The sequence below is a fragment of the Cyphomyrmex costatus genome, unplaced genomic scaffold (assembly GCF_001594065.2).
Source record: "Cyphomyrmex costatus isolate MS0001 unplaced genomic scaffold, Ccosl1.0 scaffold10, whole genome shotgun sequence".
In the NCBI taxonomy this organism is placed as follows: Eukaryota; Metazoa; Arthropoda; class Insecta; order Hymenoptera; family Formicidae; genus Cyphomyrmex; species Cyphomyrmex costatus.
Genome location: NW_017274954.1, coordinates 282,129 through 419,095, shown reverse-complemented (window position 1 = coordinate 419,095; position 136,967 = coordinate 282,129). Strand labels below are relative to the sequence as shown.

At 36.7% G+C, this 136,967-nt stretch overlaps 3 protein-coding genes across 5 annotated transcripts; 1 reads left to right on the top strand and 2 right to left on the bottom strand.

Moving 5' to 3' along the window:
• Positions 1 to 17,100: 17,100 nt before the first annotated feature.
• On the bottom strand, positions 17,101 to 84,412 carry LOC108783219 (WD repeat-containing protein 47). Of its 3 annotated transcripts, none has more exons than XM_018551744.1 (11): positions 84,347 to 84,412; positions 62,670 to 63,369; positions 61,192 to 61,789; positions 60,559 to 60,898; positions 53,411 to 53,521; positions 53,009 to 53,084; positions 24,058 to 24,257; positions 18,943 to 19,112; positions 17,958 to 18,265; positions 17,416 to 17,656; positions 17,101 to 17,293 (listed from the first exon to the last, which is right to left on the bottom strand). In XM_018551744.1, exons 2-11 carry the CDS (start codon positions 63,348 to 63,350, stop codon positions 17,148 to 17,150), a joined length of 2,871 nt encoding a protein of 956 aa, XP_018407246.1. In that variant the 5' UTR covers positions 63,351 to 63,369; positions 84,347 to 84,412; the 3' UTR covers positions 17,101 to 17,147. The 3 variants fall into 3 exon arrangements, with proteins under 3 accessions (XP_018407246.1, XP_018407238.1, XP_018407254.1); XM_018551736.1 differs by lacking the exon at positions 84,347 to 84,412 and adding an exon at positions 72,900 to 72,937 and having other exon boundaries at positions 17,416 to 17,638; XM_018551752.1 differs by lacking the exons at positions 53,009 to 53,084; positions 53,411 to 53,521; positions 60,559 to 60,898; ... (1 more) ...; positions 62,670 to 63,369; positions 84,347 to 84,412 and adding an exon at positions 31,397 to 32,091 and having other exon boundaries at positions 17,416 to 17,638.
• Positions 84,413 to 85,946: 1,534 nt separating this feature from the next.
• Positions 85,947 to 103,991, bottom strand: LOC108783114 (E3 ubiquitin-protein ligase highwire). Its single transcript, XM_018551605.1, has 25 exons — positions 103,921 to 103,991; positions 96,688 to 96,910; positions 96,243 to 96,605; positions 95,880 to 96,086; positions 95,410 to 95,615; positions 95,195 to 95,345; positions 94,767 to 95,121; positions 94,500 to 94,690; positions 94,012 to 94,225; positions 93,562 to 93,627; positions 93,097 to 93,186; positions 92,489 to 92,727; positions 90,825 to 92,369; positions 90,580 to 90,751; positions 90,106 to 90,491; positions 89,892 to 90,021; positions 89,421 to 89,827; positions 89,235 to 89,349; positions 88,897 to 89,087; positions 88,408 to 88,833; positions 87,959 to 88,330; positions 87,674 to 87,898; positions 86,833 to 87,605; positions 86,389 to 86,756; positions 85,947 to 86,308 (listed from the first exon to the last, which is right to left on the bottom strand). Exons 1-25 carry the CDS (start codon positions 103,989 to 103,991, stop codon positions 86,193 to 86,195), a joined length of 7,602 nt encoding a protein of 2,533 aa, XP_018407107.1. The 3' UTR covers positions 85,947 to 86,192.
• Positions 103,992 to 115,255: 11,264 nt separating this feature from the next.
• LOC108783109 (uncharacterized) lies at positions 115,256 to 120,037 on the top strand. Its single transcript, XM_018551594.1, has 4 exons — positions 115,256 to 115,303; positions 116,387 to 116,806; positions 117,177 to 117,469; positions 117,716 to 120,037. Exons 1-4 carry the CDS (start codon positions 115,256 to 115,258, stop codon positions 119,487 to 119,489), a joined length of 2,535 nt encoding a protein of 844 aa, XP_018407096.1. The 3' UTR covers positions 119,490 to 120,037.
• Positions 120,038 to 136,967: the final 16,930 nt, after the last annotated feature.

Sequence of the window (136,967 nt, the reverse complement as noted above, 5' to 3'; positions counted from 1 at the left end):
AGAGAGAGAGAGAGAGAGAGAGAGAGAGAGAGAGAGAGAGAGAGAGAGAGAGACCATCGCACATAAAATAATGAAACGCCATTAGTTCGCGGGAGAGTCACGATGATTTACGCTAAGCTTCTTGTCATTTCGATGCCGCACGCCGCGGGATTATAAATTCCACGCGCCGCTAGAAAGTCTTAAATCCGGCGTCGGTAAAAGTGATGAATAAAATGATCCCTCGCGAAGTATCATAAATAAATCGTCGACGACGTCATGGGGACCTCATTGTACCCGAGCGACCACTTCGCCGCGCGTTGACCACTTGGCAGTTTAGCACGTTTAGAACCGGCGGTTTAAAAGAATTTTTCTCTGGTCGATCCATACGCACATCAGCTCGCACATTCCGCCGCTTGAAAATAGACGTGTACAATCCATCAGACTGCAGATCGTTTCGCGGCACGCTGTAACGCGTCATGCTTAGTCGCGGATTGGAAAAAGTACCTCAATGCAACTGGTTATTACATAGACGAGCAACGCAATCCTCTATAATATCTGAATTCACACGTATCGAGAAAGCTGCGACTATTACGCGGCATAAATAAATGTAAATATACGTGAACGCATGTTCATCTTTATCTATACATTCGATTATAATCTACCTTGTATAAACGCATGACGCAAATCCAATGATGCAACAAAATGCGCACATAATTCATCGGGTTGCCTGCAGGAGGGATAAAAATTTCAATTAAAAAGGCACCGTACGGTGTGAATTATGCGATGGATTTGATATTAATATTGATAAACAAACTAAAAACACTCTACACATTTCATTAAAATATCAGTGATTTCCGAGATCGAAGTATCGGGTTGTATCAGATTTATGAACGTGACAACTTAATCGACTTGAAATAACCGGCATGATACACCTAGGAGAAAACAGCGTAGAAAATTGAGTCATTGAATTGTGGCATTATATAATAAGAGACCAGCGTGTGTAAAGGTGTTTAAATGAATATGGAAGTAGGATGAAAGGGAGAGTATACGAGAGTGAGAGAAATATATTCTTTAACTCAGAAATATAGTCACCTGTTTTGAAATTTTACCAATGAAAAAATTTTGTAAAAATTGTTGTAAAAGTAATGTTGTTTTATGTGACATTGTTTTTAATATGTATATATTTTTTTTAAATAATTATTCTTTACAAACTTTAAAATATGGAATCGAAAACCTGCAATTAATTAAAATTTCTACTTTTTTTTAGAAATAACATAATAAGCTATTTAATATGCATATATAATATATGTGTGTATACATATATTCTATTTAATATTTATTTCATTTTTCTGCTTTTTTTCGAAAGCTGTAATGGAATCCATAATATTCCCAAATATCATACTAAAAATCGATAAATAGCCAATAATATCTACGCAATATGTTATTAAAAATATAGTGATTTTAATTAGGATTTGAAAATACTCCAAGTAATCGTTTCCGTAAAAAAAAAATGGGTGACTACTTCCGGGTTACGAAAATATTCAAGATAAAAAGACTCGCATGTTGAAAATGGAATCTAATGTACTCTCATGGTACTCTGAAGAACATTTAGTAACTAATAGTTGTGCCATACAGACAAGCACAAAGCAGTCATGAAGCAAATATTTCCGCTATAGCCTTTCTTCTTTCTCTTTTTTCCGTTATGTCCGTGATGCTCTGTGCGAGGGCACCGCCTAGACATTAAGTGCATTCAAAGCATTCCTTAATGTTTCACGGCGGAATTTATAACATATTTAGTGACCGGGCGCGATACAACAGTGAGATAACGTCGCGCGGTTCGCGGTTCGCGTCACATATGTACAAACGTATGCACATGCAGACCCCACGAGCAACCCTCGTCGGAGATTTATGTACGGCGCATGGAACGCGTCGTTGTCGCCATTGTGTGAGCATTAGGTAACTCGGTTGGTGCTTCATCATCGCCGATATAAAGGGAATAAAAAGAGACGATCGACTGGACGCAACCGGCCGACTCGCGGTTTTGCTGTAACAAAAATAGGCGCACGTTCACGAGCAGGGTGAAACATACAGTTTAAAAAGTTTGAACCGGAGTGTAGCGCGATTGCATAAAATAGGAGTCGTTACACGGGAAACTTTCCTATTATACTGGCTACCCTTATATGTTAATGCAAGTGTTAGAACCTATCATTAGAATAAAATCGTTTCCCTTGTCAAGCTCCGTAACTTCTATATATTTAATAAAATCTCATCTCCACTTCCTTCGATTCTTCGATTTATACGATGCCATAAAACTCCATAATCCACAAATTATTTTATGATAAAATTACATTAAATTTTACTTCAGTCTTGATCAAGCTTTATCCAAGTACCGCAATGATTCTTTAAAACCGTTATATGGTCATTCTTTGGAACGACCAGAAATGATCGCGCTCAGTGCACGCTGTTGATCACGCAATCAATGATGAATTATTAGTGTATGTGAATGGTAATTTTTTTTTTACACTGAATAATCACGCGGGTCATTTTACGGTTCAATTACCTACCTTTAATATAGAAATCACCTTTAAGAGACGCGCTACGACCGATCATAACCAATCAGGATGTCCGTCAACGGAGCCGTGAAGTAATCACGTAAGTGATGATCTCGTTGTCGATAAACGAGGTTACTTCCGATAATTCTAGATCTGTTCGATCTAGGCTGCCTTCGGTCACTTACGAGAATGCGGCCGACATCTAAATAAGACACAATCGTACCGAACAATCGCATACCACCGCTGCTGCGTACGACTTTCTAGCCTGGCGCGTCGTCGTCTCGACCGGCCTTGCTAGGACTCTACCGCAGTCGAATCGACCAGCCAGCCAGCCAGCCGGACAGTCTCTCTACTTCGTTCAACAACCTGTTGCTTTCCGGCGCCGCCGCGCGTTCGCCTGCGTTCGCTGTGCGATAAATCGCGTCACTGGAATGCCAGCCTCGAGCCAGCCGTTGCCAGAAGGGGTAGATTTCTCTGCAATGTAGAAATATTTTATACTTGCAACCCTAAGAAAAATGAGAAGATCCTTAACTCCCAAAAATGTATGATTATCACACAAATCTTCGTGTTTGTGAGAGAACGAGGGTTTTAAAAATCAACGTAATTATTGTAAAGAAAAATTACCATTGCGTTTAATACGTTATTCGTTCTCTTTTGTCATGTAGTTTTTAGTAATATTAACAGTAATAACTTTATTAAATGCATGAACAATTTAGAACAAAGATGAAAAAATTTAAACGCATTGCAAATGGTGAAGCGTCAACAATACAGCCATATCACAAGAAAAGTTTCCAACCAAAAAATGAAAAGTAAATAAGAAGATATAACAAAAGAGCACTAAAGTCTGAGAATTATGAATGGTGAGATAAAATATATAGATAAAGTATCAGAAGAAAAGAAGAGAGTAAATAAAAAGCAGTTGATGGAAAGTAGCGTATTATATGTACCATGTTTTTGTGTGCGAAAGAACGATTTAAGGTTATGGTGTTAAGTGTGAAAAATTCGTAATAATGTTTGGAAGAAATTTCATTAAATTCTTACAATGTGGCGCGTAAGCGGAGCGAAGAACGAGAAGAAGACCCGTTTGGAGAGATGACTTAGTGATCGAGACTGGTGCTCGACTTGCTTTCGACGGCGGCGGTTAATTAACATTAAGCGGGTGTCTTTTACGGGCTGTTTTCGCTTACTCTCCCTTTTCTTTTTTTTCCCCAAGCGACCACGCAACTATGTGCGTATGTAAATACGGCAGCTCTCTCTTTCTCTCGTTTCTCTTTCTCTGTCCTTTTGCGGCTCGTGTCTCGTACCACCACAAGATTCTCGAGATATCCGATATGCTTCGACATATATATTTGGCCGATAATTAAAATTAATATAAAGATTAAGAATATTTACGACGCGCAGTACCGCTTGCAGATTCCAAGCGACGTGCTCTCCCGGATCCTCGCAATTGCGTTATCGCAGGTTGATACCAAGGCTTTCCTCTCAGGACGAAATTAACGACATCGACAAATGTTCGTTCATACGGAAGCCCGCACAGAACGTGTCCTATCTATTTTAAAGCAGTTTATATCTTGTGGTGTCATTTGCCTAAGTCTGCGTCGCTCTCGTTCATGATACATACGCTAATTTCCGTTATCATGAATCTATCTTATTTCACACAACCTGCACAACTACTTATAATAATAAATAGAACGAATAGAACTGAAGGATTTGACCTATTAAAATTGATACTGCTGTCTTTTTGCACAAATGCAAACAGCTGCGGAATATTTCGTGCGTAAAGTTTGTAAATTTTCTAATAAATTTAAAATCATCGCACTTGTAAATCAAAGTATAATTATTTGATAAACTTATCTCTAGGCCTAACAAAATATTATTTTCAAGTTTATTAGAGGTCTTTATTAAGGCGATAAGATCCTAGTTTGAGATTTAACTTTGATCATTCAAAGATTGCAAAGAATGTTACTAATTAATACAATTTTATCAAAGTTCTCCTTTTGCCAGAGTCACCGGATGCTCCTAAGGCGGCTAAACAAGTCAATTTGTCGCATTATCTACTTCTTGCGTTCACTCCTTGTTTATTGCGATTGCAGTTCGCGTGAGCACGAACCTACAATTTTGCATTCGCTTCTATAGCACTAGCAGATAATTCTATTCCATCGGCGTGGTTTCCGGTCGCTCTCGTGGGATGACGATGACATACGATCATTCCACATCGCAGTCGAGCAGACACCTCGTCATCGTCGTTGAGCTGGTCGCCCGAATGAAACTGCCGCCTTCTTGTCGCAGACACCTCGTATCGAGCACCTGACATGAGTCTATAAATATGCGGGCAATTCGCGTAACAATTGTGATTACGGTTCGAAAAAATCTAGACCGGCCATAATGATCGGGTTTCGTTCCTTTTGTTCGCTGCTCTCTATATTCAAATGCTGTAATTTTTATCACTTTGGAAACTTATACGTTTACATGAATAAGAAATTATAATATAGGATCTGTTTTTTACAATTTTTAAAAAATTATTAAAACTATACATTATTCAGTATAATCGTTATCTGAAAGTTTAATATATCATTTCTTTTGTCTCAATTTAATTTTTTAAACACACAGCAAACATGGCAAGTTTTTTCAAATCCAAAGTAATACTTTTATTTTTTTTTTTAAGTCTTTAGATTTCTTTTCGCATAATCTCCTTCAATTAAAAAAATTGAATTAAATTATTTGTGCAATTTTAATTCTGTCTATGTTCAATATTTATCATTATTGGTAGCAAGTCTGATATAAACAAGTGTCCAATTTCTTTAGATCCTAGCGACTCTATATGTATACCTACTCTGATCACGCAACTCATTGATAGAGTCTAGTCTTGGAAATGCAAATGCGGCACCGGCGAGATATTTACAATAATATACAGTATAACACAGGAAGCTTCGTGCGCCCGTAAGCCGCGTTTTGCTTTTTTCTCTCGCGCGTGCGAACCATCGTCTCCTCCTACGTGATAGCTTCGGCGGGTCCTTAGTTGCCAAGTTTATGCGACGGGTACGGGATGCGTGGCGGATCTGTCGACAGGCTCGTTCGCGAATTGCAGGCGACAATAATGCTTCTAGTAAATAAATAGCTTTACGTGATCTTCGGCCGTTACGGGGGATCACGTCCTCTTTCGCTTTTTTTTCGCGGGATTCCTTTTCTCCATTCCTCCTTGAATCTTCCTTTCATTCCTCGTTATCGAACACAACTCGGTCTGATGCTAACTGCATCTCGTCGGAAATTTAAGGACGATTTACGATACGCGCGAGCGTCGTACGCCTTGTCGACTTCTCGCTGCGAAACATTAAGCATAGTACAATGTGATGTAATAAGTAGGACTGTTTTATGCTACAGAAAATATACTAGTACTTGTTTGTAGTCTCTGGAACTTCTATGTTTCGCAATTAGAGTAGCTTGGCGAGAATGCGCAAAAATTTGCGTATGGCTATTGAGTCAGCGTCAAGATAATAGCCAAGCGAGTGGAATAGCAGGAATGTATAACGACGATAAGTCTCAGTTTTTATTAATAGCATTTAAATTTCTCTAGATTCGCGAAGGCACGTGTTTCTGCTCTTACGAAGGATACTTTTTGCTCTGGTATGGTAATGCACACATAAATTTCTGATGACTGTTTCAGGTAGGAAAAGCACCGAGCGGACAAACGTTAGCAGCGTGTTAGAAATTTGGCAGCAGATTTTATCGATACACTTGCAGTGGATTGCATTAATCAGGTCGAAGATTTGTTTGATTTCTGTCTGATATTTCCATCGTTAAACTTCATTAGCGGATCTCGTTAGATGTATGTTAAAAGTTCTTGCGAGCGAACAGCAGCAGGCACTTTACAAAATCCTCTTTCGACGAACGTGGCGTCCCGGGGCAAATTCTCATAAATGATGAAGAGAGGGATGCTTTTTGTATCGCTACGTCGTACGCGCACGTTCTATTGATTGCTCTTCGATGACCGTACAGTATATAACGTCTGAAAAAAAGCGCAATTACGCGAAAGCGTGCATAGTAGCCCGTATCTCGACGCTTACTTCGGAACGAAGCAGGTGCCTCCCGTACGTCTCCTTCGTGTTTTATTTGCTGAATCTCGCATGTCATGCGGCTTAAATGATATTTTTATTCTTCGACAAGAAAAAAAGACATGTACCTCCAATACTCGGTGCAAAAAAAAAAAAAATAAATGAGTCACTTGCGCGCGAAACGTAAACCCTGTGTTCACGAGATCTATTAGAAACGCAAAACCGCTCGCGTATCTAGGGATGCATTCAATAAAACACTATTAATCTATTTGTGTCATTTTATCTTTATTTTTCATCTAGTGAACGGCAAAGATAGAATGACACAAGTAGTATTAATAATCTTCTCGAACGCACTCTAGGACGGTATTCATAGTTCGTTCTTATTTTAAAACTGTCTTAAGTAATGTCTTAAAATGATAATACGGTTCTCTGATTGGTTCGTGACATCTTACGATCGTACGAGACAATCTGAAATACAAGATACGACTATAAATACCGGCCTAGATCTAAATGAAATACCTGAACGAAGTATCCAAAATCTGAGCGACATACAGAAGGAGCGGCTCCGAAATAAAAAGAACGGGAAGATGGGAGGGGACAGACGAGAGTAATCGTCCATTCACTCTTGAAGTACCACTCGTCCTCCCGCTTTAACCGTCGGCCTCTTTCGACCAAATCCTCCGTCCTCGTCTGGCACGAAGGCACCTGTTGTGCCGAGACTCGAGTCACTGCCGCTGTGTGGCGGCTGTGATCAGTGCTGGGTTCTGACGATATTCGATGATTTTTCTTGCGTATTGTTCCAATAAAAAAGTGAATAAATATATTATTGAGTGATTAAATATAATTGTAGCGTATAATTATATTCGAGCTCTGCTAATACCGGTTTCATTATTCAATCAATGGATGATTCTCTCGACGACAAAAATAATTATCGACATGTAACAATCTTCTAAAATTTGCTGTATCATTCTAGTTATTTATCGAACAGTCGTAAAACGCAATTTTTACAATGAATTCATGAATTTGCATGATTTACACAAGAACACAATAAATGTCACGAAGCGATATATATCTATTAGATTTGAAAGCAATTTTACATTTTAAAATATCTGTACATGCGGATATGTAGTTTTGCTGAAATATCTAAAAATTTAGTTAGGTGCAGATCTGAAAATTTGTTCAACTATTAAAATAATTATGTAGAACGCTTAAATATCGATGAAAATGCTACAAAAAGTTTGCATTTTGACAAACAGTTTTAAGCATCTTTATTTCGATGATTTAAACAATTATATTTTCAGATTTCTAATTTGTTTATCTAGCTAAAATTTTTTAGATATTTCAGCAAAACCGTTCTATAAATAGTGAATCGTAAAAACTCGAATCGAAAATGTGTCGACGCTATTGAACGTTCGCTACGTCCGTGAACTTTCTCGCGTCATATGCCAGGTTCTGAAAATTATTCGCGATGTCGAAATCGTTGTTGTCGATCTTCAGACAAATCATCTCACTCAAGTTATCCTACGGTTGTCCTCTCGCCGCTTAATTGACAGTAGCGCGTTCACGACAGGGTTAAACGAAGTCGCGCATTACCGGAGCGCGTTCTTATTATCGTTAATTTTAATTAAGCGTTACCGCGGGTGTCCACGGTCCCCTACACTAAAGTCCCACGGGGACGCGAGCGTTTGCGGAAGCAGCGGGACGCCCGATCGCCGGAAAGAAGACCGCTTCTATACCGTGGAAGGTGGATGTGAAGGGACCGGGGAACAAGATCCTGATCCTGGTTATAAACGACCGCACGCTGCTCGCCGCGAATAGGGAGTCCCGCCGCGAGATGCGCGTCGTGGGACCACGTTCTCCAGGAGGGACCGGATCCCGTGAAACGTTCCGACTCGGGACCACTTCCCCCCTCCCCCCCCCTCTCTCTCTCATCCCCGAGTGAATCTTCGACTCGACGACGATATCTGATCCCGCCGGCAGCGACTCTCGACAGCTCCCGGATTCCGGTGTCGCGGAGTGTCCCACTTAAAGGGAGAGCGTCCCGCGGCGGTCTCTAATTCCTCTAATTTGGCTGGAGACGATAAAGCGTACGTGCGTGCGTATATGTTTATGCGTGTGCGCGACCGCCTTCTGAGGGAGTTAAGTCGATGAAATTATTGGCGCTGTTAAAATCCTGATTTTCGGCTGATCACGATAGGCTCATAGAAAGTGGCGAATGAGATAAAGGGATATCGGTCTTTCGATCAGAGGGGATATCCGATTTCTCAGTGTTGAGAAATATTTCTCCGCTGAAGTTGGAGAGGAGCTATGACGATCTTTACTTGTGTGTAACACTGCAGTTATTGTTGAGCGCCGTGGTCGTTATTGGACATGCTTGTTTACGATTGATAGATAAGCAATTATAAAGAAAACATCATATGTCGTTTCTGCAATTAATTATACTTTTGTACTTTATGTCGTGAATAATTGCCTGAAGTTTCTTAAGAAGAATTTCTTGTTCTGCAAGTACTTCTTCATAAATTCTCTAGATACTACTCGTCGTTAAGCGAGTTATCATCATCAGTTATCGTCGTTAGGCGTGATTTCTTGGAGAACTGCTGCTTAAATTTCTTTATTGTACGAAATAATTGCTTTCGTGGAAATGATTCCTTGGTTTGTAAGTACTATTTTGCATATCCTTTAACTATCCTTCATTGCTAATTATTCACTGTCACAAGTTATCATTATCAATCCTTTTTACTTTTTTCCGTAAAATTATCGCGAGTCTTCACCAGATCTGGAACAGAGAGAGAAAGAGAGCGTAAACTTTTTACTCTTCTCCAGTTTTTGCGTCATTTCCATCGTATTTTGTCCAGTCATAATGACAGTGAAAAATCTCAGGGTGTTCTGTCTCTGTTTTACGAACAGTACTTTCCTCACAAGCGAAGACACGTTCCACCTAGAGCGAGGTTCGGCGCGTCGGACAATTAAATCTTTTTAATCGCTCGACGTAATTGGCGCGGATTAGAGATGCCGTCCATCCACCGACGGACCGCGGTCGTTGATTATCGCTGATCGTCAGGGCAAATAACAGTGAGATAAAGAGCGACCGAGACGGGCAAATATAGTGGGAAAAGAGGGGGAGGGGAGCGAGCATCGGCTGGACCAGCCTTCTCGCTCGTCGGGAGAGCGCCAGTGGTGGCATTCGGGGTCCGGAGTCCGGGGGCCCGAAGTGCGTTTCAACGGAGGGGAACACTTAACGGAATACGTCCCAGTGATTATTGGCCGTGATAATGATCGAGTCGCTGCGAGTTGTCTATGGCGTGATTGCAGGTCGCGCCGTTGATCCTTAGGCCATGTGGTGCGAGGGTGGTTATTAAGAACGACCGGTTCCATCTTGAACAGCGCACGGGGACCGGGTTTAGAAGGGCACAAAACCCTTCGGCTTTTCAAAAGAGATCGCTGCATCGCTGATGGCAACACAGCGTGTTTTCGATACTGTACGAAGAACAGATCGAGAAAAAATCGAGAGCTCGTTGACTATATCCGAAATCGTATCACGTTTGAACAAAACGCGAAATACGAAATATTACAGATACATATTTTTTACATTTTACATTAACATTCAAAGTATCGAGTCGGTCATTATTAATCGTTTTTATTTTTTAAATATTATTTCGTCGTGTAAAAAATAGAATTATGAATTTTTTTTATTTTTTAAAATTATGTCGTATATCGATGAAATATTTGGTTTTTCATCACGTCATTATTTTTATAGTCATTTTTTTCGCTTGATTCCTTTTAGTGAGGAAAAAAACTTGTAGTTTTAAATGTTATTTTTATTATATAAAATTTTTATTTTATACTCTATTTATTTAACTAATATATAAAATTTGAAAATGTTTTACACATTAAACTTTATATATCAATTTAAATTATATATCGTAATTTTTGCATTATCGAAAAAAAATTATATATCCCACTTATTTCTATATCTTCAAGTTTTCTTCTATTTTGAAGATATATTTTGCACTCTTCATCAATGATTTTCGGGACTCTACGTATTCTTTATTTTGACATGAGTATTTAGCTCGACGTATTTACCCTCGAGAGACAAAGTGATGGGTCTGCAATTAGGCGCGAACGATTAAAACGGGGCCTTAATTGGCCGTAGTGAAGGCTCCTAAGAGAGATTTGCACTCTTCATCCCTCTTCGCACGTCCGTCTCTTCTACTCCTCTCATCGTCTCTTTCTCTTCATATCTACCCTTCTCGTTTCGTCCTTACCAGTCTTGTATGCGGTTAATGCTAGGCGATAAATCATGTTAACTCACGTAAGTAGTAACTAGTAACCGATTCACGTTTGTATGACTCTCGTGAGATATTGGCTATTACGTGAAGTTATGGCGAAGATGCGCGACTGATCTCCACCCGCTAACTACGAGGCTGCAAACGATCCTAGATTACCAAGTTTACAGATCCTGAAACATACATCGGATAAAAAAATTGATATACGATTCAACGATATTGACGACAAAAAACATGCTAACATAATAATAGAATATAAAGATTGATTTTGTCGCTTATGAAAACGAAAGAGTTCAACAACTTGAACGCAAGAAGTTTAAATCAGTTTTTATTTTAAACTGTAACATCACAAAGTAGTAAATTGGTAAATTTACCAATTTACTAATTTACGAAAATCTAGTCTTTCTACTCTTTTTTTCATGAATCTACCTGACGGCTAGACATGCCATCTAGATTGATGCAAATATTTTCGAATAAATATCTATAATGATCTTCAGATTGCCGATTAATGATTTTTTTCAATCTGTTTTTAGTAGCGATTTTTTCCTACGTAACATTGTAGTATGCTCAACATTTTCTGTCACGCGAAGTTATATAATTGCTAAAATTGGTAAATTGGTCTTTCGTCGTCTAGTTTTGCAATCTTTCACCCTTTTTTATGAATTCACCTAACAGCTATACATGCTATCCGAATTAATGTAAATATGATAGTTTCGATCAAATACATATAATGATCTTCAAATTGCCAATTAAATAAATTTTTTCTTTATGTTTATTAACGACTTTTTCCTACGCAACATTGTATTGTGATCGACATTTTCTCTCACGCGATGTTATACGTAATTAATAAATTGATAAATTGATCTTTTGTTGTTTAGTCTTCCAATTTTACGCCTTTTCTTATGAATCTATCTAACGGCTAGACATGCTATCCAAATTCATGCAAATATTTTCGAGCAAATACCTATAATGATCTTCAACTTGCCAATTAAACCAATTTTTTTACTCTGTATTTATTAGCAATTTTTTCTTGCGTAAAATTATATCGTGTTCGACGTTTTCTGTCACGCGAAGTAACATTCGCGCTATGGATGCTTGAAAACCATATTTAGAAGGAAATATATTAGCATTTTTTTCTAAAAAATACTGATACACACACATTTCACCTAGTATATAACAAATAATAAAAGTCATGCTTAATTAAAACTTTAATTTTTTCTTCACTAATTCTACTATTTTGGTATTTCATTCGCTCTTATATATACTTAACAGTATAGTGCGTGGGTGTCTACCATCGTCCACCTACCACAAAATGTATCCTTAAATAGCCACAGGAATAACAACGTCGTCTAACGCAATAATTTACGACGAACTAAAGTACCGCGAAGACGCTTTTATGCGAAGCGGGAAAGAGCGCCGGCTGATTCTCCTGAAAGGTGGAATGCCTGGACGAAAGGGTCCCACAAATTACACGCGTTTCGTCGCATTTTATTCGGGTCGTGTCTTTGGGCAGGCCCCCGGGTTCAATCCTGGGTCGGTGATTACGAATTTCTGAGTTCGAATGGCCAAGCGACTAGGAATCGACTCTCTCTGTGTATGCCATCCTTCGGCGTCTTCTGTCAGGACGACGACGATGACGACGACAACTGCGAGTCACAGCGAGGGTGAGGAAGACGGGATTGTCTTAAGCGCCAAATTGCACGTATGCTAAGTGGCCGCGATTCAAATTATTATCATCTTCTAGCCACGGGAATTGCCCTTCCGAGAATGATTACACAGGGACGCGTCGCGTTTATACGGTTTCGCTTTTGGGGGCCTCACAACTTGGGCAGCTTCTCCTCTCCTCATTTGAATGCGATTTGAAGACTGCCAGCGATGCGCAGTCCTTTGTAATTCGATATCTCATCTTAGATGTAGTTTTCCAAAAACGAAATCTTGCACAGATCGTTGATAGGATAAGACAATAAGAAAGAATATTTTAGATTATAACTCATAATACAAAAATTTTTTGGTAATCAATATCTATTTTAAATTAATTAAAAAAATGTGCGTTAAAATATATAAATATCTCGTACATATTTTACTTTATCATGCTTTCCGTATTTTTTGTTATTTAATTTTTTCAAAATTTAATTTTACGTTTAAGGAAAAAATATAGCAAAATATATAGAAACATATATATATGGTATTAAAAAAAATCTGTTACGGTGAAATAAAGAATGAGTGCATGAGAACCTCTGTGGAAATGATAGAGTATACAAAGCAATTCGTGCGCTCGATTAGAGATGATTCTTGTAATATATTATTAATTTGAATACCTCGCGCGTGATGAATTATTTAACGGCGCGATTACCCTAATGCATCATCGCACATCCTTTCTTTCTAAGTTCCTCGTTTCTTGTTCATAAGTGCGAAATTACTTATTCGTGATCACAGACACTAACATTTTTGACCATCTCTGACTAAAAGCCCATATTGATAATCGCCGTTTCTGTCGAAGAACTCAACTAGTTCTAAGACGGTTAAACAGATGAATTTTCAGTCAGTTCATGTTTGCAATAAAAAATTTACAACATATTTGTCATACTTCTAATTCGGACGAGGAACTTGGATGATATCCATCCTTAGGCATACTGAAGTTCGTTTACTTTCCAGTTAGAAAGCATTATCGAATGATTATCTGAAATCCTAAAAATCGAATTACAGCCCGTAGCCAAATATCACCGAACAAACCGCAATAGGAACGTAAAATTAGCGAGGAAGCGTCGCACCTCGGGGGGCATTCCTGAAGACTACGCGAAGCACACGGTACCTCGATTTTGTAGGTGGGTCCAATAGAACACAGAAACTACATTTATCCTCGAGGACCCGGGTAACGTGCTCATCCCGAGACTGAACATCGCGCACCAACAATAATTAGGGCTCGTAATATGGCCCGCGGTGAGGATTTCGAAAAATTCCGAAGCGCCAAATCAACCGGATTCGTCGAATCGACAGATGGCCCCGACAGACGCACAGGAATTCCGTGGGTGGATCCTCGCCGCGGGGACGCTTCCCGGGGCACAGGATTAGGTCCAGAGATCACGGAATTGGTCGTCACGACGGTTGGCCTCTTTCGCCTTTCTTTTCTTCACTTCGACTTCGATGAAGTTAGAAAAATTCACTCCAAAAAAGATACGTATAATATAAAATATATTTTTTTTTCCCACAATTTTCAGTTATTTCTTATCATATATTATCTATCCAACTTTATCTTATAATAATAAAATCTATGTTTTTCAAATTGTATCTATATATATTATTATGTATATATCTTCAAAAATGATTTTTAGAATAGATTCTTTAAATTTGTATATAATCTCTTTCTTATGATACGACTATGATTTAATACTTTTTTTTAGGGCAAACAAAGTTATTTCAATTCTACGAAAATCATGCGAACAAATTTTTTACCTGTTCGGTGTAGTCAGCAGATTTGATATATTACAGCGGCAGTTTTTCCATAATCAACAAAAATAAGCTCTATCTAAGCGTCGAAATTGCCGGTCCTCCATTAAATGATTCTCATTAAAATTTTCGAGACTAGAACGGTTTACATTCGCGTATCTTTACTTCACAGAATCGGACCTATAGAGCGCCAAATTCGGCGCCACAGGTAATACATGCGGGTGGAAGATTGCATGATTACAGTCATTATGGGAAATTTATAAAAAGTCGATTGAGCTTTCATAGTGCGTATATACACCACGGTACGGATCCACACGCTGGAGTAATTTCTCTCTTACGGCGGTCTCTAATCGGCCCGATTACCCGAATTTCTGAAAAACTGGCTCGAATGAGATCAACGGTGGGTCTTCTAATAAAACTTTGGGTTCTTTGGGTATGATTTCGTTATTATCAATACGATCATTTTAATAACATAAATTTTATTGTTTAAATTAGACGTGACATATTATATCGTATCTACAAGAAAAGTACAAAGTTATAAGTTATGCCATATGTATATATAGTACGTTATGCAGTAATACTCGAGTATGAGATAATGAGAGACTTTTATTTTAAAACGTTTACGAACTCGTGTTTGGATATATTGTGAGACAAGGGAGGGAAAATTGTTATGTGGGATAAGGAATATGAGGAGGCGGAGGGGGAGGGAGAGCTCACAAAAAATACAAAAATAAATATAAATCGCCGAAAGCAGTCACGACAGAAGGCACGATAAATTGCTACATGGAAGCAGATGCTTGTATTGAGTCGCTATTAACAAATAATCGCTTCCGTCCCATTCCGTTTGCTCGCCATTGTCATTCTGATCTTTTTGTCAATCATTACAAAACACGTGAAGAAAAAATTTAACGTTTAACAAAGTTCTTGGGTAATAAGATATGAAAGAGTCGTCAAAAATGTGTTTTCATGAATGCAAAAACATTTCGCAACTCGATTATTTTTACAAAACTTTTAATTTCTGCCATTTTAAAAAATCGTAACTGAACGACATTTAAATCAAGAAATGATTTGAACACATTCGTAACAATTTATTTTATCAAAAAGTTTTTTTTCTAAGGAAAAGAAAACAATTAATTTTAAATATTACTTCATGCGCGATCTTGCGAATGATTGAATGCTAAAGATCACAAATATTTTTTTAGCAAGCGGTTAACTTTAATCTCCTATTATTCACCCGTATTCCCTTTATCCTGCTTTCATTATCTCTTATATTTCTTTACTATCTCTTTCCTTATCTCCTTGAATACATTCGCGATCTTAGAATGTGATTTGTCCATACGCCGAAAAGATATGCTAATAGGACAAAGTAAATCTCACTTTTAACAACGTTGATGTCGAAGTAGGGATAAAACAAATAATGATATGGTTGCATCGTCACTCGGCAGATTAATGATTACATCAAAGAATTGCCGAGTTCAGTTGCTGATGAACGTGTATTTACAAAATCTTCGTCCCATGTTCAACCATCGAATCACTACATCAATGAGAAAATTGCTTTCGACAACGCAAAGTGACGCGCATTTTTCTCTTTCTGTTTCGCTGCTACTGCGAGCTTTGGCGATTGCGACAAGCAACTTAAGTCTAATTGTTAGTCCTTACGACTTTATATTACTAAAGAATACTATCTTCTTTGCGCGAATCGCGTAAACTTAGTCACATGTCGCGATGAGTAATTGCTTGACGCTCGGATAAATTCTCTTGATTTATATTATTTTAGTCCGTAAAAAATAGCGATTAATATGAGCGTACGTATATAATTTCTTTCGCAAATACAGATATATATATATATATATATATACTATGTACTAGAACGCGTGTGTATATTTGGCTTGTGAATTGATAACATGTAGATGGAAGTATGAGCATCTATGTAAATTAAACGCACGCGCAACAATTGTGGCAACAAGTATTGCAACAAATCAAGAATAAAATCAGTAGACACAAATATTTCTATTTAGACGTTGTGAAACGATGCAATGACGCAATAATAACAGCGAAAGTAAGAGAGCGTCTAAAAACTAAAATTAAAACGTCCTTTTACAGGAACGTGAGTATTCCTAAAGTTTTCTTAACTTAGCCCAATGTATCTACAATACAGGCATCTCTGATTATAACAAAATCATAATATATTAAAACAGACCGGGAAAAGGGATATATCGCATCGTGGTTCTATTAAGTATGTGTGCATTGTTCCTGAAAAAAGAACATTCTTCGAAATCTGTAAACTTATCCTCTTGCAAAAAAACAAATATTTAAAACTGACGATGTAAACGATCTCACTTCGCATTGCTGTGAAACAGTATTGAAGCGAGGGATTATTCATCCGCAGTCTTGTGACTCCCGATTAAATTCATAGCTAAATACAATCTTACCGATGCTCGTCCCATATCGTGTGATTACACGTTCTTTATTCCCTAACCCAAGTCTTCAAAGCGTGTTGCGTTTTAATCATTTAAATGCTTTACTTTCGCATCAATGTATTACGCTGTGAGTTAATGACACAGTCATATAAATCAAAGTTTTAATTGGTCATTTAATGAATAATTAAACTGTGCAAATATGTTAGAATATCGTTTAAAATTCCTCTTTTTGTGATTATAATCTCTATAGGATTACTTAAGAGTCGAAATTAAAATCTGAACCTTTGTGGGATCAATTCAATGTAAAAAAAAGAGACAAATCTAGACAATATTGTCAAATATGAATTATTATGTTAAAATATTCTTGAAAGAATAGATAAATAAATAATGGTGCATTATCATGTCAAGCCTTTAAACAGGCGGTAAGGCCCACAACGTTGCAGTTTTGTCAGCGGAAGTACTGAGAAACGAGAATTCCGTAGGATGCCAACGTCCGGAGATGACTTTGTCCTGATGTTGAGCGACTACGACGCTAGGCAGAGGCATTGTAAGATCGCCTGCAATATATCATGTTGAAATTACTCGATTGTTACAATACTTGTATTATAAATAAATTAATTGTTTAAATACTCTGTCAATAATATTTCTAAGAGATTAAAATCAATCAAGAGAAACTCACCTTGCAAATCTGTGAGTACCAATTTGTTGTCATATCCAGCCGTCAATAAATAATACGCCGACGGTGAGAATCGTATGCTCCTGATATCTGCCGCGTGAGGTTTGAAGCACTGTACCGTTCTACCACCGCGAATGTCGAAAAGAACACAGCTACTGTCTTCGTGACCGGACACCAACAGTCGGCCAGACGGATCTACGCACAGTGCAGCTACGGGACTACCGACCTGTAATGGAATCAGATGCTGATCAGACAAACAATACTGCTTCTATTCTTGATAATCAGAAGTAACGTCCGATAAAAATCCGATTTAGATAGGAGAAAGTAATTAATGCTGTGCGATTGGAAAAGATGATAGTGTAATCTAATAATGTAAATCGAATATTTATCGGACGTAGAATTTAATATGATGTCAGAACAAAACAGAAAAATGTTGATGATGCAAGGATTCTAAACAATAATAGAATTTTTAAAAAAATTTATCCATTTCTCAATCTTCACTTTAGATGATCACTACAAACGTATCGACAGAGAACCTGACTCACCCGGCTGCCAGGTACCGTCGCAGGTGTAACCATATTGACACAGCTCCTCGTCCTCAGATCCCAGAATCTGACTGTTTTATCCTGCGATCCGCTGACGAACATCGCTCCGCCCCAGTTGTAAAGCGTCAGCACGTGGCCGCTATGACCACTCAAGGCTTGGAAAGGTGTACCGGTCGTGCAATCGGTAACATAAATCTTGCAGTCGCCAGCACCACCGCTGATCAAAAGGCTCGATTTATTTGATGTGTCCTCGAGGAAGCACAGGTCGCGCACTGTACCATCGTGCATCGTCAATTCGACCTCTTGCCCTGAAAATTAAATGCAAAAAATACAGAATCTTGTAACAATAGTAAGAAAGATAATCAGATAAATATAATAGATCTGATTAACAATTATAAATTAGTTACGTATCCCGCTAAAGGACTAATGAATTGGATCCTAGTGAAATGATTTGTACATAACGTAGCTTATCGTGTAATAAATGAAAATATTATAAATAATACAAGGTTAAATAATCGCTAGATTTTTAGCTATGATGTATTAAAAATGTAAAACTTGTGCTCACAGAGTATATTTGATGTACCATAGCTTAAAAGTTAACTCATTTCACTAGGATCTAATTTTTATATAATTAATGCGAGGTCCTTTCTAAATTATGAATTACTTTTCAATATTTAAGCTACAAACTGCGAGTATTGTAGCTTGAACCGCTTTCAAAAATGCAAATAAAGAAATTTAATAATTTATGTATTCGATAAAAAATTCAGAATAGAAATGAACTGGATTTATAATTCGAGACTTGCTTTTCTTTTCTTAATACAATTCGATTTTTTATAATAATCAAAATTATATCTACAATACATCCAGAAAAGGGTTTCTTCAATTTAAAGAAATGTTTTTTGCTATATATATGATTAAAGAAAACATCTCTTTTAATTTCGAATGAACCTTTCTTTGGGTGTATCTTCGATTAGCAATAGAGTACCTTCAAGATTCGACGTATCGGCGTTAAAGCGCATTAATTTCACAGTTTTGTCATTGCTTCCGGTCGCGATCAGCCGACCATCCGGTGTCCACGCGAGACAGTATATAGAGCCTTTGTGATGCTTCGTTCTCTTGAAGAGAACGGTAGGTTGATACGTTTGATGATCCTCCCTGAAAGAGAAACACACAATTCTATTACACCGGTATTAAGTACGTGATGAAATGCAACATTTTGACAATTCGCAACGGCATTATAAATCATCCATCTGAAAGAGGAGATTCCATTTCGCTCTATTCCACGAGCCATTAATCTACCTCAAGAAGGAAGAATGCTCAGGTTCTCGCGAACGTCACTTTCATCGAGCTATTTTTCTTCCTCGTTTCCAGCCTTCATTAACCGCGTCTCTAATTGAAGTCGATATTGTGTACACCGACTACGGGATTCCACCGTGGAAATGAAAAAGAGGCTTTGGTGGTCTCAAAGAGACGACGCACCGCCGCGCCGCGCTGCGCCGCTTTCACGGCGCCAGTTCTTATGCAGATTTTAATTAAGCACTGCTCTTTTCCCACCACACGCAGCCAACGCGTGTGAAATCGCGATCACTTACTCCTCTCCCCCCACATTTACTGATCAAGATATTCATCCATAAAATCTTCCCCGATATTAATTATTATTCCCCTTGAATCTATTCGACTTAAGCATGACGCGCGAAATTAACGTCACTTCTGCTGCAATTTCCAGCGAGCGTCGAAGAGGAACGACTTTCGAAAGTGACGATACGATTATTCGCAGAGGCGGTTTCTCCGGATAATAACAACATAATTGGAGAAATATTCAGTGATAAAAATTATAGCACAAATAAATTACTGCGTACAGTTATTTTACAAAAATTAACAGATATAGTGACGTTGAAATATTCTCTTGAAATATGTGATGAGAAATTTTACAAAACATGTTCTTATATTAAAGTTAAAATAAAAAATTTTTTAAACTCTAAATTTAATTTTTCTAATTGATCAAAATTCAAGTCGTAATAATTATAAGTATAAAACAACTGCAAAATTAAGTCTTGTTGTAAATTTTAAACTTGATGAATAACTCCTGTAGCTTTACTTATGTATGCATTCTGCATGATAAAATATCAGGAAACAATTGTTAAAATTGAAATAGTAAATTAAAAATGTCGGCAGGAAAGAAATTTATACTTGTATCTCAATTTGCTGGAGCAACTGTCTATAATAAACTAAAAAAACACTAATTTTTTTATATTTTGAAAGTTGATACAGGAATTGTGTGAAAAAAGAAAAGTACAATAAAAAATAGAAATTTATGACATATGTAAAAATATACTTTCACTTATCAATCTGGTGTATGTGTGTCCATCGTGTTTGTATGTGTTTATTAGTTTATGTTAACTACAATTACTATTATTAGTTTTCACATCTTATTCTTTAGCATTTTTTTCACTTCGTATATAAATTAAAATTATACAAATTCTCACGAGCTAGAATATTTAACGCGTAATTTATGTGTATCCACTCTATTTTATTCTTAAGCAAATATCTTTTTTACAATCTTGATAGTAGCACTCGCCGACAACGTTACTTTAATTAGAAGCCCAAGTAATGAAACTGCAGACTTACTGTCTGCAATACAATGACATAAATGTCAACGGCGTGAAGCGATATCACAATTTCAAGTCGAGCAATGGGATACAGATGGACATCGTACTACTCGTATAATTGCACAATACGGAGTCCCTCAATAATCATATTTTCAACAAACTTTGCTCACATCACATTGATTTTTGCTTCTATCGCAACACCGAGTGTCACGAAGAACAATCTCTTGGCGCTTCGTAATTTTACGCAGGAAACGCGTGCGTATCATTAACGTCTAATTGTAGCAGCGTCTCAGATAGAATAGTCGCGTTCTTTGGGATCATTAAGCGAATTTTACGAGCCGTTTATTCGCACGTCTTACTGTAACCGTCATAGGATATACTTATAAGGCGGTGCTTGAGAAACACTTCGTATTCGATGGCGCTGTCCAAGTAGTAATTTCGAAAGTTACGCAAGATACACGCGTATGTCGCACACTTTACGTTTTAAGTAATACGGATAGGTATGAATTTTCTACGGTGCAACGGTAATTTATCTCGCGTGCGCAAACTTTCTCGACGCCGACGAGAATTGTTCCGCGCGCGAAACAACAGCACGAACGGAGTACGAGGCTGCTCGCAAACGGACAAATGGAAATTGTTGCGCGTTATTGACTTTGGACACAAATTACAGCTCGTTGAACTTACCGGAACATCGTAATACAGCGTTAAATGAGCACTGCCGTGAATTGCCGTACACGGAATATTCTGCGAGTGAAAGGGGACCGTTGTCTACCTTGTTTGTTGTCTACCTTGTAATGCAAAACAGATTGTCTTGAGGTATAACGTTATAACGTAATGCTACCTCAAAAAACGAAACTACAATTTCATTCCAAGCAATTTCTACACGTCGTGTAGGAATTATTTTTGCCTTTTTATTATTCTTAATTATAACTTCGTTATTTATTCATCCGCAACTACTTTACGTTCTCCGGTTTTTTAAATCGCAAACTGACATTATTTTCTGTAATCCATTTCCATGTTTTTTTTTTCGTTCATTGAAACTTATAACTAATTTGAATTTGTGCGAAAATTCTCGAATTTTTCGATTTTTAACGCGTTTATAGTTAAAAGGCAATTATATTCAAGATATCGATCCATTAAAATTATACGGAATTGTTCAGAATTATATAATTGTACAAATATGATGACAGGAAAGATAAAATATTGCGAATCGCGCATTCAAGACGATGTAAACGGAAACAATGTGTTACAGCATGGTGGTAACCGGTAATGGAAAAAACTGTACCGACAATCCACATTCGCTGAACACGCTGGAATGCTCCGTTTGGCATGAAGGCCTCTGCCGCTCGTTAGGCTAGCACACCGCGTAAAATTAGTTTAGCAGACGCGAATTTATACTTGACCAGCCTCAAATTTACATACGATGAAGCTCTTTTGTTACGAATGAGTGACAACAAAGACTTGTCGATTATAATCAAACCAGCTTATATATAAGATTATTCTTGACTTTCTATAAAGTTAATTTAATATGTACCTTTTTCTTAACTATATATATATATATATATATATATATATATATATATATATATATATATATATATATATATACATATATGTACATAAACCAGATATTTTTAATGCAAACCAACAATTATCAAGAATCTTGTTTCTCGTTGATCATTGATTCTTAAAACGCCAGAGATTAATTATATCCTTGGAAGTTGATTGAAGAACGTTATCACTTGGTAAAATATTCATTACCAACCTGTTTTCTATTGATGCAAATTTAAGTCTGAAAGGTTAGCATTTGTAACGAGAAACGGTACATATAACGATCCATGTTTTTGGTGCGTACATTATTGCATAAATAATATTACCTACATGTGTATTGCATATACATATATTACAAAGTGTAATATCTCGCCAAATTACAGTTTGTGATATTTGCGGTAATATCGAATTCCTTTTCCTGCGATAAAGAATATCTATTGCAACGTGGGAGAACGCATTTGATTAATCTCTGTTCTAATTATATCGCAGAGCAAAGTTGCGTTGATATTATCGCATCAAGATGATAGATAAGTCGGAGAGCTTATTGAATAGCGTGACGCGTTCCGCTGTAAGAGCCGTAATTTCTCTCGCGCTTCGCAGAGGCATTTTTCGTGGTGCGCTATCTCGGGATCCGAAACGTGTCCACCATAAGTAAAAACGACGCCAAGCTCGGTTGAACAGGATTTATCGTTGCAACGACAAGCGGCGAATTTCAGCTCGCGCTTATCGCAGATGTAAAGTTGTTTCGCCGTCGACGATTCTCCCCACGTATCCCAACGATCAGATCGGCTTTTAGTCGACTTGTAATTTACAGTTATTTTATGGCTGGACCCATTAAAGTACATTACAACTCTCTCTCTCTCTCTCTCTCTCTCTCTCTCTCTCTCTCTCCCTCTTCTTTTTTGTTTTTTTACTTTTTTTCTTTATGAATTATTTTTACACTCTGTATCATGGTTACTTTAATTTGTACGTTGAGCCGGTAGAACGGTATAATAAACGGTATGTTTTGTAAAATGGCTGTAGACTTTTTAGTTAATCAATAAATTACACTACTACTATACTAAACGATATAATAAAAACACACACACACACTCTCTCTCTCTCTCTCTCTCTCTCTCTCTCTCTCTCTCTTCGCAAAAGCATAAATATAAGTTCGTCCGATTTCTTCCGATTTGACAGAAATTATATATTCTCCGTTACTTAAGTTTTTTGATAATTGCATAATGTGAACCCATTATCTTTACGTAATCTTTACCCGTTATCTTTACGTAAGACGTAAAAATATAGTGATATTGTAATTCATCGAAGAATGCTTATTCGAGACTGTCATTATCCGTCGATATACTATCGCGAAATGTCTTATACGCGACAATCAAAACGTCTGTTGCAAGACACGAGACAGGCGGCAATGTTACGATCACATTATTTCCGCGCTTCGATTGAGTTGCAATTGCAATTTAACGATTTCTCGAGCGCCCAGTGCGAAACGGCTTCCGTTTCGCTATCATATAGGACTCCCGTCACTGATATGAAATGCATTTTGTAGAAAGTTCGTTTCACATTATATTATATTAGTAATTATATATATTTATACGTATATAAATAATAAACGTATAATAATTGTTTTATTTACAAAAGCATTTAATAAAAGAATGTTCATGAAAATATCAATTTTTTAATTATTATATTAATTTGTCTCGGAAAGTGATTAGAAAAATTATTAAAAATAACCAGAATTAGGTTATCAGAATATCATGAGATTATTTTGTAATGTATGTAAATTATATTTTATAATCCTAATTATATAGAATACAAAAGTGAAAATATCATAAACTTATCATAGAGAGAACCCCGAATGTAATATTTCTGAAAACTTTTGAACGCCGAGATAAATTCCCCGACGCTTAATGGATGCGATAATTAACGAACGTGATTCTTACCTGACATCGTGTAGTTTCGGATAAGCACATATTCGTAACGTCTTCGAGTTCGATCCCACAGCGTACAGCTTCCCATGGGGGTGAAATTCGGCGCAGCGTATCGCCTGCACGTCCTCCAGAGCGGTGACGGGAACGAAACGCGGTCTCCCGCCGCCGTTGCTGCTTCCATTACTAGTATCGAGTTCCGGTCTCGGTTCTTGCTGTAAAACGAGATGCACGATCGTTACTCAATTAGGTATTAATACGTAATTATCATCGTGCGAGCGAGCGAGCGCATGGAACTAATAATATATCCGTTGTAGCGCGGACGATTAGGAGCCACGCCGTTGCAGCTCTTGCAAAAGGAATGCAGGCGGAAAAGGTACAGCTATCGTGATACAACATATTGCTTTAACGAGATCTAATGAATGCCTGCCGGCGCAAAGCAACTGTTTCTATTCGTGGAAAGGACAAGTACCGCCGCTAGTTGCGGATGCACTTCTGCGTCCGGTGGCCACGATGAATATGGAAACGTTGCGGTGAGATGAACGTAATATCGGAACAATATCGTTATGCATTCGATATTTGCACATTCTCGATGCTTCCTATTCACTTACAAATTACATATGTTAAAATTACATAAAGTAGTTTACAATAGTGTGTAAATACATTTACACACATTTACATATATTATTATAATTACATATAGAAAACAGTTTTAAGATTGATAAAAAAATACTCAAATAAATAAATTTAAAAAATATTTAACAAAAAAAAACACTAATATGAGCTATAAGAACAAATAAAAGTAAACAATTAATGAAAAAATACAGGTGTACATATCAAAAATTAATATCACTCAGGTAATGATTGAATTACAAGGATGGTTTTAAATTTTTTTTGGGGAAAATTGTGTACGAGATGTTAATTACAATCTTGATAATTTTGTGGTAATTAGTACTTTCGTTTGATTTTTTCGCTACTATTAAATTTCTTTTTTCGGACCAATTAATATGCTCAACATGGAGGTATACATGTTTATGTATACATAAAGAAATTTCACTTTCTCGTTTCGCACAAGACGCAAATGATGCACACTTCTTGCGAGACAGTTATTGCTCCAAACTCGCTAAACCAGCTCGCGTATTGCAGACGGAGAGCCGGACGGAAGGCGAAAAATTCAGAAACGTTAGAAAGTTTAGACCCTGAATGAATTTCTACCTCACCGGTTCTGTATAAGCAGTTCATTTCAATATTTATGCAATAAGATAAACTGAAAAAGTCGTAGTTTTCTTCTTTCCGGCGTTATTAAATGAAATGCACGAGAGCTGAAGGTTTTCTATTTGAAAACAAGAAAAATAGCGAAATGTGTGCGGTGAAATTGATGCAGATCGATTTCACGTAGCCATTTTCCACATGTTATAATCATAATCCTATCTCTTCAACATCACAATTAAGCAACTGTTATGGAATTACTATTCGCAGAAAAAGCTCGCAATGTTTCTTGGCGCAAAGTACTTTTTTCTGACGCTACAGATCCGGAATTGTTTCGCGATTCGTGTTTGCGCAACGGTGCGCTTCGCCACGCTTTTACTTTCATGGTACGAGATTGGCTGCGACCGTTTATCTAGATGGATAAATTAGCAAAGCAAATGGATACTCTGCCTGCTGTTGTTCTCTTCTTGGCAAACCGTGCAGCACGAGCGGAATTATGAGTACTCGCGTGCGTTTTCACGTGGCGGTATATACAATTTAACGGCGCCGAAGCTGCTTCTTGCCAATTGAAATGACTTACACACGTGTAATTAGATCTCGAATGCGTGCGTGATAGGCGCAGATCTTCGCGAAGAGATGAAAGATATAAAGAAGCCGTAAAAACCGATATACATGTTTCCAAGTTTAATCATTATTAATTAAAAAAGAATTTTCTAGCTATCGCGTTCGATGTAAAGATAAATCACAAAAAATATTTACATCGTTATAAAAGTAACATAAAAGAACAATAAAAGAGAGATTGCATTAATAATGGTATTCAATATACCACTTGTTTCACAATTCTATTCTTATGTGAATAAATGTCACGAAATCCAAATCAATAACCATTGTATTCATTGGTTTCCTTCAATAAGAATTTTTTATCTAATTTCAATATGTCAGTCCGAACAATAAGTGAACGGAATTGAAGGGTGAATCAGATTAGATTTTTAATTGCAATCTTGCTTGCTAATCCATTACCTTTCACCTTCAGTTGTTCTAATTTGGTATGAAACGTTTTTTACGTCTAAACATTACATTTTACGTAAAAAATTTTAATTCTATTCACTTTTCAGTCGACCGTCATTATTACATCGTGAAAAAGAAAACGACAGTGCACCTCGATGACTCTTTTGCGAACAAACATCTCGCAATTTACGAGTGAGAACGGGGCCAAAGAAGAGGATCATCGATCGTAGATCTGAGAGAGATTCCCATTTCCGTGGAAATTCTGGCATTCTCCATGCGGCGATCTCCCGGGTGATTTAACGAACCGGAAACGTTTCTCGATCGTAATTCTGTCGGGAAAAGTAGATGAAACATCAGGGAAAGATATAATTGAGAAGCCTAGTTTTGCCGGTCGGTCAGTCAACTCGTCGGCCGTCGTTATAGACGTTTGGTCTTAACAGCTCTGTACAAGCGATACCTGCGAAAGCGTTTGCTACCGACGTTATAGACAGAAACTCTATAGCATATGGATGGATTACTTCGAGACGCCGAACGAAAGCGGGACGAAGATGACGCAAATGCATAGTTTCGAATACCGTACTGTTTCGCGTTCGATCTCTCAATACTGTCTGTATAGCAATAGAATCATCAATGAATGAAAGTCTTATCTAACAAAACGTTGTTCCTTAATAATAAGATTACAATATGAATGTTTGCTGTTAATATCTACACGGAAAGAATAGTTTTACTGAAGTATGTAAAAATTTTGCTAGATATAAATCTAAAAATAATTTTATTGAACTATCAAAATAATTATGATTGCTTTACAGCATTGCTTATTATATTTGAATTTCCTACGTAATTATTTTAATGGTCTAACAAAATTATTTTCGAATTTGTTACTTATAGCTAAATTTTTTTAGATACTTCAAGCAAAATGTCTGAATAAAGGTATACAAAGATATATAATTGTCTAAATAAACAATCTATTATATGTATAACGTTAATATCGATATACATCCGGATTTACAGATAATTAATAATAAATAATTGACATCCGCGACCTTAATGCTTCTATAAATGATCACCTCCTCCGTGCTCTTATAAGAAAGGAAAGATGGATCGCGGAGAATCCACCGGATGCCCTGAAGGCCTTCGGACACGCGTCTCCGATCGAAGATTGGAGGGACGGATCCAACGACGCGTGGCGCGATGAAAAACAACTAATAAAGGGGCCTTGACCTGATTCGTCGACTCCGGCTTTTTACTTTTCTCCATCTCATCATTAAAAAATGATGTGACGCGCGCGAGAACCTATACGTACATATGTCGTGCATATAAATATGCGAGGTATTAATGATAAATTTACTCGTTCTAGATACGACCTGTGAGAGACAAATCTCTGTCAACAGCTCGACGTTAACGATGTTAATTACAAATTGCGACGACGAATATGATCGAAATTTTCACTTTTCTCTGAAAAACCGGTTGAACCGGATCTATCCGTGATCGTTTTCGATCGTCTAAGTAGATATCCATAGAAAAAGAAACAAAATTTGATGATTAGTTTAATTGAACAGATACGAAGCATAAATCTAGGTACATATAAAGTACCTTCGATATATTTCGTACAACAAAAACTGGTGAAACCAATCGACTTCTGTATATCTGGGTTACGGCACACTTTTTCGTCGTTAATCGGTATATTCATACAGAAATCGAAGGTGCACATGCGTGTGCGAGCTTAAGGGCACTCGAAATTTCGACGCGCGAATTTCACCGTGTGTTTTAATACGAATTCTTTATGTGTAGTTACGAGTGCCCTGCAACCAGGAAGAGAACGCTCGTAGGAAGAGAACCATCGCGCATCATATTCTGTACTTTAAAAGCATATTACGTATAATTAATGTGTTCAACTCCCTATTTAGCGCGTTACATTCAATTAATATGATTAATTGTAGTTACACTCAGAGCCTTAACTTCAAATTCATTTTTATCAAGATACAAAATGCGAAACTATATTAAGAAATAATTTGTCTTATATTAATGAGAATAACAACCGAAAAATTTATTCACCTATGCTAAGCGAATGCGGAAGTGAATTAAGCATCACGAATACACAGTGTTAAACACACAATTCTTGGCAGTATTATCGAATAACGAAGACTTTTCAAGTGAAACGCATATATTCTTGAGAAATAGAAGCAGATTAATGCAAGAAGGTTGATAAATTTCGAGAGTAAAATGTAAAACGATTCCAGAATTATGGTGACATTTCATAAGAGGTCACTTGCAGCCAACAAGTTTTCGCACTTTTTTCATCTGCGAACGAGATATAATTGCATTCGGCCTCAAACGAGCCTAGTATACTATATACACAATATTTCTCAACTATAAGAGACATTTAAGTCGACTGGATGTAAACTGGTCACTTCTGGATGTAATAGCTCAAACGATGATATCGGATCGCCTAAGGAAACCAGGTGAAGCTATAATCTGCGTAAATCTTTAGATACTGCAAATCCTGATTATTGCAATAAATTGGTTATTAATTAATCCGTCTATTATTATTCAGCTACTATAAGAGCGTTCTTATTCTAGACTGTAGAGTATAATCTGTGAATGTATCGTCTTGAATTACGAGCATTAATTTTCTTACGTAGCGGTAATTTCGACTCTTGAGGAAGTCTCCGTAACTTTCTACCGTATGTACGAAACGCACGCGACGGAGATTATAATTAAATGGTCGATTACAACGTGGCGCAAAACGCTTTTAGTTAATAGTAGGCTCGCTCCCGAAGCGGGAGAGGAACTAGAAAATTATATCGTTGCTGCTTTCGACATACGTGCAGTTCGTGCCCATTCACTGAGAACAAAATCACTTTGCCAATACAGACAATTCCTTTTTTTAGTTGTCGCGAGCTGATGTGTCCTGTCACACCGATTAATTGCGTAATGCAGAGAATACCTCGCTTTCACTAAAGAAACAGTCTCGATTACCGTGCATCGATCATTTGCTGTAGTAATTCCAGTAATCATTCCAATTTCTCAAACGATTGTTTTTCGTAATGAAGTGTGCCCGCCGAAACGAGCAGGAAGTCGGGGCATGATGGAGTCTGAGGTGCAATAAAAAGTAATCGACATCACCGATCAAGCAGAACAATTTGTTTTTCCATGTCCGATCGTAATTAAGATTTATCGATAACGTCACAATAGGCAATTTGTACTGGACGCACATCTCGTGTTTGACCAATCTGCAAGCATATCGATTCGCTGATCTGCCGATCCGTCACAGCGTATCTAATTAGCGACGAAACTGACTAACAATGTAATGATTTAATGACCGGCAGCTGGTTAACGACACTTCGTAACTGCAAGCATGATGTACACTAGATTGCACTGGATCGCCGAGACGCAATCGGTCGTGAGAAATAATGGAATATAATCGCGATCGTCAGCGAGGATCTCTTCGTAACTTCGCGGAGCGTGGAATAAAAGATTGAGATTATTGGCGTTGATTGCCGATTATTTCAACGGAGCGAATTAACTTTCTTAATAATGAAGTAACGGTTGATTAACTTAGTACCTAAGGAACACTTTCTATCCCGGGTTAGTCGAAAATGCGGATCATTAAAGAGCTGTAATTTAGAAAAAGATACGGACCGGAACGTGTGCATTACCAATAAAACGAAAGAACAGGATACCAGTGCAACAGCTTTATTTTCGATATTTGCAAATATGAATATGAATCAAGTAACATTTAAAAATATAAAAAATATTTAATTACAGAAAAGAAGTGAAAGAAAATTAGAATTCAAATTAAACTATCTTAGAATTAAAAAATTGTTTATAAGTCTATAATTATCAATATTCTATCACTTTTTTTAATTCATTTCGTGCATATTCATATAGAAAATGCGATCGTTCTCAAAGCATTTTGTATAATAGATGTGTGACACAACATTCGATATTATATACTAGACTAAAAAGCGTGGACAAGTTAAAATTAATAAAATATCTCAATCAATAAAATGAATGGAAGCGTTTAATTAATCATTTGTAGAAGAAACTTAATGTAATTTTTAAAAATTAGATAATAAGTCTCTGTATGCGACTGTAATCACAAAAGCTCGAGACGATACTTTCTGAAACAATAAACGTGACTTATTTATTTCCGTTCTGTAAGCAAAGTTAAATTCCATGGAGTACTTTCTTCGACCGACATTCGTGAATCGCGACAGACGCGAGAAAAAGCGATTATCCCCACATTGAATCGAAACACCAAGTTCCGGAATTGTACAATTGCGAGTGCAGAATGAATGTCGCCAGGTGGTTTCCCTTGAAACGAGCATTTTGTAAGCTCACAGACAATTATAATCTTACCATTGCCGGATGATTTAGCTAATTCAGTTTAGAACACGATGCGAGAAGCGGCACGTTTCCGGAATTAAGAGATCGTAAGAGACGCGGATTGTGCAACTAGTCACTCGCCAGATTAGCAAACTCACTGATCTGTAAATCTCAGTCTGAAAGTCGTTCTGACGTGTTTGCGTGCGAAATTGTGCATTAGTCACGTAGTTAAATGCATTATATGGGGAGTCGAGACACGAGCACGATACTTTGCATGAAAAATCATATCGAGAATGAATGGCCAGTCACTCAGTGACTTAAGATATGACGCAAATAGAATCGCTAATTACTTCTAAAAACTTAAGTTAATATCATTATACATGATATTATCATTATACCTACATGTGTCATATATATATATATATATACATATAAATCATTATGTATATATATTAATTTTATACAAAAAATAGATGTAACGATATTACTGGAGATTAAAGCACAAACAAAATTAAGCAATAAAATTAATCATAATTATTTGTAGATAAATTTAACATCGTTTAAAAAGTTTTTGCAGTATAACAAAATGCTTTCAATTACATAAGAAAATACATGTATAATAAAAAAATGTATAATTAAATATTTATTATATGTGACTCGCGGTAAAATATGTATATAGTATAATAAGATTCTTTCGGTAATACAAATCAAATAGCAAAAAATTACATCTGATCGTAAAATAAATCTCTCATATTTCTTAAAAAAAAAAAAAGAAAAAAGAAGCTTGCTCATAAGGATTTGAACACACCATATAGCTACCGCGTCGTCTTCCCGCCTTGTCGCTCTTGTTCTCCTCGGACCTCTTACAGATTTTGCCGATTCTGTCAAACGTGTTCAACGCGCGTTCCTCTGTATCAACGTCCAGTAGATTCTCCATGGACCTGCGAATCTGTCGGCACACGTTCACGCCCTTAGGGCTGTTCCTCTGCAAGTGGTTGCCGTTCTCGTCGTGATAATCGTCCCATTCGCTCATTTCGCTTCTGACATCTTCTAGAGACCTGGTTCTACCGACAGCACATGTGCAAGGTGGCATGCTTCTGGTAAGGCCGCCCGAGCTCTTAGCTCGTCCTCTTGGCCGTTCCATCATCATCATGCCAGGTGGTGGCATCGCCACCGGCGACACTTGGAGTGGCGACATCGCTTGCGGTGGAGGCGGCATAGCGTTTCTATACAACGGAGCCAAGTAGTAGTAGTCCCGCGATTTGTTTGGATTAGCAGTAATTCTCGAGGCGGGCACGTAATTGTAATCGGGAACGTGTGGAGTTATCCATTGGGCCAAAGTGTCCAAGGGTACAGGTCGGTAACAATAAGATGGGGCTCGGTTGTTTCTGTACATCGGCGGCCAAGGTCGGTGCTTCAAGTCGAAACGAGGATCCATACGAGGATCCAACACCCTTATGTCGCCCATCGTAAATTGTGATTTTTGCTGCTCTTTGTATAAGATTCCGCAGCCAATTACTTAGGATCAATTGAGGTGTATTGTCATTTCTTCGACTGATCTTTTTAGTCAGAAAATATGTACGTGTTATTAAATATATTCTTTAATTATATCTTTATATATGTATTTTATATATCTGTATCTCTATTATAGATATGAATTGTTTTTGTAGAACGTGAAGATGTTTTTCTAATGATCCTTTCAGTCAAAATAATTTTATGATTTTCTTCTTAAGTTAAAGTAAAAATTCTTTTTAGAAACCAGAAGAGCTGAAGTAGTTCTTGCGAAATAAATAATAATTACATTTATTTAAAAATTATTGATTGTTAAAAATTTCGGGAAAATTGTTAATATACCAATGATAATAACGTCGTAAAAGATCAATGTCGACGAAAGTGGCGTTTGATCGCTCACTTAGAGAGTTTTGGCACGCTCGGACGAGTACTAGAGAGATTCTGAATTAGAAATGTTTCTCGTTGGAACGACAATAAAGCGAGAATCGCGAGAGAAAAGTTTGATCATGCGTGACGAGAAATTTTGGTTGATTTTCGCTATTTTTCGATGTCCTCCAGTAAATTCAAGAAATGCAACGAGAGTTTCAAGGAAAAAAAAAAGAAAAAATCACTGTCAAATTCGACACCTCACTTCACTTTTGGATTTATTAATCTTTAATTGTCACTGATATCGGAAGGTCCTGTCATTTTGGCTGGACATCGTAATTCTTTTCAATGGTCACTCTCAGATCTAAATTTCCTCTTTTTTTTCGAAGATTTATTGAGAAACACTATGATCTTCGTCGCACTCGAGAAACACTTGGGATGATCGAAAATGATCTCGCAGATCACGAGCTATCGCGGCCCGTGTTCAGCTGTGTACGACGAAGGAGTGCGTAGATTATGTTCTCGCCGAGCCACTATCCGTTGAGAAACGACCCACTTCTCCTCGTCCGAACGCGAAAGACTTCGTCTCCCCTACCATCGCGAAACTCATCCCCCTTTCTTTTGCGCACATCGTGCGAAGCGAGAGTAGTTTACGATTCTGTTGGGGAGAAGATTGCTCGGAACAGAAATAACTCGTTGTCAAATGATATTGATTTATGAATTTCGTCAACATTTGCTATCGTAGCGTGAAATATAGTACGTTTCCGACATAGATAGAAAGGTTGGGAAAGCAAATGAACTTCCAACATTTACAATAATACATTATTCTTATAAAAATATTAGAATAGTAATAAAAATTCTAATAAATCAAAAGAATTTTTTTAAATATATTAATTTATCTATTCTGAACATATTTTGATTTGTCCACTGCAATACTTTCTTTTTACAATTTAAAAATATTGTTAAAAAAATTAATGTTACAAAAAAGTAATGCATATGTATAATGGAAAATAATAGTTAATAAGAAAACAACTGTACCTGCTAATTAAAAATCCATGTAAGTGAAATTTAATTTAATTGTAAAATTGATATAATAAAGATATTAAACTAAAACAGAATAATTATTAAGATACTTATATTGTAAAGAACAAAGGAGATTGCATGATAGTCCTGTAATACGCGTGTGATCTCATTTAAAAGAACCAGCGAGGAATATCTTTATTATTAGAAATGTAGTGCGTAAAAATCGTGCAAAAGAAATGGAATTAGGAAAAGATTGTATAGAAGTAGAGTCGTTTATTGCAGAAATGTGAACATTGGCACTTATTGATGAAGAAAAATGAAGAATTTTCTTCAAAAATTTTTAAAATAAATGAAGAAATTTTCATGTGAAAATTTATAATCTTAATAATATTTTATCCAAATTTCGTAAACAGGATCCTTAAGATCCATCTTCGAGATCAGTGAATCGAGAAAACACATAATCATACCCATCAGGAGAGTTTGACGTTGTATCTGATGAATAGAAAAAAATAGAGGAGCAACTGCAACATTCGTTTTCTATCCTCTCTCGCTTTCACTGCAGATCATCTTTTTCAGCGACAACCACCAAGGCCCATCCGCTCGTATTAATCTTGTTTCGAGATAGAAATCGCGTCATTATTCGCAGGAAGTGAGAACGAAGGTGGGCGTCGAGAACTAACGTGTCGGCTCGATCATTTTCATAACGCAAAACGCGCTGCCTCCGCGAATTCAATCGCGAATTGTGTCGCAACAATTCTCAATGTGCGTCAAGACGGAATTGAAGGTTGTTGCAGAGCTGAGCCAAAGAAAAGAAAACATATGCATAACAGCGTCATAGTTTACCCTATTTCTCCACTTTATTCTGTCCTTCGTATTAAGGCGGCTGCAAAAATGGATACGTTTCAAGAATTTGTTTATACTCGTATTTACAATTCAATTATGCTTGAATTTTATTTTTAACATAGAAAGAAAAAACTTCGGGATACATTTTAAATTTTGTTTCAGAAAAACCACAGTTGTTTTATGTATAAAGAAATAAATATTAATATGTATATCATTTATATAGGCTATTTCTAAAACATAACTTAAGCATTTTTTATATTTAATTTTTATGAAGATTTTTCCACAAGAATAGATTTTCCATAATTTTTACCGTTTTATAGCTGTAAATACGAATAAAATAAACTTAAATATCACATTATTAATAGTACTATATATAGTTCGTATTTTGGATAACTTCATTTTAAATTCCAAAATTTTTTAATTATTCATACATAAATTTTGTTTACAAAAATATTATATTTTATAATTATTTTTTTTACAGAGAGTAATTATATTTATTTAATTATTACGTGCGTTTTGTACGTGAGATATTTTTCATTTCAAAGTTTTTTATTCATGTAAAAATACATATAAATAAATATATACAGCCAAAAGTATTTTTTAAAAAGGATAAAAAGAGAAATTGTATCTGTTTATTTATGAACAATAAGAGTGCAGATGTGCACTACTTATTTCTAAGACGTTGGGACGAATCACAACTAGTTTAGCCTTGCAACAGTATCATATATATGGCCCGTTGCACTTTCTTACATTGTGATAAATGCCGATAACAATCAGGAGTTATATCGATATTATCGCGCGTTTTACAAATTTTCTTGGTCGGTTGATTTTATGAGAGTTCTACGTGCAGCATCGCACGAATAGATTTATCCCAACGATCGATTCGGGCAATATGTATTATTTTACCACGGTATACAAATTACTAGATCTGGCATCTCGCGAGAGAAGTCTCGCAGATAAACGCAACTAAGAATTTATATGACGATTCATAGCGTGATTCTCGGATATGGATGATGATTTTACGGTTTAAAATTAATGTTATTTATACATACACATGTACTCGTATACCATTTCATTCGAACACTTTTCGTAATTTCATTTATATGATAGTAATTTTTATTTTTATTATATAGTACTCTAATTTGTTAGCATTAAATGGGGAGTGACGAAGAGAAATATATCCTGCAGATATATATTTATATAGTTAAAAATATTATCGAATACCTTTTCGATTGAAATTACAATGTACGAGATCCATTTGTCAATAGAGACTTAGTTTCATCGACATTTATAGACACACGTCTCTAACGCGGTCCTTGAAGAAAAAGAAGACGTGTATTTTTCTTTATCGCCGAGCGCTGTCGTGGCGTATGATCACGCCAGTTTGATTTTCCATCGCTGCTGCTTTCTCCGATACGCTCCGTTAATAATCCGCCGCGATATGTGGCAATCCTCTAGTATTTTTTTTCCGGCCTCTCTTCCTTTTTCGTACACGGTATCATTGGTCGCTTCGGCGCAAACATGCGAAATTTCCTTTCGCCACCGTGTAATTATGCATGCGTTCGTAAATCACCATTTGATTCTCAACCAATTATTATTAACACTATGTTTTGTGCGTCGCATCAATTTCACTACTTTGACTCGCATTCTCCCGGATAAGCATAAGTGGATAATACGTTGATTATATGTCGAGAATGAAAGTGACCCTTTCGCTGCGTTTAAAAGTCATTTGAACAAGATCAATTGCAATAGATTAAGTCAGGCCTACTTAATACGTATCATATATTTCGATTGATTAAATGGATAGGGTGATAATAAGTATCTATAGATGGATTAGGTGATAATAATCTAATTTCAATTGATAAATGATGGTGTGATTATACTTGATTCATTGTTAGGACTTTCTACAGTTATACATGTTAATTTGATATTAAACATTTCGACAATATGATGAATGTATTATACAATATATTGAGATATTTTCAACTTAAATACTTTAATCTCTGTTTAAACTCGATGTGAACGAAAATTGTAGTTTGGCGAACGGCGAGATATAAATGTTACAGATAAAAGCTGGATTTCTCCCAGTGGATACTCGAATCAATTGACACAAAAATCACGGAAAATAGACCGCGAAGCATATAATCGACACAGGAGACGTCGATGTTGCTGTCGATGCGTTACCTCCACAGGACATCTACGTTTTAGAGAAAGTATCGCGCGACACAAAAAGTAAATTGCCGTGATCCGGTGGCATGAGCACATGCGATTTATCTCAATGTGCGAAAAGAGGATGAAGCCTTTCGGATATCTTTTTGTCATTGCGTGGATCTTTAAGCAATTATCATGGTCGGCCGCCGTTAGAAACGCTCGTTTCAGTGACGTTGGGTCGCGTGGGAGAGTCAATGCATTATTATGCATCGCTATTAAAATACGATAGTTCTCTATGTAGATGTAGATCGCGAGAAAACGAAATCTGGAGCGGGCGTTTGTTCGGGAAACAGCGGCAGATTATCTCATGACGAAACCGAGGGTGATCTATACAAGCCGTAAAAGAGCCCATCTGATTAGGTGAGATTACCACCTTGGAAATTAGAACGTAATAGTGAAAGGAAGATGGTCTGGTTAAATGAAAATATCGCATTATTAAAAGCGTATTAGGTGATATTTCGTGATATTGGGACAGTTAATGTGTTATTAAAAGATACAGTATATTAACTGTTTAATGATATTTTTTAATGAATAAAGTACTTATGTATTAAATATCAATTAGAATTTAATTTTCTAATACAAATTAAAATCTGTAATTAAAAAAAACGGAAAAAGAAACGATTATTTTAGTGAACCCTTTTTCAAATGATCTTTTTTTATATGTTCTGTATGATAATCAAGCTATATAACTGTATAATAAACGGAAACTAGTAGTATCATCTTCATTTAGAATAAATATGATTTTATTCCTTCGTATGAATACTGTGCTAAGAGAAGTCATTGCTTAAATATTAATGCATCTCTACCTACATAATGATGCCTTCCGTGTCCAATACGATTTCTTCTTCCTCAAAAGGAAAATGTCATGACTTGCAAGTGCGCGTTGACAAGAAATGTTGTCGAGGTCAAAGTTATCGCAGAGACAGGCATACGTTGACCGAGTTTTCGGTACCGGAATTACCAGCTACCAAATTCCTACTTCAATTCGCACAATGATTCTGCATTACACAGTCATCAGACGTACGAGAAATACATTTCATTCTTTCTCACGGTCTACATTTCTTCCTCTTTTCCTTATCCATCAAACTTGATTCGCATTTTTATTATCATTGATCTTAGAAAGTTTGATATGAGATGTAAAGCTGCATGATTATATCGATGTACTATTCGGTAGCTATCGCAAGCGCGAATGAAAATTGTTTAATTTACGCGTGACAGAGCAATCGGGTTGACCTTTTCATTTTCAAAAGCTATCGATAGCTGACAGCTGCAGTTGAGAAACAACTTATTGGTTCTTAACTTATTACACTTTGCGTGTATAAGATTCGACGTGCTCGTACGCGCGCACCTTCTTATTTACTTAATCTGAGAAGTTACATATACCGTGAGAAAAAAAGAAACACAACCAGTTTTCTTGCGTAATACTTGTGTATGCGACCAACCAATCCTTTGTCGGGATTCAGAGCGGAGTTCGGAGCGGAAACGAAAAATGTAACGCCAAGTATGACTGGATTGCCGGCCGGCATCGTATACCGTTAAAAAAACTAATAACAGGTTGAGCAGTACCTGTCACGAAAACGGGCAATGCGATAACCGGCATAACGAAATGTAAGTAAACCGTACATTACCGAGTATACGTATACGCCATGTTGTAATTATCATACGTCCGGTCTTGATACATGGACCATGACTTAAGCTGCTGTTGACGGACCATGCCGAAAAAATTTTATCGAAAGTGATATCTCGACGTAGAAGGCGGAAGAATAAAGATTTCACACTATGGTGGTAGTTTAAAATTAAAATATCAGTAAAGATAAAGGTACGACGATAATGTTAATTATTATATATGTACGTATATACATATTTAAACATGGCCGGAGACACTACCGCGTCTCCTGATAATTATACAACGTTACATCGTTATATCAATCATTATACAATACTTACAAACAACTTTCCAAAATTAATTTTCAAAATTAATTTATATTGTATACTTATACAAAAAATACAGAGTTAATTCTAACTTACGTTAATAAAGGAGATAAATAATTTTTATGTTATTGGCTAAATTGATGTGTTTCTTTCTAACTAAATTAACGTTATTATTTTTTATCACGTAATAATGAATAAATTATTGACCAAAGATAAAATAAAATTGAAAATAACATCTGATGTAGAAGTACTAAGAGAGAGTCGTCAGGTACAAATGATAAATAGTACAGTTAATTTTTTAATCTTCTCTTACGTCATTTCAATTCAATAAAAAATTCAATTCAATTGCTGATCTCTTATCAGTGTTATATGAATTACCCTACGGTAACATTGCGGTATATCGTGTTTTCACAAGTTACAAGCATCACGATTGGGAGAAAAGATCGCGCCAGTTTGCAGCAATCACAAGAAATTTACAAGAAAGTGGATTACTATTAGATGCGCCTGGTCGAGCTTACATCCATCAGCATGAAGATCGCGACCCAGATTTTCTCGGCAATAAACTTAGCCATTCGGCTCTATTTTGAGTCGCTTTTTTAAATAAAAAATTACTTGCTTTTCTTCTCATAAATAGTAAGTAAAATTATTATCGCGCTTATTACAATATGTTTATTATCGTGAATTACAAGACTATTGTATACCGATAACGTAGAGATCCTCAGTATGATATTTAAAGAGAAGAGAGGATGACCAAGGATCGTCGAGGTAGAAACTGGTGAAACCGTTTACCATCACTGTACCTTCTGGTACATTCACTAAGCTAACGTAGATTTCTGTTTTATCCGCATCAAAGAGCAGTGCTTGTAAATTATCTACAATATAAGTGCATTTATAAATGTATTTTATTAGATACATATTTAAAAAACTGGAAATTAAAAAAGTTAAAAAATGGAGCTCGAAATTATTCCACGGATTACTTGAAAATATCTTTTAAAAAATACATAAACAAAAACAATCACAGATTTCAAAAAATAAAATTTTATTAATTTTTCATCTTAAAAACACGAATCTTATAGGATAGTTTACAATAATTAAACAAGTTCAGAATTATCGAAGATAACTTTAAGATAGAAAAGAAATATGAATATTCGATGAACAATAATTTAAGATATATGTACATATATTTTCCACAAGAAAGAGGATTTTATTATACTTATTTACATCCTGACATTGTACACGTATGTCAAGATGACATAAGTATGAACTTGACATTTTTGCAGACGCTCGCATTGTCATCGCTTTTTATTGTTCTTCGACATTAAAGTATAATTAGCGTCATCATCATTCAAATGATGATTACCGTTTTGCTGCCGCCCACAAACGGAGAAACAATAATCGTTTCGGCGGCAACAAGCGAATGATGGACTACGGACGTCATTAGCAATGTAAATCATCTCGTCTACCGCGCGTGATGTATTCCAAAGAGAAGCGATATTCAATTTACGATAAATAATGTAATTAAATACTATAGAATCCGCGCGTACCTATGTAAAAACTACACTGAATCTCGTAATTAGAGCTTTAATTAAAAAGATGTGATCGTACCATTACAATCTTTATCGTTATATATCTTTATTTCAAAATAAATTTAAGTAATTATTTATAATACACAGATCGTTTGTGTCTTCTAGAAAAATAATAAGAAAATCGTTCAAAGAGCAGAAATATAACGAAATACATTTGAGAAGGTAAAAAGAATCAGAGAAAAATGAATATTCATAGTCGTTGTCGAGCACGTTGGCGAGAAAAGGTGCAATGACGACCCACGCGGTTCATACCGTACATGGAAATCCGACTGACTGACAAGTTATTACTCATGATGAAAGAGGACAACCTGCGTTTAATCTTAGATTAAAGGAAAAATACCGATTATTGCAAAAACATGTTTGCTCTGGTAGACTCATATTAAGTGAATTACTATGTAATCGTTATTTCCATCTGTTTGACAACTAATCGTCATTCGATCATATAAATCCATTAGCGTAATCCGCAAAAAATTTGTTTAAACATTTTATTTAAAACATTTCATTCAGAGGAAAACCTAGTGTTCCAATAATATAATACATGAAAGAGAGATGCACTAAAAATTTGCTAAAAAGCTAAAAGAAAGATCAAATTACGTATCTCTCAGTATTTTACAAAGAAATGATAGATATGTTCGTTCCGAATGATCGAACGTCTTATTGTCGTTAAAGTCGATCATTTCACTGGTGAAGAAAATCTTTACCACGGATCATGGTCATAATAAAACGCAGTTTGCGGCACCGATAAAAAGGTCATGTACTACTAGGATGAAGACGAAGAAAAGCACGTTTGATTTCACTGAAATGCAGGATGAAAAGAAGGTCGTTACATAGAAGACTTTCACCAAATTAGCAAACATTTTGCGTCGTGCACGTCTCCCTACATAATGTTTCGAAAAGTTTCAGAAACTATACGTGACGCGAGTTCGAGAAAAAAAACTTACGCTTTCTCGAAACTATTTCGTGCGCATTATAAAGTTGTTCATCAGATTACAAATCGTTGAAACTACGTGTTCAAGATAAATTTATACATATTGATATAAATTACTAAGTATATACAATTTAGTTTTAATTATAACATTGGAGCACTAATTAATGATTACACATTAATATTAAAGAAACAAACTTAGAAATATTTGACGACAAAAATCAATTAAGGAAATTTTATCTAATAATAAATGAAGGATAATTTAATAAGCATAATTTACATAACAATAATATTGATAAAACGATGATAAAACCGCTCTTTTATTCATCGAAACCACAACAAACAGTATTCGCCAACTTGCAAAAATCTTTTTTATCGACTTGATTAATAGTGTTGAATTCTACATGAGTTTGAGTGAACTTAATAAATTCTTGACGTGTGATTTATTCAGACTTAATTATGTTATTACATTAACTATTAATAGTTAAAGCCAAGGAATATTATGACGAAAAGAAGTATGAAAAATTATTAGCCTTGAAAGAAATTGCAAGGCGAGTATGTAAAGAATTTGTAATGTTCTTTCACAAGCGTATCATGTGATCAAAAATAAATATATTATAATTTGTGCCTGAAAAGATATATATAGACAAAGATTTCAAAGTTTTCTCACCCGAAACTCCAAAGAATCCATCACACCATCCGAGAGAGATTCATAACCAATTCGACTCGTCCACACGAAATATGGAAATAACTTTTTCTCAAAACATGGTAGCCCTCGCATGACGATGGGGAACAAGTTTACTGTTCGAAATCGGGATCTTTGCAAGGTCACACACTCGGGATATTCGGAAATTAATATTCGCGGTAGACAGATACCGGCCTAGCTGAGTGTCTGGCTGACAATAGCAGAGTGAATGACCCTGCCTACTTGAATCGAACGTGAATGGAACGTGAGTGGATCCTAGTCTTCAGTCTTAAAGACCTGTGAGCGCAGGTCCCCCGAACATTTCGAGCGAATAGATCGAGAAAACAGCTTTCCATTTCTATAGATCCAATCAAATCACTTCGAAAATTTCCGTAAATCTACATCTTGATTAAATCAAGGACTATCGTAAACATTTGCATAAAAAGCATCAAGAATCGATTTCTATAAGAATAGACAAACTTAAATTAGTATAGTACTAATTTGTGAAAATTAGCATGTAACGATTTTTGTATGCATACATTTTTTTTATATTCTTTTATATCAAATATATTTATGACTTCAATAGTTTGGTGAATAAACTGTTTTAGATTGTTTAAATTATTATTAATTATTACTTTTATTTATTTTTACTAATTATATTGTTAGTATGTTCAATATTTTCAACTATAATTTTAAAATATAAAATTCTGTAGAAAATCTCTACAAGTTTTTTGTATAGATTAGATTTATATGTGCAATTCCTGTAGAGAGAAAATTCCAAGCTGTCTAATAAATAATTTCTATTTTATACGTCTTGGCCTATCCTACATCAATATACTTCTCCGCAGATAATTTAAAGTGCTCTTCCGTGTTTCTATTAGATAATTCGCTATCAGTACTGCACGATCCGTATCTGAGTCACCGAGGTTGAAAATTAAAATATGAAGAAGAGCTTAATTTTTACAACCAATTTGTTGCAAAATTATTTACGATTTACCTACATATTTACTCGCTTCCGGCTACTATCTATTTTTTATTATGCGAGAGAAAACTATTGCAATCCCGTGGACGTGCGTGACACACGAACGTCCTCCTGCGGGTCAATTTTGGTCAGTTTGTGTGCCAATAAGAGTCAATTTTTCATAACGGTATCAAAACGGCGATCAGTCAATCATCTTGGATGTCGTCGTACCGTGAGACGGAACGGTTCCAGAGCCGTGTGACACGCGGAAAATCGCACGTGCTCGCCAACCGTGAAGCTGCATGTATATAGGTAAAATGCATCGTGCACAAAGTGCACGTGTGGCGCAGACCGGATTGAGGAATTTCGGTGCCCTGCATAGAACAACTTCGCATCCTTTGATCAAAAGAGCGATAAAAATATGCTGCATTAAACGAACGAAATATTCAAACTTTTTCTCTTATATGAACTTAATATACGATCAATTTATTAGCATTTTATTAAAAAAAATATTAAAAAATTAATTTCACATCTACTTAAAAAAATAAAAATTGTTGATTCCAAATAAAGCAGTATAACGATAAATAAATCTATCTTCTACAATATTAAAAGAAAAATTAAAAAATAAACAAAGAATCTTTATCTGTAAAACCGAAAATGCAATTTAAGAATTTAATTTCCTGTACAAACGTTTACTTTATTACAAATTTTTTTTAGCGTTGTTATAATGGATAAATTTATGTATATGCGAAAAGCCAATTGCAGCGTCGCAGATGTATAAATTTATGATAAACTAATAGTGATGCAATAGGCTACTTTAAACTCTTGTGTTCGGAAGCCGACCATATCGAGCGCACCGACGCGCATGGATTGTGTGTATACACGCGTAATTCTCGGCGTTATATAGAAAAACCGAGTGACCACAGAGGAAGGAAACGGGAGAAGGGAATCAGGGGAACCTGTCCGCAAAAATGTGAATTATCGCAGGAGCGAGTGTGTAGGCTAACCGCTCAGGGCCGAACGCTGCGCGTAGGTTGTATCTGCAGGAAATTTGTTTCAGGAAATGCGCGGATTCATTACCTACAAGGCGAATAATTAGAGAATCTAATCACCGTAATAATGCAAAAGCCGACGTATTTACCAAAAAAGTGTTAAACTAGTTAACCTTTATTATTTTTTACCCGATATAGCAATTTGCCGAAGGCAAATATCGAAAATATCGTGTCAGAATTTTACAAAATTCTTAAATCCCTTGTTTTTGCGATACAGTATTAATATATGTATTTAGTTAAATAAAAAATAATCATAAAAATCAATCTTTTTTTATCGAAATAAAATCATCTGACAATGAGTTGAATTTTAATTCATCACATGTTAGTCTTTTCTATAATTACGTACATAATAAATTGTACAAAGCAGTAAATATTCATATGCATATGCTAATTTTAGGTTTATTTTCAAGAACAATTTCAGTGATTATTTTATATAATAATAAAAGCGATTCTTTCAAATGATAAGATAAAAGAAAGATGAAATAATTGATAGAATAATTTGAATCTAAATATATCGAAACTTAAATGGATGGCAACATTGACGTATTTACCCTATCTGTACTGAGATGCTATCGTAACGTTTCGATGACTAACACTATGTGACACTCTACCATGCAAGGCACGTCGGTGACGTAAGCACGTATCGGAAATGCTCATTCCCCTTCAGTGTTACGTGGAATCAATCAACTTACTGACTGAACTCGAAAACATTCAATATCGTGAAAAAATCAATCATAAAAAATACTTCAGTAGAGCTACTTAAAAAGTGCAATATAGTTAATTTAGTCGAGAAGGCAAGCGGGAATTAAAACCGATATAATTTTGATGAGTCTAATAGTTCAATACTACAAACACATAAAAATCATCTCACAAGACCTATTCATAGCAGCGCGTGAATAAGCATTCATTTTTCCATTCCATAGAAATGTCAATTGAAATTATTAATTAAATTTTATCGGTTTCGAATTTACGTCGTAAAATGCACGGATCCATGTTGTGTTATAAAATATCTGTAAATACGGGATCAATTTGCAAAATCCAGCAGATCCTCTAACATTTTTTCCACGAACTCCAGTGTCTCCAGTTGTCGAAAAGTGGGTCACACGGTGTAACTGTTTCGGTAGATACATTCCGCAACTTAATATTTAGCGTACGTATTAACGGATCTCGAGGGTTTCCCACGCGTCAGTGTGAATCATTCGTATATGTACACAGGATCGCCTAACAAGGACCGATACATTTTTACTCACCGTCGTGCAACGATTCAGCCAAGTAAGTATATCTCTGACTGACAAGCTAACTTTATTTTCTTATCGTGAGAACGGAAAATAACGCGAGACAATTCGCACAACGTTGAACGTTGTAAATATGATAGAAGTGTTTTTCATATATTCTACGGTCTTAGATAACAAATATTCTATCACAGGAATAACAGTCTACTTATGCGACAAATCCTTTTCACGTGAACGATATTTGTTGATCGACTTTCATAATCATATCTACTTAACAGTGCTATAAAAGCGTTATTACCGCACAGCTTACTCAGCTCTTCTACTTATCGATGGCATCATCAGCGGCCTTTCACATGATCTCTCTCTCTCTCTCTCTCTCTCTCTCTCTCTCTCTCTCTCTCTCTCTCTCTCTCTCTCTTTCTTTCTCTCGCAAGTAAACAGAACTTGTTATTACCTGGTCGATACCGAAGCTTCCTTCCTCCCAAATCGGATCATCCCATCCGCCCGAAGAGCCCGAGGAGCCTCTGCGACCTGGATCCCACGAGTTTCTCTTCAAGTTATCCAAAGAATCCGTGGAGAGTCTTCTCCGGTCGTACGAGCCTCGTCTGCCACTAGAAAGCGGCATCGCCGACTTGGTGTCAGGCCTTCTGAGGCTACCCGAGATTGAACTTATGGATGACGGATCGCCGCTCAAAGTCACGTTTAAGTGACTCCTCAGATTCCCGCTGGAACCGGCGAGGCAGCTCTTCAAATTCCCGTTGGAATAATCACGCGCCTTCAGATCTCCATTCGAGTTGAACCCGGTCCTTAGATTCGCGTGGGGAACCACGGAGGTCGCAAAGAGGCTGGCCAAATTCGGAGCAGCGTCGCGTCGCGTAGTCGTCGGTGGTCGCTGGAGATTCGTCATCGACTTCGCCACGTAATCTCGTCGCAATGGCGAGTTATAACTTGATATGGTATCCTTCCTGAGACAGCCCATGGAGCGACCTATAGGATCTTTTCGCAAAGGCGATCCACCGATGGTGTTTGAGAAAAGATCCTTTCTGTTGTTGATAGCACTCATAGACGAGCCCAAAGGGTTTTTCCTTAGAGTACTGGGAAAAGTCGAGGGATGCAGTTCCCTCTTAGGCGGCGACATTGGTATATTCAGCGAGCTTCTTCCGGTAGGAGACGTGGCAGTATAACTATAAGAATCATGACGTCCAAGAGAATCCTTCCTAGTCGCGTGATGCAGATTACCAAGAGATCCTCTACGGTTCCAACAGTTCTCTTTTGCGTGCTTACCGTGCACTTCACAGCATTTGTCGATTTTAATCTCCTGCTTGATTAATTCAGGATTATTCTGCAGTTGCTCCAGTTTGACGTCCCTGAAAAGCTCCTCGAGGCGACGTATAGCCGCTTGCTGTGCCGATGTTGACATTGTGAGATTGATGAGAAAATATTTTTTCAAATGTGAACTTAATTATAGATTACAGAATCCTTTCTCTTCTTGATCTAGTATTTGACCTTGTAGGTAAACAATTTCTGCGCTTCGCTTGTGCACCACATAATTGTGCAAGACACTTATATAGGAATTTGTCCGTTCGGACTGTCTCGCCTGGTGATTTTTACGGCTACCAGGATGTTAATTAGCTCACAAAAACACTTCTCGACCCCGATGTAAGTTAAGACGGGAGATATTTCGTCTCGTTCTTAATGTTCATCGACCATATATTCCGTCGTAATATGATAATGCTCCTGCATATATTATCATAACAGTAATAACCTCTTGAATGGTTTGGAACATTATTCGATAATAAGGAAAAATCGTCCACGCATTATTTCATTTCTCAAAATTTTTCCAACCACATTCTCTTGTTACGTTTCAGCAATTTCAACAGCTTGTACTACGTTTTTATAGCAACAAAAGTGTTGTATCTTATACAGAGAGAATTGCTAGCAATTCCGTAGTGTCACGATTTCATATAGATGAGGTCACGAGATAAATTTAATTTGCAGTATTAATGTCCGTTTGATACAGTTCTGTACTTACAGTTCGAGATCACGTGAAGGGATAGGCGATCTTCGATTCTACCTTCGCGACTTGTTAAGCAACCGGCGTGCACGGCAGCGTGGTGGGAGAGCGATTGTAACGATATGAAAACGCGTGTGCGACGTAACACACGTCTGATGAGGTACTGGAGTACCGCGTGAGAGACCCGGTGCCTCGAAGGAGCTCTCCGCCATGCGGAGATCCCCACCAAACCGGTGTACCATTCGTTCAAAAGCGAAGTATCCATATTAGGTCAAACCTTATGGGTTTGTCGCGCAAAATTGCGAGGGAACTGTCAATATGACCTTGACACGTTGCGGAATCAGGTCGCCAATGAAGGCATACTTCGTCACTAAAAGATCCAACTCGCCAAACGATGCTCGATAAACGTGCTTGTACATTATTAAACCCAACTGCGAATTATGCGTAATGAGATATCGCGATTTCCTTCTTCATGATCAGTAATAGATTAATAAAATCTTGACTACAATTGGTTAACTCAATCATGGGGGAACAAAAGAAGCTCGCAAAAGTAAGATTTTAAAAAGATCGCGTCAAATATAGCACAATAAATTTTATTACGGAAATATTTTTAGAATTGATTGTGTACAAAATATTGCGTATATTGCATGTAGATATATTCTTTATAATCCTCACAACTAGTTACGTCAATCCGTTCATCTATCAATCTATTAATTGGAGAATGGATAATTATATATAATAGAGCGATTATTTTTAAATGTTTAAATACATAAGCTTCAGAGCAAGGCCAAGTAAAAACTAAGATAAATGGAATCGAATAAAAAGATTTATATTTATACAAAATTATACTAAACGTGGTGCAATTATGTTAAGTGTCGGTATTTATCTTCCTTGTAATTAATCAAACGTTAAAGATAAATTTGCATTTATAGGAGATATGAAATGTATTATAGACGATAAAATAAAAAAACAAATTAATATTTTCAGAGATGAAACATTTAAACTGACTAAACGATACGCAAAGAAAAAACACTTGTGTCACAGGTTACTGCAAACTAGAATGCAAGTGACTCATCTTCAACCTGTGTAAACACTAATCCGCATCATGCTTTTAAGCAATAGCACTATCTTTTCATGTAAAATACGAAGAATTCCTGTTATAGGAATATAAATTGAAATTTATTAATATATATAAATTGAAATAAAAACCAACACAAATATGTTATAATCAAAATATAAAACATATAAGTTTGGCGAAAAAATGAAAGTATATGAAAATAAAATGGAAACTAAAAACAAAATGAAATTAATTTTTAAATAATATTAATTGAATATATAAAATTTCTTTTCACATTACTGCTAATTTCATTTAAATGATAATTATTTGCATTATTTCCTTTATATCACAGAATCTCGACAAGATATACATCTCAAAACATCCATAATAATATCATATTATACTTTTACTTTCAATAAAATTAGAATAAATAAATTCGTTCATATAAAATAAATCGTTAAATTAATTATCGTGATCATGATAACTAAAAAATTTATATATAATATATAAAATCTTTTTTTTATTTTGGTAACCATATAATTATAGTTAGCGCCATCTACTTCGGATTAATAGGAAGGTAAAAGAACGATTTGCGAGTATGGTATCTAGTGAACGGAAACGTTCTTTCATGTAGTAGCCAACGAGATGGAGCCGCAATTGTGTTACATTTCATAGAGAAATTCATAGAGAAACAAAACAGATTGCGAATGCATTTATATGCTAGACATATCGCAATCAAGCAAATATGATTTCTGTAGATAAAGATTACAATGCATCACAAACTATATTCGAACAATCTTCTAAGATCAAATTATGCCTTCTAAGGCATTATGTAAAAAAGAATTAGAACAAACTGTATTAATAACTATATAATTTTTATCTCAAGAAAGAAACGCTATTATATATATATGGTATAATGTATTAGATAATTAAATATACTATTTTACTAAAATTGTTACAAACGTATGTTATGATTGTATTAGTCATAATTAATGAATGGCTTTGTCACAATTTTAAGATATTAGAATACTAAAGGTGTTGTTTTGCTGTACTTGTTTCCTAATACTACATACATTTTCAAAAATTACAATCGAAAACTTATTATTATTTACACGAAAATTTATTCACATTTTAATTTTAAAAATGTAAATTTTAAATATAAAGAAAGTAAAGTTTAATTAAAAAAGTTTAATTAATAAAAACATTAATTCTTTATGCGCTTATTAATTTTGATGAATATATGTATTAGTAATGTATTTAATATATGAATAAAAATATATGATAACAGCTTATGGATATGAAGTAACGTATGTACAATATTAACTAAAATGAGCAATTAGTGTTACGGGAAAGAAAAGCAATTAGACAAGAGATTAAAACAAGTATTAACTTATAGTATTTTTCAGAGTGAAATTCGTATAAATATCTTATATTAACTAGATGAAATATATAATTTTATATTTAATATAATTGGTAATTAAAATATATAGGCATGTTTAACGCTGTAATTCAATATTCTCGGAACATGTTGCGTTCGATATCAAGCCGATATCTGATGCGGTGTTTATACTTTCGAGAGCAGAATCATCGCCAAGTAGCGCTACGATTATAAAATTTTATCGCGACTGTCGATCGGTTTACAAGTCACGTATTGTCAGCAGGAAATGTGTGTGCATGTATTCACAGGTTATCGAGTTACTCGGCTTCTCTTTGACACCTACACGAAGAAGCTTATTCCTGTTCACCTTGACGATCGAAGGTAAATAACGACTTTGCTTCGCGTATTGGAAAGGGTATATTCCCTCTTGAAAAAGTGACACGTTCGCAAATACTGGTGTCGCGTTGCACCGACAGTGAGATGACATTACCACAATTGTTATGTCTATTAGAGTGCTTCTCAAATCCGTTTCGAAGAAACTTCAAGCTTGATTAGGCTAATTCATCTAACTCGGCTCGATCTCCCTCCGTGCAAGTATAATCGATGACCATGAGGTAGCCTCTACGTAACTCTCGGATGACGATAGAACATAATGCGTCGAAAATCTCGGAAGGAGCACCCACGCGACAATACCGTTTCTGTCAATAACGCGATTCTTCCTCCAGTTGTGAACAACAGATGATAATATCGGCGCTCTTAGCATGCAATGTAATTTACATTCTGCAGCTGCGTCATAGCACAGTATAACATCGAACGAGAATGGACATTAGAATTTCGAATGTAGGTGTACGAAGATCTCATCGGATTTTTGCAATAACCGTTGCGATCTAGAAGATTAATCGTTTAGAAATTTATTTCCTAATATAATTAGCGTTTAAAATAAAAATATTATATTAATAATTATCGAATAATCTTAATAAACTTGATTAAAATAACACTATAGACATTTAGTAAATTACAAAGAGAATTATTGTCGAAATTGGACGCTAAATGTTTAATGATTAATAATAAGTAGAGATAATCTTGTTATTAAATTTTCACCAAGAGAAATTGCTCTCTCGCAGCTGTTGACTTTATTAATATATAAGAACCAAACCTACCGTTGTCATCGTATTTACGACGTAAAGGCCTTTGAGGTATACGGGGATCGCGAATGTAGAACGCGGATGGATATTCTCATAAAGCGAGGCATGTCAACATGAACTTTCATAGCCAATTCGCAATTCGCTAAATCGTACAAAGACAAACGGGTGAAACTAGGGAAGCCGGTAAGCTACAACGTCGCCGGCACACTTACGCAGAAGCGCAACATTTCAATCTTCGGTTACACTTGTCGTAGTTTCCGCACTGCTCTGACAGTTTGATATATCGCGCCGTTGTTGTCGACGATATATGGCGAATAAAGAAAAAAAAACGGTGTAAGAAACTTTACCAAGGTGTGCGCATAACTTGTTCTCTCGTAGAACAAATGACCAATAAACAACCCAAGAATTCGAAAATGATAAAAATCGATAAATACACATCAAATGCACGGAAATCGCACTTCGAAGTTTAGGAAGTCAGTAATCATATTGGGAATCTAAACGCGTCGTTTATTGCGATTACCCACACCTACCTGACGTCACGGCATTTCCGTGAAATTATTGCATTGCATAATGCAATCGCGTCAATAACGAGGCCACTGAATTCAGAGCAGCGATATTTTTTTGTACGAGAGTAAGCATTTCGATTCTTATCGTAACGTAAATTCATTGCAGCATCGCTTTTTCTGCGTCGATACAATTAGTAATAAAAATAAACTAATTTATTTCATATGTTCGAACTAATTTACAATGCGTTTTATGTTTTATTTTAGTTCGATTATTGGCAACAAATATTTTCTTGTTAGTTGAAATTGTTAAATATGAATAATTTCTAAACCAGCTCTCTATATGAATTCTCCAGAGTCATGCTCTGTATATTGGCGTTTTCAGGATTAAACCGACAGGTACAAAATGCGAAATGCAGCAGCAGAAACGGAACAAAGACAGAACATGATAAATGGAGAACGACTACTAAATCATGATTTTGTATTATTTCGTTCAAACAGCATATTCGCGTGAATGAGTAACCGAATGATAGCCGAATTTTGCGGACACGTTTGATATCACCTAATTATTTGCCACTTCTATTCATGGTAAACGAGCCGTTCTTCGATTCTTTGCTGTATCATTTCCGCCATCGGAGATAGAAAAAGCAATTGACATGCAAATTTTCGGTGAACTCCATGCCGACCGCTATTGTTGTTTTATCCGGCGCGGAAATACGTAATTTCGTATTTTACATTGTGAACATTGAACACGAATGTCATGCGTATCCAAATTTTATAAAAAAGAAATTTTACAATAAACAATATTAAGCACGAGAATTTCAGAAGCGATTTTATATTGATTTCCGATAAAATAAACAAAAATTAAATATTGCACAAATGTGCATGTAATAATTAATAATTAATTAAACTAACTGAAAAGAATTACGAATGTTTAATATAAATACGTTTAAAAAAAATGAGTTTATGAGCAAAGTAGAATGAAAGGTACGAGAAATAAGATCTATTGAGTCGAGCGAAAGGATATACAGAAGATTGTCCAATAGTTAATTGGCAATTGAGGCAATTACAGCTTTTAATTGACAATTTCTTAATAGCCAGAACTAATCAATAATAAAGAAAATTAAGCCAAAAAGATAGAGAGTCAACGAAGATGAAGAAGTTTATATAACAGAAATATCTGTATAAGTTGCGAAATAAATAATATATTAATAACAGTTATTTACGAAAAAATATAGTCTGTTAAAAAGAGATACTAGAACATCATACACTTAAATTTTTATCTCTGGTATATATAATACCTATGCTGGTATATAATTTTTCAGTTTAATGTACATTCAATAAAATTGATGAAGCGTGATGTATCTATTTTTAGTGATTCTAATATGTTGTTATACAAACTGGCCGGAGTTTCTACTTGCAGATTTAGTGTGAACATATCCCGTTGGCTTTTATCGGCACATTTGTCTTTTATATTGAACATTATATTCTTACTCAGCGTAAAAATAGCGAGACGACGATCTTAAAATCTTCTCTAAACTATACCGGAAGCGATGTAGAGAGATATAGATTTTATGTGCTTGCTATCTCGATCGATTCGTGGAAAATGTGGGAAGGCGGGTTTCTCTGGTGAATTACGGACGACACTATAAACGTATTACACAGCTTTTACGTCAAAGTCTGTAGAAAATACGGAAAGACGGATAGAAAGTACGTTGTATGTGCTATATTGCATAGTGCCAAGTCAACGTGCATTTCTTTGCAACGACGGGACAACTATAGATGTGGTAATAAAATGACCATATAACGCGAAGTAGTCGATATCTCATGATTTATGCTTATTATGTGATAACCGAGTGACATGCTATCGTATTAAATACCACTGTGCGCGAGTGCGCGTAAACGTACTATTACGGTCTCAGAAAAAGGAAAGTTATCGTGAATTCATAATAGACAGCGACACAAAAATGCAATGGTATTTAAAAATTGACTTACCTTCGGTTTGATGACATCGTAATGTCCTTCCGGCACTCTTGAATCATAAATACCGCTTGATACCGAGTTTTGCCTCCTGCAAACAATAAAATATTACTAACTTGAACATTGCACTACATATGTTTTGAAAATAAATAAGATCATGAACTTTGTGGAAAAGATAAAAATATACGCAAAAATAATTTAAAAAATATATAAATAATACATAATAATAAAAATCAATCGTAGAATATCTTTAGCAAAATAAGAGATTAGAGAAAATTTGTTTTAGAGAGCAGGAAAGAAAGTTATTTCGATGCTAAATGTACCGATATTAAATGACGTAATGCCTCTTAAAGAGCCATAAATTTTTGCGTATCTGTTGCAGCAGAGTTTTTTATACGATGCGTCTTGAAAACTTACGCGACTGGATCCGATCCATTGATCGTAGGCTTGGGTGACTGGATTCCAGATCGAACAGGTGCACTCGTGTGAACGGGCGAAGGTCCTTTACTTCCCAAAGGTTGCTTTATCCTACAAATGCCAGAACAAACACGAACGATAATTCTCGACGGTAATCAGGTTTCATCACACGCAACCATAAATTCTTTTAAGATACGAGGACTTTATGGTTGGAGATATTTATACGCGATCATCTATCATTTATTAATCTCTCGTTTCCGTTGATATGTTCCAGCGATCTCACTATTAAGTCGGCGTAAATCCAGCCATTTATTTACATGTAATAGCTACGTATAATAGTTATACGTAAAACACATCTGAATCTAAGAAGCACAAAATCTAAAATTAATTTTGTTTTTAAGCAGAAGAGATTAGAAAAAGTTTGATCATCATTTTCAAGATAAACTAAATAAGTGTGAATCCATGAAAATTTGAAAATAAAATAATCTAAAATATATATTTTTTAATAAAAATGTATATGTTATGGATAATTTATTTGTTTTTGTTTCTCAGGCGTAAAGAGTTTCTCTACCGAATCATTAGATCAAATAATTTATTATATCCTGTTTAACGTCTATTCTTTTTCTAAAGAATAGGCTTGGGAATTAGCCATGACCGCGATTTTCATACAGAAACAGAAATGAAGAAGTCTAAGAAGTCGCGAGACCTCTCCCAACCCGAGCTATTACTCAAGTGAGACGTGATTTATTGGGGATTCGTTGTCACCCTCCGAGTTTCTAACACGGAAAAACGAGACGTTGGTCTATGTTGACCTCTGTGAACTTGCCTGCCTTCCAGAGGCATGAACAGCGGATTAAGTATCATCTCAAGTATAATCTCAAATGATGCGACGTGCATGAACGACATGTAATAATTCATAAGTTGTATTATCTGCTGTGAGACTTAATGTATGTAAAATTTTTCTATTTTCGAAGTTTCTTGCACCTTTTATCAATCGCGAGAATCGACGTAATTGTTCACTTAAAGGTGAACCAATTTCATAATGGCGTCGTAAAGAAGCTGTCAGTTTTTTCAATGTAACGGTTTAATACATACAGATGATTTACAATCCGACATTCTCTAAATCACTGAAACAATCTCTTCAGTCGATCATCGCGCAATGGCTCAGTTTTCGTTACCGTTATACAAAATCGCGCTGCATCACGGCGCGTGCTGCGTTCTCAATCGAGGTAACGTTTTCCGATGCGACATGAGCTCCCGGCATAGCTTCACAAGCTCAGCAAGTTGCGTCTTTACTAAGAGCGTGGCTTATAAATTATACAATAGAACACAATAAATACGATTGACTCATATTCATGGAAATATCATATGGTAATCAATTAATATTTGGGAATATTGATCATTAATCGATAAATATGTGCATATTCTCTAAATTGATCTATGAAGTGGAATTTCACTCTGAGTCAATTTTGAAAAAAAGTGACTCAATTTTCATTCTTTAAAAGTGAGATTTTACTCTAAAAGTTTTAGAAATTAGAAAAATATATACGCGGATTATAATGTGACATTGTAGATAATATTTATCATATATCAATCGCAAAAAAGCGTTTTACACAATGTATCATTGTCAGTATATCATTATCAATTGATAATTTCAAATCTTTTTTAAAAACAGCAGCTGTAGATTTATTTGAAAATAGATGGCTCGTAAAATTGAACTAGATCAAGAACAATTTGGCTATTCTTAAAATAACTATTAAATATTTATTAAGTCTCTGTATCGTAAACATTATATGTTAAAATTTTTCAAAGAAAAAAATTAATATCTCAAGATTATTAAAAATTCAAATCGATTTGACATTTTGGATCGAGAATGTCAGTAGACTACGAGTATACGGTAAATGTCACCGAGCGACCGAACAAGTAATATTTACCGACTTATGCACGGCGGCGTGGAACTGACGCTCCGGAGACTGCACGTGCTGCTGTGACTGTTCTGTTTATTATAAGTCGGCCGATTGTTAGGAGGCTGCACGCAGATCCGTTCGGCGATGCGGAATCGCGGCGTCGTCGGTTTGTGATAAATCATGCTTCCTGCACGTTCTTCGCCGTCAAATCGTGATTCGTCTTCACGCCTTCATCACGCCACGTACAATTGAGTTGCCTTTGCGCGGATAATTTCGCACACGACAAAGGTTTTTCGACGAGCGAAACTCGAGGGTCGATGGTCCCTCGCGGTTGCAACGGAATGCACTTGACGATCGACACGGCTCCAAAACGCGAAAAAAGAGCGATAGTTGACCGCCCAGGAAGCCGCGGAATTTGTTTCGTTTTGCTGTTGAGACTGGCGTGCGAGAGCGGTCACGAACGACGAACGGTATGTCGTTTGCTGCTGCAGCTGCAGCTGCGGGCGGTACCGAACCGATACTGCCGGCCAGGAGGCCCAACGCGACGTGGAGTATCTCGAGGGAGCAAGAGCGGTGGTGGTGACTATGATTCGCCTGGCAGCGGCATTAGGCACGACTGAGCTCAGGCCTGTCGGAGCTCCGACTCCGCTCGTAATAACAAAGCGTATCGCGAACCTATCAGAGGCTGCTTTGATTCCCTCCGGTCGCCTGCATGTACGGCGCAACGCGGTGCATCCACGGCGATCAGCTGTCGCTGTGCGCGCAACCGCGATACTTCGCGAATACAATTCACATCGAGAGGTGTAGAAAGTTTTGCGAGCTCTTAGGGAGCTTAAATGTAAATGTAGAGATAAATGGGATATGGTGAGAAAAACACTGTTGCCTGCTCCTTTAACGGAGTAAATAGCGTGACGACATCTCGCTCTCTTTTATGCATTTTGATAAATAGAAAGTTTAAGAGGCGAACATCAAGAACGATTAGTCAAATAGAAAATGTACGAGGGGTATGTGCAGGAAGCGTTAGATAATAAAATTACGCGAGAAGTTTTTTGGTCTATATGTATCTTAATTGTTATTTGTTTTTCTTTGAACAATGTGAATCCTAATGTATGTGAAGATTCTTAATAAACTCTACCCATTTCTAATTCCTATCGATGTAATTTAATTTTAATCTCGCGCGATTTAAAACTTACTCTCCATCTTTTTCTGAAACAAGAATTAGAAAGAGATGAAGAATAAGTTGGCGGAAACGAACGTTAGTAAAATATTTAAAGTATCCACACAGATGGCTTTTTTTATTATGATATATTGTTTATCATAAATATAGAAAGGTATAAAATTAGAGCTGTGTTAAATATGAAAGAAAAGCATAAAATTAGAGTTAATAAATATAGAAGAGATGTAAAATTAGGACTAGTAAAATTTTTTTGATCGAGCTATTACTTTCAACTGGATATAAATTTTCGAACGAAAGAACATCAAGCGCGCGAACAATCGCTTTCGAAAGAATCGCGCGAAGAACATCTGGCAGATGTCCTGCTTCGAGAAACAGAAGATACAAGCGTCTCACAGTTATTTCTCGCAGTTAAAATGATATACTCAATTTCACAGCATATCGCCACACTTTCTGCCTTATACCAGCAACGAACATGAGTTCCTATGAATTTTTAAATGGCGTTCAGCCCGCTCGTCAGCAAAAGGAATTCTTCGTTCTGCTTTCTTAAATTATGCCCGCGCATTAGGCTTTACATTGCCGACACAAAATATTCCAAAGCAACATCGGTGCACTAAATTCCCGTTTTTTCGCGTTATTTCCTGCCTTACAATCCTACATTTGCCCGCGATCAACAAACTTTCATGACTCATTCCGTTTCAAAACGTGATACGCTTACGCGATATGAAATTCGTAGTAATCTTATTGCACTACTACGCGAATATATTTACAAATATCACGTATTGTTTATAAATTTGAAAAGAGGCTTGATAAATATATTGTAGATGTAGAACAGTTATGTTAAAATAAATTAATATAATCATTAATAACTTTTATATAATATATATAATCTCATCATCAAAAAAATAATTATTCTGTTTATTAAAACTTTACTTTCTTTCATCTTTGATTTTGTTTAATATATTTTTAATTAAAAGGATAATATATGTATTTGATAAAATATTTTACGTAAACTTATAATTAAAGCTTTTCTACGCTTCGATAAGTTTATATATTACATAAGTCGCAGGCAATTATAAAAGAAATTAATTAAATAATTTACATAATCGCGCTTGATAACTCAATTATGTAATTAATTGGTCCTTTGACCGCATGAAAATTTACACAACAAATAAACTCGTCGATGTAGAACGGTTATTGAAAGCGGATTTTGTTTTCTATTCATCTTTAACCACAACACCTGGAGTGTTCAATGCTAACGAGGCGCTTTTAATTCAAGCAAATGATAGAAAAAGAGAGACTGCCTCGCGATTACTTCGTATTCCGATGATGTTCCAACAAAGCCTCGTTTGTTACCAATGACGACCGCTCGCGCGTTCTAATTACGAGTTGCATCTTGCCGTATACGCACAAGTAGGTGGCTGCGTTACAACGGATGAACAGCGCCGCCATGTCGAGAGAATCTGAAGACTCATCTTTGACATCGGCAAGATGTACCATCAAGTCGAAACAATTTTTCGCCTAGTTAAGGAAATTTGATGCGTTACATTTACGTGAGCGTAATTTATGGTATATAAAAGCAGCGTATTTGTGTCGCACGACATTCTTAACAGTACGGTGTAAATAGATAGTGTAAATGAAATTATTAGAAAGACCGACAACAGCATCTTGTGTGACTCAATCTTATGTATAATTTTAAAAATTTCATGATATATTTCTGCGACTTTTTATATTCTATCGAAGATAAAATATTGCGTATTACATACTTTGTCCTCTATTCGAATATTTAAAAACTTCCTTTTTGTCACTTTAATTTGCTTTTAAAAACTCTATTTTTTGGACAATTACAAAAATTAAGTAAAAACATAAAGGCTATTAAGAGTCAACGCTGTTAGCAGTGCGCAAAATATATAATCTTAAAATCTAAAACATATTAGATATTATGTCGAACGTCTATTTTTTGGAATTTTATATTTTAAAATAATTTAACTTCAAATATTCATGTTAAAAATAATTTTATAAATTTTTAATTTTAATGACGAATTATACAAAAATATCTCTAGTTATCCACATTTTAAAAATCATAGAATATTTTCAAAAATATTAACATAAAAGTAAAAATTTCTTTCAAGCTATGTCATTGTTTTGAAAGATGACAGAATGCTTCAAAGGTAAAGTATTTCAAAAAGAGCTTTATAAGTCGTTAACAAAAACAGAACGCGCTGTCCGATAAATCTAGCGAATCATCAAGAATAACCACGTTTGTTGAACTCGTCAAAGGATCAAGGGCCCTCATTCGGCCTCCATCTCATCGACCGCGAAACAGCATCGTCTATATACGCCATATTTCGCCGTTAACGAACTGCCAGACACTCGAAACTCTCCTTTGGACTCCAAGTTAATTCCTCGATTCATTCCATGAAAATGTCAACATTGTTACTCTAGCTTCGTTAGTATGTTAGTGAAAACATAACTACGAATGAAAATACTATTAAACCGCATATACGACGAAGTAATTATTACTCAGAAAATATCCCGTAATATATTCATAGGTATATTTTAAGCTAGCTTCTCTAAGCTGACTCAGATTTCATAAATGAAAGATGAAACTATGTGACAATAATTTTATTATTATTACAAATTATAAACGTCACATCAATTTTGATCTCGATTATAAAAAATATTGATTAACTAATGCAATCATTAATATATAAATAAATAAAGAATTTAATTAATAATTTGAATTTCAATTCATGTTACTATTTTCTATTTTTAAACTTTAGCGACATCAATGATTTTAAATTACAAAAAATGCATAATAATTACTAAATATTAATTTTTATGCAAATAATGTAATACGTTTGTAAATTCGACACAAATGTACAAAGTTTATGTGTTGATACACACTTTCTAGGATGTAGTCACGTATATGAATGAAACAATGCTACCATAAATATAGAGGTATGTGAGTGAATCATCGATAGGGCAGGACCGAGACGACGGAATTGTACGGTCACCGTTTTGCTGTATACATGCATCCGGTATCCGGTTCGAGCACGATGTCAGCAGTCGATGCCAATGAACTGTGATCGAATTCCGATTTCGATTACCAGTGTCTGCAACGTTCGCTTTCTCGAAGGTTGTTTCAATCAGTTACGAAATGACATATGAACAGGTATTAAAATTATTTCCTGAGATCAAACTGGTATTAATTTAAAAATTTTATACAGGAAGTGTGGAATTTGAACAATTTATTTTTCAAGTCTTTTACTTGGAAAGAATTAAAAATAAAATTTTCGAAGAATATTCTTCAAATATTTTTCATGTAAGTTATTTTAATACCGTTTAAAAATTTGCACAGCAAATCCAATTATTAATATAACAACCAATAATCGAGCAATTATTGGATTTACAATAATACAATAGTTACTAAATTTAATAAGACATAAGTAGTACAAATAATACAAATACGTTTATTTTAAATATTTAATCAATTTGTAATTTGCCAACTTTATTTTAAAAGAACACGATTATTGAATTATTTAATAGATTTCTGAAACAATTGATTTTACGTTTTATTATCTTTTAAAAATGTCCCTACGACTTCTTTCAAGACGAAAAATTAGGTAGAGGCAATAGAAATAGTCAAAATAATAAGTTTTTTTTACCGATTCTCGCAAGAGGGTAACGGTCTATTTTAATCATCACTTCATTGGAGTCTAAATCTAAGCCGCTATTCTCAGCACGCGTTTTACCATAATAAACGCGACAAAGGCATTTCGCTATCGCCATCTGTTGGAGAATGCAACGAGCTCCAACTTTTCATTAGGTGCATTCGATGCAACAGGACTGATGTAGGCAATACTGACAGTACATATATTAAATATGCGGTAGTGCCATTTAAAAAATATTGCATGATATCTTAAACCGCGTGTTCTTATGTTTTATTATGCGAAAATATATTATCTGTCTAACAATTTAAAAATCATAATATATAACTATATGTCTTTATGATTCTTCGTTGGAATTATTTTTTAAATAAAATGTAACACTATAAAATCACTCACCCTTCTCCCTGAAGTCTATTATCCGCTACTTGCATAGGTAATGGTGCAGCTAACTGTCTGACTAATTCATCCCTTTGTTGGATAGTCTCCTGCAACCTTTGTTTCTGTTTCTGGTATTCTTTAAATAGGCCACCATTGTAATTTTGTTCGAGGTTGTCGCTAGGAGCCATCATTGCTCTAATCGGTACCACGGATGGGTCTGTAATTTTAGCTGCGACTCCCGTAGGCTTTTCCGCCAAGGAGTCCCTTCTGGAACTCCTAGCAGTCGAAGGCGCCGGTGATTCCCTTCCAGCTACTCTACGTTCCGGCGTGGATGTCGCTGAAGGATCCACTTCTACGCCTACATTACAAAAATTATAGATTTTCGAAATAATTTAGAAGTTTTTAATATAGAACTACATGTATATATAATACATTTAATAAATTCATCAATCGTGGAAATAAAATCAATCAAAATTAAATAAATTAATAATAATAATTAAACATATGTTATTAAACATGTATTACATAATTAGGATAAAAAAATTTATTACTTTTATTAAAAATCTTTTAAAAATACTTTTAATATTCTATTGTGCACAAAGCAAAATGACTTAAAAATTTATAAATATAAAATGTATTTTATAATCTTACCATCAGGGCTTTTGGAGTGTCCTCGAGTCCTTGGCGGAGCCTTAGGTTGAGCATTCATCGCAGTCTCTTGTATCGAGGGTAATTGTTGGAACTCGGCGTAATTCGAACTAAGGAAGACGTCACCCTCATTCTCGAAGAGCCTATCGACGCTAGTATTCATTAATTTGTTATTTTTAAATCCGGTTAAATGGAAGCTAGCGAACGACGACCTAGACATCGGGTTTACGTCGCCGACGGATAGCGCCATAAGCGCCGCTGATGGTATAGAAGTGTTCTTAGGACTTCTGGGTCCGAGACCAGCTTCCAAAGCCGGCACTAAACTACGAGACATCATATCTGCGGCAGATCTTGGCCTAGTAAATGGCATGGCGCTGTGCGGAAAAGTCTTCGGCTTGATCGGCGTTATTAACATATGCTCCGTCCACGAAGTCTCCAAGGAGGGCCTTTCCAAGCGTTCCACATCGACATTCAGGGTTCTTTGTGCAAAGGGTACGGCGAACGTCTCAGGAGGTATACTTTGAAGCCATGAAAGTAAACTTAAGTCCGAATCGCTAAAACCCACGGATCCATCCAGTAGCCTTGAAAAACTCATTTCTACCTATAATATAAAAATGTACGGAATAAAATATTTATAAACAAAATAAAACTAAATCATAAAATGCGTACTACATATCGTTTCTTACATCAAAAATAATATAAACTAAAAAAACATGATTTTCGAGTTATCATGAATGAGTCAGGTAAAGATTATTTTATCAACCATCAAAAGTAAACTAACTTAACTTCAATCTATCCGCCAAATAACACTTGTATCATTTTTAACATTTTCAAAGAGATAATATTTTCCACAAGTATGAGTTTTAGTACAAAGTACCATTTTGAATTTTTTGTAAATAAAAAGAAAAGTCTTCTACAGAGAACGTTTATAGAGTTAAGATAGTTTTGATTATCAAAGTTTAAAGAAAAAATTGTTTTATTTTAAATTTATAGATTATTTAAATCATTTTAGAAAATAAAGGTATAAATATAAACTGTTGGTGGTACTTAGAGTGATATTTGTCATTTTTGATAAATTATTTTAGATTTGTCATAATTTTATATAAAAATTTTCAAAAAGAGTGAATTTTTAATTTATAAAACACAATGACAAAATCGACATTTGATCATGTTTCTAAAAATAACTTTTTGTCGATATTATTTAATTAGTCAATAATTTTCTGTTAAGTTGAAAAATAGTTTTTCCCCTGTTCTCAAAAACTTAATTTTTTTAATTGCTTCACTTTTGAGATAAGGAAACAATATAAGAATAAGAATAAATGTGAATAACATGTACAAATAAATAAACTATCTAACATTTTATCAAGTAATTATCTAATCGTGTCTACATAAAAAGCAAAAATAATTTTATTTTAGTGTAATTGGACAAATTTTTAACATTCTATTAAAATAAAACAAAAAAGAAAAGATGAGAAAATTACCTGTTCGCTTTCTTTCGATCCAGTAGCTTTCGCTTGACAGTAATTTACGCAGGATTCGTATAAAATGCCCTTGATAATAAGCTGAATAAGCCGATCGTTTTTCGCCGAAGTAATCGGATATGCGGGGTCGGCGCTCTTCCTATCACCCGGTAGGAACTTCTCTACCAAAGGATGAACCTCGCGGAAACATTGTACTCTCGCATTACTGGGATTCCAATCTTTGTACTGCAGATGATCTGTTAGCCGCGGCAGAGTAAGCAACAGACACAGGCTGCTATACTCCTCCTTGGAAGGTGCGACCTTTTCGAGGTCGCTCAATACCTTGACGACTTCTTCTACGGCATTATCGACACTGCCGTTCGTCCCAGCGGCGATAACATTCGCTTCGGATTTGATGCACAATAGCTCGACATACTTATGGCGTAAGATCGAATACGTGAACTTTCTCATGTCGAAGTCCGACAGCGCTTCCAGCGGCTGGATAAACTCGAGCACGTCGTCCCATTGTCCGTCGAGGATCAGCTGGCGCAGGAAAAGCACATCGTCGCTGTACTGGCCGTTTATTACACCGGTCTCACGTTCGAGCGAGAGCTGCGAGATGTGAAGGTCGCGGCTATGGAGGAACTCCAAGGTCAGGCGCACCACATCCTCCTCGCGCAGCGTCAGATGCGCCGCCGGCATCACGTACCGAATACGCAACCTGGATCATTTCATTAAAACATCATGAAATGACATATCGTGCCTCATTCATATGTTATACGAAATCACTAAGGCCAACATATAATTTGTAAAAAAATGTTTATCTAGAGGTAAATCACTGGAAAACTTTTATGCTGCTGAATATTAAATTTTGTATATAGAACGCTCTTAAAATCATCTTTCGTTAATTGAATTATTTGGTAAAAATACGTTTCAGTTTCTGCGAAATATTTCCGATTTTTTGAGTTACAATAGCTTTGTGAAAATGTAAAGAAAATAGAAAAATTTGAAATTATATAATATTTACGAGTTTGAAAAGTTGAATGTATAGTATCGTAAAATAATTTTCACATTTAGAAAGCTTCATATTAATATGAAAAAATTGGAGACCAATATATGAAATTCAACTATGAATTATGAAAATAAAAATTTTTCTTTTTAACTTTAAAAAATCTTTAAAACCTACGCATATAAACGAATACGGTATTGTGAAAATAACTTCTCATTCTAAGAAATATTGAAATTACAGAGGAATTAGGAGTAATTTAACACGAGACATTACCATATATTGCTAGTGGGTATTACTATGTATATTTCAGATATTACTATGTAATATCTGAAAATTATGAAATCGCTTCAGGAATTTACCTCTTGATTTCAAGCTTTGCGTGCTATAACGCGAGATAACGATGAAACGCAGACGAAAGCTTGCTTAACGATATTTATATTCAGGGGGGCCTGCAGCGAGAGAGAAGTCTAGATCAACATCTCGGCATCCAGCCACCCACTTACGCAATAATCAGGGCACGTCTGCGGGTGCGCTGGCCTCGAAGTGCAACGAACTCTCGCGAGGAAATACTATTTCGTGCATTTCATACATGCATATCATTACTGGGTTTCGTAATCGTGAGTTTTACAATAAACGGAAGTCCGTGCGCGAGTCGAATAACGTCCGCACGAATCATGATAATCGTTATAGTTCTTTCGCAAGTTAGCTGTTAAGCAAACGCATGCCCTTTGCGATATAACGCGAGCACAGGATTTTTTTAGTCAATTCGCAAATGTAGCAATTTGCATTAACGATGTTTCCAGAATGCGTGTATGAGTAATGCTATAGTTTCTTTTTAAATATTTGACGACGTTCGTATTTTTGGCTCGAACGATTTTTCAGTAGCCACAATGTGCAAACTGCTCAAATTACGGAATATACGAAATTCATACATCAGCGATTCTGTGGGTATTTACACTTGGCGACAGACCGAGGATCGTGTCAGTCTCGGGCGAATAGCAAGAGCAACAAGAAATCACGATGTTTCCATATTGGGGATTAGTGAGTGAATTTTTCTGATATATATATATATTTTTTATATTTACATTTTTATAAGCCCTTCTGAAGACAGAACTTTTCAATAATTAAACTATACATATATCATCAGCATTAAGCAGAAATTTTGTAGAAATTAATACATAATGATTAATAAAACATTAATTTCTTTTTTTGTATTTTATTCCTCGTTTTTCATTCAATTTTTATATTCAAAAGAATAATAAAATGGTAAAATAATGCTCCATAGATATAATCTCACTCAATGATTTTAAACTATTTAATAAATATAAATACTTTAGGGAACAAATTTCGTATTGAATATCTATTCGCGAATAATCTATATGAAATTTCCTTGATCATTTCAGTTCTTAGTAGCGACAATTTCGTTAGCAAGTGTTGTACTTGCTGACGTCATCGTTCAACCCGGTTACGAACATTCCGGCAATAATCCATATCCGCATCAGATGAACACTCCTACTGAACAATATCACACGAAACAATTACCGAACCAACAATTGCGATATCTTCAGAGTACTCGAACGGTGTATCCCTATTACGAATCCAAAGATCATACCAATCTGTTAGGCTATCCATATCAACCGTATCATCATTCACCGTACGATCATTTTGCACCGAGGAATCATGAGCATTACCCAAGGATAGGAACCCATGAATATACGCATCCTTCGGCATTTGTCGGCTATCGACAACCTTATTCGGTAAGTGCTCATCACACTGCTAATATGACATTTGTTTCATTAATTTAACTTCGCAATATTTTGTTATCGTCTCATTGATATCGTAATTTTATTTAATTTGATATTTTAATGTAATATTTAATTTGAAGAGGTAAGTATGTGTGTGAAATATAAAACTTAACATTAATTTAACTTGTGCAATAAATATTAGCTTTTGTAATATAATTTAACGTCATTATATTACAAAAGCTTTTTTCTTTGAGTAAGTTATAATTAAATACTGATATTTATTGTGTACATGGAAATTGATCCAATAATCGATTTAAGATTTCTTAAAAACGACATTTCCTCAGACAGGACACTACCGCGGGAGGGGTGGTTCGCACAACTGGGGTGGTTCGCACCATTACCGATACAGAAGATCACTTGACTCCGATTCTACAAACACGGCATCTAGTGAATCTGCGATCGTTACACATGACAATGATGTGGCCTCGAAGTCGCCCTTAACCGATGACAAACATCCTAAAGCCACCGACTCGTTACTTCCAGAACATGAGCCTACTAATACTAATGGTAAATATCTTAAAGAACAAAAATAAAATTTGATATCTCCGTAGGATAATTTAATATGCTACAACTTATTTTTGCGAAAGTAGCGCAACTCTAATTTATATGCATATAAATTCCAATGAAACGTAAATTAATATTTCGATATTAATATGAATCGACTTTCAATACAAACTACTTAATTACAGATAAGCATGTGGAGAACCGTCAGACTAAAATTGACCATATAATGAGACCACGTTTATTCGGCATATATCCACAAAATATAATATCCTATCATCAATATCCAGATCCGAAAAACAAAATGCAAGATATTATTAAACTTTCTTCCTATCCTGGCATGTTAAGTTTAATTGAGGAATCTCAGAAAAATGAAGAAGCTTGTATAGATAAAGAAAATTCATATGTTCTTAACAATAAGCCCTCTACAAGACTCGAGGAAGTTTTGGAGGAAATAAATGACGGTAGTGAATACCGAGATGCATCCTCGACGGTTTCAGAAGATTTTAGTAACATCCTAGCAGAAAATATGAGACATCAGAGGGAAAGAGGTTACACATATTTGCCACGATTTATTTTACGTTTGGATGAAGCAGCGTTGGAGAAGTTGTACTATGAGGTCTTTCAAGAATATGTACAGGTAAAGATTTTAATATTAATATAATTTGTTCCATGTTATTAGCAATTATTTTTGTCCAATTTATAGAAATTTAATTAGTTATTACGACTGAAAGAATAGGATAAATTTTTACGTAAATATTTTCCAAATAGATTTCAATCTTCGTGATTAATTTGTGGTTAATAGAATTCATTACCTGTAACTTTAATATTAAAAAATACTCTTTTATGCGATGTCAAAAAAATGTCATATAAAATATTTTATATGACATTTTTAAACAGAGAAAAAAGTTTTTAAAAATAATTAATGAAATGCATTATATACATATAGCTGATACACTTACTCAATGTTATGGACCTCGACGTGTCTGGGATACAACTATATGACTTAGTCAGTCCTTATTATCCTGAGAGATTATCAAAACAACTACAGTACACTGCATACATTAAACTCGTACAGAATTATATCAAGGTAAAGATTTTAATATATTAATATAATTTGTTTGAAATCATTAGAAATTATTTTATCTGATTTATAGAAATTTCGTTATAGTTATTGTGTACAACTGAAATAATAGAGATCTTTTACGTAAAAATATTTTTCAATTATATCTCGATCTAAATTTGATTAATAGAATTCACTATCTGTAACTTTAATACAAAGTATCTTATATGATATTCTTAGAAAAAAGAGAAACATAATTTTTACAAATAATTAATAAAATGCATTATGTAGATATCACGGTTAATCGAAGATACGAACAAGATTAAGACAAGACAAGTCAACATGAAATCATACATTCCTTTTTATTCTCAAATGTTTCCGACAATTAATGTACCGATGAAAAATGAAATGGATTCACGGACACCCGACAACGCTGAAATAACACATAATCTCGAACAGGACCTACCTACATCATTTCTTTCATCAGTAAGTGATTCCAATGGAGGTAATTATCCGTACTATCGTTCAAAATGTCGTACGTCTTCTCCAAATCATTCTTTGGATGACTTTAAGAACAATTTAGAATTGCAAAAAAACTCCAATTCAGCTCATAATATCGAGCCTTCAATTTCGATCCCTAATTATAGCTATATCCCTAACTATATGTCTAATTATGATCCTAATTATACTCCTGACATCGATATCTCTGTTGTCCCTGACTATAAAGTTCACGAAGATTAGTGTTTGGAGCAATTTATATCGCAGACGCAGTCTTTAGACGCATACATTTATCCGTCATGAAAGAAAATACATGCTATTCTACTAGATTATAGATATTACAACAACTATCCAAGTGATACGCCACTTTATGACACGTTTTCGTCACCAGTTTATTATTAGTAAGGCGCTTCTATAGATATGACGTTGTTATCGATTTCTGTCACGTTACCTTGAAGTAACGAGTCGATTGACCGTAATGGTTTTCATGTTCTATTTATTATAATTATTCTCATGCACGCATAACTTTTTATAAGCGCACATCCTTCATCCTCCGTCCACTCGGTAGTTGAACTTTTATATACATTTTTTCCAAATAAGAAATAAAATGTTTTGTTTAATTTTTAAAAATCTATGTGTATGTACTGTGTATGTGTATGTAAATTCGTAAATAAATGTATTTTATGAGAATATTATATTTTTTTTGTTATTTTTAATGCATTGTAAATTTTATCATATTTTGTAAGATTCCTAATTACTATTTAAAATTATCCGAATTTGTACAATATTATATGCATAATAACTTTACTTTTCATTCTAATGTATTTAAAAAATGATTAAACTATACAGTTTAGTAGCACAACATAAAATCAATAATATTAACTGTAAGCGCAAATCTAAAACATCCTTTTGATAGATAAATTAATCAACGAGAATACAGTTTCATGATTAAGTAAAGACCGATAATATTCGAATTGCATTTTCAAAATCATATGAAGTTTTATCATGGAATAAATTGGGAACACTTTCGCTTATAATCTTAACCTTTGATTGTAGCTGTAAACATACACAGCGATGAAACGAAAATTCAATTTCGGACAATTTGCTAGGAGTTAATTGAACCGAACGCGGGGATCGTAGCGCCGTCTGTAAAATGTGCGAATGCCTACCGGAAAAGGAGGGCAAACACTGATCGAACAATTTCTGACTCGGCACCGGGGTGCATCTGATGGAAAGCAATTTCTTCAAGCCCATGAAAAGCTGTTCTCGATATACGAATATTTATCTTTCGTTATTTTTGTTAGTAAAACAAATATCACCAAGTTTGAAACGCGATAAAAATTGATAGAATTATATTTGTTTTATATTTGCACGAATAAAATTGAATAGAGCAAGTTACAGCAAACTTCAGAAGTAACACTGAATAAATATTAAATAATAATTTTCGACTAACGTTTTATGAAATTAATTGATATGATAATCGCGAGATACATTGATCGAGGTGCATCATTAATTTCTTTAAATGGATATGTAATGTATGGCGGACAGCTGCCGGTTGTAGCAGGTCGTAAACTTATCGTATTATGTATAACGCGTCGAGGTAACGGAGCACTGAGGCGTTTAAAGTGCGCTGAAAGTTATGAAACGAGACATAAAAAGCACGCACCGTGTTTACAGCGATGTAATCATCAGCACTGTTGCGCGAACATTATCGTGAAATAAATTCGGTCTTTTGTACGTTAATCCCAAGTTGAGTTTCGTTGCGTCTAAAGACCTTCCAATAAGAGTCTTAACTGAGAAAGTCACTTTTAATTGGTCCGCCAAGTTTTAACAATTGCTGAGAGAAAAAAAAGAGAGAGGAAATATATTGAAAAAAGATACAACAAAATAAGAAAGAGAAAGAAATAGTAAATGTATGTCCTTCTCTCTCTTGCGTGATTTTGTTAAAACTACTACCTTACGTACAAAACTACATGTTCGTATTCAGAGTATTAAAAGATTTTTAGCTGCGTCCTCTTTCAAGTTACTTTAAATTAATGATGCCGTAAAAATTTTAATCACAAATTTATAATGTAATACTGACAGTTTTTTTTGTATCATCTTACACAAAAGTCAGATATCGTCGTTACATACAATTAATTTGTTTAAATTTAAGAGGAAGTCAAACGGAAGTTACGAATTGTTGAGCAATCGTTCCACAACGTTTGGCATAATAACGACCAGAAGAATCGGCCGTTACACTAGTAACAGGTGAGTTAACTTTGTTACAATTAAGCGTTAATTAAGTCAACGAGGAATACTAATTGTTAGTCAAAATATGTATATACATAGCACATTATCACATTATTCTACCAATTAATATAAATACACATTTAGCAAATTATTTTTTAAGATTGGAAAACTTTTGAATTATAAACTATATGAAGTTTTAAAAAATTAGAAATATTCTATAATTCTACAAAACAGAGAATTATAAGGAATAGGTAAGATAAAAGCTCCTCGAAATAACGATATAAATATCCAGAATTGTAGATAGATTATAAATACTTAAAATTATTCGAATCTATTTCGCCCTATTTTTTTCATATACAATTTTTTAATTATATAAGAAATTTATTAAACATGTAAAACTTTGTTGAAGTTTTTAGTGCAATTAGTACTTCAGATCTTCAAAACGGAGAGAAACTTTAATGTATATTGTATAATATATAGTTGTCCGTGTTTCGCAGAAAATTCTTAGATCTTTTCATACGTTCATTCACTGTTTGATAATCGAAGAGTGTCGAAGTTTCTTAGTCGGCAGACGGTTTCATTATAAAAGAAGTATAATCTCAGACTCCAATTCGCAAAAATGTAAAAAACTTTAAACGTAAAAAGTGCAGACGAGTGAATTTCAAAGGGAACAACTCGCAAGTCCGAGTTCGTCGCTAAGTGCATTTTAACGTCCTCCTCAGTCCCCAACTTCAACTTTGACATCTCCTTGACTCTTTGCCGTGACTTGCACCGCATTTCCCGCGTTTGGGAAATTCCAACTTGCCAACGTTCACATATTCTGTTCCCTTCGCGACGTTATACACGCAAGCGGCAAGGATTGTTTGTTAATTTATACTACGACCTTTGAGGCAATCCAATATAACGGCGCATCCTTCCACAGGACAGAATTAATCAAGCATGCAAACGAGAGGAGAGTATCGCTTTCGCAGATTACTTTACTTTTCACACATATTGATTTTCCGGTTGAATGAACAATAAAACCTTCACAATTATAGGAAGTACGGATATAAAGTCTATAATTTCTCATTCTATATAATACATTAATATTTATAAATAACATTAAGTTGTTATAGTTATTTTGTCATATGTTGCATATTAATGCTAAATATTAAGAGACAGTGTCTGATGCCAAGAATACTTGTAGTGCAAGATTGCCCTGTGTATCTTGTACATTATATATTATATATACACAAGCTACTTGCAAGTATTCGAAATGATCTGTTCTCAATAACAGCTGGACCAATCATTTGATTTAGAAGCATTAAAAATATTTAACATAAAAAGGTTGATAATGCTATAATTATTGTATGTAATATTATAATATCCATAATCGTATTATATTGTTAATATAGCAGCGTCAAGTTTTCTATATTAAATATTCTTAACAAGTGAATTGAAAGAAAAGTTATGATTTATCCTTTACGATTACTCCTTAAATAATTTCTAAGATAAGAATTTTTTAAGTATAATTATTTTAATATTATATAATAGTAATAATGGTATAACCATGAAAAAAATAAAATTAAAATTTATATATGAATGACAATCAATTTAAATATGATATTTTCATGTGCGAAAATTATTCAATTAATCCCTTATTTACAAGTTTTCGCACATTATTACATTAACTGTGCATGCAATCTTAGACTATAATAATAAAAACCTAGATGTGTACTTTAAATAAATATTAAAAAAAAATTAGGTGTAAACGTATTTTAAATAAAATATTTTTAAAAACTATAGATGTATATTTTAAATAAAATATTTCATGGAATCCTTTCATTTCTCAAAACAAGAGGCAGAAAAGAAAATATGACCTATGTTATTGAAGTAATGCAAACAGCATCTCTGAAAAAACCTGGAATTCGCGATCTGATAGAAGTTGGGCGCAAATATGTTGGAGAATTTACATTGCCTGCAGGAAAAAAACAGAAAATACTGTCGCGTGACCTATCTCTGTGGGTAAATCAAGCGTCGAATACCGGTACCGGTCTCGACTTACGGGGTCAAAGCTGACCCGCTGAATACCTCCATTACAGGATGGTTAATGGTTTCTTTGCACCACGAAGATTCGCTCTTAGAAATATTGCTTCTGGTTGATGAGAAAACGGAAAGCCTACTCGCTCTTATCACTAGCGTAGAAGAGGTTCAACGTACTAATGTCTCCTCCCCCTTCTCAAACTTAATATCACATTGCTACAAGTTCTAAATTTAACGTACATACCTCAGTGGATAAAATGTTGAATTATAATAAATTCGTCAATGTTAAATTCGTCACTAAATTAAATCTTATGATTCTAAATTGAACCTGTTGCCGTTAGGCCTCGCTAAATTAAGTTGCTACGTCAAACTGCCTCGCTAACTTCAAAGAATCTATTTCAGGTATATTTAGTTTGTATATGTATAATAAATTTAATAAGAAATTCATGGTGTTTTTTTCCCTCACAATAATTACACATTCTTCGAAAATTGCAAGTAATTGTAATATATATCACATGAAAAGATTAGCTATAATTAGAGTAAAAGCACGGTTAACAGTGTCGTTTTCTGACACAATATACTAAATCTTTGCTATATATCCAACGATGACTCATCGGTGCATTTACTACTATGTGCAAAAACGATGCAAAAACGATATATGTCAACGATGATTCAATAATTATAAGCGGTATTTGTCACGATATACATGAAATCATCTTTAATTACGAGAACAAAAAATCCGTATTATATATAGAAAAAGATGTAAAAATAAATTTACAAGCGTTGATTATCAGACGATTACAGTTATTACCTGAACGTTGTAAAACTACATTACAGAGAAAAAGTAGAACCGTATCATTAAGATTTTTGCAATGTGGAAATCGAGCTATCGGAGATCCGTGTATCAAATGAGCGAAATCAAGATACAAGGAGGCTAATAATACTACTGTAAGCCAACTCATAATCAGATTGATTGGAAGATCGTATCACCAAGCAAGTCATTTGATTTTCAGGAAGAATTTTTATTTAAAATACTACTAAAAATATTAGAGGCAATAGAAGAAAATAAGGAAAAAGGGAACGTGCACAATTTTCACAAATAATATAATTAACGTATTTACGTCTTCTGGGCCGCGCGTTTGTACGTCGTGGTCAACATTCACGCGAGAAGACTCAAAAATTCCTCAGCAACACACATTACACGCGCGACGCGAACATTTAGAGCAAGATATAAGAACGAAATCGGAGCACGTGGTTGAGGATGCACACACGAGTGACGTCGCGAGACGCACTGACTCACAATCAGTGTCGCCGGACGCCGAGGTGCCGCCGCGACGCGACGGCGCCGACGTATCGGCCGGAAGTAGCACCCTTGCGATTATGGTCGTGAGAATAAGCGAGACTCGCATCGAGATCACGTGCAATAGTCACTTCACGAGAAAATCAATCCCGCTGAGAGTCTTTGAAAGTAAACCTGTATAGTCGCATCACGAGGCATAAAAGGAAATCAACGATAGCCGAACATCCGATATCGTTAAACGAGAAAGAAGTAAATTGCGTATAAGATTGAAATTATTAAAGAGAAATCATTAATCTGTCGGTGTACGATTTAATCGTCCAATGTTATCGAGCATCTTTGCTTCAATATTTAAATTATACTTCGATTTATTTGTTTTTTCGATTACTCGTTGTATTATTATAAATCAATTTAGAAATTGAAGAAAATGGTACGCAAATTCTTTCTCCGTGATGACCGGTTTAACTGAATATCCAATTAAATTCAATTATATCTAGAGACGAATCAGCTGCGAAGTTAGCGAATATTGAACACTGCATAAACGAAGAATTTTAACGAGAGACTTTGAAATAAATCTTGCAGCTCGACATCCTCGATAAAACCGAACGTAGGAGTACCAATCCCCTGTGACCTCCTAAGTGACCTTCACCTACGCAGCCACCTTCTTCGGAATACCTATTGCCAGGTCGACTTCCGCGTCGAAGAAACACATCTTCATAACCGCGATTATCTCATTGCCGAAGGCCGATATTCACCTACAAGCTCTTTTTGTAGATTCACAGCAATCGAGAAGTGGATGGAACGAATAACGGCGAATTTACGAGATCTGACAAAATCTCGCGAGTATATCGGACTATCTCACGAAAAAATAGAAAATTACATACTACAAGCTGCCTATACAACTGTAATTATCAGCAAATTAATATTGCTACTCGTGATGTAAAGCTAATTGAACAGTATATCGTGTTCGTTGCATGAGTTTCGAAAAAAATTTATAGGTATTAATGCAGAAATTAATTTACTGTACCGTTTCGCAAAATGAAATTCAAAGAAGACTCGGAAGAAATAATGGAATTTAACAGATTTTCGTCATAGTATAAGAGTTGAGAAATAAATAATATTCTACATATTCTATAATATTTTTGTTATTAAATCATATATAACTTTATATTTTTCTATATTTACTATTTTGTAATGTGTACTTTATTATAAACAATTATAAAAAAAAGTTATCTCTAATCTCATAAAAATATAAAAAATTTTTAATGATATATTATTTTCTCAGTAAAAACTAAAAATTAACATTAAAAATAAATATTAAATTATATATTACTTTACAATAACATCGTCTATTTACCTATAGAAAGTAAATTGTCGACATTAAGTGTCTCATTATAATAATTGCTCCTAAATGCAGCTTTTGCCTTTGACGAATATCAAGCAAAGAATGTAAGAATGGACTTGACGAAGTCGGTGCAGCGCGACGTATTCTGGAGCAATGTCCGTTCCGGGCTACGTGCTCCCCTTAATTGAGCGTGCACTAATCCCCCTTTCCTTCGTCGTTGGCTTGGTGGGGCCCACGCGGCACGACGGTTCCCCACGTGTGGTCGCGCCTTAATTGAGCGTGCGCCCACTTCGAGTCAGACGATTCTTTTCTCATCTTCCTCGCTGTCTCGACATTAAACCGTGCTCACGTATAAATGTAATAAATTAGAGTCGTGCATTTTGTATGCTTGTGTGCGAAATTATGCTGCTGATGGTCTTAGGACGGAAGAGCGACCATGAAGAATGCGATTAACTCCACGTAATACGGTGTGACTTTCGGTTAAAATTTCAGTTTTATCATTTGCACCGTATTGCAAAAACATGAAATACTAAGGTTTCTTGAGAGTGTCTCAACCACATTGAGTTCTGTCGTAAGGACCGAGGAGAAATACATGAATAATTCTTGCGCCTTGCACCTACACTAATTCTTTCATGAATAAAATCAATATTCTATTCAATGGGAAATGTGTAAAATGTGTGTGGTATATTTTTTTCTGACAATACACACACAGGAAAATATTATTTAACTGTAAACGACTATGTGTATATTTACGATTTTTAGAGAAATTAACATATTATATTAATATCAAAAAGATTTTAACTAAAAGATAATGTTATTTTTAATGAAAAAAAACCAAAATTTAGAAGCTTAAGATTTAATTAAATTTTGCGTTTTGATTTTAATTAAGAATGCATTTAATTCGCGTGTTAAATGCAGATTTATTTTAATCAGGGGAGAGAAATAAGATCGCTTTCTATAGCAATATATAAAAAGATTTAAAAGAGTTCAAGGTATTCTATTATTATTTTAGCGCGAACAATCGATTTATGACATTTACCGAAGTTTTTGCAGCCGTTTAAAAGCTCATTTATTAATGTTGCAACTCGTGTCGCAACTTCATTATCATAAACTCATTACGATCTGTCTCAAGTTAAAGAAACAAGTTACATTAAGAATACACTATTGACACTTGCATGGAATTGAAATATGACTTTAGCTTGAAAAAATGATTTAGATATTATTTCCGACAACAATTTATAACGTTGTATGACATCGTATGAATTTAATCAGCACAAATACACCCGAAGCGACATTATAAATACTATGTAATCTTGCAGTAGACTTGCTTATCGATGATTCATCGCTGGAGGTCTTCTTGAATTTATTATATAGAAGTTAAAACGAGTCGAGGTTGAGTAATCTGCGATATTTCCTCATTTCTCTAGTATTAACTAATGCTATGGAAAAATTGATCAACATAAGTCAAATTTATGCTGATCAATTTTATGCTTAAACGATTTATGCAAAATATCATCTCAAATATCTGTCTTTACTGTACATTTATGATAATATGAGCACGGAAAGAAAAAAATGTGCTATGAACTATTAATTCTATGCTATAACGGCAAATTATCTATTTATAAATATATGGCAACGAATCTAACAAATCATCAACATTATGTTTGTTTTACTGTTTATACAACAACTTAATGTTTATAATCAACGTCCTAAACGTTATTTATAATATTTATATGGTTTATATCTTTTAATTTGACTTTTATCTTTTAACTGATTTTTATCATTTGCCGCTTTTTATATTGTTAAAATTACAATTATATTAATAACAAATATACAGGTTAATATGCAATTTTGATATACTCGCTAAAAAAGATTATTTGCAACAAACGCAAAATATTTATTAAATGTGCAAATTTGATTGCTATAAACGGGAAACAAACCATTTTGACAATTAAATTTTGTAATCTCTCTTGCGTTCATAACAAATCTTTTCCCTCAGTGAAATTACATTTTCTGCAATTTCTATAAAATTCTTATTAAAGCCGTTTACACAATATAAAGCTATATTATTATAATATAGGTGCCTATGTTTTTAACGTTAAATGAAATAGAACGAGATTTTTCGGTTTGTGATTATTAAACATCAACCATTTATATTACAAAAAATTAATTGTTGAATTCATTAAATAAAATAAATTTTTTTCTATTGCATACGCACGTTTCTGTTATTAAGATTATTAACTTGTTGTATTATTATCTTATCATAAATCTCTGTCGAGCTCGTACAATTATCGATACATCTTCCAGGAAAATATATAAGCATTATGAAGAATTCGCTGAAAGATTGAGGCCAAATTCGTGCAAATGATGTCCGGCCACGTGATGCGTCGTCACGATCGGAACTAAACGTACTTTCAATCCACCGGCATGTGCGTTTCGGCATGAACGACGCGTCGTCGTTGTGAGCCGTTCATTTCTCCGAGAGGAGAAACGATTTAATAGAATTTCACCGACCCAAAAAACAACTACTCTGACGTCACGCGAATCTTTATTCCCGTTTGCAAATATTCCTTCTTTCTACGACTATTTCTTACAACGCAGAAAAGTGTTTTCAGAGCGAGCGATGAATCGGAACTGATCGCTCGTATTTCACTATCGCGATATTGTTAAAAAAAGAAAAGATGATCTGCAAAAAAACAAATTATCTAAGACCGCTTGAAAAATGAGATCGCGCATGGGAATCATACGGGACTTGACGTGAAACCATTTGGAGCAATTTGCGTTCGGTCAACGCGTATCGTGGGACTTGAATACATAACGGCTCCAAATTTATTACCGTTGTCCGTTCTAACCGAATTCACATAATATAATGTTTTGAGAGGCTAATCGTGCCACGCGATTATTGAAATGATTATTTTCAAAGTGCTTCCTCAATAGATATAATAACACGATAGCGTCTGGTAATTACAGGCACGTGGTATAGCATGTGCTAACTTAACATCGTTAATACATAAATACTGTGGTTAATTACCGAACCGTAATTGCTGGGAACGAGATCAGCGTAATAGTGTGACTATAAGGCTTCTCGTACCTTCCTAGTGTATCCTTCGAGAAATCCTCAATTACAGCGATCGCCGATGACATTACGACGACCATGGTAAGGCTTGTGTCCCATATCTCGCGAATGAAAAAAATTTTACACGTACTGACACGTACTATTACTGCACGACAAAATTCAATTTATATTAATGGTTGCGTGACACATTCGTAAAAATTGACATTCGATGACACTAGTACAATTTTGTATTTTGCCCTCGTAAAATAATTTTTATCACAATTTCACTGTGAAAATTACGTTGTTCTACATAGGAAAACGCCGAGCAGATTACTCGCAAAATCGTCGATTAAGGTACGGTACACTGTAATGCATCGATTATGCAAATCCGAACACGACCGTGAATCACCTGGAGGCTCGACTCTTCTGGAATCTATGAATTACACGCCAAGTTGACGACCTTAGATCCGCGATCTAAGATAGCCTGGTCGATCTCTTGGAAGATGAGTACCGAGATACCAATAAGATACGCGCACTACAATCTGCATTGCGGCCGGCACGCGCCACAGACAATTGCAAAGATCGACGAGGCACATAATACGACAACTGACACTGTAAGCAAGTCACGTAGATCGGCTAGTCGGCACGCGAATAATTGTTTTCTGAATTCAGATCACACGTCTCACCATGTTTTGCGAGTTTGCCCGAGATAATGATTGACTCGCGATTTCACCAAAAACTGTTCACTACACCAATTAAATTTATTTCGACGAAGCTCTTGACAGTAATACTGTCGCTCAGTATATCTGATACACGTGTTTTTTTTTATTCTGAATTAAAAATAAATACTCGCTATTCACTTTTATTTGGAATCGACGTTTCAGAATGCTATTAATTGCAAGGTATCGTAATATTTGCATTTTTGAGATACCGAGTTACGATCCCACGGGAGAGCGTCGTTACGGTTTCGGCGAGCGGTAGACTGCAAGTGCACGCGAGATCGCGGAGAACCAGCCGATGCATCGTCCGCAATGTCGAGGAGAGGAAGAAGGTCCGACTGAAGGTGCTCGCGTCGGTTCCAAGGAGGCACATTCACCTTACCAGGCTTTTACGTATCTGTATGTACGCGTAAGCGAGCTTATGTTGTTACCTTGGTCGTCCGGCAGGTCATTGCGGTAGAGCCGCAATATTGAACCGTGTGACCAACGAGTTTCTCCATTACGGTAACTCCGAAGCGTCAGGCTTCCACAACCTTGATCTTGATCAAGATCTATATATACCGTCGAAATATCGTCTCGCACAATTATAGCACAAAAGTTTGAAGTCGCTCAATTGGCTAACATCGATATCGAAAATGAGGAATCTTTATTTTTAACTACCGTAAAGAAGAGAATTCGCTCATTCTCAACTCATTATATTCTCGACTTGTACTTTATAGAATCAAAGCTGGTTTAATTTTTTCGAAACAGTATTCAAAAGGACATGCAACTAACAAAAATGATTGTTCAACAAAATCTCGTCCGATAACTGAAAATGTTAGAAATTATTTATTTAAAAAAATTACTTTTTTACCATGTTCTGAAGTTAAAATTAGTAATTGAGGTTGATATGAACTATTCTTAATAATATTCAGAACGCGAATATTTTTTTCTGAAATGACTCATACGAAAACAAATACCTTACATGTTAATTTATTATGTTCGTCTTGTAAAAATATATATTATCAATATATTGTAATAAAAATGCTTAAAGATGAAAATTCAAAGGATTTAAACATTTAGAAAATTTATCTCTTAGATTAGTAATTAATGATACAACATATGTTATTATAAGTTTAACTCTGAGACGCTACATTATATGTTCAGCCTATTACGATAAAATCTCTGCAAGCGGAAGAGGAAGATCAATAAACTAGTATGGTACCGACAAGTTATAGATAAGAAGAACCCGTAGGGCACTTCGTTTCATACATCAAGAGGCAATTAGGCGAAGAAGGGATCCTCTGTTAAGAACCGGTTGGTAATTGTAAGATACGCTACTGAAAGAAGCGGAAACCTTTGTTCTCACTTGCTTAAGGTAGAGAATACGACGAATCATTTATAGTAATGTCCGAAAAATAGAAGTTAAGAAAAGACGCGAATTCAATCGACCTATAATTATTTGAAGCCGATTATAATGCCGTTAATTGCACTAATGAGAACACGCTTTGACGGAACTTATACATTTAGAATGCACTGTACGCACCATCTTGGTCACACTCTGAATACGATGAAACGCGACATTTAAATATCGCGAGCCGCTCTGCTAGGTGATTACCAACGACAAGAAGAAAATTCGCGTGAAAAGAATCAACCGCTGTTCAAAAAAAAAAAAAAAAACGTAAGTTACACGTATTCACCGAACAAGATTGACGACTTTCTACTTTGCATCTCTATACGAAGATTGCATGCAAATTAAATCACTGAATCGATAATATCTTATGGACATAATGCATTTAAAAATTTCAGACAAGCTCTGAATCGAATCTCTTTTATTACTAAAAATAAAAGTTTAACGTACCTATATTTTCAGTAATGAAAGAGATTCGATTCAGAACTTGTCTGAAATTTTTAAATGTGCATTATATCCATGAGATATTGGCCCGTATTCGTAGTCAAACTGTATATTTAAGGCTTTCTTAAATTTATCTTTAGATACTCATTGTTAGTAGTCAATATAAAATAATTCGTAGAGCATCTGAAGATAAATTTAAGGAAACCTTAAATATAAGGTCTGATTATGAATATGGGTAATTATCGATTCAGTGATTTAATTTGCATGCAATTTTCGTATGGAGATGCAAAGTAGAATGTCGCCAATCTTGTTCGGTGAATATATATATATATATATACATATATATATATACATACACACACAATACAAGTTCATTTGTTGACCACTTTATAATCATATATGCCTTTCTTATTTCAAAAGTAACATAATTCAAAAAATTAAGTTTCTCAGGAAAAAAGAAAAGTTATTTTTCAATTTAAAAGAAAATTATTAATTAATCAAATAATATTGGCAACAAAATATTGTTCTCAATATGATTAAATGATTTTCTTATTCGTTCTACAATCTATAAAAATTATCTTTTTTTTTTTTAGTAATTCTGATAATTTTTTTTAAAACTATTCTTTTTGAGTTGTAACGATTTTTATAAGTAAATTCATATTTTTATGATTGATAGAGTAATGTTTTTGTTTACTTAACTTATTCATAATAATAACTCAAAAATCATCGTTTTTTAGTTGTCACTTTGAAGTAAGAGAACGATATCAGATTCTTTGTTTATAAAATTTTAAAATATTCCTATAAATACATTTTACTATATACTTTCATGAACTTTCCTTTTTTGTTTACAGGATGAGAGAAATGATAACGCTTTTCCGCCTAACTGTTAATTCATCTATTAATCGTTTAATTGCTTTTACTCAACCGGATATTCGACAAAGAAAAAGCGTATGTACGACGTGCTTTTGCAAACATATTTATCCGATTAATTTACGTCACGTATTTACTGATGCGACTAGTTTGACATCTTTCAACTTTCTATCATATAGTAGTGAATGAGAGAAAAGGATAGAAAAAGAATCGAAGCAAAGAGAAAATGTAATGTTATCTTCACACTTTTGAACACATCCGTACAAAATGCAGTATACACGTATTAATACCGACATAGCCAACTCAATAATTCACATACGACATGGGAAAATTAATTAGATGGCATTAGATCAATACAACTGGAATCCTTGTGCTTCAATTTAGAGCGGTAGGGCAACTCGTGCATTAAATATCGAGGATGAGGAGCGAAGATATCGCTGTTGAACACAAACATATTAGCGTCTTACATCAATATAAATGATGCATTAAATTGTTTCATTTCTACGAAGATCACATCGTTTATTATATTCATCCGATCTTTGCATTTCAATATTCATATTTCAGACGTGGTCCATTTGGCACTACGCTTCGAAAAATTTGTAACATCAAATGGACCGTAGTTTATTTTAGTTTATTACATAAAATATATTATATATACCTATACTTCACGAAAAGACGATTTTGCCGAAAAATTAAAAAATGTAATTAAATACAGGGATTTGAAAACAATTTTATTAGACTATCAAAATATTTGTGAAGAAAATTCAAGCATGATGAACATGCTGCAAAAAATGTTAATATTCTAGCAATAAACTTGAGCGTTCATAATTATTTTGATGATGGTTCCACAAAGTATATTTTTAGATCTATATCTAAAGTTAAATTTTTAGATACTTCACCACAAAATTTCTACATAATTTATATTCTATCAACTTAAAAAGTCAGTATTTGCTTTGTGCTTTTTATTAGATGACAAAAAAATTTAAATAAATTATATCTCAACACCCCAACAATAGTCAGATAACCATAATGAAATAGTAAAGTTCCATTAGTGTAACGCTGTCAGAGGAGCAATATTTTGTCCATCCGAATACCTTGTGTTAATATCGTCGACCAAATTATCGGGCGGACGTGCTGATCGCAACATGTGTTTCGTTGCAACCTCATATATGTGCGGGTAAAAATAACGGTACGAGGAGATCTCTCATCGCCGAAACTGGTTCTTCGGATGCCTCGGAGTGACTTCGATTAAGAGGCGGTCCGTAACAGCGCGTTAAAATCAACCGCGAAATGATCGTAGAGAACGCCTTCATGAATTTTCATATCAATGGAACGGTTAGTGTCCCCACGATTCAAGCGAGGTAATCGCACGTGCGTCGCACTTCTCCGCGACAGGTAATTCACTTCGGTGGCAAACGGTGGAGTGCTCTCTCGCTCATACGGTTGAGAGATAGGTGCATTGTGTTGCATCTAACGCTTCCTGTAGACGAGAGACAGGCGCGTGCTTCGACGCGTGCTACGCACGTGTCTGAACCAGTTTCGTGATGGCTCCGCCAAGGCGATTCTCGAAGGAGTGTCTATCGTCGTAAATTTCATATATAAATCGATAATTATCTATCTTATTAAATATTCCTTCTATTTTTCGCGAATCTCACGTGAGAGAAGTTTCATTTCAATTTAATTGCGTTTGATAAAAACCCGTTTCTGCTTTAAATAGCTTTACATGAAATTGTAGTGTTTATCTTCGGTTGAGATTTTAACTGAGACTTTAGGCTGAGAAACCGCAATGAAAACATTTCGTCTACACTAATCTCGATCGCGATACGCAGCCGGGCCATAAGAGAGAGAGAGAGAGAGAGAGAGAGAGAGAGAGAGAGAGAGAGAGAGAGGAAGCGCGAAATCGATTTAAATCTCGAGGCGGCATGTGATTTACCGTTCGTCTGCACTGAGTATAAAACAAAAATAAAACTCGGAGAAAAAACGTCAACAGTAAAACCTCTACGGAATATTATGGGCCCCTTTGAAAGTTTGATGAATATGAGGATATTGACATTAACCACCTGTTCATGATGATGTCGTTACTCGATAATAAAGACACTCATATAAATACAGGTGTCTACTTTTTTTTATCTTCGTCTTTGCTCCGAAACTCAAGGGCTTCGGCGCGAAAGATACATCTGGCTTCTAATTTTTTTGAGCATTTCGTTCTTTTTATAAATTAAAAACATACTATTCACTTATCAGCATTCCTCAAAATTTGAAACAATTTCTCGTATCTGACTTTATCAATTTTAAATTTTCTTGTGCAAGTATATGAAGTTAAAAAAAGAAAATGTAGGGAAATGGTAAAATTATTTAATTAGACAAAAATGTAAGTTATATAACATAAAAATATAATAAAATAATTTAATATAAATTTATATAAATAAAATGTCAATATATATAAATTATGTTTTAAATAATATTATTCTAATAATATAAAAGTTGATAAAGTACGCTTGATATAAACATAAACGAAAAGTAAAAGGACGTTGTAAGAGTCATATCAAATAAAATTTAAAAAGCTAAATAAAACATAACGTAATATTATTCTATACAAATTATATTATATACAAAAAAAGTCCCAAATGATGGGACAAAGTGCAAGGAAGCGAAACTAATTTTTCTCTTAGCAATATGTAATTACTCCACTTTGCAATTACTATCGAGATAAGGGGGAGTTAGGTAAATAAATTATTAATTGAAAGGCTCTCTCGAGCCGGCGCATTACATCGCGGAGAGAATCGTAAATAAAGCAACTAACGGCAGCTGACAGCACATCTTGTGCAGACGTAATTAATCGCGCGTTATGAATGAACTAGTGCAATGTCACGGACGGTAACCGAGGCGATGCTGCGCGCATCCCTTGCAGGATTGACAGAACGCGCCTATAAGTGAGGTTAGGCGTCGTCGCGAGGGAGCAAAACACGACGCGAAGTGATCGCCGGAGTACGAACGACCGGAAGTCAGCGTCGTTTACGCGACAAATCAACTCCCTCGCGAGAATCGCGCGAGGGAAGAGAGATATCTCTTTCCTTGTGCGAGTCGAACACGAGACTCCGAGATCCGCGAGATCGCGGAGACGCGGAGTAAAGACGAATGCGCATAGTTTCGCTCAACCACGGGCCGGCCACGATCGCCTGCGACTTGTGGTGAAAATAAACCGCGATGTCGCGAATTATGACAGCGACAGTGGCCGCGGTAGGGTGGTGCGAACGCGCGTAGGAGCCTCACGTCTCTCGGCATGTTCTTCTCTCTCTTTCTCTCTTTCTTTCTCGGGCAGAGACGTCCCGATCGTTTGGTTATCGCGCGTGGAAAAGCCGCACCCGCCGCCGCGCCGGCGGGCGCCCGACGCGTCTCAGGAATTATGTAACTATTGTTGCACGGCATGTAAATAAAGGCTACTTACCGCTGATCGAGGCGAAAAACGTCAGGATCGCGCGCGCACACACACACGTTACACGTTCCGCGGAGACCGCTCGCGGCGTACTGCCGCGCGATGGCGCCCGCGCGCCGCCGCCATTTTGGATCGATCGTCGTCGACGGCGCGGCGCGAGTGGGACACGCGAATCTCTACTTTTCTTTAATAGCAGTATGATTTTGCGAGAATTTTCTGCATTCCTGCAAATATTCCATAACTCGCTTGTTGGCAAAATATGATGTAATGAATACGATAATATAAGTAATCGTGAATCCGATTAATTCGGCTGACAAAAATTACTTGTAAATTTTCAAAAAATTTTTGACAATGCAATTTGTAAAATTTAATATTTAATTTCTCTCTTTGTGTAATCAAATAATAAAAGATTAATATTTTTATCCGTTATAACAAAATTATATTATTTAATAAGTTAATCACTGATTAAATTGATCATTGGTTGAATTTACTGTAGAAATGCAATATGATACAACGCAGTTAATTGTGTAAAACTGAAAATGTCTAGAATAATTTCAAGTTCAATCTTCTCGTCTCTACATTCTAATGTTCAGTAGTCTCTTAGTCTAACGTTAATTATAATTTTAATTACTAATGATAAAGGTTTCAAAATAACACGATCCGTTTGATTCTTCGCCATTTAATGTCTTCTTACACATTTAGAACATAAATAACAACAACTTATGCGCAACTCTGTATCGCGTCGACCCGTTGAGGTGAAACGTAAAACAGCGAGGTTTTCAAGATCTGTACCATAATAAATAAATAGTGTAAATCTCGGAACGTATCGGCACAATGACATTCTCGCAACTGTCATTTAATTCTTATAAGCTTAGGAACGTAAATAGTAACAAACGGCACGCGCACGCAACATTCATATACACGATCATGCAACACGTGCAGTCATTTACGGAAATAATGTACCTGATAGACGTTCTGAGCGTCGAATGAGTAATAGGAATATAATATCAAATGCGTGTACACATACACGCGACTGATGAAAAAGTATAAAAACAAATGAAAAATCTAAATGCGAAAAGTGACTCGTTCGCTTATTAACTGTCGAGATAAATTCAGATATAAGAGTTTAATATATATATATTTTTATATTTATATATTATTACATATATTATTATATATAACATAATATAATTATATATATGTATATATATTGTATTTTTATATACATAAATATATATATAATTATATTATGTACAACTATCTGGGGGTCTATTCTTGAAAAGAAAGATATACGAAAAACTAAGAAAATATATAGTATACGTAATGTATATTCAAGTATTTCCCTAAATTTCGTATACGTTTCTTTTCAAGAATAGACCAGATTTTTATCTATCTTTGTTTCATTCACCCGTTTCTATTATTTAAATAATATATTAAGAGTAATGATTCTTAAATATACATTTCCTTTACGTACAATAACTCTCATCTGAGTATTATCAGTACTAAATATATTCGGTCATTTCTTATAAATAGTACAGAGAATTATATTATTTTACGAATTAAAAGAGATAATTGTATATCTTATAATTGAATATTTTCTATTAAATCGTGCAATGACGTTCAAATTCGCTTCTTGATTTGCATGTGAAAGTTTGATACATAAGCTTACGCTCTTTTCTGTCTACCGTTAATAATTACTAGATTTAGCGATAGAAATGGCTTATCCATTACTAACACAAATATACCCTCTTGCATCGCAAACTTGTCATTGGATTAAATGATGCATCTCATTCTCATAGCCTACTCTAATCTGCATCAATTCCATATTTCATAAAAATCACAAAACAGCACTGGAAGCTTAGAATGTGTGCGCGTTGCGACAAATTCCGCAACCTAGAGCAAACTCTTCTCCCGTCGGTGGATGTTTCACATGTAGTGGACATTCGTCTCCTTCCAGTTGCTTAGCCTTAGGACCTTTCAGGAAAAGAAGTGTTATAGGTTATTCTTCGAAAAATAGTTATCGTTGTGAGAATCGGAAAAAATATTTTACATACCAGCAGGACACATAGGCAGATCACTCTTCGGGATAGTAGTAACACGTTGGAAATCATCGTGGCAAGGCTTACAGAAGTGTGTTGTTCCGAAGCAGAAAAATACCGCCACCGAACAGCAATATCGACATTTATACTCAAGGAAGTCTGCTCCATGCTTTGGACACATTTGTGCTCTTGCCACGTCACTACAACCGCCACATACTAATTCAGCAGGGTCGAACGATTCCCCGCCTAACTGCGCGTCGCAACGTGCCTCGCCACCGTAATAAGCCTTCTGACATTTGTAACATACATAATACGCGTAGCGTTCCATTGCGTAAGCAGCGGGATCTTGATAACGACCGCCAGGTGCAAAAGTTCCTTCAGCTCTGCGAAAAAATAAAATAATTTCAATATATTTATAAATAGCGTCGATTTTTATTGACGAAATTGAAGAGATATTACTTGTGCAAGCCTTCGTATTCCAAGCGCATTAGCGCCTTTCTTCGTACGTCTTCGTATAGCTCCTTCACGCTTGCCAATTGCTCGGACAACGTCGGATGATCCATCGGTATTTTGCAGATCGGACATAAAGAAAAACCGAAAGTAATTCGTGGTCCCACCCAACGCTTCATCAGGACGTGTCGACAACAATGTAGATGGAACACGTGGCCACACTGCAACTGAATCGCTGGTGCGCAAGACAAGGCCTCGGTGAAGCAAATCATACACATGTCATCAGCGTCCTGTTTCAAATCGGTCCCTGGTAAGCAACGATGAAGGCAAGGCAAGCAAGTTCTCTCATTCCTAACACCCCCACAAATGTGCCCGCAAGAATGGACCATGTTACACGCATTTTTAGCGTGTTCCTGACAATCATGATCGGAGCAAATGTTGCCTATTGCTAGCAAACCCGTATTTCCCGTAGTACCGCAAAATCTACAAATACCAGTAGTAGCGCCAACCGGTTTTCTCGGCGCACCATCACGAAATTCCACCAGTGCCTTCAACGTCCTACTGTCTGCTAAAGCCAATATCCAAAAGAGCTTCGTTCTACCACAACCTTCATGAAGATCTACTCGTATCGCTTCTTCTTCTTCCTTACATACTTGTCTGAGATGCGTTCTCGTTCTTCTATGAAGATGTAAAATTCTATCGCATTCCGCGCATAAATTACCACAAACATTACATTGAATAATAGCCGTGGTTTCATCGTCATCGTGATTACTACATGTTGGCTAAAAAAAAAATAACAAAGTTGGTTATTCTTATACATAATAATTCAAAGATACAATGAAAATCTTACTCTTGGTGGTAATTGCTGTCCTTCAGAACCACTCCATTGACCAGACGATAATCTTTCAACATGTTCCGAATTCAAAACGCATAAAGAAGCCAATGCTAACCACAGTGTTGGCGATCGAAGACATTCTGTAGGCTCACGACTCTTCTCGTCCAGTCTAGTTAAATTTAGAATATTTTCCGCTATAGCTGCTTTCGTTACAGATGCCCATTCCTCAGATAATTTACCCTAATATTAAAAAAATATATTAGTTTATGTATTACAAAATAAATTAATCATAATACTCACCGATGCCATATCCTTCAAAAGTTGAATTATTACTTCTGCTAGCTTACGCGTCATACAACCCCTTAACCACCATCTCGTTCCAACGTAACTTTTCGGATGGATGCTAGTAGCTAATGAAACGGTTTGAAGCGCTTTGCCATTGTTTTCTTTTCCTTTTACTTTGACTTGCACGGTCAATGCTTTCGCAATACAGCTTAAAAATACATCGAGAATTCCGGCTGAATGTTCGTCGAAATCTAAAGCATGAGTAAAGCCGCTGTTTGCAGCGGATACGATGCTAAAATCAGTAGGCGGTAGTCGTTCAACATTTATAACGTTCGCTAGTGTTTCAGGTTTAATTTCGGGCAATATCCGTCGTAAGAGAGATGTTACCTAAAAATATAAAACAATATTATATTGAAAATTGTTTCAAACTGAACATTTAATTTTGCAAAGCTAATGGAACATACTTGACGTTGCACTCTTGCCGATCCGGTATGCAATAAACTCAATAGATCTTTTAATAACCCAGTCTGATGCGATAAGTAATATTGTCCTACAGAACTACCACTTAGAGCAAGAACCATAGAAAGCATTTCAAAGCAGTAAGTATCGGCCGCTTTAGGAAGATCACTATTGTCGCTCAATACGCTATTAGCAGGTGTCGGCGAACATAAAAGTGTCTCCCATTCTTCTCTCAACCGTATAGTCTCCTTTCTAATCGCTTGCACGATATGAGTGCATACTTGTTTTTGTAAATGCGTTAAATTGCTTCTGCTGAACAATATGCCAACCATATGCTCCCGAAGATCATTACTGTCCTCTAAATCCTCATTAGCGCCTTCCGTCGATTCCATCTGTTGTTGTTTTTCTCCTTGTATAAGTTTCCCAAATACCTGTAATACACAACATGACATTGCAGACAACGTTACAATAAAAAGTAAATCATGCGTACTCACCTGAGATGTGATTAGTCGAAACACTTTTAAAGTTTCAGCCTCGCAATTTCTTTGTTGAATAGTTTGTGCGCTTAGCTGCTTTCCTATTTTCAGAGATCCTCCTTCTACCTCGCCCAGCAATCTGATTTGACGAACACGCAAAGAGTTATCTGGGCCCTTTAATTCCATACCCACAACTATATGGCGTTGATCTGTGAAGAAATACATTACAACAATAAACAAATTATATTATTATATATAGAGGGACAGAGAGATAGCATTTCTTAAAATAAAATACATTTTTTAAATATCTTTAATATGCGATCTAATATACTAATAATTATAATTCTTTAGATTACCAGTGATCGGGCAATTAATCCAGCCAGCTGATCTACTTTCGATCTCCACATATCTTAATTTTATCATCTCGTCGGCGTTGATACCAGATAAGAAAGTCACGCTTGACACTTTGTGCTTATAAATAAATTTCAGATTAGACAAATATTATTAAATTAGAACAATCCAATTTTATGAAAAGAACTTACTGTTAAATCGCGGCAATTATCTATGTGTACATATAACATTCTAGGCAAGGAATGAGCGCCACAGAGAATTGTAATCACTTTAGTCTTATTACGATCCTCGTCTCCAGATTCCCAAAATGTTTCAGTCGAATTGTCCGTTAGACTACCAATCATAGCTTGTCTACTAGAAGCTTTGATCTCAACGTTGGATGTTAAATCCTTCAAAGCTTCCACCCAACTATTCAACTGTTGTGAAACTGTTGATTGGTGACTCTCGTGCATACTCATCGTTACATCTTCTTCTTCCTCAGATCGCGACAGGATTTTACTAATGTTACTAAATACGTGACTTCTATGTAGGAACATATGATCTGCTGGCGTAAATCGAATACCCCAACATCGAATCGCAGCTTGTTGTAGCGGAGATCCTGTAAATCAATGTTATTGTAATACATTTATTAAATATCTTTTAATTTGCTGATAACAACTTACCAAGTGGTGGTAACAGCATTAAATCCGCAATTGTTTGTAACAAAGTGTGAAATACAGTAGGTAATGGATTGACGGATTCTCCAGCTATTACTAAATCACTTAAAGGATGCTCGCTGACACCAATCATATCCTACAAATTAATCACAATATTAAATAATACATTCATGTACAAATATCAACAAGTAACAAATAAATTCTTATTAAAAATACTTACGTGATCTTCCTTCTTTTCCGTTCTGTTATCATCATCATTTGCATCCGTGCTATCAGAAGTAACAACTGGTGTAAGAGACGAAACGAACCACCAGAGTAAGTCGTGCAAACAAATTGGTTGCGTTACGCTTCTTAAAAGCCAATTCAATGCCTGCATCGCGTAAACTCGACAAGCGGCACGGCGCAACGCTTGCTTCATCGCAAGTTGTAGATGTTGCAGGTTGTGTTGTTGAAGAACGAACAACATTACAGGTCTCATGAGAATTTCTATTCGATCATTACTCGCTATTTCGATTTGACTAGTGGATACTATAGCAGATTGATCCATTGATGGCACTAATTTCTGCAGTGCAGCGGATGGATAACATAAAAGCGAAGAACCCGCTTCTGAAAAACAATAAAACATTTCTAATATTTATTAAGAAAGTTTATGCATCTAGCGTATTTGTAATTATTGTATAAAATAAAATCGTACCATTATTCATTTCGCTACTGCTGTTATTTCGTTTTCTCATCATAACGACTCTGCCGTCGTTACTGTTTCTGGCCCAAGGTGCACCAGTAGACATAGATACGGATCTATGAAAGGTACTGCGATTTTTACCACTTTCATTATCACTATCACTCGTTGGATATTCTGATAATGGCTGCAAGTAAGATAATAATAATTAAAGCAATGTTGATTGTTAAAAATAACAAAAATGAAAAGTGTTACCTTACCCTGCCGTTTGTGTTGTTAAATGTGCTACTGTTTCCCTCATAATTATTTTGTTGTCCATTTTCGCGTCTCAGAGTTTCTTCGTAATATCTTTCGTCGTGACTCTGCGAATGGTGAACACCTAAGGCTTGCAAACATTGGAATGGTCCAGTAGGAGGAAAAGGTCCAGTGGCCTCAGGAGGGCTATAATTTTCAGCCACGGACGATAAAGTCTGCGATGGTCGTCTTTGTTGTTTAGGGATATTAAAGCCAGACGCACTAGCTAAATCCAGCAAAAACATTGCGTTGTTCTTCATAATTAAGTGAGTTTCGTTTCCACTAGGACTGTTAATCGGAGACAGAATTTTGCTCGTACCATTTTTTCTTTTTGAAATTCCGCTTACGAATTTCTTCGCGAATTTACTCTTTCTGGCCTTCAAATACTTATCTCTACATGTGTCGCAGATTAAGTACCACGAGCTACCACCGACCCCGCCATCACCGCAATTGCCTGCCCACCCCACGCAATAGTTTCCGCCGCTGTTGTATCCTTTTCCGCCCGCATGCCAGCCGCAGCCTGGATGTATCATTTTCATATGATAAGTGACTGGATGTGGAAACATCAAGCCACAAAGTTCACAGATAGTCTCCCGTTCAATTCCCGCTAAAACCTCAGACGTGTTCGCTCTGCCAATAGGCTTCCATTCTTTCTTCTTCCGGCTGCCTTTCTTCTCACGTTCTTTCATTTTGTCCTCTCTGGGACGTTTTTCCGGTATTGGTCGTTTCGCCAACTTCATCGTTTGTATCTGCGATATCGGACTAGGCAAAATCGATTGTTGTTCGATGGCTTGCAGGCAATTGGTGCTAAGTTCTTCCCATAGAAAAACTAAACTTTTTAACGCTGGTGGTAACACCGCGACTGTGTGAAATTCAGGCAGAGAACTAAGTTTACTCGCACTTGCCTGAATTTCTTCCTTAATCGTGTTCTCCTGCTTTTTCCTACTCCTATTGGCATTAGCGTTTGCGGCTGATCGCGTTAGAGTCTCCAACGTGCTGGGCTGAATATGCAAATAATTACCGGCATTTGTCACCTCAACGGAGTGTCTTTGACGTGCTTTTTGCTCCTGCTGCTGCTTATCGCTGGATTGCACAACAGTTTGCCTAGTTACTACCAGCGCACCCTGTTTCGGTAAACTTGGGTGGAACTTGAGAAAACTAGCGCAAGCCATAGCGTCATGTACAATTCCTTCATGCCATAAGAACGCGGCGAAAACAGCTCTCAGACATTCCGCTACGGAAGGACTAATAGCTTCTTTCACCTTGTCTTTACATAAATTTAAAGCACGATTAGGACTAGGACTTTGCTGTGCGTTGGCGGGTGACATAGCACGCTTTGCTCTCGTTTTCACGGCTTTCATGTGATCTCTCCTGTTCATTTTCGGCGAATGTCGCTCGTCCTTTACTCCGGATGAACCGATGTTAAAGTGACCCTTCATAGCTGTAGTAGCGCTTTCGGGACTTGTTTGCGTTTGCGCTTGAGACACTTTGCGCGGACTTTCTTGCATATCCTTTAAGAAATAATGTACTTTTCTATTTTTTGAATAATTCTAAAGACGCTATTATATATAAAAAGTCTTTTCGTGTGCTTGCCATTGAAAAATATAAGGAAAGAAGACTTTTACGCTACATTACTTACAGCACATTCCTTCTTGGGGGTGTCGGGCGGACTAGCTATGCTACCTTCAGATCTCATGTGTAAAGAACTGCAACTTGGACTCGGTGATAGATCACGCGTATTGGCAGTAGTACTAATACCACTCGGTGACTGTGATGGATCTCTCGTCAAGCTGCTAACCAAGGCACTTGTGTCGCTCTGCGTTGAGCCACGACGTTGCGACGTTATGCTGTCAACCATCCCTCCTGACACTTCAAAAAAAGAATGATAACGTATCAACGATTAAGTTGCATGAGAAGAATACATTCCGAAAATACTTTCGGATATTCAATTCAGATGATAAAGGATATCGATTTCTCACCTTATTGGACAGTGACAGAGCAAGACGTTTACAATATTTAGAGAATTCATTCAGTGAGTTCAAATCGTGCAGATTATTTCATGCGACCGTGTGTAAATTAAAGTTTTTGGACAAAAATTTCAAAGGAACGTGTTCCTTAGTAAGTATTAAAGTGCGAAAATAGCAAACGAAATCTCTCACAACTGATACTGTTTGTAATATAAATCTCTATGTAATGTAAATTAGGATAGGGTGAATTAGCGTGTATCAGTGACCTTACCTAATGGGGAGAGGCCGACACTTCGGGGGGAGCCGCAGAGTACAGGGCTGCTACTCATACTCTCTCCCCCTCCTATCGCGCTTCTCCCACCTAATAATTTTGATTAATTGTATTTTTGTCGTGTCGAGTATGTATTAGTCACGAAGCCGTATTACATTCTTAGACTGCGTAATAGAAAGTTTGCTTGTGCGTAAAATGTAATTAATCATGCGTACGTAAAAAAAAAAAACGAAATGATGTCGCGTGCCATTCCGATTGCAATTATGTTATCGCACATGCATAATACGATGTCATAATATTTACTGATCAATACGATGTGAATTTTATCGTGCCATCAATCCTATATGTAAAATAAATAGTGAGATAATATTGTATTAAAACAGATTTTCGAAGATACAAAATTTGTGCACTATTCGATATCTCTTTACAACTTTAGTAATTCAAATAGGATAGGAGAACAAATACCTGGTGCGTTAGCAGCAGGAGGGAAGAGACAATTACCAGAAACGGCTGGCTGTCGACTGGACCCAGCTAAGATCAACATTACTAATTTGTTATAACTAATCCAAATAAGGTATTTAATAGTTAATATAATTGTCTAAATTTTTTCTATTATCTATCATATATTTTATTATAAAATTACTCTCTATATCAAATATTATTTCTTTATTCTAGTACACAATAGAGAAAAATGGAACAAAAATACATAAAATATTGCCTTACAAGTATCAGCGTCCGATCTCACAGCTTCTGAAATAATTTCATTTTCAAAGCGACTGTGCCAAATTATACAAAAGTACACACACGGATGTAAAATGTTAGAAATAAATTACGAAATAAAGTTTGATAGAATCAATCCGAAAAAGAAATGATGATCACACGTATTCAATAGATTAACAAATAATTCATACGTACCGGGTATTGGGACTGGACTGGAAGAAGGGCTGTGAAATCTTGGTGACCCACCTTGGGGATTCTTGGGCGAAGAACTTCTTGACGTTCGCCGCGGAGTTTCCGGTGGTGTTGCTCCGTTGCCATTTGCACGACTTTCTCCCATCGCTTTTACCAACTCCTTCACAGATACGCCCACAAATTCAGAGAAATCTCTGAAAATCATTAATAATACAAACTGAGATGGATACTTGTACATTAACAGAAAATTTTTATAATTTTAAATTGAGAAAGTTTAAGAATTTGCAATTTATAAAAAAGAAGCAATAATGATTTAAATTTTATCGAAAAAATTGGTAATCTCAAAGTTCATGCACGAAACATTAAAAGAAAATTTTTTTAATTGTGATAATGAATATATATATATATATATTCTCTTTAAATTAAAGAAGTTATATATATATATATTTTATTGAAACGTTAAAGATTTATCAAAAGATTACTGCATATACGAAGAAATACCTGCCCGGAGAACTTCTTTTCTCTCCATGGCATTTATCATCCCCTCTTAGCCACTTTTGAAGAACGCTAAATTTTCCACCGCCACCTTCTCTTTCTCGCTCCTTGGCTACTCTTTCCTTGGAATGAGGTTTTGAAAATTTTGGAGTACCATCAGCTTTTTCTGGTGTGAAGCGTTCGCTGCCTAGAAGATATACATACATATTTTGCAAATATTTGAATGCAACAAGTTATCTGGATTTGTTTTTACGATTATATACCTGGTGAGTCATGTTGATTGTATGAGCCGAAAACAAATGGGTTTATATTGCAGCTATCAATGGATTCCGCTGTATCCGGTATGTAGTTTTGCGTAGTAAAGTTGAAGCCTTCGTGACTAACAGAAGGCACAGAAAAATCAAAACCTTTGTTGCTCGGTGAAACAGCTGGGTCCGGTATCATTGGCTTTTTCTCGATCGGATCATTCTCTAAATCCTGTTCGAGTTTCATATAAATCACATTGGTTTGTTTGTTAATAGCAAGCGACCATGCCTCTACGCCTCGACCCTTATCGAAACAATATTTCGCTACTGAATCGTCATCAATGCGTACCCAAGTTCCTTCATGATTTACGCACTGTAAGAGATGAATCATGAGGCACTGTATAAGAGGAAAGATGCGGGTACTTAATAATAATAGATCAACTTACATATTCTTGCACGGTCACCGTATTTCCAAGCGCTAACATTCCAACAGGCGCGCCTTTCAAGTTCGGTTTGCTTCTAATATTATGTCCGGAAGCTCCACATTTCACGACTATCATACTTCTTCCGGCGTCGAAAGTCACCGTCTTTCTCTTACTACAAGCATTAAATTAGAAAATAGCCGACAATATGGATGACACATGAAACATTTCTTACGTACTCATCGCTAACATCAGGACGCTTCCGTAGAATAGTTTCCTTGATAACTTGATCTAAAATGGATTTTGGTTCTTCTACAGGGAGAAGCAGAGTTTTTCCTAAATGTTGATTATATTGCAAACACCAAGCCTCAAGATGACTACTATTACAGTATTCCTTGATTGTCTCTGTATTTAACCGTAGCCAGACGCCATCGTCGTTATGAATCTGAGCCAGGTAAAAATAAAGAGAATTTACTATCATTTATTTTATTTAAACATAATATTCGTCTTAAAAATGTGTAGGAAAATTATTTAAATTAAAATTATATTAGATAAGGATACAAGAAAAATTTTTTGAAATTTTATTTTTTCAATATTTTTGGATTTAACGAGAGAGAAAATGCGTATTATTTTTATTTGTTTGCTTTACAGCAAATTTCATAAAATACATTCAATATCAAAGCGCCAATAATTGAAGTTTGTTAATTACCTCATCAACGAAAGCTATAGTACCGTTAACCGAGACGAATCCGATCTGTTCGCTTTGCAACGACGGATGAGCTCGTATCCTTAAGCCAGCGCTGTTCTTCGCCACGAATTTTCTGAGTCTGCTCGGTTGAAGCTGAGGCTTTTTAACAATGTTCTGAGTGGGTGGTTGCATGCCTTGCGGAGGTTCCTTCACTTCAACTTTGTAATTCTAAATAAAGTAGAATTGAATTAATACTTAAAGAGTCTAAAAGAAAAAGTAATTGAATTTGAAGTTAATTTTATTACACAGAAGCAGAAATTAGAGTTAAATTTAGCTTAGCTTTAAATATCGCGAATATCTTCGGAAGATAAAATGTTTACATACATCCTCCATGTTGTAACCATCCACTGTAATCATCAGCGAGTACCAGCCGACGGAGGATGGTGTCCACGTAGCGCTGTAGCTTCCGTCACCGTTAGGCCTAACCAGCATACTCTCGCTCGATCTTTTCACAGTTGGTGACATGAATCTCAATTCCTCGAACGAGTAATTTTGATAGGCTTTCATGATGGTGATGGCGTAGAAGCACATCTTGTTGTTGATGGTCACCTCGTACGGAACGTCTAAGGATGGTTGCGGATGACCACCGAATGTCATGGGGTCTGGTTGAGAGACGCGTCGGATCTTTCTGCTCTGATCGGAATCCGTGATGTCCGTTTTATCGATCGGCACCGCTTTGACTTCAATCTACAAAAATGATTTGCGTCTGGACATATCGTAACTCACCGACGTCGTGCTTCGCATCGCGATATCCGAGAAGAAGAAATACCTTCAATCCGGGCACGTGCACCACTTCGCCGTATTGATCTCTCGTGAGCACAGTGACGATGGCCGGCCATCCGCATCTCATTTCTTCTCGTGAATATAGTGCCTCGCATTGAGAGGGATCCACAAAGCTGTCCGGTTGCAACCATCGTGCGAGTCTCCCACCGCTGGTGCCAGCCGAGCAGGAGACAAAATCGCGCAGGAATAGACGTTCGTTCGAATGACAACTGAAAATAGCACGCATACCGGATTTGAGAAAAATTGGAAAGACGCGTCCTCTGTGTATCGAGAATTTATTTATTACATCGTTAAATCTATTTATGCGACTACAACTGCATTTAAACTTTGATTGATTCTTTCTATTCGTATTGCAGTTCGGAATTTATTACACGTACAAGAGAAGATTTATGAGCTTTGGTCGCGCTATGAAAACTCAATAAAAATCTGATGAAAATACAAAGTTTTTTATTTCGAGTATACGAAGTGTAAAATTGTACGTCTATATTATCATATATTCCAATTAAAAAAACAGTGTAATATAAAATTAAAACGAGAGTGGTGAACGGAGAATTTCGCTGAAACTTTTAGTCCTTCGTTAACCGCATTAGAGTGAAAAAAATGAGTCATAATGTCGGGAATACAAGACCGTCATAATGAGATATATCAGAGTATAAAGGGTATAAACGTCACGAAAGAATTCACGAGGACTTGTCTTTATTACAAAAATCTTAGTCCGAGTCCATGTCCATCATAAATGCAGAGGATGAGAGCGAGTATACGGTTCGTTAGAACGAGTTTGAGAATCGCGATGCCCCTAATTGGTTGGTGCCTCGCATCGTGATCCCGTTCGGATGGATCGCAAAATAGAGGACGATGCTCCTCCGCCAGCCAGACAATCGTCGCTTCCCTATCGTTCGGACTCGTCGAGCTCATCCCTAATAAGGTGCAATCATACCGCGGTTCTCCTCTCTACGGTCCCATCAACGTGATTCGCGTTTCGCTACCTATTTACAGCGGAGTCGACTTCGCGTTTTTACTATTACGTGAGAACCGGTATTATAGGAAAATCACGCACGTGAGAGGTCTCGCGAGAGTTCGGTCATTACGGTATCTTCGCGTGAAAAATAAGGATTTAATTAACGGCGATGAAAACCACGATATTTTCTGCGACGACTCTTTTACCGCTGATAAATCTGCGATACGTCAAACGCAATAAGCTGCATGAACTTAATTTAAACTTTAGTATTACTAACACTTATGTGTTTAACTTCTTTCAGATGTTTTTTTTGTAAAAAAAATTGTTTGACGAGTTGTGTATGATTATAAATAATTTCTCAAGTTAAAAATTTTTATGGAGTTTAAAAAATTTAAACTATCGAAGTAAATAAAATATATAACGGAGAAGAGTAAGATTCATATTTATATTGCTCTACTTGAAGTATATTCAGGATTGAAAAATTCTCTTGTATATACAATTTCATAATTTTTCCCTGATTTTCATATAAAATTTCGTGATTTTCCCTGATGCTTAATAATATTGAAAATTTTTTGTATTTTTATTCTGATTTAGAAATCATTAAATTTTTTGTTGAAAGAATAATTTAACATAGCTTGCATTTAATTGTTAAGTTGGTAGTATTCTAAAATTGCTTAGGTGCGATGTACCTAAGTATTTATATTTATCTTCTTTAAAGCCAAAAATTTTAATTTTCTAGAAAATTTTGTAAAATTTCTTGACTTTTCCCTTGACTTTTACCTAACCGCTTTCATTTCTCTGACATTCCTCTGATTACCCTGATTTTCAGTTTTGTGGCAACCCTTGGAAGTTGTTTTATTTCATTTAAACTCATTTGTATAATCAATTTTGGGATCGTTCCAACAGATCTCACTCCAGGCTCCCTTAGGTCAGAAGGCGCTAAACTGCGATAATACCTCGAGTCATGACGACGAGGTACCTCGGGACTTCGTGGTTTGCGGTATCAAACCATGTAACGAATGTAATTTTCGCTCAGTCAGATATAAACGCTGCAGAAGCGGGGTGCTCTCGCCATCGATCATAGTCACGAAAAAGATGAACGAGCAGCACGCCAAAGATAATAGACGCCAGAGGAGGACGAGCCGGCATAATACACGAGAGATCGCAGCCGAGGAAACCGGGAGGATCGGGAGCGTGCGGCTTTAAAGATCGGTATCCACGTGACATACAGCTGGTACGTGACCATTTCGGAAATGGGCACTTCGCGGACGACGTCGCCGCCGCAGCCGCGTTCCTCTCGGTTTGAGGAACGCGTTATGAATGAATGGACGACGTCGGCAGACGTGTACACGGTAGAGAAGGTGCGCGGAGCCGAGGGAACACGCGCAATTTCTCATGGGAAATTAAATGGTCGGGTTTCCGCTCATAAAGCGAAGAGCTACGGGACGGTAGTAGCGCGTTTTAGAGAAACGCTATCTACTGCCACATGAAGAGTGACATGGTACTACGAGAGCGACGGTCGGCTGTCCTCCAAACCAGGCTGTTTCCGTTTTTACGGTACCACACTCTCTCCTCTCTCTCTCCACATTGCGTATTTCCGGTACCGGCGACGATACGTCGGAGACGATGGCTCGCGCTCGCTTTTTACTGCACACGACGTATCTTCTCTCATTCACCATAAGAAACGCGTAATCGTAGAAATTACCAACGCTTGGTGAATCACAAAAAAATCGCGAACCCCCGCACAAAAATCCGCGCAGTATTCGTATCTAGGATAACTGTTCTCCCTCGATTTCACTTGCGAAACTTGTACATAAAGATAAAGTTTTGAAATTTTCAAGAAACTTCACGAAAGTTCACGTATCAGATTCGAAAGTTCTCTTAGTAACTTCAAAATCCCTTAGATAGTAAGTTTGATAACATTTCTGAAGTGGAATTTCTGTTTAATACTATACAATGTATGTCATAGATACTGAAAGGAAGTGTACTTACATAGATAGCAAACAGAAGATTTAATTTACTTATATAAAATTGTCAAAACTATTTAAACAATTTTTTATTCAAAAAAACGATAAAAGATCGAAAGAATAGTAACCTGTTCTTAAAATCACTTATGAGTCAAATGAAAAGACATGGGTGTAATATTTTACACTGAGGAACTTTGGTATCTGTAACTATTATACAATTATAATAATAATAATTACATATTACTATAAAAGTGATTATTACTGTTATAATATTAATAATAACATCCATACGTATAGAGTTCTGGCAATAAATGTTTGTAGTTGACATAAAAAAATAACTATAATTATAATTATTATATATATACAACCATAAAAATAGTTAAAATTACTGTAAAAATAATTCAAATTATTAAAAGTCATTAGAATTATTCTTGTTACCTATAAGAAACTTTGTGTATATGTTCAGAATCTTTCCTATAAAATCTCAACATTCGGGCTGATTGTAAACACGAGTCTTGATATGTTTACTTGATATTTTTTGTTTGATCAGGCTTTAAATTTTATTTGATTAGGCTTTATATCTATATGTATCGGACTTTCTAGAAGAACTCGATTACGCTTTGTCTGACAATTGTTTACATATTTCTTCATAATAAGGATTGAGAATGTGTTTATCATATCATTGTGAATCACGTAAAGTTTGGAAATCGACTTTCGTAGTCTCGAAGAATTCAAAAGAATGATCGACTCGCTAACATTATATTTTGGACAATTCAAACTCGCAAGAATATTCTTGTGTATTCTCTAAAACTTTTAGAGTGAATTCTCACCCTAAACCGTGAAATCTCATTCTTAAAGATTGAAAATTGAGCCACTTTTTCAAAACGGATTCAATTTTCATTCTTTAAAGTGATATTTTATTTCTCCAACGAATTTAAAGGACATCGTAATCCTTTTAAATAAATCAATTTAGCATAAATCAAAGAAAAAAGACATTTCACCGTTTTTCTTTCAAATCCACAATCTAAAAATAATTTTATTTTTTTATCAATAAATGGTTAATTTAAACTGATAATATTAATAATTCTTCAACTAATAAAATTCTAATTAATAAAACTCTTATAATGTTTTAATCTTACTCTTTAGTTTTTAAATAGCTGATATCAAAAAGATAACGAAGATAGTCTCAAGAATATGGAAAATGACAATTTCGATAAATATTTTTATATTTAGCATTTTAACAATCAGATTTAGATAGAATAATTACATTCGATCTGCTATGAAAGCAGCACCGATGGGACTCCATTGACCAAGGTTACAAGCCCTGAACACGATTTACGCAATTAGCATCCGTGATAAACGTGGGTCATTGACATAGCCCGAGGATCGGAAGTTGGTCAAGGTCGTCTTTGCAGGTGCGCGGCTGTGTCAGTCAACGCGTCCGAAAATTGATGACCGTGCTCTCGCAAAATTCGATGTTGGCACTTCTGGTGAATGTAACGGATCAGACCCCGAAGAAGGGGCACCGTCCTGTCTTCTCAAGCCTCCTGATGACGAGTCGTGCCCTGGCGTTTATCTTTCCGAAGGCCGAAGAGGGAGAACGCGCGGCGAGAGATGGAGAGAGCGAGTGGCAAAGCGAGTTGAGCTTCATGGATCTATGGTGGGGAGCAGACACCGATCGTATATGCCACCGACCACAACAGTTTAAAAGCAACCTCCGTCACGATCGCGTCAGCTAGATTCTAAGTTGACTTACCACTTCCTCTTTTTCCTCATTTTCTTCGACAACGAATCGACCGCGCGCGTATCGAGACAGTCCGCTCGAGACGATGATCGACCGCCAGTTCCTTCCATACAGCGTGTAATGTTGATCGTTACAGATCGATAAAGGGAAGAGATGAACCTCCCTCTCTATTCGGACGTGAAATCGATCGGTCAGGGAAGTTGCAAGCGGATAAAGAATACAAGTGGATACTTGCAACACAGTGTCTTCAAATCAATGAAGTTCTTTCGAATCATTTCGCGCGAGTGCGCCGTTCTGCAACGCGAGTGATCGGATCGTTATGAAAGAAGCGAGGAATCGACGCTGATCAGCTGGTGATGATCTAACCGCTTGATCAGGGATCGTCGCAATGAGTGCCAAGCGAAGAGTGTTCAGCGTCCTGGATGGGCTTATTAAATGTGATCGTGCAATCGTATGCTCGGTGTTCCTATGGTATCTCACGTTCCTAATGTGCATCGTCGAGTCTAGCAATCCGGGGATATGCGTCATGAACGGCTGTAACTGCACCGTCAAGGCGCATCGCTGGGTTACCATCAAATGTGTCTTCTCCAAGGAACAGGCAAGAACATGTTCTAACTTAATGTTCTAACTAGTTGTCGGTGACGGAGCGGTAATTTTGCTTACAATATTCTAAAAATATCGAAGCGACGGGAAGGCATCACTCAAACCGAGATTATATTGTTCTCTTCTCTTTATCACATTTCCTTAAAGGAAAACAATTTACAAGGTTAACGACAGTATACAATATAATCGTTCCTATAAAGTAGAAGTCCTATTTCTTTTATCAGTCAGTACATTCCTATCTAGAAAAAATTTCTAAAGATTAAAAGTTCATAAACACGGTACAGTCTGACATCTTTGAAGAAATTGCCGACTTCTTTGTTTCACTCTTATCGCGAGTTAGAAAAGTAATATTTTGTTTACACTTTCATAAAACACCGATCGTCATTGAAGCAAAGTAGTAAGCGACAAATGTCTTTAAAGTTATCAAAACGGGATTGCTTTTCGCGCTTTGTATGCGTAATGATGCGTGATTTTACGCGTTTTTATACAGTTACGCGAAATCGTTTATTTCGGCATGTCGTGTTCGTTCGTGCTCTGAAAGAGGAATTGTTAATGCACGATAGTGAAAGCTTGCCGCAGTCTTGGGAGACTTGGATTCGCCTTCCACGCGGGATTAGCATATAAATCATTGGCCCGTGAAGACGGTGGGAATCGCATGCACGCACGCGCACATTCGATACGTGCGAGTGCACGCAAGTGCGTGCATTTCACAGGCATACCGCTGAAATAAGTTCATATAAGCGGTCTACATAACTGCGAACTGATATTTAAGCCTTTTTCTATACAAAATCTACAGCCGTTAAATAAAATCTCACTTGCTCGTAATAAAAGCAAAAAAAAAACATATATACGTTGACATGTCTAATATTATTTCCAAAGCTACGAGAGAGCTACGCTTTCTTTTTCTATATACGATATATTGTATATTTCCATCATCAAATCCATTATCCTCTTGTATTCTAATATTAATGGTAGTGTCGTGTTTATAATGGAAATGAAACAATTTTGGAGAGATACAGTAGAAATGTTGGAGAACGAAAGAATGTAGGACATCTCTGAATCTTAAATCCGTCCCTGCGAAACAGGCTGTAACTTGTACTTGCCACGTTTCTGCAGACGCAACGTACAGCAGCCGTAGCTCCACTTGCCGTTGTCAGCTGCACTCAGCTGAATACCATCCGTACAACCCATGCAACGGCGTATTACGCTACGCGCTTCGTAATTCACGCAAAGTTTTCGACAAGAGAGAGACTTGGGTAGAAAACGTGATAAAACTATCGTACCCAACTGTCAGTAGCGATAACTTGCTCGAGTGCAGCACCTGTAAGGCGAGAAATGTAGAATAGCGTCTCGTTGATTTTGAGACAGATCCGAGTTGATACGCGCAAAATCGAATATCGCAAGAATTTCAATGATATATGTTGAGCATTACGGTGCATAATTCGATTTAGTCTCGAGTATAAATCTTACGATGCGTTACAACGTAAATCTTTAACAAGACGGTACATCATATGAGTTTCTGACGTAGAAAATTGCTTTTATCCCAAAAGATTAATGATAACATTGTTCACAGAAACACGTTCGATATATAATATTAAAAATTGCAAGCTTTTCTCTTTCGTATTTCAGAGATATCTAAAAACATATCTGACTCGCGTTATGAGAATATAATGTGAGTTTAAATTGATATACAAAAAAAAATAAAAATAAAAATACTTTTACATTCGGGCTTGTGTAATAAGAATTACATATGTCGATTTAGTAATACATGTAACATGAGAGCACGTGATAAATAGAGCTAATAATCCTGAATTTTTCCTCGAATGAGAAGATTAAATTTCTTGTACATTTCTTGACCATAAACTGGAGTAGACCTATTCCCTATCTACGCTACGATCAACCGCTCGCATAGAAACGCAACGGAAACCAGTTTTAAGGGGCATTCACAGTACTGCCTTCTCTCTCTTGTAATGGTCCGACACACTGTCTAAGGATCTTATTAAATCGTTTCGTTTCATTGCTTTGTCGCCATTCACTATTACGATCTTCGGACTGCTTCGTTTTAAATATGCTCCGAATAATCGGCGATAAAACAGATGTAATATACATTTTTTCTCATGGAATCTCTTCATTAAATAATAAAATTAAATGTAACTGAGAGCTACAAGCAAATTAATGTATATATTTAAAATTATCTAAAGATGTGACATTAAAAATGTCAGATTACTGTAAATCGTTTATAACCAAATCGGCATTTATATCGAAAAAATATAACGATGCATAAATATAGTTCGTCGTATGCAAAAATCTTATATCTTAAAATCAATATTTTTTATTTAAAATATTATTTTTTATTAATATTTTAATGTAGATATTTAGATTCATCAATCATGTCAATTTGCTTAAGTAAAATGTAACTGATGCGATTCTTTTGTGAGTTTTAATGTAATTTTAAAATCATTGAGAGAGTAATTTTTATCTGTCCGATAAACGCCTGCCATATATTAAGCGTAGGCGTGACGTACAGAGTAACGTGTACTGCTCGGTGTCCTCAGCAATTGACACACAGCAAAGTGACCGGTGTCGATGAATCAAGTCGATAATACGTCTCGATCCCATCCCTAAGAATAAAATAATAAACGCGATGACCGAGAGCCATTAGCTTTTTTTTTTTAGAGGGACCTCTAAAAACACATTTAGCTTTCAAGGATGATATAATCGGGTAGCGAGAGCATTGACCAAACGAGTCGTGACAAGTCGTTTTGCTTGCTCAACGGTGTCTACAGAAACAACAATTGGCAGCGTTAGGTCACTATTATACTACCGGACGGCAAATACTTGGTAATCAAATCAGATTCAGCCACGGCGTCACTTATCATTCCAACGCCATTAATTCCATTTACCGTGCAGCCAGCATCGCCGCGTGGTAACAGGCTGACAACTCCTTGCCGGCTCGTGCAAGTTCACTCGTATCGAAACAAGGACACTTTTGATTCGATCGGCGGAAATGACAAATCAAGCGACAATCGAATACTGAAATCGCAGCGATTCCAGAAGAGTGCAGAAATGTGTGATTCCTCGAGTATCTCCCTCGCGAGGGAAATAATACGACGTTTCCTCTCGCGGTCATTTATCCCGTCAATAAAAAGTGATTGAGTTAAGCAAGGATGAGTTCATACATGGACCTATTCGCCGCTATCTTAGCTACAATCATATTTACTAAAAAAAACATGACGTTATTCATTATGTGTCATAGAGATATTTATCTTTGCTTATCTGACGTTCGTATTTTTATTTTCGTATTTTTATCGTAACTTGAAGTGGGTCGAACTACGTAAGCATAAATTCATCTGGCATATCTGAAAAAGGCTGGAACTCAATTGAGATATAAGCAACGTATTTAGCAACGCATCGACATGTTACATCGCCGTCGTTAAATCCGATTACGACTTACAGAGGCAATTCCTCGCAATGACCCTCGCGCAACTTAGATATGTGGAAAGATTTCCGACAATAGCCAACTTGCTTGGCACTTTGCACGAGTAGATCGACCCGATAGGTCTCTCGTCCTCACGCATTCGGTTGAACCTAGGCGATTTCCGGCGCATGCAATTTCCGGTCGGGGGGTCCATTATGGTCAAAGTAGAGGTACGATGCATTGTCCGAGCCAGCTGCTTCACGAATATTTTTTGCTCCGTCCGTTCGAAAACTTGGAATCTATTTCACTATCGTCGCTTACTAAGTTCAAGTAATGTAATTACCTTTTCGCTTCGTTCCAATTCCAATTCTAGAGTCGAATATTTTCAAGAAAACTTTCTTTTATTTCCCTTCGTTCTTAGTTTAAAAAAAAAACGTATCGATTGACGATAAGCAACAGTAACAAAGGAATGCAAGAGTTCTCCGATTTAATTAGATTAACAAAGGACCCATAAATTGGATCAGAACGATCGATTGTGAATTCTGTGCTGATAATGCAGCTGATTTCAGGCTTCATCTTCAGGTGCATTGTGCTATGCGAACGCCAAGATTTAATTCAAACGGTCCACGGCACCGTTATCCGGTGGTCGCGTCGACCCGAAATTACACGTGGAAACAACAATTAACGTTGGCGCACCACGTGCTGGCCACTGCGCCGAAACAATTTCAGCGTGGCGGCAGTTTAGACGTGCGATTTAACGCTCACGGACCCGTTAATAAGCGGCGGCTTTTCCCGACTAACTCGATTACAAGCCGATCGCGCGATTATAGTTGGAGAGGCGGCTGAATCTGTTAATGCAAACCGGCGAAAACAATGCGCCGCCGATTAAACCGCGGTTGCATGCATCTACGCTGCTGGCCCTTTCTGCAACGGTCTAGCAACGCCACTCCTCTCTCTCTCTCTCTCTCTCTCTCCCCATTCCCCCCTCTTCTTTCTGTCTCTACCTCCCTCTCTTTCTCTCGCCACCATAATCATCTCGAGTGGAGCAAATAAACCTAACAATCGGAACTGGAAAATAACACGTCGCGTGAAATCGTACGAGAACGATAGCGGCACTTAGGACGGAAACGATGCCACCAGATACGCGCGCATGTATACATCCGCATGTACGTTCGACGACCTCGCTATAGAAATACAACTTGTGTTATGCGCAATTATTGTTGAGAAATCCAGGGAAACAGAACTACGTCTCTAAAAATAAGTGTGTGAGGGGTGTAGGTCGAATTTTATGACATCGATGGAGGACAATGCGTAACAATATCCGCCTCGTCCTCGAGGACGGTCGCACCTCCGCGGTCTCTTTCATTGCGCCTCCTCGCTTCTACTTCAGCTGGTGGATTAATAAATTGACGGCTCACGTGGTAGCCTAGGGTCCGGAGGACGGCGCGAGGGTACAGCGGGTAAGGGCAGCGCGGTGGGAATTTCGTGCGGACAAAACCGCGCCGCGACCGATCCTCGCCTCGGCTCAATTTATTCACAATAGGCCCTTTCAACGAATTACACTCCGGTTCACAACGTGAATCTCTCCGGTCGGGGCGTCAACGCGAGAGACCGTAAATGATGCGGGTTTGGTTTAGCATCAGAGCGAGAAGCGAGAAGTGTTCGGGATAATCTTACGTAAATCGACGACTACAACTTACCGACCTTTGTGTGAGCAAATAGAAAATGTTAGCGAGCGACGTGGGTGTATATATATATTAGAATTTATATTGTACTGCAAAATAGGAAAGAGAGTAGCGGTCGACTAAAAATATATATATGACTAAGCTGCATAAATAAGTACGATAATTACGATAATCTATGAGCAACAGATAATGCATTTGCATCTAAAGATCTCGGCGAATTATTCATATCATGTTAACATTAAAAATTAATGTAAAGTATAGCGATAGTATCTGTAAAGTAGAATAAACAATTTATATTCCTCTCTATGAACGCGCGCAGTATGAAATTATTTAGTATCCATCCAAAATATCTATATGGTATTCGTCTTTCATTTACAGTAATTTAGTCTCTCTGTATATCGGTCGTTTATTGATTGTTTATTGATTAACCAATCAATTACGGTCAATAGCGACCTAATTGAGGGTAACATTTCCGCATGGAAATTCGACGATCGCCATCTGTAAGTCATCACTGTTTCCCGTTGCAATTTCGACCTACCTTCGAGCGCCCCAGCGCAATATTTCACAATTAAAATCAACGAACATGCAGCCGCGAGCGTCGATTTGAAAACAATTTCCCAGCTTCACTAGCCGCACCTAGTCAAGAGATGCGAGAGCGAGAGATCTCTTATCGTATACTCGTGAATCTCGGAGCCGCGCTCTCTCGCCGACACACTACTACCGGTCCCGATAACTTCGATAACCCAATAAATGATTCGGTGGAAGGGGAAGATCCGGTGCGATTTCGATCGCGGAACGCGCCATTATCACTCGCGGCCCCCCTCGCGACTCGTGCAACCCTACGATAAATTACTTTAGGATGGCTCGTTGCTACACAATACATGCACGCGCAGCTGAGAACCGATTGCGGTTCGCTGGCTTTGTCTGGAGAATTTGCGCTCCGGGGGCGTAGATATAGCTCGACATCCTGCTTCATTCATTCGCAACGATAACTGTCCTCTCTCTCTCTCTCTCTCTCTTTCGTTTCTCCAACACACCCCCCGCGATTTGCCACACGTGCGAAGTGCCTCGCCTATCCGCACGATTGTGATATATGTTACGCGAATACGGCGGAGACCTATAGGATCACGTAAATATGCGCGTGCACGTTTACGTTTGATCGATCCGGATCATTCGTTGTGTATCTTCCGCGTTGCGTTCGAAACCGTAGCAGCATAATCCGGACATTCCAATGAGTGTGCGCGCAAGGGTGAGCGGGTCAACGTTAGATTGGCCCTGCCAATCCCGCTGCATGTTTAAATATAGAGTGTCATTGTCCTAATAGAAGATTTTACACTTGAAAGAATGTGCAGTATCAAATTAAATCACTTCGCTTAATCAGCATGTAACGCCAGACAAGCCATTACATCGGACAAAATAATAGTGTGTTAGAGATTCCCTCTCCTCTCTCTTTCTCTCTGTTAATAAAGGAGAGTAAAATGCTACAAATAGTATTATAATTTATTACTGTAGTAAATTGTCTATAATTTTGTAAGACATAATTTTTAGGATATTACTACCGTCTCTAATAATTCTTCTCTAAAATTTTTAGAGTAAATTGTCACTCTGAAAATTGAACCACTCTTTTTCAAGACTGGCGCAATTTTCACTCTTTAGAATAAAATTCCACTTCAAAGAATTTAAAGAGTAGTTGAACTTTTATCTTTTTATTGATCTGTAGTATCTCTCATCTTACTTACGATTGCTTCTTAATCTCCTTCAGCTCCTCGATTATCTATATTTATTAATTTAGTTATTTGAAGTAAGAAGGAACTTGTCCTCGAACAATCGTGTAAAGCAATCGTAAAGAGACGCAATCGATAAAATGTCCTCTGGATTCAATGTAGCGAATGGAGATACGGGAGATATAGATCGCGGGAGATTAAAGCGATAGAAATGAAACGGGAGCGATTGTTGCGCGCAGCTAGCACGTCGCACTTAGCAGATCGCAGGCCATCCAGTACCCGGTGTGCTGCGGCAATTAACCGAATTATCCCTTGACGCGACCCGGCCGAGGCCCCCGGCGGAATAATGGCGCTCGCTCGCTCGCTCACATGTCGGCAAAGGCAAGCATATCCTACCGTGGCCACATATGCGAGGGCGAGTAGTAATTTCATCCCGTGCGAAGCGCGCGGCGAGAGAAGGCAAGTGTCAGCGGGTGCATCGCCATTCCGCGAATTAACTTCCGGCATTCCCCGTGGCGATCGCCGTAACGCTACGCTTCGAGCTTCACGAATTTTACAAGAACGAGATATCACGGTCCTGGTGGAGAACTTTGCGTTTGGTACCTCATTTCGCACGAAATGCCAAATCCATGTGGGCGTTTACTCGTTGCTTCATGCCGCGATCAAAGTTACCGAATATTAGTAACGCACGATAACGCCATCCAGAAAGATAGAAATTAACTGGCGCGAGATCGTGGATACGATTAGACACATTTGATGTATACCAATTTGAACGTCAGATGCAATAATCAAAATATGTTTAAATAGCAACTTGTATTCAGAAAGAAATAGTTTTATTCTTCCTTCGATTCGTAGTATAGTAAATTTTAGTCTTTCTAACAGTGTTCACGATAATTTTTCAATAACTTAAAATAAATTCGATAGAGCTTGAGGAATAATGATCCTGAATAACATAAATTTGTCAAAAATTTAGAACAATTTTTTTATTGTGATAATTGCTAAATATAATACTTAAATTTGATAATAATGCGCTAACGAGTCACGAGGTAATTAAATCGAAATTGTTTAACAGTCGCCATTAGAGGATACAAGAGAAATGCATAATTATAATTTCGTTATGTCGGAGAATAGTATTAAATATTCAGCCTCACTGCGCAAAATTATCTGCGGTATATCAATGAATCGGATAATATAACAAATTTTATTTTAAAATAAATTTTTATTATTAACTTTCTAAACTTTTTAATATAAATTTTATATTCTACAGTTTAAAGTTAATTTCACAATTTAAAAGTGCAAGTATCGTTGTTTTCCATTGCCAGTTGGCCATTAAATACTAGCAAGCATTCTCTGTTTTTTTCAATTAAAGAAGAAGTCTTATTACGACCGCGGTTAATTCGACGAAGAGAATAGACGACGGCCTAAGGGATCTCTCTCTGTGCCAAAGTTTAGAATAACTCGATTATATCATTTTCTCGTTCACCTCGAACTAGAACTAGACACAGTGAATCGAGTTATTTTTATATGTCGAAGACACACCCGGGTTATGTTTCCCAACTGCGTCAATTAGCCATCGCACAACTTCGACGGTGACGAAAACAGAAACTTAGGGCCTTCCATATAGACCTCTGTTCCTTGCCTTCCACTTATCCGGTTCATTCATCTCCCGACGATCATCTCTTGACACCTCGATAAACGGATTTACACGTCATGGATGACGAGAATTGTCGCGGCGACGAACGCGGAGGGAACGTCATCTGCGTTTCGATTAGCACTTCTATTAGAAGTTAATACGTCGCTCGATGATATATGGCCGTCAAATATCCTCGTTGATTCCAATTCAAACGGCGGATCTTTGATGTACGTGACTTGGCTGCCGTGAATTCAACGCAAAATCGACATGCGCGACACGTACTCTTCCAAGCTGCTTAATTATTTATCCATTCGATGCAGTGCGCTTCTCATCGCATAATTTCGAGGTTGGTTGTACTTGATAACAGTGGAGGAATGTCGAAGACTACACGAAGAAATTCAATAGAAAGGCGTTAACTTATTTTCACACATAATTCATCTTACGTAACTTCTTGTATCTCGTTTTTTATTTCTATTCATCCGTCATCCATGTCAGCCATAATGCACTGGCTTAATTACAACTTTCTTACTACCTTTTCCCATAATTTTCGAAGCAAGATCAAATCGAATATCATAATACCATTTAATGTAAATTGAAAAAATTAACAATATATTTTTATTTTTATTTTCAATGAGAAAACAGCGTTAATGTAATTGGATATAAGATTGGATTGGTTATGCTATATTTTATCATCTAATTTGCTGCAGCAGCCAATCTTGTTTTCAGTATTCGAATTTAAATAATTTAAAGATTAATCCTTGTGTTTTTCTCTGTTAAGATGAATTCAATATAGAGAACTGCGCAATAAATTTGTATCCTACTTTCAATATGAAAACAACTTTGATGTAATTTATAAGTACGAAATTTGAAGAATCTGAAGAGTTTAAGTAATTTAAACAATTTAGATTCTCTCTGTCGAAATAAATTTAATATAGAGCTTTGTGGCAATCTTCCACATAGTTTCTTAAACACTCAAAATAGACGAAACAAAAGTGCAACCACAGCGTTAAAAATTTGATATTTTGTACTTTTTAAATTTATTAATTTATTTTGTCGTAATGTTCAAATATATTATCTTGTGTTATTGTACAATACTTTTGAAAAGGATCCGGTAAAGGTACATGTAATTGACAAACATTGACATTTGATCGATCATGTGTTTGGGTCGTGTATACTTTTTCAGACGTAACTTGTTGATCCTCGGTAGACCTGATTTCGTACAATAATCGCACGTACAGCTACTCAACAATTTACGCGAATATGTGACGTAGTTTTATATACATGTATATAATTGTAATTCAAATAAAACGAGAGGACATTTCATCATATCTGAAATTTTTGTAAAATTTTTCAAATAACACAAACTAATTTTTTACATTAAATTACATTAACCAAACGGAAAATGTATTTCAAAATAAATTAAAATTAGTTAAGAGTTGACATGCGGAAACCCTTGCATCGTTCCAGCATTATTTTCTCTCGTGTTCACGCTGGAAAGATTATAACAAGCGTATAAAAATATTTTAATGTCGCGGTATAGACCTTTATACAAACTGTATTAGGTCATTATAATAAGTGGAATTTTCGTGGTCGTTTTCATCCGTCGTGAACGTGGCATTCAGCCAAAACTATCAAGTTTTCTCAATGCCGCGGAACAAAGTCCGTTACCACAGAACCACAGTCCGACAGCATTCGCGCAATCCAACTAAAGTGGTCTGTTCCCTTTATTTCCGCCTCGATGCATTCCAAGCGAGCGCCGGTTGCGTTGTATAAGTTAAAATAATGTTTCCTCGCGTGCGCCACGCCGACGATGTGACCCTTGCGATTCATCGATATTCTAGACAGTCAGCTTTCTTGAGATTCCCTTCGCTAACGGTATACTGCAGCAACCTCCGCGTTGCAATCCACTGCTTTCTCGCCAGAAAGCAGCGCTTCTTCGATATTACGAGCCTGTTTCTGCCACAATATTGTCACGTATAACTGTTTAGATAACTGATCAAATAGCACGACATTAATTAACGTGTTCTCTCTTTTATCACAAAAAATTTTAAAAATCTTTGAGATTCGAAGTAATTTATCTGCAGAAAACTGCACGTCAAGATTAAATAAAAATTATACTGAACGATCCATTCTCATGTTCAAATCGATTTACGAATTAAACGCACATTATTGAAATGACAATGGATCTGTTGTTAGCGTTAAATGTATCGTGAAAATGCCGAAATTTAAGGAAATCTCGCAGGTTTCCTCTCACGAAAGTTTTTCCTCGAATATATGAAACCGGACTAAACCGAAACGATAACGGAAACGATTCGATACGCTCCGTTGCGGAACGAAGCAAAACGAGAGGCGAGGCGATATTAAAAAATTTCTACTCTAAAGTTTCAGGGGGGCGGATCGAAACAAATTGAGTAACCATTCTCGAATAACTCCATCTGGTAGAAAATTTTTAGGAAGCTCAAACATTTTTATGGTATAAATTTCTTTGTGTGTGACAGCTAGAAGCCACGATCGTTTTCTCGCAAGAATAATTTAAAGCAAATAACGAACAATTGCGCGCAGTCCTTGATAACTGAAATCCGACAAACATTTTGACGTGTTAATTGGCACGAATTGATCCCATATATTTTCCACATTCAATAGCGCAGCGGCTCTTGTTAGCCCGTCAATTATATCGTAACGCGGACGAACGTACCCAGGCGGGTATGGAAATTAAACTGCCACCTAGAACACATTGCGGCGATAGAAAATTCTATGATGGCTGCGGGCCAGCGCGCGCGATCCCTCGTTCCCGGTACCGCAAAATTAAATCGCACCGGCGTTTTAATGTCGTTCGTAACTCGCGCGGGACCTCGAGAAAAACAGAGAGAGGATATGCTCTTTGTGCCGGAGGCCCGTGATGCAGAAATAACCGGCGTTATCCATGCGTCCCGACCCTTGAGTCACACCGACCATACGAAATGGCATGACTTTCCAGGAGCAGTCTTAGTCATTCATCGAGGAGGAAAAGAGACAAAGAGAGAGAGGAGAAAGAGGAGAGCATTTTCCGACTTATGTATGTCACACTGCGTTCGCGCCTTCCTCCGCCGCACCTGCAGAGACCCCGCGTTCCTCTCCATTCTAAAGAACCGTTGAGTGCAACAGCTGTTTCACAGCACGACGAATCCAAAGTAAACAATGATACACAATGAAAACAAAATTTTATACGAACGCGCGAAAGCATGTCGCGCAGCACGCATTTATACATTTGACGTCATTATACACTTTTCCCGCGTGCTTCTATTTCGTTAATTAACTCTGTCCGTGTGGAAATTTCACGCTGCAGATTGCAAGGAAATCGCGCATATTTTTAATTAGAAACGAACTACCGCCACGTCGGCGCCACTACATTTACTTTACTCCGCGGCATTATCAACTGGAGTATAGCCTCGTAGTATGTCGGGGTTTAATGTGCAGGAAATTCACGACGCATTGGAGCTGATATCAGAAAGCAATACAATTTCATAAATAAAATGGAAAAGAAAGCGAAAGCATATACATCATTAAAATATACGATCAGGATCGAATATATCAGAAGCCAGCACAAATTGATAACACAACACATCGCATGCAATATAATTTGATTTCGACCGGATCTACGCCTAGTACGTGTTTCCGAGCTTTACGTAGATACGCATTAGCGGACGCTGTCGTGAAACTGAATCCAATATTATCGGAGATCGTACCTGTCCGGATAATCCGAGTCGTAATGAAGCTGCAGTCACTGTAAGCCAACGAGATCGTCTGGCATAGCTGCCCCCGTAATCGCGATACATTTCATCTCACTCCACTCAACATTTACATTAATCCAACGGATATACAACGATATCGATGAGAAGCGAATTTTTCCTTCCTCTCTTTTTCGATAGGAAGCATTCAAGAGTGACTTCGTCGGTTGAAATCGAACCGCGAATTATGGCGGATCGACCACGATGAGACGACAAAACATGAAAGAATAAACCGGAGCCTCGTGTTACTCGTGGAGTAATCGAGAGACGGGATGCGAAAGTCGAACCGTACGCATTACTCGACGCGACGAATGCGAACAGTGGCATGACTCATCGACGTTCTAATGAACTCTTGAAACGATTTTCCGGTGCTTTGAAGAAACCAGCATTATATGCGGTCTACGTCTGTTTGAATTTTTTTTTCGCATAAACCGAAGTCAAATGTGAAAATAAACGAGGATGTGCGGCAAAATAATTTTCTATGGAAAGTAAACATCGCGTGTGTTCGTATCTGGAAGAGATCCAAACGGGAAGAGAGTAATAATTTTGTTTCGGTATCTTACGGAAATTTTATTACGCCAAGTTGAAATATTGTTTGGTACGAGAAAAGAAATATTTCAAACGAATGGCGCCTATGATCTTTTACGGTTTTACTCACTGTAATAATATCTTTCAGTGAAAAGATAATTTTTAGAATACACTGTAATACATTTTATGCCAAAGCCTTTGACGATGACAAAAGAAAGCAAATGAACGATAATTATAAGTGAAGAAAAATCAATTGTCCCATGTTTATGCATAGCGACACGTATATATAAAATAATTCAATCGCTGAATGTTTATACCTTAACATCCGCTGCGCGCGCGCGTTGCATTTTTCTTTTTCTATATCTCGTAAAAGACATATGTAATGAATCAAGTCGTCGTACAGTTAAGATTACTCAACATGTTGCTTAACACATTGTATCTCTCGAATGTTTAACACACCCCTATATAAACAGTGTTGTGATATCTCAGTGACGAAAATATCTTCAGATAACGAATTTAGTCGTAGAATGGGTCAAAGGCGCCGGGAGGAGCCGGGTGCACTCACATGCATCACGGTAAACAAAGCTCCGGTCTAAAAATAGAAACGAATAAATAATTTCTAATAAGCGCGAGAAAGGGTATCCTTTCGAAGTGAACGAAAAATCGGAACAGCGCTGATGTTTATTCAAAGTATTTATTTATGGATCGTTGAAAATTCATATCTCACGAGGATCGGATTTTCCGAAGTCAGATTTTACGAATGGCTGCGAGATTCGGATTATCATTCGCGGGCTGGCTGTTGAATATTTCTCTGTCCTGTATTTTTCAACGGTTTTTAGCGACGCATAGCTGTTTTGCAGTTTTGAAGATATACCTACAGGGTATCTTTTTAGAAAGCTTATCACAATCCAGATATACTTTCAAACATGACATCGAGAGAAACTGAGAGATGTTAAGAAGTCCGAGTGACATACGATCAGGCTAGCTCAGGAAATATCCCAATGAACTGACGCTAAGATAAACTCCTATAAATAACTGCCAAGAAGATATAAGAAATCAGTCGATATAGAAATGAGTGAAAATCATTATTTTAACCCAAATGAAACTATTTAATGATAATAAATTAATGCTTTTTATGATATTACTTATCTAATCATTCTTAAAAATTATTAAACAAACAAATCTCTTTTTCTCATAACTTGCAATTAAATTTAAAATAAATAAAATATCGTTATCTCACAGAATGCTATCTTTATGAAATAAATTTCTAAATGATTTGAAGATATTATAAACATTTTCGCGCGAGAAGTTCTTTGTTCTACGGTTTAAAATATAAGATTATAGTTTTTGATAGCGCAATAATTCTAGACAAGACTGTTGCGTAAATCATATAAAGTCGTAAGTAAAGAACATATATACGCGTTTATTACGCTTCCAGAAAACGATCTTAGTCAGTTGCCTTGTTATGATACGCATTACGCAACCAAGATGTAAATCTGGATGGAGAAGGCGAATGACGAGGCACACGGCCTTGGCACAATGTCGATGCCGTGCAGCGTTGCAATCTTCCTTAATTGCTTGCTAACGTGTAAATCGTTTGCAAACAATAAGAGATTCTATAATACCATATTCTATCTTTCATTTTGTTTTCACTTTAGACTGTGGAGCTGCTGGAAGGAACCATTCCGCCGGAGGCAACGGAACTCGAGGTCTCTCACTGCCAAGAACTGAGAATACAAACGGGTGCATTTGGCGGGGGCGCACCCCTGAAACGTGTACACGTTTCGGGAATTAACAGTCTGGTCGCCAAAAGGCAGGCGTTACAAAATCTCAGCGCACCTAATACGCATTTCGAAGTGTCGGAGTGCGATAGCGTATTCTTGGAGAGTCACGCTTTCCGGAACACACGCGGCACGCTGAGCGTATCGATATCGCGATGCAAACACGTGGAAATAAAACCAAATGCCTTCTCGTGGCTGCTGTGGCTCAAGGTGAGGGAGGTGTCGTCCTTGGAGCTCTCCAGCAATGCCTTTAAATTCGAAGCGTCTCAATCCGGTCGACATGGACCAGCGACCAAGGTCGGATATCTCTCAAATTAATCGTATATCCCGCTTGTAATAGCAAGCTGTTAAACAATGCTCGTATATCTATTTTATCTTAAAAATTACAACTGTTATTGATATCGATAATATCTATATGATATTCGCATACATTATGCTATTCATTTCTGATATCGAATAACACGTCAATACGAACAAATTATATGTACAATAATATTTGTAACGGTCCGTTTTGAATATCACTTTAAATGAAGCTCAGAGCGATTCGTACTAATTTGCACCGATATGAATTGTTAATTAATTAGATCCAAAAACCCGCAGATAATTCTTAAAGCAGTCATTTCTCGGAAATATAATTACAGCTTCGTATAAATTTGCTTTGATACAGATTATGTTCCAAAATGTGATGATAAAGGAATTACCCACGTCGGTTTTTCCTTCGGCTATCGCGGAAATTCGCATGGACGACATTTCGATGAGGACCATACGCAAGGATGCCTTTTGTGCTATGACTATCTTCAACGTGATTATTAGCAATGCGTCTATCCAGGAGATTCAGTCCGGCGCTTTCAGTGACAGAGCGCTTATCCAAAGCCTTGAATTTGTCGATGTACAACTTCAGAATATCAACACAGCAGCCTTCAGAGCCGGACATGATAATCTCACAATCCAACATTCCAGGTTGTCAACGTTAAATTCACTTTACTGATCCTTAATGCGATTGCAGGATATATATATATGTATATTTATAGAAAATAAAATAAAAACTTGTAAACATTTTTTTTTTCCTGAAAAGCAGAATCAATTTAATGTTTTTGAATTAATTTTTATATTTTTCAATTTTTATTCCTTAATTATATTATTCTTCAATTTCTTAATACTTTTTTTATTTAATCTTTTTTCTCTTGTATCTCTTTGTCTATTTAGATTATCCGAGGTGGACACTGGTGCCATTAACACATCGGCAGCAACTGTTACCTTCAACAACAACGAATTTTTACACTTAAAACAGGGCTCGATTGTGCTACATCAATGGAATCACATAGCAATTGATCATAATGTCTTTGTCAATCTAGAGAGCGACGCGATTAAAGCGGAGGTCAGTGCCACTTCGGCGCCTAATCTCGAATTTTTCTTCACGAACAATGAAATACAGAAGGCATGGCCGGGATCCCTCAGATTCGCGATGATGTCCCAGAAAGTGAACTCTGCGCGCGTCAGCAATAATTACTTCATTCAAGAGAAGTGCAGATGCAATCTTGAAAGTTGGATGAGCGAAATAACAGGCGGTCACAATTCGTGGATGATGAATTCCAGCTACTGTAAACTCGATGAGTTTCTGCAAAAATGCTTCAATCCGCCCAAGGGCTTCATGGTTATGGAAAATTTTACACAGCTTATATGTACCAAACAGAAAAAGCACATCGATTGCGAGAAACCGTCGCCTACGCCAGATCCAAGCGTTAGTCCACCCAGCGTGGGTCCTCACATTTATCCAAGGCAAAAGGGATTCTTCGACATGGAGATGAGCGAATTGGAGCAGCTGGAACGCGAGAAGAGGATCATCGTCATTGTTTGCATCGTGGCGGTCTTTGTCGTCGTTGTGGTGATCTTAGCCTCAGGAATTCTCTATATGCGTCGTCGCGGTGTATGTCCCAAACTAATATCTGGTTCGCTGATAAATCTATCGAATTGGCTTTCGTCCAGCAACGGCATGACCGCCGCGACATCGGCTAGATCAATATCAAGACTAAGCGTTCACGAGTATGCCGGTCTTCAAGCAGAGACCAGAATTCTTGAAATGGACACTCCGGCGGAAGGTATGGAGGACGACGATGGGGAAGGTGACGTTTACCCATACACGGAGAACAAGGCTACGCAGACGTTGCCGGAGGAGCTGACAGAGGAGTACCTGAGAGATCTTCAGGAACGACTAAATGATCCTGACAATCACAGCCAGGCGAGGGACATGATCGAGCACTTGTATGATCTTATCAAAGTCGAAGAGAGTTGCAACAATAACAATGATCGTCAACCAGCGAGCGATCGGGAAGAGAATGCGTATGACGTGATCCAACCGAGGATCAGAAGACCCCGCGGAGCACCGAGACCGTCTGTAAATATTGGCACCAAAGCACCGTCCTTGGATAAACTGCAGCCGACTGAGATACGTACTAGACCGCTCATCACCGAATACGCGCAACCGCGTGATCAGCGTACCACCGATCAAAACCATCTATACGCCGAATTGCCGGGCGACGAGACGGTGCCAAGTACAAGTCGACTGTCGCAACCGATCCTGGACAGCCTGATCGGTAGGGCGCCACAGCCATTACCGCCGGACGTGGTGAACGATCATCTTATCGGCAACAATCGTTCTCCACGGAATCTTGGTTTCGATGTTGACGATCACGGACCACCGCAGAGCCCAAAACTGGATTCGAGGAATCAATCTACTAGGCCGATGAGTTTTCTCAAGGCCCTCGGCGACAGCATCTTAGGTGCTTCAAGCAAAATGAACAATAAGAGGCCAAATTCATTGCTGTGCGAATACGCCGAGCCGTCCGACGTAACTGCCCATCTCTACTCAGAGTTGCCAGAAACCCAGCAAACGTCTGCATCTACTAGCAAAATGGCGAACAGGCCACTGCCCACCAAGCCCGACCAGGATTCCGTCGCCATAAACACGGCCAAGGCGTAGCGACGCCCATTATCTGTGATATAAGTATTACGTGTTGACGAGAACGAAGATTGAAGTGTCCTTTCTTTTTGCCGATTGTATGAGGAAAGTGTTCGCACACGTGCGTGTGTTTGCCAGAGCGATTGCGTAAGAGAGTTTCCGCCAGGCGAGAAGTGGAATCTCTTGACTGAGAGATCGTGTGTCTGTATCACAAACAGAGAAAATACGCGTTAGGAATTAGTGCAATTCATGCATACAAGGCTCGGACTTGTCAGTCTCGAGAACGAGAAGTGTTTTTAGTTTTAAACCGTGAGTGTATGAATAAACCCTTGTTAGAACAATCGCGCACAGCGTTGCGTACCATTTGAATAGTGTTCGCGTGAAAGAAGTCAAATCTGTGTCTGTCGGCAAAAGCAATGTTTATGCGAAAGCATCGCGGCGAAGTTGTGCCAAAATTAGTGCGTCGCATACGACTCTATGTATTTCGACGATGGCCTTCGATAAGCCTGCACGATTAGTAAATCATCGAAAAATACCACGCAAGAAAAATTGACAGATTTATTCGTTTATTTGTGACGATGGATGTAAAACAGAAATTTATATATTTGCTTCAGGTATTATTAAATAAGTATTTTACATCTGACATCTGAGAGAAATTTATCAATATCAACGCCAATCCCTGCTTTAAAATGTTTGTTATTTTTAACAGTTATATTTTTAAATTCCACACACAAAGAGTACATGCATTCAAAAATTGCTTTCATACTTTTTACAATAATTTATAATTTAATCCTACTATAAATTATTAAGAAATTATTCGTTCGCGCGCGATACATTTTAGTTTTTTCAATGGTTTTTTTTTTTCCATACACCATGCATTGTATATTCTCTGATTATATTTCCTGTGTCAGTCCATTATCGACTTGCATGATTCAGGAAATATGAAAGCTCGCACAGAAACACGGAATATTTACCTTTGCTTCTATAATCGACCAGTCTGAATGGGTGATAAAATACAATATTACGTAGGTCCAACAATCAGATCTCCCTCCGGCTATTCTCCTCCTTCTCTCGGACAAGTATCTCTCGCTAAAGATAACGTGCGGTGTCCGAGGAAAGCGTATTCCAATTCGCAAAGTACTTATTCGTAAGTTCAACAAGCGCATCGATTTCTCCTATCTAAATCTCTCGTGTTCAAAGAGTCCTATACCATTGGTGTCTTATCTCGAAGAATTTTACGATTCAAGTAGTTTTCTCTGGACGCAACCTCTCGTGTGTTCCTCGAGAACGCTTCCGAGTTCAGGGGTCGTCGCGGCGTACTCGTCCCTTTATCAAACGACCCACAGTGGTGCTTCACTCGAAGGGAGAGCACCCTGGGACTAATGCAGCCGCGAACCAACGCCGATTCGCCTCGGAACATCCGACGAGAGCCGAAAGATATTCTTAATCCCTCTCGGGGCGCGCAGTCGGTCGGTATATATCCACGGCGAGACCAAACTATTCCATGAAGAATGTAAGAGGAACAAATAGAGCCGACTAGCAGCCGGGACGGGCTGCGATGCAGCTGTTGACGTCTAAACGGCCGCCTCTACGGACGGTAAAACCCAGAGAAAATTTCGTTCGGCGTGCTACGAAGGCGAACGACAAAGACGTCCGGGCGTGATGGAAAAAGTGTATGCGCGAAAGGATCGTCAACGAAATATGTCTCTCTACGACAACAATTAATTTCCCTAATTTTACGTCTCAATATTCGCATTCTCTCTCCGTATTCTTCGACGAGTTTCAACCTTGGGATATAAATTTATAAGAAGTATTCGCATTCTTTCCAGTAATTCGTAGTCGATTTTTCCCTCAGCGCGAATTTAATCTAAGACCTAATTATCGCGCTATTTAACGTTGAAAATTAAAGCGCCCCGGTAAATTAAATGTCAGGAGCGTAAATGAATAATGGGACTTAGTAGTTACTTTTCAATTAATTTAGAGCTAAATGTTGATGCGATTAAAATTCAATTTAGTAAGAGAATTACTGAGTAATTTAACACTAAACATTAATCAATTGATAGACAATATAAATCAAATAATAAAAAAAATTATGTTTTAACTGTTAAAATCGGTGTCTCTTTTACGCGCGTCTTCTTACAAGGAATTTAATTCAAAAAAACTTTTTATGACACACATTTTTCTGAGAATATCTGTGAATCATATCCTGTTTTGATATATCCTAATTTTCGTTCAGATAAAGAATTCTTCGTCAATATTTGTATAGTGACACCACATGTGTGACTTTCAATTATCTCATATAGATAAAATAAGAAAATGTTTATTCATTGTCTTTTTCCCCTACCTTTAGAAAGGTTTGTGAGTTATTGCGTTATGATTAAACATTTTTTAACTACAGAAAATTTCAACGTTTAACAAAGGAAATAATAATTAATGACAGACGAACACGCGATACACGGATATTCACTGGTAATTGAATATCTTATCTATGCGAGAACAGAGAGCGAAACTTCTTATATCCCCGTAATTTTTTTTACCGAAGTCACGATTTTTCCCGAGTTTTATCACGCGGTACTTTGTCGACAGGTTAAAGAGCGATACCAAAACGTGTGCTATACGAAAGTAGCAGCCCGCCCGCTATCGTACACCGATTCGCGGAATTGTTTATGGCCAGCCATTTTTCAGATAAGAGTGTCATTTTTCTCGAGACCGGCTGCTCGTCGTGGAAAGTCAAGAGAGATGGCCGAACGAGTTTTCAACTAGATGCAATTTGTTGCTTTCTCTCCCTTCTTCGATATCCGCTCCCGGCAGACGATATCCTGACTTGAATTTATAGATACTTATATATTATTTAATTTATGATCAGCTATGAATAGCCGAATCTATTCAGAAGAAAAATATAAGTGCCAATATATCTATATTTAAAAATATGCGGAATAATCTTTAAGAATCTCTCTCTTCTTTAAGAAAACTTGCAATATATTATAAAATACGTTTCTGAATTTCACTCAAAGCTTATTACAACAATTCTCTCAATAGTCAGAGCTGGTACAGTGCAAAAAGTTATAAGAGAAATATCTGTCGTTCTATGAAAACGAGATAACTGAACAATAAAATACATTCTCTTACTTTATATTAGATAACGAAAGTGGGGTCGCAATCGAAATTATAGCATTTCCAATTTCCGAGTCTCTCAAAATCGAATCTCCGAATGTCTAACGATAGATTGTCCCAAAAGGCCGCGAAGCAGAATAGGTGTTCGTGGCGGAAGTGGATGAGATCAGAGCGGTTGTGATCCAGCGTGCTCTCTCTCGCACGGGAGAACATAATCCGCCAAGCCAGATCGGCTAAGCAGCGGGCAGCTCTATCAGGTTTCATCAGCGAGCCAATCATCTCATCACTCGGATGGCCGTGCTAGCATCCGATTCGCCGTGCTCTAACCCGTTTCTCTGGTCCCTGACCTAATCCCTTGTGTCAGGAGATACCGGGAAAATCGATCGAGGATCGCCTATGAACATCTCGCCAGCGGCTGCGGCACGACTGGGTTATCGAAGTACCGAAATCATGGGTCGATCTGGGGCTTACCCTAAGCCGAAGCTTAGATCGTAAATGGATTTTCCATCTCATGACTCTCTCTCTCTCTCTCTCTTTCCCTCTCCCCTTCCTCCCCTCCCCCTCTTTCTCTCTCTGTATCCGCAGTCGGAGAAAATAGCTTATACGTATAATGTGTCAAACTATTGTAATTATCGTGAAACTTTTCGCAACACACATTAGAAGGAATGATACCACCAGCATATGCGACACGAAAAGCAATTCAAACTCGTATTTGTCAGTCATGTTAAATCTGTCACTGATGTAATAATTTGTCATCCTAAGGTTATGGCCTAAAATTCGCCAGCGATAATTGACACAAACGTTAGGATACGGCCGTGATTGTTTAATTCAATGAAGAGAGAAAAAACTTTCATTTCGATTAAAGCGGGAAAATACGTGTTAAACGGCGAATACGCATGTACATTAGCCAACGGTTTACACGTTGCATAAATGCGCAGCATGCAATTTGTTTATTTACTATCATTCGATACGTTTACAGCATGCATTTTCGAATACTCAGATGAAATAATATTATCCCTCTTTTTGATCGATCGAAACGAAACGTGTTTCATCCGTGTTTCCATTTCCCAGTGACGATATACTGGGTGGCGTATCCTTAATATACGCCATCTGCGTCTTACGATCCGGTGTGTCACCTGTCGCAACGATATTGCATCCGAAGATCTAATGGACCTTTAAACCGAACGTCTCTCTATATAAGCTAACGCGTGTCATCGACCTCTCTTCGAGATATTCTCTGAACAAGTTGCTCGCAGAAAACGAGATACTTCCTCTTAAGGAAGCAAAAGAACTGAAAAATCCTAAGAAGAGCCTGGCAGTCGCAACTTTGAGAGAATTAATAGTAAATCTAAAAGACAACAGGAAAAAGATCTCTCTTCACGATCGTCTCTCTAGGTATTACATCTTCGCACTTGGAGCTCGAAAAATACGAAAGAGAATAACGGTATCCATTTGAGGTAATACTATTTCTTTTTTAGAAAATTCGGGTCACGGGAGAACCATCTGTAGCGATCTCTAGTGAATGGAAGTTCGACGACGTACGAAGGATCGCTTTCGGTTCTTTCGGATATTCATGGGATAGATAAATCCTTAAATATTTTAAGGATTTACTGGAAAACCATAGACGCGTACTTATTATTCTAAGAAGCTTTTTCGAGGAGAACGTTACCGCGTGACCTCAGGGCTTCGGCCACGACGTGCCATACAGGGTGTATCCGTGAAGTCGTGGAGCGGTGCCAGTCACGTGTTGAATCTCGGGGTTTCTCGCACGCACACGAGAAAAACGAAAATGGGAGAGACAAGAAACAGGATGTCGCGGCAGACGCCGCGAATATACACACAGCGCGCGCGGAAACCGCCCGCCGTGATAATTATAAATATGAACCAGAAAGTGCATTCCGTTCGGGGCGCTCCAGAAATAATGCGATTCACTGGACGCACGTAAATTCGCGTCGAGACATCGCCTAAGAAACTAATGCTTCGCGGATGTAACAATATTGCGCTCGCAGCTATAGAGACAGTGATGTACTAAGTAAACGTTTTTCTCCCATAGAATAAAGATTAATTCGAAATTTGAAATTTTTTAAAATTTGGATTGAAATTTTATTATATCCAATTTAAAATAAACTTGCGTGACGTGAATTTATAAATTATTATTCGTTATCAAAACAAACGCTGTTGCCAAGCTGATTAAAAGTGCTCATCTTATAGAGAAGTGAAAGTGTTGCCAATCTCAAAGATCAGAGGTAAATTTTATCGGTTATACTAAAGTTTTTTATATAGTGCTAAGAGGCTTTAGATAAGGGCACTTATTCTTCATTGCAATTCGTCCAAGTGGTTGCGTTTTGCAGACGACATATCGGACGAGCGATTCGTAGTCTCGCGTTCTCTTCCCCATTGAAATCTAAATATATCCCATGATATTAATAGCGTATGGTGCGGCGGCGGCAAAAGAACCATTTCATACGCCCATGATGCGATGTATCCTCGGTGCAGAAAAAAGCGCATTCTACTGAGACTATGTGCAAATTGATCGACAAAGCAATTCTGCAAATTCTGCAAAAGCGTATTATGTGCATCAAGCACAATAATTACTCGATTCATATTTATCATAAAAATCACGATAACCACACGGAGAGAAGGATTTCTTAAAATTTACCCTGAAAATATAGTAATTATGGTACAATACAATAAATTTAAAGATTTTTACCATACACTTCAGTAAAATTAATCATACTTATTTTATATTTTATTGTAGTTTTATTAATGAATGTGAGAGATTTACATAAAAATTCTTCGAAATATAATGTTGTCCCACGATTACCATATTTTCAGGGTAAATTTTAAGATATAATTCTTTCCGTGCATGAGATCTTTCAAAAAAAGAAAAAGTAAGTATAATAGAAAGATACCCATGTGAAGCTGGCCCCTCAATATTAAAAAAACGATTTTTTTCTTCATGCATTCGTTTGCTCGGATGAATATACGGATGCCAAAAAAAAAAAAAGATTTTTTAATTCAATACCAAAACTTAATTTTCTTGTATCTTTTGAACTAAGGGTGAGCAAACGAAAATTCCAACGGAGCATTCGTGAGCAAACGACAAGCAAACGAATGCATGAAGAAAAAAATCGATTTTTTAATATTGGAGGGCCAGCTTCACACGGGTTAGAAAGATATCGAGAAACCAATTCGTAAGCTTAAAAATACTTAAAAAGACTATTACAAGAAATACATTTAAAAATGTAAGATTTGAAAAGTTAACTATGTCTGAAAATAGAATAAAGAGTCATATAATTGTCTGCTACACTTTTGACACGTCCTAGTTGAGTAAAGAAATTCCCTTAAAGCATAAAGTAGACGTGAAGTATGAAATATGAAATAAAGAGCTTTTTTCGCTTATGGGACTTAACTGCTCATTTGTTTAATTTAACGTAGCGTCACTGACCGACATCGATATTTGCAGAATAATGCTGGACGGTAATGGTAACGGTTGAAAAACGAGACGGTAGAGGTCAAAGACACGTCTTTTCTCATGATATCGATAACGCTTGAACTATGGATCGCTTATATTTTGCACTGACTGATCGTCCAGTCATCCGGAAGAATTATCGAGCGTTCGATTCAGTCTAGAAGAGTTATCGTACTCGATTTCCATTGGAAACGCTCCGACCGCCAGTGCGTCTCTCCCCGTGACCCTCCGCTGTGATTATTCACTTCCTACTTACTTAATATCATCGATTGCATCGCGAAAAACGCGTTAATGATTAGTGTAACGCGACTATGAGTCTCAGTGAAAAAAGAGAGAGGAAGAACTCCGAGGAAAGAGGAATGACTCCTTATAATAATAACGTGCGCGCCAATCGAACCGTAGGAGGAGTGCGATGAGATCATCGGAGCGGAAGTGATGTTTGAATGGAGTTGAGAACTTAATTCGTCTCGCTCTCGGCATTCTTTCTCTCTTCTTTTCGACGTCGCCGTCGTCACCGCTGCCATCGCCCTCGTCGATCATAATGCCCCGTCGCGACGTGAGAACTCATTACGGACGGACAAAGTGGCAATTTTGTCAGATTAAATACCACGACAAAGCAGGCCCCGCTCATGGAAGAATACAATTAAGAGAAAGATACATTGCGTTGAGTAACGATTACTAAGTGTTTCAGAAAATACAATATCCTACGCATTTATAAGAACAGTCTATAAACAAACATAAAACTTGCTACATCTCGGTAATTTAATTTAGGAAAATTTTATTTAAAAAATATTGACAGCAGAAAACCGTTAATTAATGAAATTTATATTCGGAGTTGTATGAAAAATTTTCGACTTTATTATAAAACATCGTTAGATTTATTATTTAAATAAACACACACAATGCACACATAATTGAATATTGTAATAAACACTTGTAGGAAATTTCATCGTAAAATACGGAAATTTTAAAAGGCAACACCGAGACGACGGTCGCAAAAAAAGGCGCGTATAAACCAAAAAGTCATGTTTTTTTAAATAAAGCTTCAAAGATTTTATTTTATATTCCATAAAAGAGAATTTGTGATAAAAGAATTTCATACATTAAATCTTCGTCTTTTATGCATCAAATTTTCTCGTATTAATTTTCGATAAAAATGAGCATATTGTTAAAATTACTGTAATTCCATAACAATAACTTCTAACATTTAATAATTCGACCATAAAATAGGAGACTAATAAAAACCCAAGTTAATTTCGGTTAACACAATTAGTTATATAGCTTTTGAGAAATTTAGAATTGTTAGTACATCGTTGACCATTTTTAGAACACCTAAAAATGTAACAGATACTATGACTTTAAATACTATTTATTTCTTTACAAGCGAATTCAGAAATATATTTTCGAGAAAAATTAATTAAATATTGACTGAATTAATAATGTACGACAAACTGCATTACTTTGATTATCCTGTTATTATCGTATGAAAATAATTTTTACATTCACTAAAAAGTATAAATATTTCGGAATGACGTCAAGATTTATCGCTAATGGAGACAAACTCGGCGGTACCAGTCGAGATTTCCTCGCTGTGAATAGTGCGCAGGCAGGTTGATGCTCGTCGTCCTAGATGGCTGCACGCTGCAAGCGGGCTTCTATGAGGCCGGCAATGCATCACGTTGTATGCACGCCGGGCGTTTGGGGTCAAAGGGCCACTAGGTCATCCGATAAACTCGAGCAGCAGGTCCTCATAAAGAATTCGCGCGCGACCGCTGAAGAATTCGAGTCAACTACAGGAGTAACGGCAACGTAAATGCAATGTAAATGCACTTTGTGCATATGTACTTTAGGTGTCAGGTCTTTACCGCTGATATTTCGCTTCGCGTAGAGATAAAGAAGGTTCAACATCCGTTTCATGATTAATTAATGAGATTAATTTATTTACTGATTAATCGTTGTAAAAGCTGTAAACCGATTAATCGGTAATTAACGAGTATTAATAGAATTGCAAAATTGATTTCTTTGATCAAGGATTAAAAGCTTAGACAAATATTTGCACGATATCTCCAATAATTACTACATTCCTTTCCAAAGTATTTTCGATCGGAAATTTATTACAGAGTCGAATCAAAAAGATCTTGAGTTTACATGAGCGATAAATAATTCTTTCGGACACTACATCTGCCTCGCACAAAGTCTGACCTCGAAATTGAAGTTTCGTTGTTGAAATGCTTCGTTCTCTGTTTTAACGTGGCCCAAGGCGGGTCGATTTTGATATCATTCCCCTCTCCTGTGAGTTTAAAAAAGCGAATAATAAAATCGAAATGAAATTTTTGGTGCGCGGACACGCCGGGATAGATCGAACACTCTGTGTTCGGTTACACGTACGGAAAATTGGATGAGACGCAATTTTCTACCCATCGTACTAAATCTGTTTCCCAAGTTTTCAACGCGCGCGAACGTTAGCGATATAGGAATTCTAGTTTAATGAAACGTATAGGTGAGAAAGTATAGCTCGTCCGATATAACGTCACAATTCATAGCTTAGAATTTATGCATTTTAACAGGAACCATATAGCTGTCACTGTGGCTTTTTTTTACGATAAAAAAGAGAAATGCATTGAAACGCAAAAGTAAAAAAGTAACTTGTAATTCATATGTATATGTATGTATGCTTTACACGAATATAGAAACAAAATTGAACATGAAAAATGAAAACGTATTGTACAAACGTCACGTGCTTAATCTAACACCGTAAGATTATTACATTATTCATTGAATATTCGTAGCTGCTAGAGTCATTTAGAAAATTTATAATAAAAAATTAAACAGTTAATGCATAGTTTAGCCATTATCTCCTTAACTTTAATTCCTTCTACGTTTATAAAACACGATATCTCTGTACTAGTTCCAAAACAAACTTGTAAATTTTTTATCAAAAAGTAGTGTAATCCTTTCACTGTTCTGTATATTCGCACTCGAATAAAATTGATAACTTCACAATAACAAAATTTTAAATAAATAATCGAATCCAAACTTTAATATCGTGCAACTAAAGAGTTCATCGGATTGAAATATGGATTTTATCAAAATGTGGAGAGAAAGCATTTAGACGCGTGTAACCAAATATAAGAGTACCGATGAATAATAAGTTACACTCTAAAGCTAACGGTAGCCGCCATATCAAAATAATCAAAACGGAATGGAAATGGAAACCACGTGAGAGCTCAAATATCAAAAAATATTTGCCTCGTAAAACAAATCCGGCTTGACACTAAAGCTGAATTCAACGGCCATCATTCCCTGTTTGTACATTTCGGTAAAATCGCGGATCGAATGTCTTTCTTTATAATTCACGCTATCACTATCCAATAAAAAGATTCCAAAAGTATTACCAAATCAAAATGTACTTCATTATTTATCAATATCTATTTTTATTACTATCAAAAATCAGTTAAAAAAATTGAAAAATAATATTATTTCAAATGTTATATGTTACACACACACACACATATATATATTGAAAAGTAAATTATGGTGCGTAATTTGATAAATGAAAACCAACTAAACTGTTTATTACATTAGAAGCTTATTTTGAAAGCTAATCAGAGAGTAAGCATATTCTCTACAATATAAAATTTAATATCTTTTTTCCACCTTTTTTTTTTAAATCCCGCAATTTTAAAACGAAATAATAGATTGAAAAAGATAGGATACGTTCATCGTTACGTGGCAATATATCGTTATTATTTGCCGTTTTCGCTCGAAATACATGTATAGAAACAATGAGACGTCCAGATGAGGGTCGCCTTCTTGTCTGTTACGATTTTGCGAAGGGTCCGATACATGGTAGAGAATCGCGTGATTCATTATTCACAGCTTCAGTCCCTCTCCCCCTCCCGTCCCTTATTCCGTCGGTGTTCCTAATGAAAGATAAACACAATCAATCCCACCGTAATCAAAAGAGGGAATATTATATCGGGTGGCCGTGCAATTTCGTAGCCGCGGGCGGTGGTCCGGCCCTCGCGCACCCCAGGCGCTTGCTGTTTTCGTTTCATTATACCATGCTTCGCCGGGTTATCATCGTACTAATTATCCCTTCAAAAGGACGCGGATCTCCCCCATCGAATCCGCGTAATTGGTCGAGAATCTTTTATCAGGTTATCTCGATTTTTCCGACCGGGATCAAAAGCCTCCGACAGCCGTAAGCACACAATCGCAAAACGCGCGGACCATTATCATTTCGACGCGACTCGCCCTTGGCGAGGGAATCGCGTTTCGCCCTTTCCCTCGTACAATACGCGGTAATTCAAAAATATCGAAATTGATTATTGTCGCACGATTTTAGGTATACGTGATTATAACAACGCTTCGCCCGTAACACATGTACACGACAGATGACGTTATCTCTAAACAAACGGACACATTTATAACACGACTCGTGTTTATCGTCACACGGCGCAAACCATTTATTACAAATGAAATACAATGGTGTTTTGCAGAAGTACCGGTAACGAGAGCGATACAAATTTAATGCCGGACGGTACGTACCGGAGTTACGTACCTGCTACGGACATTGAATTCTGTAAATTCATTCTGCGCCGGATGTTTGGATATAATATTAATCTTCGAATATGGCGGGCGTGTAAAATGCGCTCGTCGGTTCATCGCCCGATATGTATCCGCGCCACAATCAAAAGAACGACATTTGCAATGTACGCGACCAGCATCATTTCAGCCGCGAATTTCGGCCGCACACGACGCATTTATATTACAATAATATTCCCGTTCCACCAAAAAATCATTCATTATTAACGTCGTAATGATTAAATCAGTAAACGTAATATAGCATCATAAACCGCGATCGCGTGGCGCGAAGTAAAATTCCCAAAATCACCACCCGTATAGCTATGCGTGGAAAATACCGTCGCGCGACCGCATGCACAGTCATAGAATTAATGCCGTTTGATTCGACGACGTGACGTTGTTGCACGACGAGCGTTAGCTTACCCACAGCTCGTACATCACTAAACGGGTAATAACGTCTGGCAATGGCGAACATTTTTCGAATAAAAATTCGCTCTTTATTTCTGTCATTAATTATCACGTCGATTTGTTCGCTCGTTCATTCGTTCATTCGCGTACAGCTTTTTATTAACGTACAATCTCGTGTCTATGGCAGGTGGAAAAAAAATGTGGACAGAAAAATATAGAAGAGGAGGAGTGAGGGAAATGGAGCAGTATCACCGCCAACTATTAATCCCTGTCGCTATCGAACCAAACTCGATGGTCCTCTCGTATTAGTTAAAGAGAATAATGTCAACAACAACGAGAGCAGTGATAACGTCAGTGACGACCATGTCGTAGTCGAATGCAATTCGCTTAAGCGAACCGCGTAAACGTCCAGCCGAAAAACAACGCGGCTCGCAGAAGCATGGAAGAGGATGGAAAAAAAAAAAGAGAAATAAATACTCGATAAAAATGGCGATCTCGTTATCATGGAGAATATGAAAGGCTGTGTGTACCAAATGCCGCCGCCTATGTATCGGCCCTTATCGACGTTGAATTTCCAAGCTAGATTATTAACGACGGTATCGGATCGTTTCTCCCTTTCGTTTGCGTTCGCTGTGTTCAATAGCTCCTTTTCGTCCGGATTATTTATGCTTCGTGCATGCCCGTATTAAAAATGAGTAAACCAATTACACAATTCAATACCTTTCCCGTTAAAAGCTGGCAATACAGAGCGGACTGCATTACAGAACTTACAATAAAACGTCGATATGACAAAATTAACTTTGTAGATAGATGTATTCTTTTTCACCCATAGCACCCTCGCTTATTTCTGCACTTTATCCATACACCTTTCAAGCTACTGAAAGATCAAATCAAGCTTTTAACTATGAAATCATTCATAAAGAGGATACTCATTTAATCTCTGCTTTTATTATATAAATTCCTTGTCTTTTCGGAATAAGCACAAGTATTTTTTACAGGATTGTAATAAATTCCTCATCCTAAAATTCCATAACTTTTTCCTGATTTCCAGACAAAATTTCACGATTTTCCATAACGTTTCAATATTAAAAAATTTTTTTGTATTTTTATTCTGATTTGAAAATCGTCAAATATTTTATTGAGAGAACAATTTATAGCAATGTATATGTAAATCACTATTAACGTTGCTGACACTGTTTTCATGTAATTGTTAAGTTGATAGTATTTCAAAACTGCGTAAGATGTGGTGTATGTATATTAAACTTCTTTAAAGTCGACAACTTTTGTTTTTCATAAAATTTTGCAAAATTCCAATACTTTCCCTAACTGTTTTCAATTTCCTTGACTTTTCCTGATTTTCCTTATTTATAATTCCTTATCTAATTTTGTGGCAACCCAGTTCTCTGAAACGGTCGAGCAAAATACACATGATATTTTTTTCTTGTACAAATGTATTTTTCATTAGAAGAGTGATAAGCTTCGTTCCACTAACTATTTCTGTACGTATGTTCGTTAACGAAATTACTCTCGAATGTCGTGCATCACTAGCGAGTCCGTGTAATGATAAATTGTATTCGTAAACGAAAAATTTGTACCTTTTTTCATACTGTCTTTGTTGGTATTTCGCCTGCTCTCATTTTACCTTATTCCGCCAGCTCGCCTCCCAAGTTCGCCCCCGAGAAGAGAAGCTTCTCGCGCGAGGCGCGAGGAAAAACCATATTAATTACCGTTCTAATTACTCGGGTCGAGCCGTGGATGTTTTACGGGCTCTTGCGAGGCGGGCGTCTAAATCGAATAAACTCCGGCACGCTCGAGGCCGATAATTTTCCACGTTGGTGTATTAGCCGGTGTATATGTAACGTTCGCGAATCCGGTTTCTACCCATCCCATCGCCCTGTATTACATCGCGACGCTCGCGCCTGATAAATCGCTACACGGGAAAGTTACCGATTAATTTTCTAATTAGTCTCGCGGTGCGGCGATCGATCGGCGCGCACCACCGTTTGTCCGCGGCGCTTAATTGCAAAATAGTCGCTTGAAACGCGTACGCGGATTCGTTGTAATGCAGATACCATTGCAACACCCGCTTCTTAAGTTAAATTACCGGCGTTGTTTAACGAGCGCCATTCGTTCGCCCGGGATCTTGTTAAAATTAACGAACGTTCTTTGGCGTATCCGATGCTTTGAAAATGGACGACCGATGACACGCCGGATGGTTCCCCTTTTTTCACTCTGGAGCTTTTCTCTCTCTCCCCTTCCTTCCTCCTTCTCTCCCTCTCTTCTTCTTCTCTCGATAGCCTAGCTAGTTACGAGTTTAAAGACGGAATAAAAATACGAGAGACCACGATGCGGAGGAACGCGCGGAGAGAGGTTTAACGGCGATAGAATCCCGTTGTTTTAATGGGCTAATTTTGTTTCAGCTTTAACAAAGTCAGCTTAATGGGAAATTTCCTTTTTCTCCACGAATAATTGCCCCCTTCTATCATATCCTTCCGCTCCTCCCGCATCTTGGTGGATCGAATGCGACGAGGTTTAATTTTAAAAGCGTCGAATGTTGAATAACCGGCTCGTTATATATTCATATTGTCGCGTGACCGATCATAACGTTGAAACGTACTGTCGTCACCTCTCAAGAGTGGATCGATAATGCGGTTGAATCGAGATTATCTATGCATGAATCTGGTATCCATTTAAACAACGATATCGTTTACAAATAATTGCTTCATTCAGAACAGTGTTCTCTTTCTCATCACCAGTCGCATTACATTTATGCAAGTTGTTTAATAAAATATCATCTCTAAATTTTTTAACATTTTCTTGCTCTGAACATTTTTTTATGCTCTATGAGATAAAACATTCTTTTTTGTGATTAATAATTCGCCGATTAAGTTCGTAAGTCGACGAAGCACTCTTAATTATTGTTCTCACGAAAGTCCTACGAAACGCGGGCAGTCGTCTCACGAAAATTACTGGGCAGTTGAGATAATCTCGTGACGTATCTACCATTGCGAGGGCAGTACTATGAAAGGCGATGAATTCATTACTAGGTTGTCTTTAATTATTATGTAGCTCGGGCTGACTTATACGACGTTAAAATTAATTCACCACGATCTACCTAAGTCTTAACCGCGCCCGCTTTGCAAATTGCAATCTTCCAAGCGGGATAAACATGCCGGGAGGTAGGTAGGCTTCTTATTAGGATGGTTTAATCGCCCGACTTATTTATGTAGGGTAATTAATTAATTCCAAGTAAATTCAACCTTGATCGCTATACATATGGATTAGATGTTAGGCAAATCTTTATGTTTTTTTCGCTCATGGTTGGGTAAATAATCCAAGTGTGTTATTTCCAGAAATTTTTTAAGTAAATTAATCAATCCAAAAAATTTACGAAATTATATGAAATTTTTAATTTACTAATACAATATTTAGGAAATGATTATTGCATCGTTCTCTCAATTGAAATGAAAACAACTCCCGTATAAGACGTAATTGAACGAGCAAAATGAGGACACATTTCGCCATCTCATTTAAATGCAAAAGCTCACATTATATATATTACGACAGCATAATGATATCACGGAGAGATCCAAAGGATTAAAACTAACCCTTCTAACATTAAGTTCAACTATACGTGAACGCAATTTTGATCTTGATTCGCTGGACTGAGTCGACGCAGGGGACGTAGAAAGTTATGTGTTAGTTAACTCACTTGACACGATTATTCTTCAAAGAGCCTACATGATGCGAAATAACCCTTAATGGATTCGAGATGCCAACGGGGACAGTAAGCTGCACTTTCAGCGGAACGAAATTGAACGAAAAATCACGATCGGCATCTCAGATAATCTCGTTTTTTATGTCAACCGTGTGTGACATTAAAAAACATATATCGCTAGTACAATTAGTCAAATTTATATTTAGATCTACATTTTTTCTATACAACGAATATAGGAAAAATTTTTAATGTACATATATATACCATCACACACATATACGAAAGATTAAATATATTTTTAACTATAATATGTAATTATCTTATTCATGAAATTATTATATCAAAAATTTTTGAAACGCGTTTTACATTTGCTTTTATGAATATTTATATGTACATCAAAATTTATTTCGTACAACGTGCAGAAAGCTGTAAATAATTCCATCTAGTGCAAAGTCCGACACTTCGGCAACATCAATTTGGAGTCATTACATGACATGGCGTTCCATGTACGTTTGCAAAGCACAAAGTTAACGAACTTTATGCCACGCTAATCATTATGTATCTGACAAATGGCTTCGTGCGATAAGAACTCTTTCGCATACGCTGAATAATTTATCTTGCCAGTCGACCGAATAATTGCAGGTCGTCCAAATGCGTAGCGAGAGTTTCTATCGAGTGGGTAATCGGCATATGTGTGTATTTGCATTTTACTATTTGCCCAGTAATTACAGTATCAGTTGATCCACACGCAAATAATGAATTATTAATCGAATACATATGCGGCGCACGCGCTGCCATTTCACTATAACGGACCTATTAATCGTCACTTTACTATAATACCGAGTCTCGATTGTGCAACCAATACACACGCATGCGTTAGTTATCAAACCAGAGATTGGATAATGAATTTATGGATTATACAATCTGCATGATGAACGCAGAACTTGGACGCCTTACGATACGGCACTAATTATCCCTCGCCATTCTCGCAACGCCGCTACTTTCCTAATATACGCTAATGGGAAATGAAACGTCACAGAAACGAGAGACATTTGCACAGACGCTCATCGTCATTCGACTCGAACTCGAGTGCCATTCGACCATACCCAGCTCTTATCTCGCTAACTCGAAAAGTTAACAACCACCAGGATACGTACAAACGTTTCGTCGCTTCCCGAAATGTACTCTCCCTAATGTACTCCGGCGGACGATAATGACGAGGACAATCTACAGACGGTTCTATGAAGCTAACAGATAACGCAAGTCGCACGATTGGATGCAAAAGGAACTCTCACTTAGACGTGATTTTCTTTTTGCAAGCTACCTCGTTTACTATTATGTCTTTATATCTTTGAAGTCAAAGCTGTTGACGACAATTTTAAGCGAAAAGCTTCGCCTGTTAGGAGCAAAATATATGAGCGCAATGAGAAGTAAAGCACGTGTTTTCTTCTCATTGAAGCGACGGGGGTGACTTCAAACGCTGCACGCGCGCCCAGTTAAATGTAACGAATACTGTAATTTTACATAAATCGATAGTTCCTCCGTAATGGCTCTGTCGAAAAATAATATTTATTTCGGTAAATTTAAGTTTGACATATATATAACAATCCCGATGGAGTTTACTTTTCTGGAATCGGTAAATGTGCGCATAAAGTTCGAAGCGTTAAGGAGATGCATACAGCAGCGCATTGCACGTTCGCTCATTAAAATTTAGCTGCGAGGATGCCTTGCTTCAAAGGCGTAGCCCGGCCGTTTGAAGACGAACGTACCGCGACGAAAGAGCAAACGCTCACTTCCTACGGTCGGGAATATTTAAATTTTTTTTAACAGGGCAACCCTTTTGCGCATACAATACCACGAGTTTGCTTAATTATCGTTACTACAGTCAAGTAATCGAGTTGTCCAAACTTTGATATGGTCACGCATACATTGCCAATTTATTTTTGTAATAAAAAAATTTTTTTTACATCTGGTAAATTTGTGTCACCTTGTAAATACGAAACAAAGTTATCTCCTTTGCGAACAGCAAGACCGACAATTACGGCGACGATTGTCTTCCACAGCGAGCAACTTCAGCAACTCGTGAAAATTACGTGAAATTTATCGTTGTGTGTGCTCTCCCTTTCTCCTTTCTCTGCCAATCTCTCTTCACGTCTCATGTTCTGGGGTAAGATATACTCTCAGCTGGAACCTGTTCCGT

Bases quoted from the DNA above. Each gene is read 5' to 3' on its own strand.
- LOC108783219 (XM_018551736.1), bottom strand. From the start codon at position 72,937: ATGTTGACCACGACGTACAAACGCGCGGCCCAGAAGAC. The intron at 61,790-62,669 runs GTAATTTTCTCA...TTTATATTATAG, and splicing joins GATCGAAAGAAAGCGAACAG to GTAGAAATGAGTTTTTCAAG. The intron at 24,258-53,008 runs GTAAGTCAATTT...CTCGTTTTACAG, and splicing joins ACGATGTCATCAAACCGAAG to CAAGAACCGAGACCGGAACT.
- LOC108783114 (XM_018551605.1), bottom strand. From the start codon at position 103,991: ATGAAACGAAACGATTTAATAAGATCCTTAGACAGTGTGTCGGACCAT. The intron at 95,616-95,879 runs GTAATTAACAAA...TACCTGGCTCAG, and splicing joins CTATAGCTTTCGTTGATGAG to ATTCATAACGACGATGGCGT. The intron at 92,728-93,096 runs GTAAGGTCACTG...CTTTTTTTGAAG, and splicing joins TGTCGGCCTCTCCCCATTAG to TGTCAGGAGGGATGGTTGAC.
- LOC108783109 (XM_018551594.1), top strand. From the start codon at position 115,256: ATGGGTCAAAGGCGCCGGGAGGAGCCGGGTGCACTCACATGCATCACG. The intron at 116,807-117,176 runs GTCGGATATCTC...GCTTTGATACAG, and splicing joins GACATGGACCAGCGACCAAG to ATTATGTTCCAAAATGTGAT. The intron at 117,470-117,715 runs GTTGTCAACGTT...TTGTCTATTTAG, and splicing joins CTCACAATCCAACATTCCAG to ATTATCCGAGGTGGACACTG.